Source organism: Zingiber officinale, chromosome 4B (assembly GCF_018446385.1).
Source record: "Zingiber officinale cultivar Zhangliang chromosome 4B, Zo_v1.1, whole genome shotgun sequence".
NCBI lineage: Eukaryota > Viridiplantae > Streptophyta > Magnoliopsida > Zingiberales > Zingiberaceae > Zingiber > Zingiber officinale.
Window position 1 is genome coordinate 116,757,682 of NC_055993.1, and position 144,179 is coordinate 116,901,860.

At 37.3% G+C, this 144,179-nt stretch overlaps 11 protein-coding genes and 1 long non-coding RNA gene across 18 annotated transcripts in view; 5 read left to right on the plus strand and 7 right to left on the minus strand.

Moving 5' to 3' along the window:
• The first annotated feature begins 3,422 nt into the window (after nucleotides 1-3,422).
• Nucleotides 3,423-10,440, plus strand: LOC121976151 (KH domain-containing protein At4g18375-like). 2 transcript variants are annotated; one of them, XM_042528177.1, is made up of 8 exons: nucleotides 3,423-3,537; nucleotides 5,133-5,704; nucleotides 7,073-7,567; nucleotides 7,655-7,894; nucleotides 7,970-8,239; nucleotides 8,418-8,473; nucleotides 8,574-8,664; nucleotides 10,078-10,440. In XM_042528177.1, the coding sequence occupies exons 2-8, from the start codon at nucleotides 5,135-5,137 to the stop codon at nucleotides 10,207-10,209; spliced, it is 1,854 nt and encodes a 617-aa protein (XP_042384111.1). In that variant the 5' UTR covers nucleotides 3,423-3,537; nucleotides 5,133-5,134; the 3' UTR covers nucleotides 10,210-10,440. The 2 variants fall into 2 exon arrangements, with proteins under 2 accessions (XP_042384111.1, XP_042384112.1); XM_042528178.1 differs by having other exon boundaries at nucleotides 3,449-3,621.
• Nucleotides 10,441-15,472: 5,032 nt separating this feature from the next.
• LOC121978576 (nudix hydrolase 26, chloroplastic-like) lies at nucleotides 15,473-18,586 on the plus strand. Its single transcript, XM_042530904.1, has 3 exons — nucleotides 15,473-15,541; nucleotides 18,059-18,151; nucleotides 18,491-18,586. Exons 1-3 carry the CDS (start codon nucleotides 15,473-15,475, stop codon nucleotides 18,584-18,586), a joined length of 258 nt encoding a protein of 85 aa, XP_042386838.1.
• A 2,795-nt stretch (nucleotides 18,587-21,381) lies between these two features.
• Nucleotides 21,382-22,005, plus strand: LOC121978578 (protein MKS1-like). Its single transcript, XM_042530905.1, has one exon. It carries the CDS (start codon nucleotides 21,382-21,384, stop codon nucleotides 22,003-22,005), a length of 624 nt encoding a protein of 207 aa, XP_042386839.1.
• Nucleotides 22,006-34,357: 12,352 nt separating this feature from the next.
• LOC121978579 lies at nucleotides 34,358-35,873 on the plus strand. The gene is made up of 2 exons (XM_042530906.1): nucleotides 34,358-34,479; nucleotides 34,988-35,873. Exons 1-2 carry the CDS (start codon nucleotides 34,358-34,360, stop codon nucleotides 35,871-35,873), a joined length of 1,008 nt encoding a protein of 335 aa, XP_042386840.1.
• A 916-nt stretch (nucleotides 35,874-36,789) lies between these two features.
• LOC121976152 lies at nucleotides 36,790-44,069 on the plus strand. 2 transcript variants are annotated; one of them, XR_006110556.1, is made up of 3 exons: nucleotides 36,852-37,334; nucleotides 37,408-37,758; nucleotides 44,055-44,069. It is a non-coding gene; the product is annotated as an uncharacterized LOC121976152 (long non-coding RNA). The 2 variants fall into 2 exon arrangements; XR_006110555.1 differs by lacking the exon at nucleotides 44,055-44,069 and having other exon boundaries at nucleotides 36,790-37,334; nucleotides 37,408-37,776.
• A 16,247-nt stretch (nucleotides 44,070-60,316) lies between these two features.
• LOC121976153 (glutathionyl-hydroquinone reductase YqjG-like) lies at nucleotides 60,317-67,762 on the minus strand. Of its 2 annotated transcripts, none has more exons than XM_042528181.1 (4): nucleotides 66,889-67,762; nucleotides 66,212-66,694; nucleotides 66,013-66,106; nucleotides 60,317-61,067 (listed from the first exon to the last, which is right to left on the minus strand). In XM_042528181.1, the coding sequence occupies exons 1-2, from the start codon at nucleotides 67,698-67,700 to the stop codon at nucleotides 66,250-66,252; spliced, it is 1,257 nt and encodes a 418-aa protein (XP_042384115.1). In that variant the 5' UTR covers nucleotides 67,701-67,762; the 3' UTR covers nucleotides 60,317-61,067; nucleotides 66,013-66,106; nucleotides 66,212-66,249. The 2 variants fall into 2 exon arrangements, with proteins under 2 accessions (XP_042384115.1, XP_042384114.1); XM_042528180.1 differs by having other exon boundaries at nucleotides 60,328-60,989.
• Nucleotides 67,763-71,358: 3,596 nt separating this feature from the next.
• LOC121976154 (pyruvate decarboxylase 2-like) lies at nucleotides 71,359-75,495 on the minus strand. The gene is made up of 6 exons (XM_042528182.1): nucleotides 74,917-75,495; nucleotides 74,683-74,846; nucleotides 73,922-74,572; nucleotides 73,693-73,810; nucleotides 71,819-72,007; nucleotides 71,359-71,750 (listed from the first exon to the last, which is right to left on the minus strand). Exons 3-6 carry the CDS (start codon nucleotides 74,557-74,559, stop codon nucleotides 71,580-71,582), a joined length of 1,116 nt encoding a protein of 371 aa, XP_042384116.1. The 5' UTR covers nucleotides 74,560-74,572; nucleotides 74,683-74,846; nucleotides 74,917-75,495; the 3' UTR covers nucleotides 71,359-71,579.
• Nucleotides 75,496-94,084: 18,589 nt separating this feature from the next.
• On the minus strand, nucleotides 94,085-94,884 carry LOC121978580 (ethylene-responsive transcription factor ABI4-like). The gene has a single exon (XM_042530907.1). It carries the CDS (start codon nucleotides 94,882-94,884, stop codon nucleotides 94,108-94,110), a length of 777 nt encoding a protein of 258 aa, XP_042386841.1. The 3' UTR covers nucleotides 94,085-94,107.
• A 2,747-nt stretch (nucleotides 94,885-97,631) lies between these two features.
• Nucleotides 97,632-102,013, minus strand: LOC121977876 (bifunctional TH2 protein, mitochondrial-like). Its single transcript, XM_042530277.1, has 6 exons — nucleotides 101,721-102,013; nucleotides 101,448-101,556; nucleotides 99,659-99,949; nucleotides 99,168-99,585; nucleotides 98,773-99,042; nucleotides 97,632-98,119 (listed from the first exon to the last, which is right to left on the minus strand). The coding sequence occupies exons 1-6, from the start codon at nucleotides 101,957-101,959 to the stop codon at nucleotides 97,704-97,706; spliced, it is 1,743 nt and encodes a 580-aa protein (XP_042386211.1). The 5' UTR covers nucleotides 101,960-102,013; the 3' UTR covers nucleotides 97,632-97,703.
• Nucleotides 102,014-115,167: 13,154 nt separating this feature from the next.
• LOC121976155 (probable nucleoredoxin 1) lies at nucleotides 115,168-117,426 on the minus strand. The gene is made up of 4 exons (XM_042528183.1): nucleotides 117,191-117,426; nucleotides 116,608-117,087; nucleotides 116,051-116,527; nucleotides 115,168-115,968 (listed from the first exon to the last, which is right to left on the minus strand). The coding sequence occupies exons 1-4, from the start codon at nucleotides 117,278-117,280 to the stop codon at nucleotides 115,339-115,341; spliced, it is 1,677 nt and encodes a 558-aa protein (XP_042384117.1). The 5' UTR covers nucleotides 117,281-117,426; the 3' UTR covers nucleotides 115,168-115,338.
• A 5,280-nt stretch (nucleotides 117,427-122,706) lies between these two features.
• Nucleotides 122,707-125,327, minus strand: LOC121976156 (photosystem I chlorophyll a/b-binding protein 6, chloroplastic-like). Its single transcript, XM_042528184.1, has 5 exons — nucleotides 125,108-125,327; nucleotides 124,876-125,037; nucleotides 124,767-124,804; nucleotides 124,169-124,683; nucleotides 122,707-122,970 (listed from the first exon to the last, which is right to left on the minus strand). The coding sequence occupies exons 1-5, from the start codon at nucleotides 125,233-125,235 to the stop codon at nucleotides 122,953-122,955; spliced, it is 861 nt and encodes a 286-aa protein (XP_042384118.1). The 5' UTR covers nucleotides 125,236-125,327; the 3' UTR covers nucleotides 122,707-122,952.
• A 16,094-nt stretch (nucleotides 125,328-141,421) lies between these two features.
• The window catches only part of LOC121976157 (RINT1-like protein MAG2L), a 4,013-nt gene continuing 1,255 nt past the window's right edge, over nucleotides 141,422-144,179 (minus strand). Inside the window, exons 3-4 of one of the 4 annotated variants that reach the window (XM_042528185.1) lie at nucleotides 143,785-143,903; nucleotides 141,422-143,632 (exon numbers count right to left, since the gene is read on the minus strand). In XM_042528185.1, coding sequence (XP_042384119.1) covers nucleotides 141,635-143,632; nucleotides 143,785-143,903 — 2,117 coding nt within the window. In that variant the 3' untranslated portion in view covers nucleotides 141,422-141,634. Of the gene's footprint in view, nucleotides 143,633-143,780; nucleotides 143,904-144,179 lie in introns of those variants that run through there. The other 3 variants (XM_042528188.1, XM_042528189.1, XM_042528186.1) reach the window with 3 other exon arrangements.

The window sequence follows — 144,179 nt, forward strand, 5'->3', positions numbered from 1 at the left end:
GCGAAATCTCCGTCGAACTTTGGGGGATGAATGTTCGCGCCGGCCATTGTTATGATCTTTGTGCTTCGATGGCGATTAGTCCCTCTGAGGCTGTTGGGCTCTGATACCACTTGTAGGCGCAGCGGAGACCGACAAGAGGAAGGTGAATTGCCTGAAACTAAAAGTTACCCTCCTCAAAGCTTTTCAACTCTAAAATAAAGCAACACTTAATAACAAAGTAAAATAACAGTAAAGAAATGAAACTCAGCTATTTGACTTGGTTACAACTGAGACGGTTGTTAATCCAAAGCGGTGGAAATGCGCACTAAAAGAGTCTCCTTATCTGAAGGCGGAGAAGCCTTTTACACTTTTGATAGCACAGTAGTTGCTAAGAGAATGAGAGTACAAAAGTTGCTTTTTCGTTCGTTTTGTTGTCTCAGAAAGTTGCCCGAGACCCTCTTTTATATAAGGGTTCTAGAGCTTATCGGATGACCTGATCTTCGGGATTAGGTTTTGACTCGATAGGGATCGGTCGACCGATCCCCAGGTTCGGTCGACCGAACCTGCTGTACCTTCCCAGTCTTCCGTCCAGGTGCAGTCTCTGTGGATCGAGCTTGAGTTCGGTCGACCGATACTTATGTTCGGTCGACCGATCGGCCAATGGCCTCCAGCTGAGTTGGCCCGATCAAAACGCTCGACTGAGTCTCTGGATAAACTTGGGTTCGGTCGATCGATCATGAGGTTCGGTCGATCGATCACTTCACCACTGGCTGATGTGATGTTGACGTGTCACCAACGGCTGTGATGCAAAGGGGTTCGGTCGACTGATCAGGGTGTTCGGTCGACCGAACCATTGACAAGTCAACTTCCAGTTGACTTGTTCTGGTTCGGCTTCCTTGGGTGATTTCGGCCATCCGGAATATGGCTCACCCGAACCCAGTTCCCGGGCTTCTCCTCTAGCAGTCTTCCTTCCCGGCTTTACGTCCCTCGAACGCTGTGCATGTTCTTCACGCCCACCGGTGTACTCTTCCGCAGCTCTCTCGTCCTTCGGACGCACCGAGCCCGTCGGCTCCCTTCCCGTGTCGTCCTTCTCGCTAGCTGCGTCTTCTGCTCGACTTCCTGCGCTCCTATGTTCCTGTACACTTAGACACAGGGATCAGAAAAACATGACCTAACATAAACTTGGTTGATTACATCAAAACTACCACGGGGTCCAACATTGATCGGGCGATAAGGAGGGGCCCCAGTCAGCGAGGTGGTCAATGACATGGTGGAGGTCAAAGTCAAGCTAGTCAATATCCTAGTATCATCGTTCGATCGGGCAACCCCCTTTTTTTGACCGGAAGGAAGAACCGCCAAGCCTACATGAAGCAGACGTTAGCACAGCTCGGCCAGGTACCGAGCTTCCGGCACTCAGACAGACAAGACATGCGTTAAGCGACCAGCGCGCTCAGACTCACACCAGTAAAACAGTGACAACCGAGCAGACTGCATTCAGGCGCAGCTTCTCCGTTCTACATAGCAGCGAAGCCTGGAGAGCAGATGCTGGCCGAGCGCCCATTCTGCTCGGCCCGAGGACGAGATCGCCCGGACGACCGATAACTGGTCGACGGCTCTTTCGCTCGGTCTGTAACAAACAAAAGGAGGATCAGAGGATATCCTTCTAGGAGCCTGTGCCGTCGACAGACGACATACTTGGCGGCATGGTCAGACATAAGATCGTATGATGGAAGCTTTCGCACGTCCTATCAAAGATATGCTTGGGTCGTTAAGGTACGGTGTCAGGGACACTTTTTTGACACGTCTCTTTAGGGTATGCTTTGAGAAGCGTGCACGCGCTCCCCGGAAGTCCTATATAAAGACCCCCAAGCTTCAACGTAGGCATGCATAATATCTACTGTAGCTAAAGTTACACTGCCATTTTGCTTCCTCGTTTCTTCTACATTGGTGTTTGATTTGAGCGTCGGAGGGCCATCGTCGGAGAATCCCTCCCCGGCTCGGCACTGACATTGCTGTGATTGCAGACTTTATTGACAAGGAGTCCACCAATGATTAACGAGAGCGCCACGCCCCAACATCCATTCCTCGACTCTCGGATAGGATCAACAACATCACTACTATAATATGTAACACGATACAACTTATTAATATAAACTAACTCAACTAAATTAAAATTGTTATAGAATACTGTTAAATTAAAATATTTTTTTATAAATTAATAAAAAAATATTTAAATTTGATCAAAAATATTTTTCTTTAGTTTAAAATCAAATTAAAATAATCTTATATTTTTTAAAATAATTTTGATTAAGTTAAAATGATTTTAATGAAGTTTAAATAGTTTATATTTGATAACTAATATTTTAGTAGGGTAAATTTGCATGTAGATCCTATTGACAAACACAACTTTGTATGCACTCTTCATTGGAAAAAATCTTTGTCTTCACTCCCTAGTCTAATATACTTTCCTAATTCCCCTGATATTTTAAGTATAAAAAGTCTAAAAATGAGTATAAATCTTCTTAAATTCAGTACATTAAATTAGAATCTAGTATATTTTCTATCAAATTGAGTACGATTCTTTTTTCACCTCAATTGGATGAAAATATACTAGATTTTCTTTAAATGGTACTTAATTGGATGAAAAATATACTAGATTTTCTTTAAATGATACTCAATTGGATAAAAAATATACTAGACTTGTTTCAAATGGTGCTGAATTTAGGAGGAATTATATTAAATAGGAAAAAAATCATACTCAATTTATTAGAAAATATATACTCGATTCTAATTTAAAATACTGAATTTAATATAAATTTTACTCATTTTTAGACTATTTATACCTAAAAAATATGAAGGGCAATTTTAATAGAAAATTTACTCGAATATACTCAATTTAATAGAAAATATACTCAATTCTAATGTAAAGTGCTGAATTTAAGATGAATTATACTCATTTTTGAACCTTTTGTATCTAAAAAATCTCAGGGGTAATTAGGTCACAATATTTACATGAGGGAGTTGAAGCAAATAAAATTTTACATGCAGAGAGTGAAAACAAAATTTTTTATGAGTGAGATTGCACGTAACATTCAAATTGTGATTAAAGATTTTTTTTTCTATTTTACCGATATTTTAATATAAATAGTGCTTCATATATTTTGGCAGATGCTATAATAAATTTAAATAAAAATATTTTAGAGAAAAAAATATTAAAATATATTTTAAAAAGGATGTATATTTTTAAAAAAGACCCTTGATTTTTACCGAATTTTATATATGTTTCCTAATAAAGAGTCAATCAGGAAGGTTTATGTTATGTCATAATGAATAATCACACAAGTCTATCCAACACAACCATATACTAACCCTCGCGAACCGGTCCGGCTCAGAGACACCGGCTCATGGCCTATAATTTGACGTTTCGTCCGGCCGGTTCAGTCATTGTCGCCTTAAAAAAAATCTCCAAACCCTCACGAAGCTTTTTCTTGATTCCTCCTCGCGCCGTCGCTTGCGTTAGGGTTTTTTTTTCATCTCTTCCTTCTCGTCGCCTCCAAGGTACCTCTCACACCTCCGATCGATTTCTTGCCTTCACTTTGTGCATATTCCGGTCCGTCGGCGTCCCTTCTCGTTCCAACTACGGTACGAGATTTCGTTTTTAAGTTTGCTTTTACATCTGGGAAAGATCCAACATCCTCTCATCCGAATCTTTAAAGTGGCTTGCCTGAATCCTGAGGCAGTTAATCTCTCGTTCTTCCTCCTTTGACGTTGCTTAGAAATCAGGCCATTTATTTCTCCTAGCGAGTACGCCTGGCGTTTATGATTGTTGATGCTTCCCTTGAAGCTTCTTTTGTCTTGGTTAGGGTAATATTAGATTTTTTTTCCTTAAAGCGTGACTTTCCTCTCTCTCTCTCGCTCTCTCTCTCTCCAAGTAGTTACCTTTATATGTCGAGGGCACACAATTTTAGTGTTTAGTGCTCTCTTCTATCTTTCCAATCCTAATAAACTATATTTTCCTTGTTAGATGGTGTATATAATCTCTTTAAAGCTGGATGGAGCTATCCATTTAAGTTAGTCTCAAGCTGTTCCTTAAAATTCATATTCATATTTGGTTCTGACTGCCAATCTAAACCCCTCACATATCAGCCCTTAGTATACCAGCTTGATACCCAAATATGTGATCTCTCTCTGTTTGATACACACACAATATAATATACACGCTGTGCCTGTGGTGTGTGTAATACATAATTTGCGCGTGTATATAGATGTTAATGTATATCTTGTATAGTGTGTGTACACATATTGTGAGCGTAGATTAAACTTTTTTTGAATTGGGAAAGAAATTATAAACTAAGTTTTTTCAATTAAGTGCTAAGATTGTATGTAGGAAATATTATTTCAGCAATGAAAAAAAGAGTATTAGATATCTTGGATCTATAATTTAATAAAGTGAAGATATTCGTGAAATGTCTGTTAATAAAACAGAAATTAGGTGGGCTTTGAGAGTCTTGTGAGATGGTGGTGTGCCTGGTAGGCTAAAAATGAAAAATATTATGATTGTGGTGTGGTCAATCACACTTTATGGGTTATTGTTTGGAACCAACAAACACATTAAACTAGTGTAACATAGATGAGAATTCTAAGATGAAAGGCAAGGTTACTGGAAAAAAAATATTGACCTTATGTGGCAGCTAAGAAAAGGGCATAGAAACTGATATACGATAGATGAGAATGCTAAGATAAATGAGTGAAGTTAGTGGAAAAAATGTAATATTAGTTTTCCTCTTCGAGTTCAATTAAGTAAAGCTATAATAGTTGATAAAATTAGAAAAATTTAGGCTAGCACTGTATAAATATGTTTAAATAAGACCATTATAGAGATTTTATAATTAGTCAAGTTAGAGTCAATAAACTACAAAGTGTGAGCGATTGAGAGATACCAAAAAGTTCTTAATGTAACTAAAGGGATTCTAAATATCTACACATTAGTAGTAATGTTGTTTTACATAAGGTTAATCGGGTAAGATCCATCTAGCCTGCCCTAAATATCACCGTTGTATTTTAAGGTCATGCAAATTTTATGGGGTCTTTATTTGCAACTTTTTAGTCCAATTATGGCTCTAAATGCTCACTAAACTTGTTTCTTTGTACAGATATGGTTGAAATCGGAAAGCGCCAGCAGAGAGATAATGACTATGAAGGAAAACAACAGAAGAAAAGACTGGGTTATAAGGATAATACTAGTGATAGTGAGCTGGTTGTATATCGTATCCTTTGTCCAGTTGGTGTTATTGGTGGAGTGATTGGCAAGAGTGGTAAAGTCATAAACACCATAAGGAAGGAGACACATGCTAAAATCCAAATTGTTGATCCTTTTCCTGGTGCGGATAAGAGGGTTATTACTATTTATTGCTATGTTAGGGAGAAGAATCATATTGATATTGATGAAGATGTTCTGGAACCTCTCTGTCCTGCTCAGGATGCATTACTGAAGGTCCATGAGGCTATAGTAAATGTTCTCGATAACTCTAATGACACTGAAAGGCCATACAAACATGAGTGTCATATGCTTGTGCCAGCAAGTCAATCTGCAAATATCATTGGTAAGTCTGGGACTACCATCAAGAAGCTGAGATCCAAGACTGGAGCAAACATCCAAATCACTTCAAAGGATCCCGCTAACGCTGCACATTCCTGTGCAATGAGTTATGATAATTTTCTTCAGGTAATAAAACATATTCATATCAGTGAAATGAGTAGGATCATAAGATGTTGTTAACTCATTTCTCTGTATTTTATAGGATTTTGTTTTTTGAGGTTTGATTAACTGATACACTTAATATTTTTTGAAAGAATAATTTATGTAATGAACACAAAATATGCAGCAAGTTCACCTCCAATTTACCATCGACTCTTTCATACAGCTACTGATTGGGTAACATATAGATATTATTTCAATTTTTATAAACTCAATGGAGATGATAGCTGGCTATTGGTCTGTCAGCTTACTGTGAAATGATGGAAGTAACTCATAAAAAGTTTATTGCAGTCATTCTGTTAGCATATGATCTTTCTCTAGAAATGGAAATTGCATTCTTTTTAGTAGTAATCTTTGTAATTCATTGATACCATTGTAACTCCACATCTTGTTAGATAATTAACATGAAATCTGTTTTTGCAGTGCCAAGGTGTTGTTTGAAAAATGTTGTCACCCAACAGTATACAACCTATCTCACTCTTTGAATTGCAATTGAGTTTTAGTCCTGTTTCTAAACTTTTTTCCAAGTAATCTCATCCTTTGATTTAGGCAATCTGTGGAAACTGTAAGATATTTTAACTCAAAATCATTCCCAATGTCCATACTGAACTATCTACAAGTTTGAGTAGCCTAAAATTGTAATTGTGAACACTTAAAGATTGAATCAGTTTCTAATTTTTGTAACTCATTGATTCTTTCTTTGGGACACATCTCTTTTGGTGGTGAACATGATCTCTGTTTCTGCAATCCCACCCTGATTTTTGGAAAAAGGATTATGTTCTCCCAATATATGACCATCTTAACCCTTCCTTTGCTCAGAAGTCAACTTATCTTATTCTCTTGTTATTTGCCCAAAATGTGTTACCTTGGATGATCCACCTTTCATTATTTTAATGTCAAATTCGTTTGGAAGGATATTATGCTCTTCTGAATCTAAGTGTTATTCATCTTGTAAATCTTAATACAAACCTTTTTGTTTAAACTTCAATTCCTGTTGAAGACTGTCAGACACCAGAATTAATTCCTTTGATTATGCACATAATAGACTATTCTGAAAGATTGGGAACCTAAAGTATGATAATTCAACCGTTACACAAGTTTTTTCCTTTATCTGCCTGCTGCCTTTTTGGTTTCAGCAACTGTTTTCATTCTGGAATGTCATCATATGCAATTATGTCACCTTAAAAGACTGTCTAGGCTTTTAGCCTGACGCATCAATATGTTCACGAACAATTCTCTCATATCATGTTATAGTTTGATATCAGCTTGATTAAAGCACAAGTAGCACAAGGATGCTACCTCAAATCTCATCTTTCTATCTGTACTTCTCCACAGATTACTGGTGATGCTGAAGCAGTTGAAACAGCATTAACTGCTATTTCTGCTATCATGTACAAATTCTCACCCAAAGAAGAAATTTCTCTCGATACCTCAATTCCTGATCTTCCACCCATTATAATTCCTTCAGATGTTCCTATAATTCCAGCTGGCAGCCTCTATTCCCATACAGACTCTCTTTTGTCTCCTGGATCAGTGCCACCGGTCATACCTGCATCTCGCTTCTCATCTGAAATTTCTGGTTTTACTGATACAACGAATGTATGGCCATTCTTACCATCAACTGTTCCTATTGTTCCTGGATATGGTGCTCCAACTCATTCAGAGGACCTGGTCCTCCAAGTTCTATGCCCATCGGATAAGATTGGACGTGTAATCGGCAAGGGAGGGAGTACCATAAAGAGCATAAGGCAATCCAGTGGAGCAACTATAAGTGTTGATGACAAGAAGGATGATACTGATGAGTGTATTATCACAGTCACCTCTACTGAGGTTTGAAATGTTTTCTTCCGTCGTTTACATGCTTCCTTGTCGCACAATTATCTAACATATTTTGAGATCTTGACTCTCACTGTGCAGTCGACCAATGATGTGAAATCTTCTGCAATCGAAGCTGTTTTGCTGCTTCAAGAAAAGATTAATGATCAAGATGACAACAATGCTAATATCCGTCTTCTTGTTCCTTCAAAAGCCATAGGATGCTTGATAGGAAAGAGTGGTTCCATTATAAATGATATGCGAAAGTCGACTAAGGCAATTATTTACATATCCAAGGGGAAAAAACCCAAAAATGCTTCTTCTGACTCTGAGCTTGTGGAGGTTTGCTTATTTCTGGACTCTCAGGTTTATTATATTTGGCTTCACCTTTCATATCTTGGTCCTTTATGATGGCAGGTGTCTGGGGAGGTAGGGAGGTTGCGTGATGCACTTCGGCAAGTTGTATTTAGGCTCAGAGAAGATTCTTTGAAAGATAAGGAGAGTAATCAGAATGTTCACAAGGATACCAATCAGAACGTTCCTCTTCATTCTAGCAGTTTGTCAGTACCGCAAGTGTTACCTGAAAATCCACCTCGTGCACCGCTGAGCTATGACCATAGAGTAGAAGCTGAGAGGGGACTGGGAGGATTCTCTGGCAGTAGTTTATATGGTTACAACACAATGCCGGTATACCTCCTTCTATAATCTAATTATCCTTTTATTATGATTGAGGTTGTGATATAGTAGTTTTTCTTGCCCTTCATTATGAAAAGAATTTCATTATGTTTCTATCTTTGCACTCTCATGTTAATGCGTGCATGGTCACCAACTTATGTTCTGATAACATTCTGTGCTCTCTATCAAGGCTAGAGATAGTTATGGATCACTGTCTTCGTATTCATCGAAGTCTTATGGAGGAGGGTATGAAATTTTATATCAATCTGTCCTATCTTAAATTTTACTAGTCTAGTATGTACCATCAATAAAATAAATTATTCTCTGATCTTTTCTCTGGTTGCAGATTACCTGCATATTTTGATATAGTGATTCCTCCAGGAGCCTTATCAAAAGTAATGGGAAAAGGAGGCACAAACCTTGATAATATCAGAAAGGTGAGTTTTTACTAATCACCGTCATATTTTAACTATGTTTGTTTGGTTTTATAGTAGTGAGGAACGTGAAAAGCTTTTGATTGGTTTGTGGTTTTGTTGTCTAAGTGTTTTAGTTTTAATATAACTTCAGATTCTTCATGTTTTTCTTATAATGTCCCTAAACATTTATTTGTTGACTATTTCACATTCTCATGTTATGTAAAATCTATAGAAGGAAGATACGTTTGACATACCACATTAAGGGATTTCAGGAACTTTTTTTTTATCTTGGAACTGTTAGGTAAGTTAGAGGAAGATCAAGCTAGTCTTTCAGTTGATATTCCTATTTGTTCATTCCATTTCAAAGCTAAAATTGAACTGAACCAAGCTGAAGCTTTTGATTTGATTAGTTTCATACAAAAGAATTGGTTTGATTTGAAAATGTCTAAATAAGTTTTGGTTTCAAATTGAATTGGCCCAAATTTAATATAACTAAAAATGTGTTTCTTAATTACGTATGTGTATTGGCTATCTATTAAAATGTTGGTAGTTTGCTGGTTAAAGTAGCAAATAGTTATTTGGTTTACACGAAACCAAACTCTACCACAAAAAAAAATATGTTTGGTTTAATTTTGAGTGTAGTTTTATTTGGTGGATAGACACTCCTATTCATTCTTCGCCTGCTTTAGCAAGAAAGACAGTTGACTTGGGACAATTGTTCTTATTAATATGAAGTAATATAGTATTCAATTGGAAGTCTTGTTTCCAAAGAGAATGTAATTAAAAAATAAATAAATTAAATATATATGCACATGATGGTTTGTTAAATATATAATTGTTCTCATTTTTAACTAGATATTATAGAAGACACCTCCCTGGTACCATTTATTAGGACTGCGAGGGATAGTGGCTGAATGGTAAGAGGGGGATATAACATTTGATTAAGACTTATGCTCTTGCTATTAGCTCAGCATGGTCAATCAAACAATTAATACAATGGAAATTAACAAGACAAGAAAAAAATGCTAACACTTCATTATAATGTGGTTCGGGATCATTTTTCCTATTCCACAGCATATGACTCTTCAGCGAATCACTCTTCTTGGTGAAGAAAAGCCTCTTACAATTTTCTTTAGGCTAATATTATACAAAGAGAACTCAAAATAATAAAGCATAATAAGAACAATAAGTTTAAATGCTAGCCTTCAATTCTCCTTTTGTATAACATTTAAACAATTTCAGTTTCGCTTTTATATACATTTAAACATTTAAACAATTGTAAGTTTCCTCTTACAATTTTTCATTAACTCTATTCTGTGACTCAACTGGGCGGCGGGTTCTTTTTTTTCTTTCCAGTTTGGATTTTTGATTTCTCATCTCACCTATTAATTGGTCACTTAATGATAATTACTAATTTTCTGTTTCATATTACAGATATCAGGGGCTCATGTGGAAGTTGTGGACTCAAAAACATCTCCCTTTGAACGAGTTGCACGTATTTCTGGTACCGCCGAGCAGAAGCGTACGGCAGAGAACCTAATTCAGGCTTTCATCATGTCTACTTAAGATTATAGGCGAGCACCAGAGTAGGTGAATTAAGTTGTTTTATGGCTCACTTGAACTTTTCCATAGTCCTCTTAGGTTGGGGATAACGGGCGACTACTCTCACTGTGTGGTGTACCAAATTGATTAGTGACCATCTGGACCATCAGTACTCTTTCAATACTCTTATCTTGTGAATTTTAACTGCATCGTTGACATGCTCCTGTCTAAAAAGTCTTTGCTGACTGTTCTTAATACTTTTTAATCTGATAAACTCGTGCTTCTCCTTCGTCACGGAGCTTTATCCATCAACAGGAAGAGCGATGTGTTTGTTCATTGCTCTGTACCTGATACTCGCTCACCTGTGAAACTTAAAAAATGGGGGTGGCTACTCATAGTTGGTGCTGAATATAACATTTTTTTGCTCTTGATCCGCAGTTATCATCAATAGACTTCAGTCTCTAGTTTCTTTATTTGCCCTGCTTTTTTTGTAGCTGATCTTCATTCATTTCATGTGCTCATATCTATCCCCACCTTTCTATATTTCTTAAACAAAACCCCCACTTTTTGTTGGACGGAATTCATGGCTGTTGACACTTCAGTATTAGTTATCGGGTATTGCTTCCAACACTCCGTCACTCTTGCTTTTCTTTGTTGATCGTCATTCACTTCATGTGCTCATATCCATCCCCAGTTTCCATATCTTTCTGTATTAATTAAACAAGCAGCCCTCCAATTTTTTGTTGGATGCTTTAGTATTAGTTACCAGGTACTGCCTCCCACTCTTCTTCACTCGCGTTTTCTTTGTTTGGAAACTTGACTCGTGGTGGAGCCTGAACCTGCTGAGGCTTCGAGATACGGAGACTCAATGTTTGGCTGCAGCAAATATTGATCAAAGGGCAGGCAAGCTACAGTACATCAAACTGAGAACATTTTGTTTTGCTCTTTTTATTCTTTGGACATCGTTGGAGATCGCCATCTTGTTTAATAATTTCATGATACTGGTCATTTTAATTGTGTGGTAATGTCTAAAATGAGCTTTGTTTGGATTAGGTTCCTGCCAAGTCTTGCATTCTTTTTGGCTATCGGTTGAAGCCCCCACTAAGTAACTTTTTTTCCACTCTCCCATGCAAGTAATGGAATTAAAATAAAGATGTCACTGGAATCTTGGCTGTGCCTCTTGATACATTAAGGATGAGACAGTTGCCTGATGTGTTGAAATTAAGGATGAGACAGTTGCCTCTTAACAACTACAAAGTTAATATATAGGTAGAGTTGTACAAATTACACGATTGTGAGCCACTCTGGTTTTCAATTTGATAAGAGTTTATTTAATACCCACAAGGTCAAGAATAATTTATTAAATTAAATGAATACGTTTGATTATATTTATCAATAAATTTTTATTAACATGATAAATAAATGTATATTTTTAAATGAAAAAAATTTAAATAATTAAAAAACCTTAAATTTAACAGTTAGACAAGTTGGCACAAGGAATTAGATACTCACCCATCGATGTATATATATGGTGAACTATATAAGCATTGTTTAACGAAATAATCTCGAAGAATGACTAATATTTGAAATTGAGGGGTTGTTTGTTTTGACAAAAAAAAAAAAAAAAAAAAAAAAAAAAAAAGAAAAGAAGAGGAGAAGATGGACTAATAATATTTGAAATTGTGGGTTTATTTGTTTTTAACAAAAAAATAAAAATGAAAAGAAAAGAAGAGGAGAAGAAAAATGGAGCTCGGGCAAAGGCCAGCTTTTTTAGGAAGAAAATCCACATTTGCCATTCTAATAGAATGAGCTATAATATACTTTTCCTGTAAATCTAAAATTCTGTTTCATATATTTGTTCAAGTGTCATTCACTAATTAGTTCATCCAATATACAAGCAAACTAAAAGTTATTGTAAAGAATGGTTAATCAATCCTTTGATGCATATGAACCCTCGACTCTTACATATGCGAAGTCTATCTTCGACGGTGGTTGTCTTTAACTGCCTCAATACTGTTGTCCTAACGGTCCTATATATTTTATACAACCTTTTTCTATCTCTTACGGATTTTGAGTCATCAAATTAAACTGTCAACAACCACAGGATTCTCTGGACCATAATCCTTGGTCCTAAATCAGGATCGTTCATAGGTGAGATTTTATAGATCTCATCTGTATAATAAATAGGGTTCATAAAATTTTACTTATGAGTGAGATATGGTCTATCCTCTAAATCGTACTTTATGATCCAGAGAATCCATGTCCACCTGATGATGTTTGGTTACCACTCTAAGGCTGCTCCACCACCATCTTGCTGCTCCTGCCTTGCAGTTCTTCAAAATGTCCTGTACCATCAATGTTTAATCTTTCCATACCTTTAACCCATTGAGCCTACTATCTTGACCACTCAAGTCCTTAACGCACTTGAACACATATCAAATCATAAATTAATATCTAACCTAAATCTTTTATTCAACTATCAAAATTTAAGATTATATTCGACCACTAGAGGTACGATTGCATAACACCAATCAATTAGTCTAGGGCAGTCTAAATTTTGAGTAGGAATTCTCTAGTTTAAAATTCTTGGACCCCTGTCAATGTATCCATCTTTGTCTATTTATTGATGGAATGAATTATATCTATCATTATTTAATCATTGATGGTACCCGACCTGTTAAACAGATGAGATATAATTCACCCTACCAATAAATTTATAAGACCTCTTCTGATCCAAAAAATCCTGAATCAAGGATCTGACTCCATTTAGTGCCAATTAGCTAGTTTTGACTAGTCTTCTAGTCAATCACTTTAAAACCTACGCTGTGCCAATTTTTAAATTTACTCAAAATTATAAAAACTTTCAAGTTTTTTTAAAGTTTATAGAGGTTTATTTTCCCTATCTACTTGAGAAAAATGAAATTTGTTTAAAATTTCTTCCAATTTTTATGTTACCATTTCTCTAAAATTAGGGGGGCGTTTGATTCTTTCCTAAGAATAAGAATCGGAATGAGAATCATTATATTGTAGAATGGGAATGAGTATGAACATGGATATCACTCTTAAAAGCAATGTTTGGTTAGTTGTATATTTTCTATCGGAATAAATCAAAATTTTCTTTTTTACCCTTAAAGGAAAATAAGAGAAAAAATTAAATGTGAGAGAAAAATATGATGAAAAAGAATGATGAGAGAGAAAGTATGATGAGAGAGAAAGTGTAATGAGAAAGAATGAAGAGAGAGAAGTGTGACGAGAGAAAATGAGAAAAGAGAGTGTGATAGGAGAGCATGATGAGAGAAGATGAGAGAGAAAATATGATGTAAGAGAAAATATGATGGGAGAGGATGAAGAGAGAGAAAATGTAATGCAAAAAATGAGGAGAGAGAGTGTGATGAGAGAGATTGAGGAGAGAGAAAGTATGATGAGAAAAAAAGAGAACAGTGAGTGTGATGGGAGAAATTGAGGAGTGAAAAAGTATGATGAGAGAGAAAGTATGTTGAGGAAAAAAAAAGGAGGGAGTGTGACAAAAAAGATTGAGGAGAGAGAAAGTCTGATGAGAGCGAAAGTGTGATGTGAAAAAAGAGAAAAGAAAATGTGATGGGAGAGATTGAGGAGAGAGAAAGTATGATGAGAGAGAAAGTATGACAAGAAAAAAAGAAAGAAGAGAGTGCAATGGAAGAGATTGAGGAGAGAGAAAGTGTGATGAGAGCGAAAGTGTGATGAGAAAAAAGAGAAAAGAAAGTGTGATGGGAGAGATTGAGGAGAGAGAAAGTATGATAAGAGAGAAAGTATGACGAGAAAAAAAGAAAGAAGAGAGTGCAATGGAAGAGATTGAGGAGAGAGAAAGTGTGATGAGAGAAAAAGTGTAATGAGAAAAAAAAGGAAAGAGAGTGTGATAGGAGAGATTAAGGAGAGAGAAAGTGTGTGATAAAATGATGAGAGAGAAAATATGATGAGAGTGAACAAGGAGAGAGAAGTGATATGAAAGAAAAAATAAATAAATATATTTTGATGTTTGATATTAAAAGAGAAATTTTTAGTTTTAGGTTAAAGGTATTTTTGGAATAAGGGAATATTTTGACATGTCTGTGAAGATGCGGACTACCCGCACCTGGACAGAAAGACCCTATGAAGCTTTACTGTTCCCTGGGATTGGCTTTAGGGTCTTTCCTGCGCAGCTTAGGTGGAAGGCGAAGAAGGCCTCCTTCGGGGCCCGACCCATATACCACTTTGGAAGAGCTAGACTTCTAACCTTGTGTCAGGATCTACGAGCCAAGGGACAGTCTCAGGTAGACAGTTTCTATGGGGCGTAGGTCTCCCAAAAGGTAACGGAGGCGTGCAAAGGTTTCCTCGGCCTGGACAGAATTGTCCCTTGAGTGCAAAGGCAGAAGGGAGCTTGACTGCAAGACCCACCCGTCGAGCAGTGATGAAAGTCGGCCTTAGTGATCCGACGGTGCCGAGTGGAAGGGCCGTCGCTCAATGGATAAAAGTTACTCTAGGGATAACAGGCTAATCTTCCCCAAGAGTTCATATCGACGGGAAGGTTTGACACCTCGATGTCGGCTCTTTGCCACCTGGGGTTGTAGTATGTTCCAAGGGTTGGGCTGTTCGCTCATTAAAGCGGTACGTGAGCTGGGTTTAGAACGTCGTGAGACAGTTCGGTCCATATCTGGTGCGGGCGTTAGAGCATTGAGAGGACCTTTCCCTAGTACGAGAGGACCGGGAAGGACGCACCTCTGGTGTACTAGTTATCGTACCCACGGTAAACGCTGGGTAGCCAAGTGCGGAGCGGATAACTGCTGAAAGCATCTAAGTAGCAAGCCCACCTCAAGATGAGTGCTCTCTTATTCCGACTTCCTCAGAGTCCCCGGTAGCACAGTTGAGACAGCGACAGGTTCTCTGTCCCTGCGGGGATGGAGCGACAGAAGTATTGAGAATCCAAAATAAGGTCACGACGAGACGAGCAGTTATTCTCATTCCCATTCCCCACTCCTATTCCCCTTAATGAATCTTGATCCAAAATCCTAGTTTGGCGGGCAATGCGCAGCCCACCATCTCTGCCGCCTCCCCGCCGCCCCGCTGCGCCTCGACAAGTCCCTTTCTCTCCTCGTCCGATCCTCCTGCGTTCCTCAACTTCGCATTCTCCTGGCCAAAGTCGCGCCCCTCGTCGCCGCCAAGTTCTCCCCCGGGCTACTGAAGGAACGTGGGGATCTGCCTCGTCAATCCCGATGACAACGTTCGTGGCACTTCGTGTCGGTTCCTCGTCTCTCGAGCGTTCGTATGATGGATGGTTTCGTGCTTTCATATCTTTTCGGCTTCAAGGCTCGATGTCCCCGGCGCTTGGCAAATGCCTCAGGTGAGTGTGATCGCCATGCTGCACTTGTCTTGTTGAAAAAGTAAACGAGTTTGATGTGCTAAAAACTGAACTGGATTGTTCCATTTCATTCTTTCATTTTGTGCCTGATTGCTTGAAGTAAAGGTGGATTCATTTACAGTTGCGGCGTGTACCGTATTGTTTCCATTGTCTTCATCTAAATTCCTTTGTAATTGGTGTCTTAGTGTGAAGATTTTGATGATAATGAATAAGAAGTGGGAATTTGATGCTCTATTTTGAATGTTTCTGATGAGAAACTTTGGATTTGACGTTTCAATACTTCTAATCTTGTAGATTGGGATTAGATAAAATCGATCATAATCAAAGCATATTGCTAAGCCAGTTAAACGCCAGGCGAAACAGAGTCTTTTTCCAATTTCTTCAAACACAGAATGGAAGTTTAGTTCTTGTGATTAAGATTTGCTTTCCATCAAGGAATTAAACTTCCTTGAATGATCAGAAAGCTTAAGAGTACAAGTTATTTTAAATTATCATTTTTTGGAATTATTGTCCTATAAAAGGTAATTTAGGTCGGACCAATAAATGCTCCAGTTAGACGATTTTAAATTATAATAAATATGCACATTAAATGAAGAAGAGAAAGACCAAAAAACAAGACTTGACTAACAATTATAAAAAAGGATAAAATTTATTTAAATATACATGATGATATAATATGAGGATAACACCTAACACCCAATGAAGTAAGAGGATCCATAGGCTTGATTGTTGTTGCTGTACAAAAAGTAATTTAGGTCAATAATTTAATTAATTGATTAAATGATTTGAGATATATGATCTTTGAATATCTATCCTTTCTTTGTTTTTTTTATAATATTTCATTATGATAATATTTTCATATTATTGTAGTCTGTAGAATAGGTTAAACAACTATTACTTATTATTGTTTAAATAATTGTTACTCTTATTCTAATTAGTTTTTTATTTATGCTAAATCCAAACTCTTTTGAATGTATTTCACCAAATGTATCCATTCAGTGAACTTTCAATCTTATGGTATTTGAAATACTTAAAGTTTTGGAGAAAAAGAATATATCAGCATCTAGGACTTATGAGAAAGGCTCTTCCTCTTCTTCTCTTGGCAATGGACATCTTTTCTTGTGTTATGCTTGTTTGCATGTCTTTACATTTTGATCAATTTTAGCAAAAGAGCAAGATGCAAAGTCATGAAGAAAAAACCATAATACGATACGAGATGTGCACCAATAGGAGATGTGGATTGATAAGAAAAGAAGGGAAAGAGCCTACCTCATAAATCCTAGATGTTGTTATATTCTCCTCTTATAGAACATTTCGTTTTTCTAGTTTCCATGGAATAAATTGGTGGAGGTAGAGAGTTCATCAAATAGATAAATTAAAATATTTGGTCAAATACAACCTATAGAGATTAGCATTAGTTTATATAAAAGGTCAATTAATTATTGTGAGTAAAATAGTTGCTTAAATTAGAATAAGTAAAGCAATTGTTTAATGCATTATACTCACCATAATAATATTCAAAATGACCATAATTAAATATATTCTAAAATACTTTAAATATCTTACTATTTTATTAAAAATCTCCCCCCTTTACTAACTAACTTTGGTGAAGCCTAAAATGCATTTACGTTAATGTCCTTTTTCTATTCACACTAAAAATAATTCTAAAGTTTATTAGTAATTTCACAAGCGAAACAATCAGTGATCTAGAGTTCAAGACTCAGCTACAACGTATTATTATGAATTTTTCTCATCATTAATTTTTTCTGGTTGTTTTATATAAAAAAATATAGTTTTCTTTAGTCCCATATCTTAGAATTGACAACACTGTATTCAAAGAAACTTCTATAAATATTTTAGGCCGACGATGTTAAAAAATATACTTTTCTTAGTTTTTTTTACTAAGGCAAGTATAATATTAAATTAAAATAATTTTTTTCATAAGGAAGCCCGTTACAGTTGGGATTCTCTAGCGTCACTATTGCATGGGTCAAATAATTAATTCTTGGTTCATAAGAGTGACACTAGAAAATCCAAACAATTCAGATTTTCAAAGACTCAAATAATTTATATATTATTATATTACACACGTAACGTGTGTGCACGATCACACTAGTAATAGATTAACTATGAGCATTTTAAATGCTTATAATTAATAGATTTTTTTTCTTATTTAAATGAAACCAAAACCAATATTATAAAATCATTGTGAGAGAATTATTAAAATTTTCTTTTACTGAATAATTATAGTAAAGACAATAGAGTTTTTACTAACTTAATCCTCCTAAAATTGAGTATTTACCAAAGAATGATTACAAATGACACTTTCTCTGATTCTAGTTTGTCACATGGCTATAGAAGTTTGTTTCAAATTGATGATTAAAATTTTTTCTCATCTACTGTCAAGCACGAAAATCTTGGATATTGGATCTTCAATTTTTGATATGTTTTTCTGTTTGCTACTGAAGTTATCCTATCTTTTATGAACTTCTTCTTCAGGGTGGTATAGAGGGAGAAGAAGACGCTAGGATTTCCGCCTTTAGGGAATTGAAAGAAGAAACAGGAGTTACATCTGCAGAGATCCTTGCCGAGGTGACCGATCTATAATAGCGTTTCTTCTCATTTTAGTTTGGGATGGAACAAATTGTTGATTGTTCAAATCGGCTGAGGATATACTATGTAAATTAGCCATGTTTTTATTGTCAATTTAAACTATTAAATGATACAATATATCAATCTTAGCCTCATTTTAGTGGGATTAATTCATACGATCTTGGCTAGAACAGGTGGTTTAAAATTTAAATAGCATTCGATGAGTTCTATTGGGTTGGTTGATATATAGTGTGCCGCATTTTTTTCGCTTGGATTTTTTAATCTTCATTCGATTAGAAGAAGCAAGTGAGCATATGTTGCCCAATTCCGTGAGTGTAGGTTCCTTACTGGTTAACCTATGATTTCCCTCCAGAAGCAAAGGAAAAGCTGAACAAACTATGGGGAATAGACTGGAAAGGTCAAGCGCAAAAGTAGTAAGCATTCCGATGTTCCTGATGAATTTTCTATACCTTTCAAATTGTAATGAAGAGGCTGGTTAACGTAGGCATCGGAACAACACACGATTAACCGATGTGGTATTCGGAAAAAAAGAGTACATAAAAATAGTGACACATCTTATTTAGTTCCCCGATGAGAATGTCTGTTTCTTTCTCTTTTGCTCTACACTACAATGTGTATTACCTGTTTGAGGTAGTAGAGGAAAGGTTTAACCCCTTGCAATAGTGCAGTTGTATGAATAGAATTTAACCCACTTACCACTAGAGCAAACAACTATTGGTAGAATGTTCGTTTCCTCTTTGAACATTTCATTTTTTTTTTTAGACATTCTTCCTTCGAAATGTAGTAGTTAACGACACTAGGCTTAGGCTTCGACAAATGCTGAACTCCACTAGATTTTGAAGTTGTTTTGTCTTAGCTTATGTCTAGAAAGGTTCATTGCGAAATATATTGATTATTATCACTCATTTAGGAAAATTGGTTATGATCTCATGCTCTATAGCCAAGTCCGCATCAATGTGCAGGTTTCTATTTTATTCACCGGAGACTAAGATGAAATTAATCTCACTGGGGATGGAAGTGAGAAGCCAGAATTTGTACAATAACAAATGCTTTGTAGAAATTGAATCTGTCAATTAGAATTATCCAAGACCTTCAACTTCTATAGAAAATAACTTCTAGAATTCTTAACTCACAAAAGACTTCCGTAGAGGACTTCTGAGCCAAAGTAGACGATAAATAGAATAGAATCAAGATATAATTGCGAATTGTCTTTACCTTGGCAATGTATGGCTGCAAATTTGAAAGAGTTTGCATGACCTAGACAACTATTCATGAATCGTCAAAGAATTTAACCGACTTTATACGACATAGACGACTATCAACGTAAACGAAAATTCTTCCATATTATTTTCTAAGTCGACTATTCCTCTTATCTTGGAAGCTTAGATTTCCAAATGCCTTCTCCTAGACAATTCTTCTGAAATTGACATACATATTGGATCCTGCAAAAACAAAAAAGAAAAACAAATATAATTTGTCATTTTTTATTTTAAAATTTACTCCTAATTAGGCTTAATCATCAACTAGAACACAAAATCTTGCACTCAAAATTCCAATCCATTAATCATGAAGAATTCAAGAGCAAGACATTGTTATGAGAAACTCAACCAAGTAGACTGAATTGTGAGATTCTGGACATCTATTCACCCGTTTGACCATGTCCTAGATTTCCTCGACTGGCCCCCTGTTGACTTCCGTAGATTCTCTTGCAAATTGGAACCCTGCAATCACCAGCTAATTTGAACAACAACAAATACAATGATCAAATTTGTTACTTGTGGGTACCTCCAAACTCCAAACGTAGCTTGCTAGATTTGACTCGCCTCGATCGATATATAATTTTTCTTCTTTTTTGTGCTGATGCGTTAGTTGCTTTCTCCTAATTTGCGGATAAATTTAGTTTTTATCATTACTTTATAAAGTAAAATAACAATATTAATGATTAAAAGTAAAGGCTAGCATCACGAGCCTATAGGCACGTACATTTTTCTACAACTAACTATGAAAGTTTCTCATTTGATCTTTTATGCGGTTCTTTTATTAAGTACCAATTAGCTGACCAATTAACGGTGCTAGAGTGACATGTTGGATTCGTAAGATTACAAATATAGTCCTATATTGTAAAACATAAGGAAAAGATCATGGTTTATAAAGATAAAGGATATCTCCATTGGCATGAGACCTTTTGGGTAGAGTCCAAGAGCAAAACTGAGCGCTTAGGTCCAAAGTGGATAATATCATGCAAATATGAAGATATCTAAATTCTTTTTCGATCCTACAAGTGGTATCAGAGTTCGGACTGGACTGCCAGAAGCTCTAACCGCCACTGTGCACAAGAGTCATGATCTGATTAAGCCACGTGGGTACAATATTATTTCGAACAAAGAAAGTGAGAGCTCCTATGTTCGAATTAAGAGGACCACACACCAGATAAAGGAAATCCTAGTAGGTCGGATGGACCGAAGGAGAGCTCCTATGTTCGAATTAAGAGGACCACACACCAGATAAAGGAAATCCTAGTAGGTCGGATGGATCGAAGGACAGAAAGACCTGGTGGTCGAATGATTGAACTTGGAAGCATGTGGTCCTTTGTTTGAGGGGGAGATTATTGGGTTTGTAGAGCAAAATCATGAGAGTTTAGATCCAAAATGGATAATATCCTATATGACAGACTTATTGTAACAAGATGACATAGTCATCTAGATAGATAGTCGCTCTAATATATTTTAGGTGTATAATATTTCGTTAGGTGCTTTACATCTCTAATGTAAAGAGTCACTGTTGTATGACAAATTATTTATTATGATTTACTTGTTTATATTTAGTGTGGAGGGAAAGGGAGGGGGAGGTTGATGATATTGGACCATCTGAAATGAACATTATCACTTTAGAGTGGCCTCTGACCTACTAGTAAAACGATAAGCGCTATATATATCGAAGGACGTTTGGAAAATTTTGAAACTTTATAAGGGGATAAAATGGAATACTCTCATCTTGTAATTTGGCAATGCATTGCTTTCTTTGCCTATATATATTCTCATCTTGTTAATTCCCTTTAAAGTTGCTCTAAATTTGTATTTGATTTAGATTGTTCTCTTTCTTCCTCATTCTTTTTCTTTATTTCTTTATTTTTTTTTTTCCATTTTCAAAGAAAATTATTAATTAAAGCCTTGTAATTTGAGATTAATCTCTGTTTAATTCTCTTCGCCATGGATAATTCCTCTGCCAGCGGCGGCCGACAACCAGCGCGGCAGCGGGAGCTGCACGGTCCACGGCCGGCTCCTCTGACCGTCAGGAAAGAATCCCGCAAGATAAAGAAGCTGCCGGCGGCGCCGCCGCCGCAGCCACAGCAGCAGCAATACCGGCCGCCTGTCATCATCTACACCGCCTCCCCCAAGGTCATCCACACCACCTCAGCCGACTTCATGTCCGTCGTGCAAAGCCTCACCGGCGTCCGCAAGCCCGCTGCCTCTAATCCCGAAGGCGACAGGGGGCAGGCTCCGTTCTCGCCGGCCGCCCGCTTGGCTGCGTTCGAGAAGATCGCCACCTCCCCCTCAGCTTCTGGGCGAACATTAAAGCGCAAAGAAGTCGATGACGTGGCGGTGGAGGTTATTAGTTCGCCGGGGAGACAGAGAAGAGAAGGAGGAGGGGGGATCTTGTCGCCGGGGCCTTCTTCACTGCCGTGGATATCGCCGGCGGTATTTACTCCTAGTGCGATCGTTACGCCGCCGGTGATTCAATTTGTGGCGAGTCCAAATAGCAATCTATTCTTCTCCGGCATGGTTCCTTCTCCGGTAGCTTACTGGGATCTCTTCAACCATTACCACCATTAAACAATTCTCCGGCGTTTTGATTTTTACAGGTATACATGAGAAAATTTTACCTTATATTGTATTTGTAATTATTGATAAATATACACTACGATAATATGATTGTAATGTTAACTATAGATGAGTAACAGACACTACAAGACAATCATCGGACCGCCCATTTCCTTCGCGATCGCTAAAAGAATTTAACAACGGATTAAGTTGATTGTTCTGTGATCAGTGACTAAAATTTTAATTTGGTCGTTAATTTAACTATCAACATAAGCTCGGTCGTTAAATTTTAGCGACCAAGTCTTAAATTTGGTCTCTAAATTTAGAGACCAAAATAAAATCACTCTTTAAATTTAGTGACTAAATTTAAACCGATTGCTAATTCGGTCACAAATTTAGTAATCAAAATTATATTACATCACATATCTATTAGGGTCAAAATGTCGCGCGGAAGGGGGAGGGGGATGAATAGCTCGTCGTGCTGTCGTCGCTTGTTTCTTGGTGATAATGTGTAGCGGAAAATACAAGAAACAATACTACAACGCTAACACTAGGGATTTACTTGGTATCCACCTCAAGAAGAGGTGATTAATCCAATGATCCATACACACACCCTCCACTATGAAAATACTCCTCTATGGTAACTACCGAAGCCGGAGAAGCTTGTACAGGACTCACACACAACAAGAGGAAAGGAAGAAGCAAATACAAGTAAATCTTACAAGATTTTACAGCATAAAACCCTAGCTTTCTTTTCCCTTCTTGTTTGGAACGCCTCTTGACCTTGGAAATGTAAGAACACCTTACTCCAAGAAGCTTCAAGATCTGGCGGTGAGCTCTGGAGAAATCGCTGTGAAGAGTTGTGGAGAGGAATCGAAGCACTGCCGAAGGAATCACACCTCAACGGCTAAAACCTGCGCCAACGGTCGAATCCCAATCGATTGGATTACTCCCAATCGATTGGGGGAGGTTTTGGATCGATCGACCGATCGATCCAGAGCGCCTCTGTGCTCTATAGAAATTGCCTGGATCAATTGCTTGATCGATCCAGGACTTGTTGCGCGATTTCCAGCTTCCCAATCGATCGACTGATCGATTGGAGGTTTCAATCGATCAATTGATCGATTCAGAAGCTTACTGTTCGCTCAAAAACTCTCCCAATCAATTGACCAATCGATTGAGGAAGTTTTGATCGATTACCCAATCGATCCAGATCATTTCTGCATAAAATCACGTCAACCAATCGATTGTCTGATCGATTGAACCCCCCAATCGATTGGAAAGTAGAAAATTGTGTAGAGCTTGAAATGAGCTTCGTTTCGCATCCGAAATCACCTCATTCCGATATCCGAGTCAAAAGTTATGACCTTCGGAAGTTTACTAGGTCCGAACTTCCTAGTTCCATGCCAACTCCCTATTGGACTTACGATCGCTAAGTGTTCGATCAACTTTTGACCCATCTGGACATTTTCTCCTCGCGCCAAGTGCCCGGTCAACCTTGACCCACTTGGACTTACCATATCATGCCAAGTGTCTGGTCTTCCATGACCCACTTGAACTTCCTTCCACTAGATGTCCGGTCATCCTCGACCCATCTGGATTTCCTCTTGCCAAGTATCCGGTCAATCCTTTAACCTACTTGGACTTCCAAACACTAGGTGTCCAGTCAACCTTGACCCACCTAGATTTCAACATGCCTGGCTTCACTCACCAGGTCTTTCCATCTGCCTAGCTTCACTCACTAGGACTTCCATCTTCCTGGCTTCACTCACTAGGACTTTCACCTAGTTTCACTCACTAGGATTTTCACCTGACTCCACTCACCAGGATTTTTCCACTGTCCGGCTTCACTCACCGGGACTTTTACCTGCCTGGCTTCACTCATCAGGACTTTCACCTAGCTTCACTCACTAGGATTTCCCTTCTGCCTAGCTTCACTCACTAGGTCTTTCACTTGACTTCACTCACCAGGATTTTCCTTTCTGCCTAGTTTCACTCACTAGAACTTCTCAGTCAAGTATCCGGTCAACCTTGACCTACCTGACTTACCATCATACTCAGACTGGTCAAACCCTAACCAGAGGATAATTGCTCCAGCAATCTCCCCAATCAGATGATTACACTTGCAATCTCCACGTATTGTCTGTATTGTCAAACATCGAAACCCAAACATAAAGACTCAAGCTTGAGACAACTCAAGCTTAGTCAACCAGGTCAACCTTGACCTAGGTGTTGGAGCAATCTAGTGATCCTAGGTTTTGATGTTTGGGCAAAGGTTTAAATTAGGATTATTGTTGTAATTTGATATGCATTGTGAGTGTGTAGGATGCAGGTACAACAAGGAAAGTCCAAGTGTGATCTTGGCAAAGGAGGAAAATCCAAGGATGAGTCTTGGCGGTGTAAGTCCAAGCATGTAGTCTTGGCAACGTAAGTCCAAGTATGACTTGACAATGGATGAAGTCCCAGAGGCGCGACCTCTTGGCAAAGGAAGACGCGACAACAATGACAAAGCCGATGGAAGCTCCAGAAGGTAAGACGTGAAGGATGGGGAGGCATCCGAGGGACGCAAGGCTGATGGACGAGGCTAGAAGGCTAGTCTAGGTTGGTTGGGAGAGGATGAGTGCTGAGCGAATGTACTCGGGGGTCAAATCCTAGACGCTAGGGGTTTATTGTAGCGTTACTGTAGCAGTATTGTAGCAGTCGACTGCATGTTTTAGCAGTCGATTAGTACAGTCGATCGCGCAGTCGATTGGGTGCGAACAGAATGGTTTTGTTCGTTCAGTCAGTGTAGAGCAGTCGACTGCATGTTTTGGCAGTCGACTGGTATCGAGCCGTTGGGATGTAACGGTAAAATTTCCACAGAGGGCAGTCGACTACTAGTTTTGGCAGTCGGCTGGTAGGCGGGGTTTTCTAACTTGTGGCCTATATAATCAAGCATTGGAAGCTTGGTTAAGGTTGATGAAATTAGTGGTGGTTAACTCTAATTAGAGTCTCCAAGTGCCTAAATGATCTAGCGTGTTTGTACGAGGTTGTGGCGAGGTTTCTCCACCCACAAGGAGCTACGTGAGCTAGCCGGAAGTTCTCCGGGGAATCATCCACCGATGGATCGGGATCGTCCACCTTACGGGCAGCCGTGGAGTAGGAACTTTATCTCTGAACCACGTTAAATCAACGTGTTAGGTTTGCTTTCTATTATTAGTATTTGTATTTTATTTTCTGCTGCATACTAACAAGTGTAGGAAGTGACAATTTGGGTGAGACGCTATTCACCCCCCCTCTAGCGGTGTCAAGGTTCCAACACTAGGAAATATTGCATCAACAATCCCCCCATTTTTGATGTTTGACAATACCTTTAAGTTAGGCTAATCACATAGCTTCAACTTCCTTTCTTACCAAAGTCTGAATGAGGGTTTCCTTCATTCTCCCCCTTTTCTAGAAGGCAAACTCTCTCTTTAGGTAATGAAGGCCTAACTTCAACCCTACATTCTCCCCCTATTGGCACACATAAAAAGGAACTCTCCCCCTGAAGAGTTACTCAACGTTGTTCACAACTTCACTCATTGTTCACCACACGATAATGAAAGTCCCATACCTTTCATTTTCCTTAATGCTCATGTTATGTTCAACACGATTCAAATGAAGGTCCCATACCCTTCATTTTCATCATCCGGGGGACATCCGGGCGGGCGATCACTAGCTAAAAAGATACTGCTGGCCGGATACTTCTGGCCAACTTTACAAGCAGACGCCGCTCGGACCGTCGCGACGTGCCTTTCTTGTCAAAGGTATCATAATTTCTCTTACCGACCGGCGGAGGAAATGAAGGCTGCTACTGTCTCTTGCCCGTTCGACCAATGGGGGATGGATATCGTGGGTCCGTTTCCTATGGCAACCGGACAGCGAAAATTTTTATTGGTGGCGGTTGATTATTTTTCTAAGTGGGTGGAGGCCGAGCCGCTAGCCAAGATCACCGAGCAGATGGTCAAGAAATTTATTTGGCAGAACATCGTTTGTCGGTTCGGCATCCCCCGTCGACTTATCTCTGATAATGGGCGGCAATTCACAGGAAAGTTGCTCGAAAATTGGTGCAAAAGCTATGACATCGAGCAACACTTCACGTCCGTGGCATATCCCCAAAGCAATGGTCAAGCCGAAGTAGCCAATAGGGAAATTCTTCGCATTCTGCGCGCTCGGCTCGACAATTTGGGAGGAAGCTGGGTGGATGAAGTGCCGGGCGTCCTATGGGCCATCCGAACGACCCCAAAGGAAGGAACGGGCGTCACGCCTTTTCATCTGGTATACGGCGGCGAAGCGGTGATTCCCGTCGAAGTCGGTATCGAATCCGTCCGGATCCAGAATTACGATGATGGCAATGCCGAGCGGAGGAATATGGAGCTGGATTTGGTTGATGAAGAGCGAGCCAAGGCGTCCGTCCGCCTGATGGCATACCGGCAATGGATGAAGCAAAACTATAACAGGCGCGTGATCCCCAGATCGTTCCAGGTTGGCGACCTTGTCTGGAAGAAAGTCAAGCCGGTCGGCGACGTCGGCAAGCTGGAAGCTCCCTGGGCGGGCCCCTTCAAGGTTATCGAAAAGCTCCGCTCGGGCGCTTACTATTTGGAGGATGAAGATGGACGGCAGCTGGATCGGCCATGGAGTGCGAATCATCTCCAGCCTTATCGTGTCGGATGAAAGGTGCACTGGTGTAACTCATTGTTGTGTATATTCTAGTTGCCCATGTCCTTGTAATGCAGGAAGCAGAAATGAAGCAGAAATGAAATTAAAGGAAGGCTAGTGTGTGTGCCGAGCGGCTATGTTAGAGATTAGCCTTAATGGTCGTCGAGCTCTGACGTTAAATATCGAGAGACGAGCCGACGTCTATAAACCCTCCGACCGGAAGGTCGTCGAGCTCCGACGTTAAATATCGAGAGACGAGCCGGCGTCTATAAATCCTCCGAGTGGAAGGCCGTCGAGCTCCGACGTTAAATATCGAGAGACGAGCCGGCGTCTATAAACCCTCCGAGCGGAAGACCGTCGAGCTTCGACGTTAAATATCGAGAGACGAGCCGGCGTCTATAAACCCTTCGAGCGGAAGGCCGTCGAGCTCCGACGTTAAATATCGAGAGACGAGCCGGCGTCTATAAACCCTCCGAGCGGAAGACCGTCGAGCTCCGACGTTAAATATCGAGAGACGAGCCGACGTCTATAAACCCTCCGAGCGGAAGACCGTCGAGCTCCGACGTTAAAAATCGAGAGACGAGCCGGCGTCTATAAACAATCCGAGCGGTGGACCGTCGAGCTCCGACGTTAAATATCGAGAGACGAGCCGGCGTCTATAAACCCTCCGAGCGGAGAACCGTCGAGCTCCGACGTTAAAAATCGAGAGACGAGCCGGCGTCTATAAACCCTCCGAGTGGATAGCCACCCACGTGATACATTCCGGTGGTAAGTGCCGATCGACGACAAAGCCTGTTCTTTAAGGCCAACATACGGCCAAGCGGCTCGCTTAGCAAAAATAGATGAAAAACCCCTTTGAGGTAAGGGGCAAAGCAAAAGATGGTTAATAAGAATTAAAGATGGGAGCGCGTGAACGAATGACGTTCGTGCGCCGAGCGGCTATGCAGTCGCATGGCGAAAGGCGTTTTTTGAAAACAATCGGCTTGAGCTCATGTTAGAGTATGAAGCCGAGCGGAGGAGTTTTAAAGAACACTTTAAACATGACGAAAGAAAAATTTCTTGCCAAAACAAAAGTTGTAAGAACAGAAAGATGATCTATTTACGCCAAACGCTGGGCCAACAAAAGAAGTTACTGCAAAAATAAGTTGTGCCGAACAGCAAGAGTACAAAAACATGATCACTCCTCACGCGTCAAAATCAAAAAGAGCATCAGGAATGGCGCCCATCACGGTAGCCAGATCCTCTGGGGGATGGTCAGCTCGGCGGGAAGGTGACCTTTAGTCTTCAAGTAATCCACCGTCGCCTTGATCGCCTCTTCGAATGTGAGGGAAATCTTGTCGGTGAATTTCTCTCCGAAGTCGTTCGAGCGGATAAATGCCTTCCTCACTTCGTCAGAGCGGACAAATGCCTTCCTCACTTCGTCAGAGCGAGCCGATTCCCCATCCTGATACCCTTTGAGCGCGGCTCGGGAAGCATCGTTGGCGGCATGGAGATCCTTCAAGTCTCCTTCAAATTTGAGCAGATCGGCCGAGCGACTCTTCTTCTCGGTGGCCAGAAGGGCATCCAGATCCTTGATGCGTTGCTCTAGCCCTCTGATCTCCACCTTCATTGGGTCCATGTCGTCGATGGCCTTGCGCTTCCGAGAGGTCGCCGTCTTGATCTCTTTATCCCGTTGTTTGACCACAGCTTCAAGCCGAGCGACCTCGCTCGCCAGATCGGAAGCTCGTTTCCGTTCGGCTTCCAAAAGCTTTTTGCTTTTCTCTAGAGCTGCCGTGGATTGCCCCTGGTTCGCCTCCGAAAGTTTGAGTTTTTTCATTTCGTCCTCCAGCTCAGCCAGCCGATTGCTGACTGCAATCTGCTCTACCCAACTCTGCGAACAAAGACAGTTAAGTTAAAAGCTAAAATAAAAAGTATCAGTAAAATAGAAAGGCATACCCCGGTCGCCTGCTGCAGGTTACTGTCCCCTAGCTGACTGGGGGACATGAGTGCGACGCGTACGCGCGCGTCCTCCCAAACTTTGGCGAGCGGACCGGTGAGGGTGATCTGCTGTTTGGGAACCGATGGCCGATCGGCGGCCAGTAAGTATTCCTCCGAGGGAAATCTTAGGACAGTTTTAATCACCCTCGGGCCGCTCGAGTCATCTTGAGATGCAGTAGCATGGCCAGAGGACTCGCCGATCGGGTCCGGACGGTCGCCCAGTCGCCTAAGACGACGTAGAGTCCGAGAGGTGGAAGGTTGCGCCTCAGGGATGGTCGGCGGCAAGTCAAGCTGAGTCGGAGTACGCTCCGAGGAGACCGCCTCAGAAACCACATGAGCATCATCGCTCCGCTCGGAAAGCTGCTCTCCTGGTGGAGGCTGTTGGGCGGCTTGCTCTAGCCGACGGCGCTTTCGGGTCACCAAAGGTGCCTCGTCAGCCGATCGGCCTTCCTCCTCGGCCTGGGCAGATGTTGTAATATTGGCCGCGGCCTCGTCAGTGAAGACGCGGGCGGCCGATGCCTCGGGAGCAACTTGAGTTCCCTCGCTCCCTTCAGTTGCAGGGCCGGTCAGGACTAGCCCTTGTTCGGCCGCTTCCTTGTCCTTCACCGCCTCAATATTGGCGGCTTTCAGCTTGAGCTTTTCGGTTGCCTTAGCACGCCACATAACTTCAGCTGCAGAAACAAAGAATAAATCAGTTAGCACAAAATAAAAAGGGGGATAAGAATCACTTACTCATGCTGCAAGGCAGATCGGCTTGGATGGGAGACAAGCCGAATATATACATTACTCCAGGAAGGAGCAACTTGTCGATATCGTAATGTTGGCCGACCAGCTTGTTGGCCGCATGAAGATACGCCGGATGGCTCTTGAATTTGCCAAGACCAGGTTGATTCGGCACCGCCGTCTGCCACTTCGTTCGGAAGGCCGGCCGCTCGGGGAGACGCATAAAAAAGAAATGCTCCTTCCAATGTTTATTGGAGCTCGGCATGTTGCTAAATAGGACGAAACCCGACCTAGATTGAAATATAAAGGTCCCCCACTCGGATTGTTTTGGGTAGAAAAAATAGTGGAAGATTTGGGGGTCCAAGGGGATATCATTCAATTTGAAAAGGACTATCACCCCGCTCAGCAACCTAATTGAGTTCGGGACTAATTGGCCGAGCGGGAGGCGAAAGTGGTTGCATATTTTGAGGATGAACGAATGTGGAGGAAAGCGCAGCCCGACCAAAAATTGATCACAGAAGAAGCAAATGGTGCCGGGTGGCGGATCATTAGGCCGATCGGAAGGAGTAGCTACAACTATCTCATGGTCGGCCGGAATCTCATACGCCCGAATGAGACGCAATGCGTCTTCTTCATCGAATCGGCTCTCCATAGTCGTATACCAGAGACCAGGAGCACCGACTGTAGGCGTAGAAGTACTCGCCATGGTCGAAATAGAAGAGATATTGACAGAAAAACTAAAAGAAAATGCCAACAGAATGAAAAAGAAAGCAATACAGGAGGCGGGGAGCTGAAAAGGAAGGCTTACGGGTACGAGAAAGATTGAGGGAAGGAAGAAGATGGCGAGCGCACCAAACAGGCGAGGAATAAGGATCACCGGAGCAGAAACAACAACGGGAGGTCGAAGGTCGATGAAGAAGAAGGCGGCGGAGAGAGAGGGCCGCGAGATTTATAACGTTTGCCCCGTACGACCTTAGCCGTCCGATTCAGGTTGTGAAGAATGAGGTCATCATCCAGCCGTTCATTTCAAACGGCGGCTGTCCCATCGGAGGTGACGCCACCGCCATACCCTGATAAAAGTAAGATTGCCACGTGTCAGCAAGATACAGGTTACATTTAATGAGCGCCCTGTACCGCACGCTACGCACGTGATGGGCAGTAGAGATGAGGATTCGGCATGGATTCCAAGGCAATACAAGGCACGGGCAAGATACCGCCGAACGGATGAGCATCCCTGAGCCTGGCCGAGCGGACCAATGTAGCGGTCGTTACTCAGTCAGATCGGCAGTCCAGTCAGTCAGACTTCGCCTCCTTCGACTAGACTTGAGGGGGAGGCAAGTGATCCGGCGGTTAGAACAGGGGACCACCATTCCGAGGGGTCAATGCCACGTAGCAGTCAAAAGGCCAGGCGGCCGATCGGAGAAGGATGGGCCGACCGGTGAATAATTGACAAGCAAAAGGCGCCCCGACAGAAGTCAGGGTTCTGACGCTCAATAGAACAGTAGAGAAGAGCCGAGCGGGAGGCCGTAGACATACTGCTAGCAGTCCCCACATAGCACCTTACCGAGGATCTCCCCAGCATACCGATGCATATGGAGGGCGGACGTGATCTGAGTGCCGTCCGGCCGGACGGGAGATGAGTGCCGGCCGGCAGGACGGGAGATGAGTGCCGGTCGGCCGGACGCCCCGGCATGGAGTAAGGAGAGAAGGATAAGAGACATCTTATGACAGCTGTCAAGTCCTATGACTAGGCCATACTCTAAATCTGACGGCAAGGTGTTCTGCTGTCCCATCAAAGACGTGTCTGGACTGTAGCAGTATGGTGTCAGGTAAGCTTTCTGACAAACACATACCGAGGTATGGGCTAAGGATACGTATTTACCTCGGTAGGTGTGCGTGAGCTCTCTCACCACTCTATATAAAGAGCCTTATACTTTGCCGGAGGTACGCTTTCTACGATTCTTGGAGTCACTTCTTCACTGTTAACTTACCTGACTTGAGCGTCGGAGGATCGCGCCGGGAACTCCTTCCCGGCCCGACTTCTGTGTAGGTTCGCCGGAGGTTCGTGCAACCAGTCGAAGATCCACGTCAGCAGCCGGGGAGCGCCACGTGCCCAGCGTCCGTTGATTCATCATTAGGGCAGGATCAAAAATTAAGCACATTTTACTCTTACAAAGAGTAAATACATTTTCTATTTCATTTTCAAAGGTTAATAAAAACCTTGAAAATGCCCTTTGAGTGTCAACTTCATCAAGGTTGGGTTGATTACCCTTCCAATTTGAGTTAACACTGTCTAACCCATCTAAGGGGTAGAGAAAATGCTCCTAGGAACCCAAAACCTATTGGTGCTCCTAGGATGTTCTAAGTATTCGCTAGGGATAACTTCCCTAGATACCTTCCTAGTGACATTTTTAGGCTTCTTAGAAGCCTTGGACACTTTCTCTAGGTCGACTCTAGGGATTGCTTCCCTTATGACCTTCTTAGTGACTTTGTTTGACTTTTTAGAAGTTTTAGTCACTTTTGTTGTTGCCAAGATACTCCTAGGGATAACTTCCCTTGTATCCTTGACTGACCTTTAGACCTAGAACCAATATGTCCAACTCTGAGGTAAATTTGACATCTTCTCCGACTATAAGACCAATCAAATCTTCTAGAGCAATGAATACCAGTATGATCAACAATGTGACAAATTTGACATCGGTATAAACTTTGCTTTTGGCCACCTTGATGTCGTTGAGTATCTGACATTGAAAATAAATAACCCATCCCTTGATAATAATAGACCTTGTTGGAAGAATTTTCGGTGGCTGAAAATAATACTTGGAACTGGAACCTTGCTGTCTAATGGAAGCGGCAAATTAAATCAGAAGCTTGGTGGACGGTGACGACCACTTGTTGTGGGCTACAGAGTAACTTTTCGACGACGATAAGAAAGTAGAGGGCTTTTTTACGTTGACTTATGTAGCTATCAATGGTGAATTGAAGCACTTGCTATGATAGAGAAATCTATTTTAGTTAAAGAAGATATATCAGAGAAAAATCAACCTATGGATCTTGGCTCTGACGAAAATTACTTGTTAGGAAAATTATCCCTTTGCATGTCGATTTTGTTGCTAATAAGGTCTCCTGTAGCTGCTGTAAAGAAAAGTGAAGGTTGTAGCTGCTGGAACTTGTTGCTAGGACTTGTAGTTAAGGGGGGTGGGCTGGCACAAGGAGAGCTTCCACCATTAATTAGTCGGCAGGAACACAAGACTTGGTGCAGAAAAGATGGCAGCGACAGGAGCTTTGCTGGTGACAAAGAGGACAGCTGGCGATACAAGAAGGGCGTCAGCTGTAGAGGAACGGCAAGGGGCAGCAGTTCCTTTGTTCCTTGGAGTTGGCGGCTGTAGCAGCTTTTTGATGGTGACAAGGCCGGTGGTGGGTTGGCTGCCTTTGGATGGTGGCACCGCCTCTGGCCGGGGCAACGGGTGGACGGCAGGAAAAGAGAAAGCAACAATAAAAAAAGAAAGAGAATAATTAGGAGAAATTAATTAAGAAAACATAGAAACGAAATATGGTAGAAAAAAAAGTGGATTGGTGGAAGATTATGGTTATGATATAATGATGAAAAATAATAGATAGAGGAAAGAGATAACATAAAGTTTTTTTATCATCTTATTACTAAAATTAATAAGTTTATTTATACAAATTGTCCAAAATAATAATGGAAAGATTAAATAAGACATACAATCGTAATAATTATAAACATAGTAATATAATAGACTTTGAAATATTATTTTTCCTATTTGATTCATGTCGATCTTGATTATGATGTCAAATATAATAAATCTCAATTGATTGAAATCAATTAGAGATTATTTCCATTATTGTCATTAGACTTCTCATCATCATGCACTATCACCTGTCCAGTCATCTAACACCAGTCATCTCTCTGACAGCTCTTGCCAGATCCATATTTAAGACATTGCCTCTTGTTAGACTCAGGATTAGAGAATCTTTAATAGCAGGAATGATTAAGTCAAATAAGCGAATGGGTCAGTCCAGAGGAGATATTCCTTAGTAGGGATGTTTTTGCGGCTTAGACGACACATCGAGGATGCTCCCGAGTGGGGATGTTCCTACATAGTCAATTAGTTAATTATGAAAGAGGGGGCTTGACAAATTTTTCCAAGAGGGTACCCGTGCAGGGAAATACTCATGCTGGTCGACCAAGCTTCTTCACCAGGTCGAGTCAATACACGAGCGGGTCGACCAATCTTCTTTATTAGAACGAGTTAATACTCAAGCGGGTCAACTGCAACTTCTTCACTTGAGCAAGTTGACTGCATGTCTTATCGAGGATGTTCCCGAGAGGGATATTACCAAGTTGCGAACTTCCTAAGCCATAAGAGCTTGTTAGTAATAGTCCTAAGAGCCAATTATGAGATGATTAGACTTATTGGGTTAATAGTTAATCCAATATAATAATCCAACCTATTAAGAGAAAAACAAAGAGAAGTTTAATCCGAATTAGACTCATTGAGTTAGACTCAATTGAATCCAATTATTGGATTGAGTCTAATTTGAATTAGATTCATGAAGTCAATTTGGATTGATGTCCATGGAGTCAATTAAGATTGATAAGGTTCAATAAGTTAGACTCATTAGGTGAACTTGAATTCATAAAGGAAGAGGAAATGTCAATTTTGACTTGACCAAAAGGGAAGAGGAAAGGTCAATTTTGACTTTACCAAGAGATTCTTCATGAAAGATGACTAAGAGTCAATTCATGAAGAAAATCAAGAGACGAAATGGAGATCAATAGCCAAATGCACTTTTGGTATTCCATGGGAGTACAAAAGGAGGAATTTTGGTCATTGATTGTAAGAAAGTTCATTTTATATCTTCTTCTCCTTCCTCTTGGTCGATCCTTCCTTATGGCCGAATCACCTTGTGTGGCCAACATCACAAATTTGGTTATTCTCCAGATCGAGAGTTCGTGAGACGAATGGAACATGTTCGTGTGAATACTGTAGAGGCGCGGATACTTGATTACGCTGAGATCTGCATCCAAAGAAAGGTTACTACCGGGATTACGAAGGACACGTATCAAAAATATAATCCTCTCAGGTAAGACTTAGTATATAATTTTCTTTCACATGAATATTTTAAAATAACTAAATATTTTTTAATGTGCTTTCACGTATTAAACGTCCTAGTCCTTACAGAACTTTCTTCCCAAACCACAACAGTTCTTAAGCCTCAACACTTCCCAAGTGCGAATTTCCCAAGCCGTGAAACTTCTCTGGTTTATTCCTTCCTGCATGGTCATGTCTTCGGTCAGCACTCGTGGGCCCATCCGAATATATATGATCGGGCGAGAATTATGACATACATCAAAAAATAAACCTAGGAATTCTTGAAGAATCCAAAGGGTGAACTCAATGTCCCTCTAACCCACACGAGTTCTAAAGATATGTAAATCTCCATTGTGCCTTAGATTAGGATCCATGAAAACTAAATTCATAAAAGAAAAACCAAAAGTTCCATGAAATGAACGATTACTAAGAATGAAAATTAATGTGCGTATATATATATAATTAAAGCATCTAGTGGTTACTTGCATGTTTAAGCGCAGGTGGAATAATCAAATTCTATTCCTTACCTTCTCTGATCATCCATATAATTCCTTTGGCTTTCCAAGATCGTCGCCATACTTATTAATCTACACCGTCATTTCTTCCTGTATTGCCATTCGTATCAACATCTTAATTCCCTGCTGCAAATTAGGATCCCTCGACTCCAGCATCACCATGCAATACCGACCGCCGCCGGGAAGCCACTCCAGCAGCAGCACCACCACCACGGCCAACATCCAACTCCAACAGCCGCCAGAGCGCGCCGACATCAAGTTCGAGGGCCTGCAGGCAGATCGGCCGACACCGCCAGCTATGTGGCTGGTAGCCGCGCTCTGCACGCTCCTCTGGCTCGCCGTCATCCTCGGCGGCCTCGCCGTGCTGATCGTCTACCTCGTCTTCCGGCCGCGGACCCCTCTGCTGGAGATCGTGAGCGGCACTCTCAATGGGGCCTACCTGGACGTGGGACCGCGCCTGAACGTCGACCTGACGCTGCTGGTCAACATCTCCAATCCCAACGCCAAGGTGCACGTGACCTTGAGCTATCTGCAGCTGGATCTTTACTTCGACGGCGTGTTACTTGCGACGCAGGGTGTGGAGCCGTTGGAGGAGAGCGCGGGGGAGGCGGTTCTTCGGAGCGTGCACATGGTGGTGAGCGAGGTGGTGCTAGGGACGAAGGCCGCAGAGAAGTGGCAGGAAGAGGCGCAAGGGGGTGGCACTGGCACTAACAAGGGGGTGGGGATGCAAGTGGTGGGGAGGTTCCGGTCAAGGTCGGTGCTCAGCGGGTGGATGCGTTACAGCTATTGGCTGCATCGCCGCTGCAATATACTCGTCGACGGGCCGCCCAACGGAGCGCTCATCGCAAGTTCCTGCGCCTCCAAGCACTAGCTGCTAGCTAATTAATGCAAATTTTGTTTAAATTTGTTTTCTTATCTAATTTAATCAATCGTTGACCCGCGTGTTGTACAAAATAAACAAAAAAAAATTAAATAAAAACCAAATCTACTGTTGTTAATATAATATAAATAAATTATGACTCATAATTATTTTTCACTGTATTACTAGATAAATTTTCGAATACTCAAATCATATGTCATAGTTTTAAATTATCGAATTGTATACCCACTTTTTATTTTACCACCGTTCTTAAATTAATTCGACTGGAAAAAATAGTCCACTAATTTTTTTTAAATCGAATTGATTTTTGTTGTGTTCGAAAAATTCATCAGTCAATTTTGGACAAAATCTGTTGATGGACCTAGAAACTTTAGAATGATATGAAATCAGTTCTTATGTATTCATCTAATTCTCATGATTGTAAAAAAACTATTAAACATCAATTTGACCTAATATATTACCAGTAGTGATTTTTTTTCAACACGAATGTATACGAAATATTAATTTGTATTAAAAAAATCATTGCTCTTAATATATTAGGTTAATTTGATGTTTGATATTATTTTTACAATTAAGAGAACTAGACAAACATATAGGAACTGGTTTCATGTTATTTATATTGGAGCAATCGGTAAGGCCCTAGGTTTTGATTGTAAGATACGACAAATTAAAGTAATAAGGTTTAATAGACGAATAACCATAAGAGAATTTTCAGAAATTTTTAGGAATTTTTTGGAAATTTTTCGGAGCTTATATGACGAGTTTAAAGGGATAAATTTATAGACTTGGGAAAAGTCTGTTTGGAACAACCATTTAGTGAGAGTTGGTTGAGGAATAAATTTAGGTTTTGATTTTCCTAAACCTAAGATCAAATTTTATAAAAAACCTAATTTATTTCCTCCGCTCGATTCCCTTTTCTTCTCCTCTTCTCCTGATTTCCCCTTTTGTTCCCGATGTCGACCCCTTCCTCTTCCCCGAGCTCCCCCCCCCCTCCCCCCCCAAAAAAAAAAGGAATCTGATGCGGCGCTTCTTCTTCCTTGCTAATAAAGCCCATCAGCCAAGGGAAGCCTCGTCCTCTCCTTTGCATCGTCGCCTTCCATCTTTCTTCACCTCACGCCGACCCTCTTCCGATCTCCCTGTGCGCCGCTGCCGACCGCCACGACCCGACACCGGTCGCCAACCACTTGATCTCCTCTCGTCATAAGCCGAGCACCCCAGGTCCATTATTCGGTTCCCTAGCTCCCGATCCACCGCTGACCGAGTGTTTGTTTCCCGATCCGAGGCGCCATCTCTACACGGGTTTGGTCTTCGGTCAGGAGCAAAGATTCAAGCCCTAGTTTCTTTCCCCGTGCTCTAGATTTGATCTCTCGCTGCCGCTGATCACGATCGTTGATGTCGCAGCCGCTACCCTCTTCGTGTGAGGACAACTCGGAGACACCGACGATCGCCGAGGTGAGGCCCTAACCTCTTCTCCGTTCAGATCCATTAACGCCCTTTGATTTGAGGGCAGATTGTGATGTCGCAGGTCGTGTGAAAGCCGTCGGCTGTGTAGAAGCTGCTATTGTCTGATCCAGCCACTGTAGCTCCGGTGGTGAGCAACAACACGACCGAATTTGGCTTTGGCTGGCAGTGCTGTTAAGGAGGTTTTTCCAACAGTGGGCTGATTCAGGAACAAACGGATTTGGATAAGTTATGCTATGGATTAGTTAGAATTGATGAGGAGTCAGATGATCCAATTAGGGTTTATAATTGGATTTAGATTTAGGTTAGTTTTTTGGAGGTAAGATATGATTTCTAATTAGTATTGTGTTACAGGACTTTGATTCGAGACGAACATCTCGACGTGGGATCTATCTGATACGACTTTCTTTGTGATGTGGGTACTTTTGACTTATCTCTTTTGATATTGCCATTTTGATATGCGTAGTAGGTTATATCTAGTAGTAATGATTATATTTATATATGTCTTGGTATGTCACTACTTGATACCCATAGTATGCTCTTATTGTTGTCTGTTCTACATTATTGCTTATGTTCTCCTGATTCTTGCATTGTGCACTTACGTAGTGACATACAATGCATTACCAAATACAAGTCTAGCTACTAGATATACTTGGCATGTGTACCTAGTGTTATTACTTGGCATGTGTATTTAGGTTTACTATCTAGCATGTATACCTAGATCATTGTTATGGACTCAGTTTTCCTTTTGGTACACATTATGAGGAGGTTGATATTTTCAGGAGTTACATGCTTAGTGTCATGCAGCATATTGCATGATTGCATGCTGAGCAATTGTCGGCTCCATTATTATTAAGCACATCACCAATTACATGATTTGCACACACAACCACTCATGGGTTAGTGGTATATCAGGCAGGGTGTGTGCAGTTTGCTCTATCAGGGTTTCGCTGGTCCGCTCATGGGTAGCGATCACTGCAACATGGTAGCGGACAGGGATCCCTCCTCTTGACTATGACACAGGGAGATGAGAGCTTAGGCTCCACTACTATGTTTGGGGTAGGGGGATAGGTGTACTCCAACAACATCCTGTCCACTCGATCACTCAGGAGTAGTGATGGTAGAGTGCACAGTTGTCATAGTCCTATCCACTTGGTCTCACTATCGTGTGTGAAATGGCTGATTGCGTCAAGGGTGACCATGTCATTTGTATCATATGCATGAATTGCATTTATTGCTTGTGATTGTTGCATTTTAATATGCTGCATTTTTGATGGTTGCATATGATTGACATGCATACAGGAGATATGAGGTATTTGGTCTAACGACCCTTATATCCAGATAGGAGGTCCTGCTGAGTACAACTTCTCCCCTTGTTCAGTTTTCGCATTTCCTATTATAGATCAGGAGACTGTACTGTATGATTATTACTGATAGATATATCTTGCTATGCATGTCTGATCGATACCCACTGAGTTCTTGAACTTACTCCGTTGATTTATTTCTTTTCATGTTGAAGCTATCAAAAGGTTCCAGTTGTTAGTCCCCACTCCGTGTTGAGATGATTTTCTATTTCGGACTTGGGTTTCCTTGTTTTGTGACTACAAACTTGTGATGTGTAGTTATTGAACTCGTGTATTTTATATCGAGTTTTTGGTACTCTGCCCATGTTTTCCACTACGATGATTTTCCGTTGTGGGTTGTGCTTTTCTTGTTGCAGTGGAGTAGGTTTTATTAAATTGCGTGGTTATGTAGTCAGCTGGAGGTTGTATTATTATAAACTGCGTGAAATGTTTATTTATTTTATTGTATATATTCCGACCGTGTTGGCCGAGGAGTGAGAGGCCCTGAGGGTTGTGCAGTAAGGTTTCAGATTATCGCCAATATAGGGGAGATGTTGTCGAAATTTCATCGACAGCGACTCCTCTTAGGCGTGACAGTGATGTTTGGGCAAACATTTAAGTTGGGTTATTTGTGTATTTGATATGTGCCTTTGAATGTGTAGGCACAAAGAAAGTCCAAGTGTGGTCTTGGCAAAGGAGAAGTACAAGTAAAGTCTTGGCAGTGTAAGTCCAAACATTTAGTCTTGGCAACGTAAGTCCAAGTATGAATTGACAAAGGATGAAATCTCGGAGGTGAGGAACTTCTTGGCAATAAAAGACCCGATAACAAAGATAAGACTGAAAGAAGTTCTTGAAGGCAAAAGCTTGAAGAATCGGGAAACATCTGAGGGACGCAAGACTTATGGAGAAGGTTAGAAGACAAGGTCAAGTTATGCGGGCGAGGATGAGTGCTGAGTGATTATACTCGGGGTAAAAGCCCTAGTGTGGGTTTACCAATATACTAAAAGCGAACATAATGCTTCTGTTTGCTCAATCAATGTGGAGCAGTCAACTGGTAGAGTCACTAGTTAATTGGTATTGAGCTGTTGGGTTGTAACGATCGAATTTTCACAGAAGTCAGTCGATTGGTGACTTTACCAGTCGACTGGTAGTGAGAAAGTGTTGGTGTAGAGTGCACCAGAATCAAACCTGAGTTTTGATGTTGTCAAAGATCTAAGTTAAATCTTGTTATGATCTGACAAGTTCACTAAGTGTGCAGGCTGTTTACTCAACCGGGAAAGCCCTATTCACGGTTAGGCAAGAAAGTCATAGCAGATAATGGAAGCTAGGTAGGAAGTCTAGGTGGGTCGAGGACCTAACACCTAGCAGTTGGAGTCGGTAGGTCTAAAAGATCTGATATTGAGAGGAAGCCATGGTGAGTCGATCCGATGCTAAGCCGAAGTCTAAACATGTCTAGATGACTCAATGTTTAGAAGGTAGGTTGAGGTAAGCAATTGGAGTGGAGCGATGGGGAGGTCATGTTCCATAAAGGAACAAACCCTAGGTTACTGATCCAACTGAAGAAACCGGTAGGTTTCCAAGTTGAGATCAAGACAGGTCTTACTATCTTTTCTTATTCATACATTACTACTGTGCTAACTTTATGTTGCAGGAATATTTTATGCTACTGTGCAAACTAACTCTGTTTTATAGAATCCAGGTGGATTGATCGACTGAACAGGAGGATTGGTTGACCGAACCAAGTTGACATGGCACAGAGTGATCGAGCAAGCACATTTGGTATTTAAGGGGATCGATCGACTGAACCCAAGGATAGGTCGACCAAATCCATTTTGGTAAACAACCTGGAAGATAGAAATCTCGGCAAACTTAGAATTCAAGAAGATCGATCGACCAAACCCAAGGATCGGTCGATCGAACATTAAATAACATTAATGATGAAGCATATTTGAATCGCAACGAAGAAGGCAGTTTGAGGGATTGGTCAACCGAACAAGGTGATTGGTCGATCGAACATTTAATGCTCTTAATTACATGAAGATTAGATCTTGTCATCGAAGGAAAGCGCAGCATTCAGTCGACCGATAGAGGGTTCAGTCGATCGAACTGATCAGTTGACCGAAGGGTTTTTCAGTCGACCGATCAATACTTATAAAAGCAAGCCTCGAGCACCGAACCGAAGTAACTTTCTGCATTCCACTGTTCTACTGCTCATGCTACTTTTGATCTTCCACTCAACATGCAAGCTACATCACTAAGAAGCTCCGACGATCTTCGTTGTTGTATTATTGGTATTTTTATTTAGCTTGCATTCTTTTGTATTAATTTCTCTGTATGCATTACCTCTTTTTCGAAGTTTTCGAAAGGAAAAATTTTAGTGAATTACCTAACGGTACGATCAAGGATCACAAGTCTTGGAATAGGAGTCACCACAGGCTCCAAATCAAGTAACTGAATTAGTTTACCTATTTTTTTTTATTCCGCTGCTACTTTGATATTTTGAATCGAAAAAAAAAGTTTTAAAATGAATGACATTCACCCCTCTCTATCATTCCTATAGATCCTTCAGAAAACAACTTGGATGTTTTTGTTGGGGGTTGCATTTCGATCCTACAGTTTTCCCCCAAGCTCTATATAATGGAGCTTGGGATGACTGACTTGGGTGACGAAATTAGAGGTGGTTAACCTCTAATTAGAGTCTCTAAGTTCTCGTGATCCAAGTGCCCGTGATCAAGTTTGTGGAGAGGTTTCTCTACTGAGAAGGAGTCGTTCACTAGCAAGAATTTGTCGGGGATTGATCCACCGAAGGATCGCTGTGATCGTCCACCTTATGAGCACACTGTGGAGTAGAAGCGCTAATCTCTGAACTACGTTAAATTAATGTGTTAAGTTTGCTTTCTTGTTTTAGTTTAGCTTTTGTATTTGTATTTCTGCTGTGCGCTAATGAGTGTAGGAGGTAAATGAACGATTTAGGGTGGGCTATCTATTCACCCCCTCTAGCCGGTGATCAAGGTCCCAACAATTTTGAGGTCTCTAGGTCTATCAACTAGTCTCTCAAAAATCAATTTGCCCCAATATATGAGAGCAGTGATTTTTTTAGCATGAATTAATTTTTTAGACATATTCATGTTTTAAAAAATCACTGCTCTGAATATATTGGGTCAAATTAATTTTTGAGGATGTTGATATAATCATAAGAACAAGAAAAATTCATAGGATCAAGTTTCATTTCATTCGGAGCTCTCTAGGTCCATTAATCGATTTTGGCTGAATAAACCTAAATTGATTTTATTTAGATTCATTTGGCCATAGTTTTAAAAAAATCATTACTCTCAATATATTGTGTCAAATTAATGTTTGATAGTATTTTTACAATTAGGAGAATTAGATGAATACATAGGAATTGATTTCATGTCATTTCGAGATCTCTAGGTCCATCACCATATTTTGGCTGAAACTGGCTGATAGACCTAAGGACCTCAAAATAACATGAAACCAGTTCCTATATGTTCTTCTAGTTTTTATGATTATAAAAAATACTATCAAACATTAATTTGACTCAATATATTGAGAGCAATGATTGTTTGAACACAAATATGTTTAAAAAACTAATCCATGTTCAAAAAATCAATGCTCTCAATATATTGGGTAAAATCAATGTTTGATAGCATTTTTACTATTAAGAGAACTAGACAAATATATAGGAACTGATTTCATGTCATTCTGAGGTCTTTAGGTCCATCATTCGATTTTGGCTGAAACATGCTGATAGATTTTTTAAACAGAAAGAAATCGATTCGACTGGAAAAAAAATCATTCAACTATTTTTTTTAGTCAAATTGATTTGAAGACAAGGGTAAAATGGGAAGTAGATATGCGATTTGGTAATTTAAAACTATGATGCGTGCTTTGAGTAATTTGAAAACTTATCTACTAGGTCCGGTAAAAAATTGTTATTTTTATTAATATTAGTCTAATCAACTTCAAAGGGCATTTATTACTCGATGAATCCTTTTATTTTTTTTTAGCAAAGATGATTATCTTCAGTCTAGACGTTCTCATAGTTCATTCCTAGATTATGTAAAGGGAGATAAATCAGGGGTCAACTTATAGCCTATCGTCAAATGGTTTAGGGTGAAAGGAGTTTTTTACTCGAGGGCATGTACTCATCAAGAATTGATCCCTATCCTATATATTCTCTCTAATCAACTGGGCACTAGCCCCCATGGGAACAATGTGTTGGTACCCTAAGATTGTTTTGATGTAATCAAACAAGTTAAATTAAGTCCTGTTGTATTTAAGTTTGTGTCTAAGTGTGCAAGAGTTTAGGAGCACAAGAAGTCAAACAAAAGACGCAGCTAGCGAGAAGGACGACACGGGAGAGAGCTGACGGGCTCAGTGTGTCCGAGGGACGAGGTGCTGCGGAAGAGTACGCGGGTGAACGAGAAGGTGGCACACGACGTTTCCAAGGGACGAGAAGTCGGAGCGGAAGTTTGCTCGAAGGCCGGAAGTTGGGTTCGGGTGAGCCATATTCCGGATGGTCGAAATCACCCAAGCAAGCAGAGCCAGAGCAGAGGACCCGAACCGAGGTGAGAAGAACCGGAGCAGAGGGTCCGGACCAAAAAAGTCAACTAGGTTGACTTTGTGGGTCTAGGCGTCCGGATCCATTCCGATTGCCCGGAGTCCGGGCACCCAGAACTCAAATATTATCATATTCAACGTGGACTTTGGTCGACGCGTCAGAGATAGAATTCTATTCCACTCAAGGCGCCCCGATCAAGGCTATAAGTACATCCTTGGTCCAGAAGCTAAAGAAGAACAAGCAATTACTGAAACAACACTTGTGTGCTTTCCTTTCTAGTTTAGCTTCTCATTTTTCTGTGCTTACACTGCTGTAAGGAGGCTTCTCCACCTGAAGGAGAATTTAGTCCTACTCTATTCCTTGGATTAACAACCTCCCTGATTGTAACCAAGTAAATCCTCTGAGCCTCTACTTCTTTTTAGTTCATTTAATTATTTATGCAAGTGTTCTTTTAAAGTCCGAGAAGGATTTGTTTTGATTTTGTGTAGAGCTATTCAACCTCCCCTTCAAGCCGGTCAACGGTCCGAACACTATGAAACCCTCTTTGATACTTAAATTAGGGTAGTGCTTCTGAAAGTAAAAGTAGGATGAAAATTATGAGATAGGTATTATAAACATGCCTGCGATGAATATACTTATAGGTGCGAGAGAAGTAAACATATGCAAAGATCATGACAACGATTTTCGAGAAAATTGAGGCTATTCTAATTATTTCAATTATTTTCTACTGGTATCCTAGCTACTTGAATTCCTACAGCTTCAATTGCTCACCTATTGTTCACCTAGGGATGACGATGGTGGAGGGGTCGTTGCTAGAATCGCAAGTTATATCATCATGACCATTATGATACAGAGAACTCAGGGGTTCGATCGAGCTAGCTGTATGGGGGAGCTTAGGAGATTGAATGGTATGGAAAGCACATGAGCGAGAATTGTATGAAGAGCTCATGAGACTGGGCTATATGATGATCTTACGAGATAGAATTGTATGGAGAACTTGGGAGACTGAACTATGAGCAGGAAACTAAAATTCAGTCGATCTTCTTGATTCACAATTCGATCTACTTGAGTAAGCAAGGATAATGACATGGTGTGTGAGTAAGAGCATCCACAATTGAAAGCATAACATTTAGCTTAAACATGTCATTACAAAGATAACTCTTCCTAACAAATATCCTACCTTTAGAAAGTACAAACTTATCAGTCTCAAAAACTGGTTTGAATCCAAACTTGTTCAAAAGACTATCTGATACAAAATTTTTCCTAACTTTGGAAACAAACAACACATTGGTTAAAGCTACAATTTTTCCCAAAGGAAATTTTAGATCTATCTCCCCTATGCCCTTGATGGGTAATGTTGAGGAGTTTCCCATATAGATAATGAAGTTTGGATCTTCAATTTCCTTCAAGGACTTGAATTAGCTCTTATTCTTTTTTTTTTGATAAAGTAAATTATGTATATGAAACAAAAGGAATGTACAACAACCTATGGCACATAGGTCCCCGCTCGTCATATCCGGACCAATGCCAGATCAGAACAAGAAATCCATAAGGCTACCTAATGATACAATGCCGCACAAGGCTAGGCATGGTATCGCAACAGTAGGTTGGTGTGCACAGACACCAACTATCATCACAACCAAGCATGATCTTAGGTACAAACACAAGCACACAACCAACCAACAAATAAACATCACTGCCACTAATGAATGTTCCCTTGCCGTGACTGCATCCACCTTGACCCTCAATCGCAGCAAGCTAACGCCAACCATCCTTCATGTCGGAGACACTATTTGAGTTCAGCAACACCTCTAGCAACCCATTGGTGATGAGGAGGGTAACAGTCCTCTCCCAAATCAGTCCCAGCCACATCTTACATGATAACCATGGAACCTTCGACAACACTCCAGAGTTCCGGTCATCGACACAAGTGTCACTAAAAGACTGATGTTGCAAAAACTGAGCTAGAAGTATTATTGCAGCCTTCAAAATCTGCTTACCATGTTCACAACCCCCTTGTCCCTCTACAGTTTACCGCCAGCAGCCCCTCCATTCACTGTTTCACCACACTGAATCGTCTACTGTATCCAGTTGCATCCTCCCCCCTCCTCCAAATGTGCTCCTTAGGTCCAATTTTACACCAAGAAAGGAGACTCACCTCAACATGAAAACCCGAGCAAGGGGGGCTTCTTCACCGGCTGTGTAGCTCCGTATGTGGCCAGAGCAAGCTGCCCTGTCTGATAATAGAGGTAATTTGGTGGAAGAAACGCCCATAGGTCCTCTGTAGACTGCAGTGGCAGGCACAAACCTCTGCTTTTGCCCTCTTTCACATGTCTCATTCCCTCTCCCACCAAAAGGAGAGGGAGGGTCTGAGATTCAAATTTGAAATCAGATTTGAATTTGAACTTCACTCTAAGCTACCCAATCTGAACCTCATTCTCTCTCCTTTGCTTTAATTTGAATTCAAATTTTGAAATCTCCCTCCCCTTCGCTTTGCTGCTGCAGATCCCAAGGTGCCTTCAGCCCGCTTTCCCTCCCAAATTTCGTCAGAGAGTTGCAAGGCTATGTTGGTCACTGGAAAAGCTTGCTGCTAGCCAAGACTTTGCATACCCTGCCCCCACCGGCCTATGACAACCATGGCACCACCAACCACTGCCCCTTCGCACTCATCCTCCATGCATCAGCCGACGGTGCCCTATTTGATGGTGGTCGGAATAGTCAGCTCCTTGCGATCGTCGGCACAAACCTGGAAACTTTCGGCTACTCTGAGATGTGGAGCATTCCTCATTGTTAACCCTTGGAAACGTCGTTGCCTTGTTGCCCTAAGCTCAAGTTCCCGGACACCAACCATGTAGCTTGCCTCCACCTCAGATCAAGTCCTCCAATCATGCTTTGTGGTGACTCCCAATTGGTGGTGGTGTGGGGGTGGCAATGCCCTTGCACAACTAGAGGAGACTGGACACAAGAACCTCCTCTTGTTGCTGAAGGTGAGGAGCAGCGAGCTGTGTTATCCAAGCTCCCTACACTCCATCTTGAGGTGCTGGAGGCCTCTCCTCCACTCCTCAACGTCGATGGTTGACCACTCCACCGCCCCTCCCTCACTGCCACCTTAAACCCCGTTGTGGAGCTTCCGCTGGCCACAAACCAGTAGGAAGGGAGAAGGGAGAGCTCTGATTGAGAGTGTGTAGGCTGGCTCCCGAGTCAACCCACCAGATGAATTCTTCATCAACCATATTGATTTCAATGATCATGGCTACAAGTACCCTCTCATCATTGTCATTGTTGTGGAAGCTTGGAGCATTTCCATTCTTCTTGAGAAGACGACACTCATACTTGTAGTGCCCCTCCTTGCAATGATAGCACTTGCTTTCTTTTTCTTGATTTTCCCATTGTCCTTGCCATAGAAAGCCTTCATCTTGGATTTGCCGTTTTGGCTTTCTTTTATGACATTCATCTTGGTTGTTGGTTCCTTGCCTTTATAATCCTCCTTTGATTGAAGGGTTTCCTACTTTCTCAATTCTTCTTCAATACAAAGAGAATTAGCTAAACTTTCAAGTGAGCCCTTTTTTTTTTTTATGCTTGAGATCTCTCTTGAAGTCTTTCCAAGAGGGGGAAAGTTTATCAATCAAAGCACTAACAATTATTATTTTATCCATAACCAAATTATGTTGAGAAAAATACTTTAACATTCTGTAAGTATCTCGTGGTAGTTTTGATATGATCAACTAAATCAAGTTAATTAGGTCCTATTTGTTGGTCCCTTGTCGGCTGGCTAGAGAGGGGTGAATAGGCTTGCAAAGAAAAATGAACCTTTTTCAAACTTTACAGCTTAATAATAATCAACACTTGCATAAAAGAAAGAAATAAAAGACTTAAGTAAAGAAAGGAAGAGACACAAAAGATTTACTTGATTACAAACAGGGAGGTTGTTAATCCAAGGAAGTTGAGCGCTCACTAAACTCTCCTTCAGGCGGAAAAGTATTTTTACATCAATTAAAGCACTAGATTACAGAACAGAACTGAATAGGTATCAATCACAAGTGTTGTTATAGCCTTCTGGGACCAGGGCTGTATTTATAGCTCGGGTGGGGATGCCTGAAAGGGTTTTAGGCGCCTCTAGGGGATAAAACTTTATCCATGTTATAACGGATCATGTTAAACATGATCCGGATAAAATTCATGGTACGGGAGCCTGGACTCAGCCTAGGAGCCCGGACCTAAGTTAACTTTATGTTAACTATTTGGTCCCGGTTCTTGCTCTGGCTCCGCTCGTTTGGGTCTGGGTCTTCCGCTCCGCTCCTTTCGCTTGGGTGATCTCGGTCATCCGGAATATGGCTCACCCGAACCAAACTTATAGCTTTCGAGCAATCTTCCACTCCATCTTCTTGTCCCTTGGAAACGCCACGCGCCTCATTCTCGTCCGCCCGTGTACTCTTCTGCAGCACCTCGTCTCTCAAATGCATCGAGCCCATCGACTTTCTCCCGTGTCGTCCTTCTCGCTAGCTGCGTCTTTCGCTGGACTTCCTGTGCTCCTAAGTTCCTGTACACTTAGACACAGGGGTTAAATACCAACATGATCTAACCTGACTTGGTTGATCACATCAAAATTATCTTGGGGTACTAACAATCTCCCTCTTTCTGATGTGAATAACCCAAGTTAAGTTAGGATAAATAGACATAAAGAAAATAATAATAAGGTTATAAATTTGCAACTAAAAATGTGCAAAAAATTAAATTACCCTCCCTCTAAACTTAATCTTCTCTTCTCCCCATTTGATCACATTAAATAGGGAACTTTGAATTGATTTTGAAAAATGTAAATTGAAAGTCTAAGGGAAAAAAATATGAAAGATTAAGCTTCAAAAACTCTAGTTTTATAAAAAAAATTGAAAAAGACTCCTTTAATTGTTGATAAATTTAATAAGGGTTGAACAAGAAAAAAATATTTTCACAAAAAGTTGAAGTAAAATAAAAGAAAATTTGCACTTTGATAACTAATTCATAGAAAATTTTCTAATAGAAAAAAAATTCAAAAAAATTGTTTAGATAAAATTTCATAGAAAAATAAGTTTGCTAAAATAACTCTAACAAATATGATTTTCATTAAATAAATTTTAACGATAAGAATTTTTCTAATAGAAATTTTGAAAAATAATTTAAAGTATTAGTTAAATACTTCACAGTAAGTCAATTAAACATTTATTTCAATAATTGACTTTCAGGTTGTGGCGAGACACTAGGTCTTCTTGGTTATTGGAACAACAACCACTTTTTAGACAAAGCATTTTAAAGAAATTAAATATTTAACTTTCTTTATGAAAGCCCTTAGTTAAAAAAATAGTCAATCTAAATATGATTTTGGAACCTAATATAGGTTCCTTCCTACTGGGTTAATTAAAAATTACTGAGGAATATATTTTCTAGGTAATTTTCTAATTTTCCCCTTGTAATATCTAAATTACTAATTTAATCCTTTATAGTTCCTAAAAATTGAAGCAGACAAATTTAAACATGCAGATTTTTTTTTAAGTTTTCTATTTGATCCTTTAAATTTGCATTCTCAATTTTTAATTTTTCATTTCCAGTTTTAATCTTGTCGAGATCTTCTAATTGACAAGATATAGCTAAGGTTGATTTTAACTCTTTATTATTTTTTTTCTAATTTACAATAATTTTTCGATAAGTGATTTATAAATTGAAATGACTTGTCAAGAGGAAGAGACCGTACCTAACTTACCTTGTTGATCCCACAATATAAAGCTCCCCTTGAAGTGTTGCTTTCTTTTGATGTCACTCCCCCTTCATCGATACTCTCAATGCTCATTTCGAACAAGCTTGCTTCGTCTTCGTCTTCTTGGTGACTTGCCACTAGCGCAAGTCCGGTGAAGACTTTGATCTATGACTTGGACGACGTTTCGTCCTATGTCGCCTTTAGATTCTTGTACCTTTTCTGGGTTGGTCTCTTGTCCGTGCTTGTGTCCTTATTCTTGTCCTTGCTTTTTAGTTTAGGGAAGTTATCTTTTACGTACCCTTCTTCATTGCAGTGATAGCATTTTACCTTTCTTTTTCTTCTCTTACCCTGCACTTGGTTAAACTTATTGAATTTAAATAATTTTTTAAATCTTCTTACCATTAACATCGTTTCGTCATCGTCAAGTGATGTCTCGGAATCTGGTTCATCCATCTTAGCTTTTAGGCAATGTTTTACCTTGATTGCTTCCTTATACCTGCACATCTTGACTCATGAATTTCAAAAGTTGAAAAAAGTTACCTTTCAATTCTTAGAGATGAAATACACATCTACTAAGGTCGACCATTCCGGAGTCCTAGGAAATGCGTTAAGTGCGTACCTTAGCGAATCTCAATTGGTTACCTTTTCTCCGAGATTCGTGAGTCCGGTGATGAACTCCTTGATTCTTGAGTGGAGGTATGCGACAGTTTCGTCTTCTTCTAATCGGAGGTTGCTGATCTGGTTCCGGAGTAGGTCCCGTCTTGCTAGTTTTGCCTCCGAGGTCCCTTTGTGTAGTTCTAGAAATTTCTCCCAGAGCTCCTTGGCAGACTCATAGGCTCCGATATGGTTGATTTCTTGAGGTGGTAAAACACTAAGCAGATGAAACTCTACTTTGTCATTTTTCACGAAGTTGGCTTGTTCCTTCTTCGTCTACTGATATTCTTCTTTGTCTTTTGGGACTACAAAATCATATTTCATAATTATTAATAATTCAAAATCTATTTTGAAAAATACCTCTATCTTTTTCTTCCAGCTCGCGAATTTCCCCTCGAACTTTAGTGAGTTAATACTCGGTCCGGCCATCTTGTGTGCTTCGTTCGGCGGTTAATTCTCTTGAAGCAAACCGCTCTGATACCATTTCTTGGTCCCTTGTCGGTCGGCTAGAGGGGGTGAATAACCCTGTAAAGAAAAATGAACATTCCTCAAACTTTACAGCTTAATAATAATCAACACTTGCATAAAAGAAAGAATAAAAGACTTAAGTAAAGAAAGGAAGAGACATAAAAGATTTACTTGATTATAACTAGGGAGGTTGCTAATCCAAGGAAGTTGAACGCTCACTAAACTCTCCTTCAGATGGAGAAGTCTCTTTACAGCAATTAAAGCACTAGATTACATAATAGAACTGAATAAATATCAATCACAAGTGTTGTTATAGCATTCTGGAACTAGGGTTGTATTTATAGCCCTGGTCGAGACGCCTGGAAGGGTTCCAGGCGCCTTTAGGGGTATAAAATTTTATCTCCGTCGCAACGCAATGCGCCACGTTGCGTTTGACTAATTTTTCCAGTTTGGGCGCCCGAAAGGGTTTCGTGTGCCCCGGACAGGTCCAAGCGCCCAGGACTTGGTCAGGGTGTCCTGGACCAAAAAATTAACTTTTTATTATTTTTTGGTCTTGGTCTTCTGCTCCGCTTCTACTCGCATTGGTCCGGGTCTTATGCTTCGGCTCCGCTCGCTTGGGTGATCTCAACCATCTGGAATAGGGCTCACCCGAACCCAACTTCCAACCTTCTCGAGCAATCTTCCGCTCCGGCTTCTCGTCCGTCAGAAACGCTGCCCGCCTCCTTGTCCGCCCGCGTACTCTTCCGTAGCACCTCGTCCCACAAACACACCGAGCTCATTGGCTATCTTCCGTGCCGTCCTTCTCGCTAGCTGCGCCTTTCGCTTGACTTCCTGTGCTCCTAAGTTCCTATAAACTTAGACACAAGGGTTAAAAACCAACATGACCTAACTTGACTTGGTTGATTACATCAAAACTATCTTGGGGTACAAACACGATGCTCCATCCTCTTCAGGTATTTTCGTTATTGATTGTCATGCTATTTTCTCAGATACTTAGATATTGGATACTGGTGTGGCTCACATATATGTAATGATATACAGAAGCTAAGGAATAGCAGAAGACTCGTTAAGGGAGAAACAAATCAGTGAGTTGAGAATGGAGCAAAGGTTGTTGCAGTCGCCATTAGAACATACTTGTTACATCTTCCTAGTGGACTTATCTTAGAATTAGATAATTGTTATTTTGTTCTCGCATTAATAAATAACATTATTTCTATTTCTTGCTTAAATAGAAAATATTTCCATTTGACTTTTAGTAACAATTATTGTTATATAACATTGCATAGTGTTCTTTATGGTATTAGAACTTTATGTAATGACATCTACACGTTAGATATATCTAGTGATGTATTCAATATCGATATGAGCAATAAACGTGCTCGATTAGATAATCAATTAACCTTTTACTCATGGCATTGTCACCTTGGCCATATAAGCAAGAAACGCATGCCCCAATCATTTGAATTAGATACATGTGATTCATGTTTAAAAGGCAAGATGACAAAGTTATCTTTTTTTAGAAAGGGTGAACGAGTTGATGAGTTACTTGGGCTCGTATATACCAATGTCTGTGGACCAATGTCAACTCATGCACTAGGAGGTTATAGCTAGTTCATTACTTTCATTGATAATCACTCTCGTTATGAGTATATGTATCTAATGAAACACAAGTCTAAAGCCTTTGAAATGTTTAGAGAATTCAGAAATGAAGTAGAGAAACAATTTGGTAAAAATATTAAGATACTTCAATCCAATCGAGGTGATGAATATTTAAGCCAAGAGTTTCAAGATTATCTAAGAGACAATGGTATATTGTCTCAATGGACTCCGCCATATACGCCACAACATAATTGTGTATCGGAAAGGCATAACCGAACCTTGTTGGACATGGTTAGCTCAATGATGGATCGTGCAAATCTTCCCAAAACCTTTTGGGGTTATGTATTCAAGACAGCTGTTTACTTGTTAAATAGAGTTCCGACGAAGGCAATCTCAACTACTCCATATGAGGTATGGATTAGTAAGAAAATCCTCATATCTTATTTGAAGATATGAGGGTGTCATGCTTATGTGAAGAAGATTATATCAGACAAGTTAGAAGCTAAGTTTGATAAGTGTTTATTTATTAGATACCCTAAAGAAACTAAGAGTTACTAATTCTATCACCCCTTGGAACAAAAGGTGTTTATTTCAAGGCATGTTACTTTCCTAGAGAAAGAATTTCTCTTACAGGAAGCAAGTGGGAGTATGGTTGAACTTGATGGAGTTCAAGAGATTCCAATAAACACTAACGAGATGCCTAGTTAAAAATCACAACTAATTATGACACAACCTCCTCGTAGATCAGGTAGGGCACACAATATTCCTGAGAGATATGCATCTCTTGTAAGAGCATCAAATGATGTGTTACTCATTGAGGATGAGGAACCTACTGGTTACAAAGAGTCTCTGAATAGTTCAGAAAAGGACAAGTGGCTTACAACCATAAAGTTAAAAATGAATTCCATGTACGAAAACAAAGTTTGGAATTTGGTGGACCCAGCTGAGGGCATAACGTCTATAGGATGCAAGTGGATTTTCAAGAAAAAAACTGACATGGATGGTAATGTAATTACATATAAGGAAAGGTTAGTGGCAAAAGGCTATCGTCAAAGACAAGACATTGATTATGATAAAACCTTCTCACCTGTAACCATGCTTAAATCCATTCGGATACTCCTGGCCATATCATCTCATTATGATTATGAGATATGACAAATGGATGTGAAAATAACTTTCTTTAATGAAAATCTGCTCGAGGACGTGTATATGACACAATCCGAAGGTTTCATATCTGTTAATAAGAATAAAATATGTAAGCTTCAATGGTCCATTTATGGACTGAAGCAAGTATCCAGGAGTTGGAATATCCATTTTGATGAGGCAATCAAAGAATTTAATTTCTCACAAAATCCAAATGAACCTTGTGTGTATCAAAAGGTTAGTGAGAGTGTGCTCATATTCCTAATATTATATGTTCATGACATAGTACTCGTAGGAAACAATGTGCCAGTTTTACGGTCAGTTAAAGTTTGGTTGTCCAAAACATTCTCCATAAAGGATATGGGAGAAGAAACTTACATCATCGGGATGAAAATCTATAAAGATAGATCGAAAAGGTTGCTTGATCTTTCACAGTCGACATCTATTGATAGAGTGCTAAAACGGTTTAGGATGTCTGAATCCAAGAAAGGTTTCATATCTATGAGGTATGGAATTCACCTTTCGAATTCTATGTGTCCACGCACAAAAGATAAGAGGATTTGCATGGATAAGATACCTTATGCGTCCGCAATAGGATCTATCATGTATGATATGTTATGTACAAGGTCTGATGTATCGTATGCTCTGAGTGTTACGAGCAGATACTAGTCTGATCCAGGAATAGATCACTGGATGACTGTCAAGATGATCTTTAAGTACTTGAACTAAGGATATGTTCTTGGTATATAGAGATGATGATATGATCATACATGGATATACAGATGTAAATTTTCAGACAGACAAGGATGACTCCAAGTCCCAGTCTGAATTCATATTTATATTAAATAGAGGCGTAGTTAATTGTAAAAGTTCCAAGAAAGACACTGCTACAGATTCTACCTGTGAAGCGGAATACATTGCAGCTTCGGAAGCAGCAAAGAAAATAGTTTGGATTACGAAGTTTGTTACTAAACTTGGAGTGGTTCCATCCATTATTGAAGCATTACCTATTTATTGTGACAATACTGGAGCCATTTCACAGGCAAAAGAACCTAAGTCTCATCAGCGGTAAAAACATGTGCTTTGTCATTATCATCTGATCAAGGAGATCATTAATAGGAAAGAGATACAACTCGAGAAAATTCTTACTGAAAGGAACCTAGCAGATCCTCTGACAAATGCTCTACCACAAAGAAAGTTTGAGAGTCATGCCCATGATTACAGTTTAAGAGACCATGGCGATTGACATTAGGCCAAGTGGAAGTGTTAGATTTTGAGGAATGTCCTAAGGTAATCTGTCTTACGATTTTTACTAAATATAGATTCACTATTTGAGTACATATTATATTTTTGATTATCTTAAACTCATTTACTGAATGTCCACAATACAATTCATAGCGTGAGAGAAATTGTGATTGAATCACAACTAGTGATTATCTCTACATGTGCAATTATAAATGTATTGGAATTTCCCTAGTCGTCGAATTGATGCATTTGGACATCATCAATTCTGTAGGACTAGCACGGGTTATACTCCTTGGTTTGCCAAGCAACTATTTTCTCATTGGCTGGAGATATTGGGATATCGAGTTAAACGTAGATACTAATTATGATAACTAGTTTATTGGAATGACTCGCTGTAACACTTCATATATATATATATATATATATATATATATATATATATATATATAGAGAGAGAGAGAGAGAGAGAGAGAGAGAGAGAGAGAGAGCTCTTACTGCATCTCAAGTGCGTGTGTATATATATATATATATGAAGCACTTACTCCAGCTGAAGAGCAAGTTTCCTATGACTTGAGATATACAAGTCATCTTAATCATGGAGACTTATACTTTGACATCTTAAGCAAGTACCTCATCAAGGTATGGATCCGGGATGATTGAGTATGTCAAAATGCCCGAAGATATTTGGATAGCCCACAGAGGATTCACCGCTCATTGCAAGGAGACGTATACCCTATGACCACTCGTTATGATTATTACTCAAAGTTTTTGGCCAAAGCATCATATGTTAAGAGTACGAGACTCTTGTACACATGTACGAGTAATTTGAATCCGTAGAACGAGGAAGTATTACTTGGGCTAGGTGTGACATAGTCAGTCTAGTGGGGACAGACATATAGACCATGTCCTGAACTAAGTGGGTATAAGACGAGTGAAAGGAATAAGATACGACTCACTGTAGCTGCTGAAAGATTTAGAATTAGTTCTAAGATCAACTATGATTTTCTAGCTAATTGGAGATCATGATGTACTACTAGGTGTCATTCATGATCGTTCTATAATTAAGTAATTAATTATGGATGGCCAAGATGAATTAGGAATCTATTGGGTCACACACACTAACGAGTCTCTAAAAGATGTAAAACAAATTAAAAAATATGATTCTTAAATAAAAAGATAAATATTTGGTTGGACCATACATAAGACAAATATGGAAATATTTGTCATGATGGAAGCACGGATGTGCTACATCTCTTATGGTAGAGTTGAACCATATTTGGTTTAATCATGAATTAATCATGAACTAACTTGGTTTAGTTGTGAACCAAACCAAGAGGTTAATGAGCTAATTTTTTGTTAAAGGATAATGAGTTAGATTTGGACTTTCTAATCCAATTCATTAAAGAGAATTATATATAGATGTAATTAGGAGAGAATTAGATACAAGTTTCATTATTTAGTTGATTGACTTTTGAAAATACAATCCTCCTCTCCCTCTCCTCTCTCTCCCGCCGCCAATAAGAGGGCTCTCCCTCTTGTTGCCGTGTGGTCAAGGAAAAGATATTTTCCTTGTTTGCGTCTTCTTCCTCTTGATCCTTCTTCTTCACTCGTGGCTAGTAACTTCGGAAGGAGAGGCTTGTACTCACGGAGTTGTCTTGAGAAGTTCGGCGTGGATACGAATAGATGTGAGATTCAACTGTTGGTTGTTACTCGGAATACCGTTCGAGTTCCCCTGTACAAAAATTTGTACAAGTATAGAACTATCCTAGCTACCCATGTGCTCTACTGAAGTTAAATTTGGATTGCAAACGATGCTTAACATTATTAATCCAAATTATCCTTCAGAAGTTAAACTTGGATTGGAAACGATACTTAACATTTTTACTCCAAGTTTAACCGATGTGTTCTTCATAAGTTAAACCATATTATAAAAATTAATTAAATATTTATTTTAAAGATCGACTTCCAGATTAAACATGGCGAGACACTAGGCCTTCTTGGGTATGAGATCATCCACCACTTCCTAGATAAAGTCTTTCAAAGAAATCGGATATTTAACTTCTTATAGTAAACTAGGTTTAACTACAGAGACCTCAATAGAAGCACAATATCGAAACATGAAATCGAAAAATAAAATCGATAACAAAAACGATAACCTAAAACCGATAGCCTCTTGTGTTTGGTTTTTCAAGATCTATACAAAGAAGATGAACTAGTTATGATGCGGAAACAAATAACTAGTTATACCTTTTTGTAGCTTATAGACTTCTTGATCTTCTGTTGTATTCCTCTCTTCCTCTTGGACGTTGTGTGGGCGACGATCTACCAAGATGAAATCCACCCAAGCCTCTTCCTTTGCTTCCAAGTTTCGACCACCAACTAACCTCCAAGGGATGCTAGACAAGAGAGTTTCCTTCTTTTCTTCTTCTCCTTCAAACAACCGGCCACCAAGAGAAAACCAAACTTGATGCCGCCGGCCTCCAAGAGAGAAAACAAAAGGAGAAGAGACAAAAAAGAGGACCGTCCACCAAGGGAATAGAAGAGAGGAGTTTCAGCCATAATAGAGAGGATGCAAGGCTTAGGTTGTTTTTTATGAGGCACCCTTTCTTTTATAATCCTTGGTGAATCCAAAAAAGGAAAGTTTTAAAACTTCTTTTTATTCCTTTACATGGCCGGCCACATCATGTCCAAACAAGGAAAAATTTTAAACAAAAATTAAAATCTCTCTTTTAAAATCCTTTTAGTGGTTAGCTATAAAAGACATATTTTATAAAATTAAAATCTTCTCTTTTAAATCCTTTTGTGGATGCCTATAAAAGAAAAGATTTAAAATAAAATTTCTTTTATATCATGGTTACAAAAAGGAAAGTTTAAAATTAAAATATTTCTTTTAAACATTATAGATAACTACAAATAAGGGAAGATTTCAAATCTCTCTTTTAATCCTTTGTAGAAAGCAATAAAAGGAAAGATTTTAAAATTTAAAAATCTCTTTTAAAACCATGTGGAAAGCATCATAAAAGGAAAGTTTTTAACAAAATAAAAACTCCCTTTTATTTCCTTTTCTCTTCTTATATGGTCGGCCCCTTGCTTGGGCACCAAGCAATGCTTGGCCAGCCCTAGCTTGAGCTCCAAGCTTGTCTTGGCCGGCCCCTTGCTTGGGCTCCAAGCAAGGATGTGGCTAGCCCTTAAGCTTGGTTAAGAAGTTGAGCTTTGGGTAGATATAAGACTTTATAAATAAGAGGCTACAACAGGGATCGAGAGGAGGAATTGGTTTTGGTCTCCCGATGAGCTTGAGCTTCACATGCTCGCCCCGAACACCTAACTCAAGTTCATCAATAATAACTCATACTACTAAAGAGTTATTATTACACTACCGCACCAATCCCATATTACAATATGAGCTCCTTCTTATTATGAGTGCGTTAATCTCTCTGTGTTTAAGATATCGAATATCCATTAATTAAATGAGTTACTGACAACTCACTTAATTAATATCTAGCTCCAAGAGTAGTACCACTCAACCTTATTGTCATATCGGACTAAGTCCACCTGCAGGATTTACATGATAATTCTTATGAGCTCCTCAAGGAGGCATCATCAACCTAGATCACTATGACACAGTTTCATTCTATAATCAACAACACACCATATAAATAATATCATTTCTCAATTTATCGGGCCTATTGATTTAATGAACTAAATCTCACCCATTGATAAATTAAAGAAATAAATATTAAGTATACGTACTTATTATTATATCATGTTTAAGAGCACACACTTCCATAATAACAGAGGTCTTGTTCTTTTATGCAGTCAGTATAAAAAGAAACAACCTCAAATGGTCCTGCTCAATACACACATAGTGTACTAGTGTAATTTTATAGTTAAGATAAACTAATACCAAATTACACGACAACCACTCCAATGGTTTGTCTCATTTCATATTGGTTGTGAGCTATTATTTATAATTTATAAGAAACTGATAACATGATCTTCTGTGTCACATCAAACACCATGTTATCGACAATATAAATTAAATGGACAATTGCATTTAACATAAATGCAGACATTTGACATATGTGATTTTTATTTCAAAATATAAATGTTCATACAAAAAGCTAGGCTTTTAGTATACATCCTAACATCAATAACATTGCTACAGTTGATGCCCTTCTCGTTACAGGTCATCTATAAGGTATACTTAGTGTAAATTTATTTTCCATAAAATTTTAATTATGCGATTATGCTTGACATGTTGTATCCTTGTATGTGTGTGGTGTATGTGATGTAATAATTAAGAATTATTATTATTTTATTTTCCGCTACGCATGTTTGCAAAATGTGTTCTAGCACGCACCCGTATTAGGCATATCCCAACACTTCATGTGTTGGCTTTGGGGTGTTGAGCACATAAACCACCTTTAGGGCCACCAAGAGGAAATGAACCCTCTTCTACCAACGGATGAAGTTACTGTCATCAAACCTGTCAAGCTTTACTATATTGTATGTTAGGTCTTTCATAGCACTAGCCATTTTGGGTGGTAGCATAAAACCTTAAGATTATTGGTGCATTACGAGGCTAGTGCTAAAAAATAAGACTAATCTTGAACTCCAAATCATGTTTCAAACAATATCCTTAAGGTTTTATTTGGTCTATAAATTGGAGGGAAGATCCTCTGATCCACTTTTCCATGGTCCCCTTCGCAATTGCGATTGGATCACTGCTAGAATCCGACCATAATTGACTGCGATCCCTTCTTGGGTTCACATTCCCACCCAGGTTATAGTTTGGGTTGAGGCAAGCGGCCGGAGGCTACCCCCCACTCGGCGCCAGGTAGCCCGGTCGCCCGCTCACCGCCAGTGGCCTCCGACCGCCTGCCTCAACCCAAACTATAACTTGGGTAGAAATGTGAACTCAGGGAGGGATCACAGTCAATTATGGTCAGATTCCAACCGTGATCCGACCACAATTGCAAAGGGAACCAGGAGGGGACCATGGAAAAGCGGACCAGAGGACCCACACTCTATAAATTGTGCACCACAAAGTCCAAATATCCTATAAGATTAGATGAAGCTAATTGTCTATACTTTGCACTAAGTAAGACAATTTAGAAAACAAAGCAAAGGAGAGCAAGAATGTGTGTTCATTTTTAATCCAACTTAGTCTCTTTTATAGACAACAAAGTACATTGAAAATGATCAAAAGTTGTGACTTTTCTTTCAAGTCTTTTTCATTTATTTAAAATATCCAACACCGACTAGGTCTTGATGTGCTTGTACCGCAAATGCATGGTGTCTTCAAGTAATACAAATATATCGTCCACTGGGACTGTGTTGTTGAGTTCCAAAATACTCGCGAAATAGGTTATCTAGAGAGTCTAGTAAAGATGTGTTGTTGCAAAGAACCAAAAGTGATTGAGAGAGAACAGTGAGAAAGCTAGTTTGGAAAGCGGGTTTCAATATCAGTATGATGAATGTTGACGAATGCAATTTCTTAGTTAATCGATGTGTCTATGAGGTGGAGAAAAGAGCAAAAACACCGATGTGCATATCTTGCTCATAACTCATAAAGTGGATTAAGATAGATTCTTTAAGTTCTATGACAAATCATGAAAACCTTGGGAGAGTTAACTACTTTCATGATAATCGTACTAGGGGTCGCTTTCAAGGAAACTCCTGTCACTAAAGCTCCACAAACCTCTAGATGCTACCCTTACTTCGTATTAGGAACTCTCAAGTCAGTTATAGAAGTCGGAGATTAGGGTTTGCTGATAAGTATGCCCCTATTCTCTATTGATCCGATCATGTTTATATGCAATGATCACAACTAGGGTTCATCCCTCGGTCTATTCCGACATGTTACTATCTAAGTCGAATCTAGTAACAATGATGGATGGAAAGAAAACAAACTAGAATCAATTATAAATCATACATGTCATAAATAAAATGAGGATCAATGCATTATTTCATCTAAAAAAACATTAAGTTTCTCCCTAATCATAAAATCAGGAAGACTATTCCATGGCGGATTTACAAGCCAAAAACATCATTATACAATAAAGAATAGGAATTAGGTTTAGAATGAACTCAATGATGTCTTCAGAAGAAATACAATCACTCCTTGTCAAAGAGTTGATCTCCACTTTCTTGCAATATAGCTATCCTAAATAGGATTTTTGTCGCAAACCCTGGATGATTCTTTGATATCCTTTGGCTAAAGTCCCCTATTTCCTTTTATAGCTTTTGAAGGTGGCTTGGTCTCTAATCAAATCCAATTTATTAAGGAGAAAAATGCCACACGTGCCACGACCGTGTTGGAGAACATGGACATTCCGTGTGGCTCCCTGGGTGACATGGTTTGGCGATAGAACCGATCATGGTCATGCCAGTTGGCACGGTGAGCCTGTGTTTGTTACTGATCTCCCAATTATCAAAAAGTTAAATCAAATCATACCAAATATTATCTTCTATTTGATGATTTAATATTCAACGACACTTTGCATAATCCAAAGAGTTTAACAGCATGAAAACTCATCAACAAAAATATCTATATTTACAAACATCTGTGTTTATATAAGACAACTATGTAAATGGGAGAGGGTACCCAGTTTTCATCAGAGGAAAAGATAATCTCAGAATCAGACTGCATGCTGAGTGAAATTACGAGTCCATCTGGCGATAACATCACAAATAATACACAAACTAGCTAGCCTCTGAATCTGAAAGACCTAGATTGAATATCCCACTGGCAAACATGTTCATGAATGGAGTTCTGGTTTTCCAATTGAACTGGCTTAGCAAGAAATAACCATTCATACTGCTGCCTCTGCTGTTTGGAGTTGATAGCTGAAGTACATGCATAACTCTTATTCTTTAATCTAGCGAGAACAGCCACACCATTAGTCATTGAAAAGTTCAAACGATGGTTGAACAGAATAATTTACAACTTGATAATCCTAAATAACCAAAAAAATGTTTAGCTTTTTGCAAGGGAAATAGAACAATAAAAATACTACAGATACTTCAGTATTTATGTAATTTGTCCTCTGTCACAACCATCAAGAATTAGAAAAGATAAGATGTTCATGCAAATAAATACAGGGAAAGGGAAGAAAAAGTTGAAAACTGAGCACCAAGAATTGATATCTGACCCCCTTAAAAAGAAGAAGAAAAAAAAGAGAGTAGATCCGCTACCTTAACGGCCCCCCTACTGTCGGCCCCACGATTATGGAGAGAGGTAAATGTAGGTACATAAGTCATAGCTGCATGGTGAGATAAATCTCAAGTCGCCATTTCCTGATAACCGACCCTTGACCATTACGCCAGAGATATCATGCACCCATCGTCTGCACTACGCCTTAGGGCTGAACCCAAATTTTAATTGTATTACTGTAAGTGGATGCTGTCCTAGTAAAAGAACATTGCGATTTGAGAATCATTTTTGCACTTGACTCTTTGGAAACAACCAGAACTATTATATCAAACAAGCAGGAAGTAGAGGTCCTGAACTTCTCACGACTGTTGAGAATCAGGACGTTAAACAAGAGTAAAAATGCATTGGCTGCCAGAATTCAACTTTTCTCTACAATAGTAGAAATGATAGACTGATTGAAATGGAAAAGGTTTTAGACTTCCACATTATTATAGATAGAAGTTAATATGATTATCATACAACCAACAATACTTATAGGTTAAGTGGAGCAACTAAGATAGAATAGGCAAAAAAAATCAGTGTATCATAGATGAGATTGTCAGGTACCACCTAGTTATGATTGTAAGGTAAGAGGTTGTAGGGAAGAATGGCAGAAGCAACTAAGATACAACAGAAAATAAAGTGTATCATAGATGAGAATTTTGAGGACCACCCTGTATGACTGTGTGGTAAGAGGTTGTAGGGAAGGATGGCAGTCATACAACCAACCATGTTTTAAAGTTTATAGTGTTAACTAAGAAATAACATATATCTGCATAAAAGTGCAATACAGATAAGCATGTTAAAATAGATTATGTTAGGTTTGCATTCCAATTAGGAGATTTTTATCGAGCTTAGCTAACAACATTGTTATCCTTATAAATTAGTTAAAGGTCTATCTAATTCATGAAATTTATATTATTTTCTTATTTCTAACATATTATGAATAATTTTTAGATTATAAAAATTTATAATTTTTTGTATTTGAATAAAAAATTAAGAAATAAATTTATAATTAAATTTTACTTAAATTAATAAATAAGTTTGTTCATAAATTATTCGTGAACTTTGTTCACGAACGTTAATGAAGATAAACAAGCTTTATCAAGTTGAACCTCAAACTTGTTCATGAATGTCCGATTCATTTACAACCCCAAACATTATAAAATCATACAACCAAGAAGAATTATAGGCTTTGAATTGATTGTTGGATCATATTGATGTTGGGATTGCCCTACCATGTGATCTAATCTGATTGTTGAATATGTGATCTAAGACAGATCAAAGTTGAGTGGTTGTTAACATAGATTCCTGGAACCAATGTATGAGCTCAAAAGGGCATAAACCCAAATCTTGGAGCCGTCAATTTGGGTTGGACCCATCGGGTTGACCTACCCCACCAAACAAATTAAGCAGGTCAGGTTGAAATTTTATCAACTCATTTTAAGGCGGATCTAGGTGGCCCAACCCACATGGGTCGCGAGCCTAGATGAGTTGATCCATGGCGGGCTTAGGTTGAGATTTTTTTTTCTTCAAAATTTGAAAGTTAAAACTAAAGTGGAAAATTCAATGAGTTAGTAGACTTGACCCGCCTAATCCGCAACCCAAACTTTAAACTTTCAATATTTTCTATATATTTTTTTATTTTTTGGCAAGCTCGTGGGCTGACCGCCTAACTCGTAACCCACCTTGGATTGGATTAGGGATTTCCCAGCCCTTTATGATGCCAGGTCAGCCCACCCCACCCTGCCTCGCCCCACCTCGCCATATGATAGGATTTTGGTAAGCCGGCCCACTCCGCTATGGGTTAACCTGTTTGACAGCACTACCAAACCTATTCCTTCTTCGCTCTCGCCAAGTCTAGGCATACAAGTTTGTATAAAAATTTCAAACTAAATATTAATTAAAATTAGCCACTAAAAACACAATAGATAATTATTTATTAATGCATCTTTTATTTTATTTCGTTATATAAAAAGTCATTTCTAATATCAAGCTTCTAATGTTTTTGATACAACATCATTCATTATAGACTATAGTTAAGGGATGTAATATTACAATTTGTAAAGAAGAAACATTCCATCAAATTTATGAAACTCAAACAATAAAATTAACTAAAGGCCAAAAGATAATAATATTAGCGCATCTTAAAAAAAGTTGAAGGTTGTGTTGAGGATGATATTAATCTTCAAGGAAGAACATCAAAAAACAAAGTTGTCAATGATCTTCAAAGAACTTGATATAATCTTCCTTAACTTACATCAAGCTAAAGAAATTGCAAGGTAGGTTTATAAGGATGATGACTTGTGAGTAGTGAGATACAGTTAAATAGATTTGCAATACTTCTTCTTGAGACTAGGAGATCATATCAAGAGAGAAAAAAAAAGAGTATGTCCAATATTCTCTAAGGTTACATTTGGTACGCACGAAATGAAAGGAATTAGAATGGGTCAATCCACCTATGATTTTATTTCAATGTTTGGATGCAAAATTTAAGATGGAATGATGCATTCCAAGGAATCACTTGGTCCATCCAAAGCATTCCATATTTTAAGTAGGACAAACTTCATTATGTTCCCCCTTTATAAGATATAATAAATTATGATTTCAAGAACTAAAATGACTGATGATGCCTACTGAGCTAAATGGATCAAGCAAATAGGTTAACTTAGTCGAGGTAGGTGAGACAATCTGTTTGTTCGAGTCAGTCTACTATGCTAGAGAAATGAACTTAGCAAATTGGTTGGGTGGTATGCAACCTAAGAGATGAGAATGCTAGAGAGAAAACTATGTAAATTCTCATATTTACTCTAGAGAATGAAGATACTAAAAGAGGACAAAGATGATTATATCTTTTTAAAGTTGCAACCAATCTAAATAGATGTAAGACAGATAAAAGTGGTTAAGAACTTTAAGAAGGACTATCTAAGGACCAAGTAAAATTTGACACTTGACACTAATTGTGAGAGTATAGTGATATTGAAAATATAAGGTGAACATCATGCAATTCACTATATATATATATTAAATAAACTCCATCATGACCAGTTTTAAGCCTGGATAAAGGAAGAAGGCCAGCATAAAATATAGACAAATGTTACATATGAATCCATCAAACTATTGTGTTAATGCTAGATTGTTCTCAAAAGGAATGCGTTGTAGGATTCGGCTATAACATTTCAACAAGGACCGCTAGATCTCCAAAAGAACTAGCATTAAATAAGCACGAGTTCTTACACCTTAAGTTGGATTAGAAAAGACATACTAATTGTCTTAGATTTAGAAAATAAAATTTAGGAACATTCACTAACAAACTAATGGAGATAGTTGATACGATAATTAATAGAAAAATTAATATTTTGTATTTACATGAGACAAAATAAATAGAGGTAAAGACAAGATGATATAAAACTCTAGTTTTAAGTTTCAGTACACATGAAAGAGTAAAATAAAAAATAGAGTAGGTGTTGTTATAAATAGTTTGTTAAGGAAAAAGTAGTAGAAGTAGTTAGGAAGGGAGATATGATTATAACTTTCAAGATAGTGGTAGAAAGAAAAATTTATTGATGTAATTAACATTTATGCAGCTCAAGTAGGGTTAGATGAAGACATCAAACATAGGTGTTGGAAAGACCTAGATAAGGGGAAGAGTAAGAAAAGAAATGAGGAATAAGACATAGGGCATAGAGTAGTGGTCCTTGAGGGACAGCTAAACTACATAAAAGAATTGTCTCCTCTTGTTCTTTATTGTTTTGTTTCATAATTGTTGTGTTTTTGATATTCCGTTGCACTAACATTTTGTAGAAAGAAAGCAATCAGTTATTCACCCTTTGAAAGAACACAATTCCTTTCATATTATACTCAATTCTAATGATAAGTACATCCCAAAAAAATTTTAAACCATTCATTAAAATATAATTGCAAGTTGATTATTCTAATTTTACGTCAATACATATTTTATATATTGGTTTAATTTTCTAATATTTTTATTATTATGCATAAAATTATAATATAATAAAAGATATGTATTTCTTTTCTTTATTACTTAACTTTATAGTTCAAGAATAAAATCAATAAATTTGTAGTTTAAAGGGCCATCCCATCAATCTGACCACTGAGCCAATGACCCATAGCTTAGGTAGTTCAATTTCATATTCAATTTTTAAACTAGTTCAAATTAAAAGGCTCCATGCCCATTAATCCCACATGGAAATATAAATTGGTTTCTTTTCTAAGGACTCAAGCTTTTGGAACAATGGTTAGACAAACAATTTTAACATGGTGTCAGAATGTGGGGGGTTTAAATCAAATTATATAAATATAAATTGGTCACTTTCTTACTGCTCGAGCTTAACTAATCAATATCAACAATAAGTATGATTATTGTCCTATATATTACTAACTTGCACCTCTAATGTAACAAATAATGTATCATTTTGATTGTCTATTTGTGGAATCATTTGTTATTAAATGAAGGTAAGCCAATTGAGTAGCTTTTGATATCTTAGGTTTATAACAACAAAACAAGTAAAAAAAATTCACAATTCATTAATTCTCCATGCAAACACTAGGAAATTTTTATGTTCATGTGGAAAAAGAGTATATGATATTCCAAGTTATCAAAATTAAATATGTTCAAAGTTGCACAAACACAATAATTGGATCTTCTAAGCATGAGGGAAGAAATCAACAAGTTCAAAAGTTAATACCTTTTCTCCTCTTAAACCAGGCACATCTGTATGTTACTTTTGCATTTTTCATTGCCATTGATTCATAGTTTTTGGTCCAACATGTCTCTATTTACTGCAGTGAGCAATTTGCAGTTATGAATAGCTCTAGATTGCAAAGTAGAACAAGGTTATATTAACTAGCAGTTCCATATAGCCAAACTTGAGCATGTCAATTTACCATTTGGTTCTTTTTTTTTCTGAGGCAGAAAATTGCATCTAAGATTCTGACATAGGTAATGGTTGTTTGATTCTTGAAGATAAAACTTGTCTATCATGTGTCTTAGAAAGAAAATCATGACTACAAGCTGAAGGCATGACAGGCCGGATCCCACCAGGATTCAAGGGAAATAGAGTGCAAAAGTAACCATCCATGATTGCTTCAAAGTTGCATGTTCTCGCTACCTCTGGAATCTGATATATATCACATGTGTAGCCGTAGAGATTGGAGTATTCAACTAGCTTCTTCTTAGTGCACTTAAAGAGGACATTATATGCAAGGTCAAAACGGATCAAGGTAGTAAATAAGCAGACATCAGCTAAAGTTAACACATCGCCGCACAAGAAGCGTGAGGTAGATAGGTGAGATTCAATCTTATCCAATGTATTGAACAAATCATTGACTGCATTGTCATATGCTTCTTGACTCTGTGCAAAGCCACATCTGCAAAATCCAAACTAATTTCACTGAATGAGAGATTTTTTGAAAGTAGTAGTATGAATAAGAATTGGTTTTAAGGAGAAAGTAGTATGAAGATCACACAGAAATTCAACTTCTCAAATGGATTAATATGCATGATTTACTTGCAATATATCACCTAACTATTGAAATAACACAAAAATAGAGTGAGAAAATACTTGTAGACTCCATTGTTAATGTTGGGGTAGATAACACGATTCCATTCATCGATCTGCTTCTTGAGCTCCGGAGGGCAGAGGTCTAATTGAGAGGATCTATCGATGTTCCCTCCGATGTCCACTGAGTTCAAGAATTCGATGATGGAGTAACTCTCGTTGCACACCACCTCCTTCTTCTCAGAGTCCCAAAGCATCGGTACTGTCGACCTCCCGTCGTAGCCGCCCCTCCGAAGACTGTACACCTCCCTCAGCGTACTACAGCCATTGGCCCGGTCAGGGCTCGGGTTCAGTTCATCACCGGAGGTGGATTTTTCGATAACGGGAAATCGCCAAGAGCCATCGAATCCGGGAGCCGCGACGGAGACGGGGAGTGCGGAGGTGAGACCCTTGAGGGCGCGGACGACGAGGACACGATGCGCCCACGGGCAAGGGAGAGCGACGTAGAGATGGAGATGGCTAGGGTTCCGCTTGTAGTGGTGAGGGACAGAGGGGAAGGCGGAGGCGGGGCGATCGTAGGAGCCGGGTGCAGAGGAAGGAGCGAGCTGGCGCATCATGAGATGCCACGCCGCCGACCACCCGACTCGGACGGCGGAGACTAGGGTTTGCGGCGGGAGACCACGACCCCATACAAGACGCCCGGCGGCAGTGAGGAGATCCTCCGGTATGTCCTTCGAAGAGGAAGAAAGTGCGATAAGAGTGGAGAATTGGCGGCGGTTAGTGGTGCCGCGGAATGGAACGCCGGAGAGTGGCCGATGTTGCGGCGGAGTCGAGCTGGGGAGGAGCGTCACCGGCGTCGACATCATATGGATCATATCCGCAGCGGGCTCTGCTTTGAAAGATATCCGCGGCGTCGACAGCTCTCTGCTTCATTCCGAGCCACAGCCAAATGGACGGCCGGATCACGCCCAAATGAAATTATAAAATTAACAATATTTATATTATGAATTATTATTTTTTTCGTTGACATTTTACACGTTTCAAAAATTTCCATACCACACTTTCATATTTAATAAAAGGTACATTTCTTTTCTAATCTATTTTCTATTAAAAAAATATATAAAAAAATTCACCAATGGCTGTGGTCTAGTCGCTTGGCCAGGATGGACCGTATTGGTCGAGCGACTAATCAAATCGCACGGCCACCGTAGCTGAGAGTGGCTAGATCATGGGATTGTCCTAGATGAGTGAATGTTTTGGCTCCAAGTTAAATCGTGTATTGAACCGTTACTTCTTAAAGTATGCATGAAATTGCATTATGTTAGGGACTCATTCACTCTTCTTCCCTTTTATATACAAGTGTTAGACTAATAAAATTATAAAGTTCGAGAAATGATTTTGTTTATTTTTACTGTGCAGGCTATTCACCCCCCACCCCCTCCCCTTTCTAGTTGGTCACCAAGGGATCAACACAATAGAGGTAGTAGATACGATGATTAAAAGAAGAATTAGCATTTTGTGTATACAAGAGATAAAATGGTTAGGCAAGAAGGGAAAGATGATAGAGAACTTGGATTTTAAATTATGGTACACAGGAAAGAGTAAAGCAAGAAATGGAGTGGGTATTGTTGTACATAGTTTGTTAAAGGATGAAGTTATAGGAGTACTTAGAAAATGGGATAAAATTATAGCCCTTAAGATAATAGTGACGAAAGAAACTATGAACATAATTAGCGTATATGACCGTAAGTAGGATTAGATAAAGTTACCAAATCAAGATTTCAAGATGACTTAGATGAAGTATAAAAAACATTGGAGGCGATCTAAATGGGAATATCAAAGTGAAAAACGAGGAATATGAGAGAATACATGGGGTTATGGGTTTAGAACGAGAAATGAAGAAGAAAAAATTATATTCGATTTTGTGATAGCATATGACCTTATATTAATTAATATATTTTTTAATAAATTAAAAGAAAATAACACTTAGTCATGTTCAAAAGTGAGAATAATAAATCATAAATTTACTTTTTTATGGTTAGGAAGAATGATAGAAAGATTTGTAAAGATTGTAATGTCATCCTTAGAAAAAAGTTTAACTACCCAACATAGATTAGTAGTGTTGGATATACGCCTCAAGTATAATATCAATAGAAAGAAAATACATATGACTCCTAGAATTAAGTTATGGAAGTTAAATGATGGGAAATAAAATATATTTAAAGAGAAGGTAGAAGTACAAATATTAGGTGAAATATATAGTAACTCTCATACGACATGGGGATAAGATGGTATCAAAGTTAAAAATAGTAGTTAAGAGTGTACTCGGTGAGTCAAAGGGACATGCACCACTAAATAAGAAATCTTGGTGGTGGAATGAGAAAGTACAAGAGAAAGTGAAAAAAATGAACAGGTTATAAGAAATTATATATTTGTAAGAACGAGGAAAATTTTAAAAAATATGCAATATCCAAGAAAGAGGCTAAGAAAGTAGTAAATGAAGAAAAGAATAAAACTTTTGAGCGACTATATCAAAATTGAATACAAAAGAAGGGGGAAGAGACATTTATAGAATAGCTAAAGTGAAAGAAAGGAATATAAGAAATATTATCCAAATAAAATATATTAAAGATGAATGTAATAGGGTACTAGTAAATGATGGAGAAATAAAAGAGTGGTGAAAGATGTATTTTCATCAACTTTTTAATAAAGGTTTAGGTGACCAACTTAGATAATTTAAGTAAGTCAAATGAGTATAAAATTTATATTTTTATTGTAGAATTTAAACTTCAGAAGTAGAATAAGCTTTAAATGAGATGCATAATGGAAAAACTGTTGGACTAGATAATATTCTGATAGAGATATGGAAGTGCCTAGGGAAACAAAATTAATATTGAATGACTTACAAAATTATTTAACATGATATTGAAAATGAAAAAAAATGTCTGATCAATGGAGGGTAAGTACTCTAGTTTTCTTATATAAGAATAAGGGAGACGTACATAATTGTACAAGCTATAGTGGTATTAAATTAATAAGTCATATCATGAAACTTTAGAAAAAAGTAATAGAAAAAAAATTAAGGAAGAAGATCACGGAGACCGAAAATTAATTTGGGTTAATGTCTGGAAGTTCAATAATAAAAGCTATACATCTTCTTAATTAACTAATTAAAAAATCTCGGGAGCAAAAATAAGATCTACATTGGTATTCATTGACTTAGAAAAAAATTATGATAAAATTTCAAAAGAAATTACATGGAAAGTTTAGAAAAGAGAGATATTAGCGTAACATATATTGAATTAATTAAGGATATGTACAAGAATGTAACGATCAGAGTAAAGACTTCAAGTGGAGTAACTGAAGCATTGTCAATAAATATAGGAGGATTATATCAAGAGTCAGTTCTAAGTCCATATCTTTTTACACTAATTATGAATGAACTCACTAGACATAGTATTATGATATATGTTTGCAGATGATATTATTTTGATAGATAAAACACATGAAGGAGTAAATGCTAAACTAGAAACTTGGCGTGAAATATTAGAAGGGAGATATTTTAGACTTAGTAGAAAAAAGGCAAAATATATGAAATTTAAGTTTAGCAATATTAGACGTAATGAGATAATTGTTAAGATAGGAGATGACGAGTTGCCTGGAATTGGGAGCTTTGAATATTTAGGATTATTTTTGTAAAATAATAGAGGGATTGAGAGAGATGTCTTATCTATAATACAAGCAAGATGGTTGAAATAGAGAAGAGCGTCGGGTGTTTTATGTGATGATAAAGTGCCTCTAAAACTTAAAGGAGAGTTCTGCAAAACTATAGTTAGACTTGCTATATTATATGAAGCTAAATATTGGACTATCACTCGAACATATGAGCAGAAAATAAAAGTTATAGAGATGAGGATATTAAGGTGGATATGTGGACATACAAAGATGGACATAATAAGAAATGAGAATATTAGAGAAAAAAAAATCAAAATTATATTTATTGAAGAAAAATTTTGAGTGATACGTTTAAGACGGTACGGACATTTTCGTAAATAATCAATAAATGTTCTAGTTAGATGATGTAACATTATGACAAATACACCTATCAAATGAGGAAGATTAAAAAAGATTTAGTTAATAATAATAAAATAAGATAAAATTTATTTAAGTACAAATGATGATATAATAAAAAATAAAATTCAATAACATCTATATAATCGATCACACCTAATAAAATGATGTTATATTCGATCACACCTAATAAAATAAGACTTGATTATTTTAATAATATTAAACTTAATAAATTTTTATTTATTTTAAAATTTTCTTTATTATATTATGTGTTCGTTCATTTAATTTAATAAATTATTTAAATTTATTTTGATTGAACAAACATAATTGAACACAAATATTCATAAACATTTGATTCATTTACCACTAACAAGCAAATCTCCTTAGAGATCTAATCCAAGACTTCAGTTTCAAAGTAGCTCAGCAAGTGCCAACCTGATAATATCATCACACAATTCTATAGCATATAGCTTCACCAATTTACTGTTTGATGATAATTTCATTCCTATCACCGCAATTCATATAAACAACAGAACAGTTCAGTAAGTTATACAAATCTCACTCCACTTCATCCTCAACTCCAAATGAAAGTCATTTTGCTAAGAGGATATGAAAGCGAAGAACACAAAGGGACTGCAATAGTCCCAATTTATTCAGCCTATTTCACATATAGCGACTAGGCCTCACTGAGGGTTCGGCGGCCTGCTGTTGGTTGCTGAGACCCTGGATCCCCATTCAAGCAACTCCTTGCTGGTATCATCCTTGTGCACAATCACCTCTATGAAGCACAGGCAATCCTTCTTGGGTCCTGTTGCTGTCTGAATTGCCTCCTTCAGTTCCTCCTCGTGCACCACCTGCATAAGCACAGGTGCATTCAGAAACTCGGAATTCCAGTTCTACAGCATCACAGTGCTCTCTCTACCTTTGCAGTCCAGCAATTGCCCTCGCCATTGTGGATGGCATCCACCAGGGCAGTGTAGTTCCAGTTCTTGATGACATTGTACGGGCCATCGTGGATCTCGACTTCGATAGTGTACCCTCCATTGTTTATAAGGAAGATGATGTTGTTCTGGCTGTATCTTATCATTGTCGACACATCCTGCGCGGTCACCTTAATTGCCAGAAACTCAAAGATCAGAATTCTGGAGTTGAGAGCATAAATGAATTTTGATAATTTTCATATTTTGAATAGAATGTCCTCTACAATTATAGGCAAATTAACCATATGTGAAAGCATTGAACAAAGGATTTCACAGGTAATCATATCGCACCTGGAATTCTATGCATGTAAATGGAACGATACAGCACCAACGGATCCACATACATAAGTTCAATGACAGGATATATTTATACAACTGAGATTACTTCAAATAATTGAGACTCATGCTAGTTTTTCTTATGGTTAATAATAAGGATAATTGTTAAAAATATCATGAACAACATGTGTATAAATTATCACAAACTCTGGAAATGATCAAATCTATTACAAACTAATAACAAATCTATCATAAAATTCAAAAATTATCAAGCTATTTTAAACTTGTTGTAAGACAATGAATTTACCTTGTAATTATGATGACATGGGAACCATCCCAATTAGCAAACTGTTATGTCATGCCAAGAATTAAAGAAATTAGTTATCCTTTCATTCTCTTATTTACAACTAACCCTGGGGAATTACCACCTATCAATCTACCCAAACCCACCATAGGGGCACCTCCCAAGCTGCTAGCATCATTACACAGACTGCATCAGCAACGATGCCAGCGCAGTGCCATTGCTAACCTCTCATGCTCCATGCCTCGTGATAAAACGACCAATGTTGTCTAGATGTCAATCTAGCACAATGCTAGTAGTCACGACCACCTCCTGCCTTATTCTCCAATGCGTCGAATGTTAAATTTTAATTTTGCAAGGTTGAACTATGACGAAAAAGATGGCATTTTTAATATTTATGCAAATACTTGGTTTGATAGTCTGTCTCCTTCCTAACATCAATTCAATTGATGCTTTCTATGCTAACAATACCACTTGGAGCAAAACTTTTGTGCCCAATTTATCCCTTGCATTGATGACGCCAACAAACACTTTGGCAAATGCCACAAGAAGCCCCCCATGCATGCATTCCCTCATCTTGGCAAAGAGCTCATGCAACAGATGAAGCTTCATGGTGGTAAGAAGAGGAACAATAACAATAACCCCTTCATCGAAAGCAAACATGCCTTCCCAACAGGGTAAGAGAAGAAAAGCCTTATTGCCTAGCTCAAAAACACCAAATTCATTGCAAACACTTTAAACCTCATCTCTAAAAAAGGAAGAGGCAGCTCCGCATTGACTAAGATTGTCATTGCCTCCAATGTCAAGATTTCTGTCAATGGAGATAATGAAAGTCAATAGTGGGGTACGATGGGTGGGAACTAGATTAATATATTGGAAAACATATTTAATTTCTTTGATTAAATTAGTTAGTTTATGTTGGATGACATGTTACATGATGTGTATATTTTTTTTTTTTTGTTTTAGTTGGCAGGTATAAGCATATGCCGACTAATCTTGGGTGACCGGACATACGTAATTTTGCACTATAGGACAGTTGCTATGTCGGCATCTAAAGACGATGCCGGACTAATTGCAATATCATTTGTAAGACCGGGCAAAGTTTATAATATTTCTAGCAATTAACCTTTAGTAATTAATATTTGGAGGCACTGAGCACAGAGGATTCCATAGAGAAAAAAAAATAAAATGCAAATAAAAGTTTAACAGATGATTCTATGATAAGACTTATTTTAGTACCTGAAAGCTTCCGTCACCAATACAAGCTATGACACGCTTATCCTTCGCAGCCTGGGCATACCCCAGTGTGGCTCCTACCGACCAACCAATAGAGCCATACTGCATTTGAAACTCATACCTACAAGGAAAGCAAGAGCTTGTCCTAAGGAACTATCAAGATACAAGAATAGTTTGTTTCTAAGGAACTATGAAAAAGAACACAATTTTGTATCTGTTGTATATGGCCTACCCACAGGCCTCTGGCAGTCTCAGCTTCTGGCAGTTGAACCACGAATCCCCAGTCTCTGCAATCACTGAAGTATTCGATGAGAGCATTTTCTGGATGTGCTTGAAGAGCACATTGACCCTCAGGGGCTCATTGGGTTGCAACTCCAGCGGCTGCCCTTCTGGCACATAGATCCTCCGATAGTTCTCGTATGCTGTCGTGTTCTTGATAAGCCTTTTGGAGAGCGCCTGGAGAAAATCTTTCATAAGAATGCAGCCGAACGCTGGGCCATTTCCGACCACCACCCGCTCTGGTTGGATGATGATGGATTTCTCCTCCTTAAGGAGGAGAGAGTAGCCGACAGAGCTGTAGTCGTTGAAGATGGGGCCAGCGAAGAGGTAGGCATCCGCCGACTCTACGATCTCAGCGCAGAAGGAGGTGCTCACCGGGCCCCAGTACGTGCCGATGAACCTGTGATGGGTCTCTGGAATAAGGCCTTTAGCCGACGGCATCACGGCATAGGGGTAGCCACAGGCGTCGACGAGCTCCATGAAGGCCTTCCCGGCCTTGGCGACTCGGATTTTGGGGCCGGCAACCAAAACGGGCTTCACGGCCTTGTTCAAGAAGTTCGCCACGGCCTCTACTGCGACTTCCAATCCCATTTGGTTGCTCACTCTAACCGCGTAACAAACAAACAAACAAAGATTAAAGCCCAAACTTTAGCTCATTACAAGTACAAACCAGAGATTTGCCAACGAAAAGGAGGGTAAGAATCGATGCCTCACTTAGGGGCAAGGAAGAACGGGACCGGCTCGCGGCTGAAGGTGGGATGAGCTATTCCGGGAAGATTGCAACTGATGCTGATGTAAACGGGCTTGCTCTCCTTAAGCGCGGTGGAAATCGCGGTATCAACGAGCTCGTGAGCGTCCTCGAGGTTGTTGACCACTGCCTGTAAATGAGACACACAATTCGAGCTTTATATTCCTAACTGAACAACAGATCGGTTCCGGGATTGGCACCTGGAAGCAGGTGACGGTTTGGAAGCATCGGAGTTCCTGGGAGAAGTCGGGAAGGCCGATGGTGTGGTGGATGATCCGATTGGTGCCGTAGTCGTTGGAGTTAGGGCCGCCGACGAGGCAGATGACGGGAAGATTCTCGCTATACGCGCCCGCAATGGCGTTGATCACGCTAAGCCCACCGACAGTGAAAGTCACGACGCATGCGCCGACGCCGCGTGCGCGGGCGTAGCCGTCCGCGGCGTACCCGGCGTTGAGCTCGTTGCAGCATCCCACAAGGGTGAGCTCCGGCTCAGAGATGAGGTGGTCTAGGAGGTCGAGGTTGAAATCTCCGGGCACGGAAAAGACGTCGTGAACGCCGATCTGGACGAGCCGGCGGGCGATGTGGCGGCCAAGAGTACTGGCCTCCTCGGTCGCAGCCGACGAGGCCGGAGACCCAGGCGCGATGGGGCAGCTCGGCGCCTAAGGCGGGCATCCGACGCCGCCGTTCGCCGTCTCTTCCTGTGCTGCATCCACCGATCCGATGGCCGTACTCATCGCCGCCGAGCGGGTCACTGATTCCGACCAGTTTAAAACAAAGGCGGTTGGTTGTTCAAGACCAATGTTCACTAAATAGAGAAGCGGTGGTGATGTGAGAGACACGTGGCTTTCGGAGAGGAGATTAGGTGATGGGCATTTCGACGTACAGAGGCCGTCGGATGGAGTAGTGGAAAAAGCTGGTTCTCCCAATGGACCGTCACGATTCAATCGGAATGAAACCGAAGTGGCGAAGAGGTCAACGACGATGAACGGTGAGACTGAAGAGCGAGCGAGAGAGAGGGGAAATGGTTTCTTCTGGGGAGTGACGGAAGCTTCCAGCGCTTCGGCCGCCCAAATCAGTTGCAACCTCGTCACGCACTCAGACTCCTCTTTATTGTAGATGCTTATCATTAATATATAAAAAAAATTTAAAAAAATTTATTTTCATCATCATTAAAAAATATTTTTTTTTAAATATTATTATAATAATTTTAAATAACATCTCAGGAAATAATTTAGTTCTAAAAAACATATTATTTAGTTTCTGCATAAAAAATATTTAAGTGCACTTTTGCAAAAAGGTCCAAAGAATTATAGTTACAATTGTATCCTTACAAATTTTTAATTAATATAACGATTCTCCCACTTTCTCCTCCAAGAGTTCTAATACATTGAAAATTCATTAAGACATAAAATTTAGAGTGTTCTTATTTTGGATTAGCTTAAACTCGTATCTTGAGAGCAATTACAAGTAAACCAAAAGCACTAGATCGAGACAACATCGTTTTAAATACGGTAATTTATCAAAGGGTGCAGAGAGAGATTTAAATTTATCAAAAAACGTACGCTACTTTGATATTTACCAAAAAATACACATTTTTAAATGCATTTCCTATTTTATCCTTCTGACAAATCTGACTTTTTTTTTCACTGTCATTTCTCACTCTCTCTTCTATTTATTTTTTTCTATGCATATAACCAATATAATTTTTCCTCTCCGCTCTTCTCTTTCCTCTTTTTTTTTTTTTTCAATGCGTGCATACATAACATAAGTCTGATATATAAATCATATCAGACCCACAACCTAAATCTCTCTTCCTTTTTTTTTTTTCTTTTTTTTTGTTATTAGGTCTGATATCTCCCATATCAGGCCCACGTTGGGCCTGATATGGGAAGATATCAAGCTCACATTGGGCCTGAAATAAAGAGATATCAAACCCAACGTGGGCCTGATATCTCTTCATATCAGGCCTAATAACAAAAAAAAAGAGATTTAGGTTTTCAAAACCTCTGGTCCACCACTAGGAATACCAAAAATAATGATGAAGAGCATATTTGGACTCCTTGCAATTTCAGAAATCCACAAGAACTGAAATAGATGCAATCGGAGCTTTCTAAGTCCATCAGTGAGTTTCGGTCAAAACCCACTAATGGACCTATAGAGCTCCGATTGCACTCATTTCAGTTTCTGTAGATGTCTAATATTGTAAGGAGTTTAAATATGCTCTCCATTGTTATTTTTGGCATTCTTAGTGGTGGACCAGAGGTTTTGAAAAACCTAAAATGTATAGGGATTGTTTTGCTGATTCTTTCTTATTATATTTTAACATCTTTTAGAAGTTGAAATAAATAATAGATAGCATATTTTAACTCCTTGCAATATTACAAATCCACAGAAACTGAAATGGGTGCAATCGGAGCTCTCTAGGTCCATAAGTGGATTTTGACCGAAACTCACTGATGGACCTAGAGAGCTCCGATTGTACCCATTTCAGTTCTTGTGGATTTCTAAAATTGAAAGGAGACCAAATATACTCTCCATTGTTATTTTTGGCATTCATAGTGATGGATCAAAGGTTTTGAAAAACCTAAATCTCTCTTTCTTTCTTTTTCTTTTTTTTCTTTTTTTTTGTTATTAGGTCTGATATCTACCATATCAGGTCCACGTTGGGCCTGATATGGGGAGATATCAGGCCCACATTGGGCCTGATATGAAGAGATATCAGGCCCAACGTGGGCATGATATCTCTTCATATCAGGCCTAATAACAAAAAAAATAAGAAAAAAAATGAATGAGAGATTTAGACCTAGAGAGCTCCGATTGCACCCATTTCAGTTTCTGTGGATTTTTAATATTGCAAGGAGTTCAAATATGCTCTCCATTGTTATTTTTGACATTCCTAGTGGTGGACCAGAGGTTTTGAAAAACCTAAAATGTATAGGGATTGTTTTGCTGATTATTTCTTATATTTTAACATCTTTTAGAAGTTGAAATAAATAATAGATAGCATATTTTAACTCCTTGCAATATTAGAAATCCACAAAAACTGAAATGGGTGCAATCGGAGCTCTCTAGGTCCATCAATGGGTTTTGACCGAAACTCACTAATGGACCTAGAGAGCTCCGATTGCACCTATTTCAGTTCTTGTAGATTTCTAAAATTGAAAGAAGTCCAAATATGCTTTATATTGTTATTTTTGGCACTCCTAGTGGTGGACCAGAGGTTTTGAAAAACCTAAATCTCTCTTTCTTTCTTTCTTTTTTTTTTTTTGTTATTAGGCCTGATATCTCCCATATCAGGCCCACGTTGGGCTTGATATGGGGAGATATAAGACCTAATAAAAAAAAGGAAAAAAAAAGAGAGAGATTTGGATTTTTTTCAAAACATCTGGTCCACCACTAAGAATGCCAAAAATAATAATGGAGAGCATATTTGGACTCCTTGCAATTTTAGAAATCCATATGAACTGAAATGGGTACAATCGGAGCTCTCTAGATCCATCAGTGAGTTTCGGTCAAAACCTATTGATCGACTTAGAGACCTCAGATTGCAATCATTTCAGGTCATGTAGATTTCTAAAATTGCAAGGAATCTAAATATGCTCTCCATTGTTATTTTCAACATTTCTAGAGTGGACCAGAGGTGTTAAAAAATCTATTTTTTTCCCTATTGTTAGGCCTGATATCTCTTTATATCAAGCCCACATTGGGCCTGATATGGAGAGATATCAGGCCCAACGTAAGTTTGATCTCTTATAATATATTTGAGAAAAAAATTGAAAAAAAAAAAAGAAAAACAAAGAGAAGATAAAAAAAAAAAGAGGAAAGAGAAGATACATTGCATACATAGTAGGAAAGAGAAGAAAGAGAAATGACAAAGAAAATAAAAAGGAAATCAGTTAAATTTGTCAGGAGGGTAGAATAGGAAGATCACAGTAAAAAAGTGCGTCATTTGGTAAATACTAAAGCAGTATGCATCTTTTGGTAAATTCAAAAACCTAAGTACGCCTTTTGGTAAATTGCCGTTTTAAATAAAAGGGATTAACTCTACCTTCAACCGTATAATTTACTCAAAAGTGTACGTTAGCATTCTAAAACGGTGACTTAAGTGAGTGACAATATTAGATCATTATCGTACCGAGTCATTGACTAGACAATAAGCTCATCATTAGATACATCAATAAGCCCTTGATCAATAATATTATTCATCCTTTCATGATAGTGCAATGATTAAGATATAGAATATTATCATATAAGATCTTGAGATTAAAAATTGACGGATTTGAATATATCTTCCCTTATACCTTGGCTACCTACACTAATGACTAGTAGTCATCCGTGATTTATCTCCTCTGTATTGACCTAAGAGCAGATTGGCGAGGGCACTGAGAGCGCTGAGGGCGAGCGAATCACCTTTTATTATATGATCAACAATATTATTCATCCACGTAGAACAAATATATTTTTGATCAACATATATATGACTTAAATACATATACCTATAAGTTTCCATGAAGATGAACAAACCCTAATCTAGACCCAACCCTGGACCCATAATCGGGTCAAAGGATGATTACTTATTGACCTTGATACAGGTTATAATAAGCGGATCTTGAAGATGACATGATGATCAAAGTTAAGATGACGTGGGAATCAAAATCAGAATGAGGGGAGTGCTTCCCATATGATTCTGTTGATTACCCCGTGTTAAAACTCTAGGGTCCTGCCCAAGTGGTTACAAAGTAGGATGCTTGAATAAAGCTGATCGGCCGTGAAGTTGGTCGGATATAAGGACTCTAGTATTTTACTCTGGATGTCAGGAAATAATGTACTCGATTAGTCAAGTAGTGAACCGAGTGCAAGGGAACCTGACACGGTGAAAACCTGACCAAGCTCTAAGTGCTTAGGCCTTATAAAACTTGTAGTATAAGACCGGTCGGACAAAGGTCGATCGAACATAAAGTTCTCCGTATATGCCCGACCGGGTAAAGACCGAGCGAGTTTAAGGACACTGGGCCTCATAAAGTTATTAGTATAAGGTAGGTCAGATAGAGGTCGGTCGAGCATAAGGATCTCTGTGTACACCCGGTTGGGTAAAGATCAGACAAGCTTGAAGACACTCATCCTTAGGAAACTCTACATATCCGTTCGGTCAAGCACAGGTCGACCGAGTTTAAGTTATCTAAAATAAAGCTCTAACATACATAATCTACTATATGACTCCTTGAATGGATCTCTAGCACACTATGAATACTATATTAACCTCTAAACAGATATTGAAAGTATTGAACATATGACACTATGACAGAGTAGATTAATACTACAGTTAGCCTTGTGAATGGGTCGAGATATATTCAGCAGACAAGCAGCAGACAACATTCTAACAGCTTGGTAGAATTGTCGAGGAATATTCTTTAAGATCTTCTTCGAAGGTTATTATGTTTCTCATATTATTTGTAGCAGTATATTCTCTCAACCACCTCAATAATGGCGTGAAGCATAAAAAACAAAAGAGGTACATCTGTGGGTAGAAAAAAGATTCCTCGGACTATCACTATGGAACACTCAGATTGTACTTTCTTTCATTTGCTAACAAACTCTCATACCAGGGACCACCCCACGATGACGGAGGTTATGTGGGGTAGTATAAAAAGGAAAATTCTCTCCATTGGCAAGGTACGCAAACATCTGCATTTGAGCCATATTCTCGTTCGAGCACTTTCCCTACTGTTCTTCATCCACCTTTTTGAAATTATACTGACTTGAGCGTCGAAGGACCTAGCCAGGGATCCTCACCCTGGTCTTGGGTCACTGACGCTTTGTCGGATTATTGGATTGTGCGCAGGATTGGTGAGGAGTTCCATCACCAGTTAAAGAGATCTTCCACCAGTCAACAAATCATCCACCTGAGCCAGCGCATCATCTCCCTAGCCTTTAGATACGATCAGACCCGATTACAAGGCAAGTTATAGTTCAAGGGGTTCATTACTTATTGGACCGTCGGTTCAATAATATTTTTTTTGCGAACGTTGAACTGTTAGACCGACGATTCAAACTATTGGGAGAGCTTTTTTTAACGATTGAGATTATTTTACTATTTTTTTTTATCAATGACTACAATTTAGTATATGTTGTTCTCTAAACTCTATAAATAAGCAGCCCATTTCATGATTATTTTGACACCATCTTCTTTACTCTCATATCTAAATTTTAAAATCTCAATCGCTTTCGACTTCAATTCTCCATTTATAATAAAAAGGGGTTCATCATGTTAGTCTCCGAGGGGTAAGAAAATAGTCAATCCAAAGATAGATCACGACGATATTCAATTTATCAATATCGATACTCAAGATACAAGGAAGTGTCGATAGCGATACTTCTAAGATTCAGGAGACTCTTTTAAAATCGTTTATTTTACTAAACATTTTGAGAATGTCATTCTTTCATATGAAGAAATATATGTAAAATGTAAGTATTGTATAGCCTCATACAAATTCTAATTGGGCGGCGACTAAAGTCATTGAAACAACATGTCGAAAAGAAGCAATCGACGAAATTTGAAATTAAACATTTTCAAATGCAATTGTCTAGATTTTCCTTGACTAGTGGAGGTACCGATTCAAATTTATTTATATATTTTGATAATAAATTAAGAGAATCATTGACTTTTGTTTCTATAAAATATCTTTCTTTTAATTTTGATATCTAAATGCAAATTTGAATATTTTTATTAAGAATCACATATATAATTCATCTACTAAACATATTCCTCAAAAAATACTTACTTGCACAATTAAAAGATTATTAAGGCACAGGAAAATAGATTTAATTGAAGAATTAAAGTTTCTTTGTGTTTTGATATTTAGAATGATAATTGACAAATGCATTTGTATATAGGTGTGTACAAATGCATTTGTATATAACTTCTAAAAAAAAAAAGAAAATTATTAGCCTATAGAGTTTTTGATTAATCACGAAATGCTCACAACGCCTTTTCAATTATTATATTTAATTTTAGAAGAATATGAATTAACTTTTAAAATATTTTCAATATCACTTGATAATGCTAATTCTCATACTGATAGTAATAAAGTTATGTCTATTAAGAGGCAAAAGAGTCATCCGACTCAAGCCTATTTTCTTGGGGGGCCATTTTTTTTTAAAAAAATCTATTAATATAATAGTATAAATTGTTCTAATATAATCCATGAGACTCTAATCCTTCTAGTAAACTGATTGAAAAATTCTTTTTCTTTTATTTTCCCTTTTTAATTCTTAAAAAGTGATGAAAGGTTTGTTAGTATAATCATTTTTCAATAACTGGAAGGTTTAATATCTTCTTCCTCTTACTTTTTTCAGCATTTTACCGAACCCAATAGATAAGTTTCTAAAATACTCAAATCATGTATCATAGTTTCAAAATTATCAAATCACGTACCCACTTCCCGTTTTGCCCTGTTTTGCCCTCGTTCTTAAATCAATGTGACTGGGAAAAAAAATTAGTCGATTGATTTTTTTCTAGCCGAATTGATTTCTTTCTATGTGTTTGAAAAAATTCATTAACCGATTTCGACCAAAATCGGCTAATAGATCTAGAAGCCTCCAAATGACATGAAATCAATTCTTATGTATTCATCTAATTTTCTTGATTGTAAAAATACTATCAAATATTAACTTGATCTAATATATTGAGAACAATAATTTTTTAAACACGAATATGTCTGAAAAACTAATTCATGAGTAAAAAATTATTGCTCTTAATATATTTCCTTAAATTGATATGTGATAGAATTTTTATAATCAGGAGAACTAGATGAACACATAGGAACCAGTTTCATGTCATTTCGAGGTCTCTAGGTCCATCAGGCGATTTTGATCAAAATTGATGATGAATATAGAGATCTCGAAATGATATGAAATCAGTTCCTAAGTGCTCGTCTAATTCTCTTAATTGTAAAAATGATAACAAACATCAATTTGACCGAATATATTGAGAGTAGTGATTTTTTAAACATGAATATGTCTGAACATTAATTCATATTTAAAAAATTATTGCTCTCAAGATATTAGATTAAATTGATGTTTGAGGGCGTGAATATAATCATAAGAACTAGAAAAACTCATAAGATATGATTTCACTTCATTCTGAGCTCTCTAAGTTCATCAATCGATTTTGGCAGGATAAACCAACATTGATTTTATTTAGGTTTATTTGACCATAGTTTCAAAAAAATTACTGCTCTCAATATATTACATCAAATTGATATTTGATAGTATTTTTATAGTTAATAGAACTATACGAATACATAAAAACTGATTTCATGTTATTTCAAGGTCTCTAGGTCCATTAGCCGATTTCGGCCAAAATTAACTAATGGACTTAGAGACCTCGGAATGATATGAAAATAGTTCCTATGCGTTCATCTAGTTCTCCTGATTATTAAAATGCTATTAAACATCAATTCAACCCAATATATTGAGAGCAATGATTTTTTGAACATGAATGTGTTCAAAAAACTAATCCATATTCAAAAAATCACTACTCTCAATATATTGGGTCAAATTAATATTTGATATTATTATTACAATCAGGAGAACTAGAGGAGCATATAAGAATTGATTTTATATCAATCTGAGGTCTCTAGGTCCATCAGCTAGTTTTGGTTGAAACTAGCTGACAGATTTTTCAAATAGAATGAAATAGATTCGACTGGAAAAAAAAATTAGTCGACCAATTTATTTTTCCAATCAAATTAATTTGAGGACAAGGGTAAAACGGAAAGTGAGTATGTAATTTGGTAATTTAAAGTATAAAATATGATTTAGATATTTTGGAAACTTATCTATGGGCTCAATAAAAAGTTGTACTTTTTTTTATTATTAGTTTAGAGCATTTTTCTTTCAAAAGTAGGGGCAGTTTCCTCAATTTGCTTAATAGATGAAATGAGATTTGTGTATGTTCTTTGAGATCTTGAATTGAAGGGAAAAAATATTTATGACTCTATTAATTTTGTAGACCAAAAGCCAACCGAGGAAGATAAAGTGAGCTTTTAGTTTGAGTTTTTGTAATTTTCACTACTTTATGATAATACTAGGAATTAAATTAATCTATTGTAAGAAATCTTCATTAAGGTGAGGTATGAATTCATATGCTTACTAAATATTTAAATAAATGCCTCACAAAATTGCAACATAAGCAAAAGTACATATAATATTCTTGAATTGTTTGTTAAATTCATAAGTTAACCGGGCCTCCTAAGTATATGCCTGCGTCTCAAAAAAGAAAAAGAAAGCTAAAAATTGAAGAAATAATTCAAAATCAAGTTGGAGTTACAATAAGTATTTTATGTTAAACAAAAAAAAAACAATTGCAAAGATTAAAAATGTGGTTGATAATTCAGTTAGTAGAGAATAAGAAATGAATTTGATGAAAATGAGATTGATACCGAAGAAGTCCTTCTATCAATGTAGATGAATTGAATGATAGTGAGAAATATGATGAGTATGTTCAACATTAGAACATGAATTAGGAGACTTGCTTTGATTATTTAGGGAAGTGGGACAACATTGATCATAAAGTTAGAGACCTTTTAGTAGAAAGAGGTCCAAAAAGAGATGTTGTAATGTGTTTCCTAAAGATAGTACTAACAAATATTTCAATGTATCACATTATAAGAGAATTTTACCAAATTGGGAGGAAAGTGATATTCTCACAAGATTTTTTGTTTCTGATGTAAGTTATTCAAGAAGTAAGTAATTTGAGTCGTTGTCTTGTAAATCATGAAGCGAGTAGGGAGTGTTAGCGCTAAAAGAATTCACATATCTTCATAATGGTATTATATTATCCACTTTGGACTAAAACCCTTACAGATTTATTTTTGTGTTCTACCTTAAAGGCCTCATTCAAATAGAGATATTTTTATCCTTTTAAACTCAAGATCTTTTCTATGTATTACTACTGAAAATCAACAAACAGTTGATTTTTCGGTCCGGGGCGCCCAGACCAAGTCTGGGGTGCCTGGACCTATCCGAGGCGCCCAGACTCCAGGCGCCTGAATCGAAAAAATTAGCCAAATACGACGTGGCACATTGCGTTGCGATGGAGATAAAGTTTTATCCCCCTAGAGACGTCTGGATCCCTTCCAGGTGCCCCGACCAGGGTTATAAATATAGCCTTAGTCCTAATGGTTCAGAACAATACTTGTGATTGATTCCTATTCAGTTCTGTTATGTAATCTAGTGCTTTAATTGATGTAAAGAGACTTCTCTGCCTGAAGGAGAGTTTAGTGAGCGGTCAACTTCCTTAGATTAACAACCTCTCTAGTTGTAACCAAGTAAATCGTTTGTACCTCTTTCTTTCTTTATTTAAGTATCTTATTTCTTTTATGAAAGTCTTGATTATTATTAAGTTGTAAAGTGTGAGGAAGGTTCGTTTTTTTTTTTTGCAAGGCTATTCACCTCCCTCTAGCCGGTCGCCAAGGATCCTACAAGTGGTATCAAAGCTAAGTTCGCTTCAGGAGGACTAATCGCCAAACAAAGCACACGAGATGGTCGGACCGAGCATCAACCTACCGAAGTTTGAGGGGGAATTTGCGAGATGGAAGAAAAAGATGGAGGTATTTTTTAAAACAGATTTTGAATTATTAATCATTATGAAATATGATTTTGTAGTCCCGAAAGACAAAGAAAAATATTAGTAGACGAAGAAGGAGCAAGCCGACTTCGTGGCAAACGACAAAACAGAGTTTCATGTGCTTAGCGTTTTACCACCTCAAGAAGTCAACCGTATCGGAGCCTACGAGTCAGCCAAGGAGCTCTGAGAGAAATTCTTAGAACTACACGAAGGGACCTCGGAGGCAAAACTAGCGAGACGGGACCTACTTCGGAACCATATTAGCAACCTCCAGTTAGAAGAAGGCGAAATCGTCACACACCTTCACTCAAGAATCAAGGAGCTCATCACCGACTCATGAATCTCGGAGAAAAGGTAATCAACTAAGATTCACTAAGATACACACTTAACGCATTTCCTAGGACTCCGGAATGGTCGACCTTAGTAGATGCATATTTCATCTCTAAGGATTTAGAGGTAAGCACTTTGGAAGAACTTTTTTCAACTTTTGAAATTCATGAGTCAGATGTGCAGATCTAAAGAAAGAATCAAGGCAAAACATTGCCTTAAAAGATAAAACAGATGAACCAGATTCCGAGACATCACCTGACGATGATGAAACGACGTTAATGGTAAGAAATTTAAAAAATTATTTAAATCTAATAAATTTAATCAAGTGCAGGGTAGAAGAAGGAAAATAAAGGTAAAGTGCTACCATTGCAATAAAGAAGGGTACGTGAAAGATAACTGTCCAAAATTGAAGAATAAGGACACAAGCACGGACAAGAGACCAACCCAGAAAAGACACAAGAACCTAAAAGCGACGTGGGATGAAACCTCATCAGAATAAAAAATTGAGGCATATGTCGAAATCACACTAATGGCATGTTACCAAGAAAATGAAGACCAAACAAGCTCGTCCAAAATAAGCATCAAGAGCATCAATGAAGGGGGAGCGACATTGGAAGAAAGTAACACTTCAGGCGGAGCTTCAGATTGCGGGATCGACAAGGTAAGTCAAGTACGATCTCTTCCTCCTGATAAGTCATTTCAGTTTATACAACTATTATCAAAAAATTATTATAAGTTAGAAAAAGAAAATAAAGAGTTAAAATCAACCCAGCCGGTTCTTGTTGATTATAAGATTTTCATAAAGTAAAAAAAATGAAAAATGAAATAGAAAATTTGAAAAGTCGTGCATTCTCAACTTTTATTACTTCTAATTTTAGAATTTTTTTAGGAATTAACTGATATCTTAAATATCATAAGGGTCAAATTAGGAAAATATTACAGAAATATATTCCTAAAAAATTCTTGATTAATCTTATAGGAAGGAATCTATTTTAGGTTGCAAAATCATATTTCACTACAAAAAAAAATACCCCGTATAGGAGCGGTTTATTAAGAGCGATTTTAACACCGCTCTTGAAAACCAAACAATAGAAACAGTTTGAATTAAATCGTTTCTAATGTCTTACCTTTTTAGAACGGCTTTGCAACTGCTCTTGTTGAATAGTTCTAACACCAATTTGAATAAACCACTGCTGAAGCCACTCTTAATGATTCAACTATTAAAAGCAATCTTGAAACTACTGATATTGGGTATATTTAGCAATGGTTCTATGTTAAACGCTGCTACTAACTGTTTCTATTGCTCTAATCTCTAATAACAATTATCAAACAGTACACTTTTAGCAGTCATTCTGTAAACCACTCTTATCGAAGTTAAAATTGATCAATATTTTTTTTTAAAAATAACAATTAAAGTGTACAATTTACTTAATGTAATTTTATTTTGTACATCTCAAATTTAAATTTATTTATTTAATATAAATATTTATTAGTCAAACAAATTATTCTTTAAATAACTTATAAAATCTTCATTTTATTTATATCGGTTTTCATTTTCTTATTTTTATTTTTGTTAAAAGAAAATTCTTAATTTTATTTATACCAATTTTCTTTCTTTTCTTATATGTATTTTCCTTAAATTTTTTTCCTTAATATTTTTTCCCTAAACACATAACTTCCATTCCCGGCATCACATGCAACCTCCACACCTTCATCTTCCTCTATCTATCTCCGAAATTCTAAATCTCATGTCAAAAATCTTTCCTCTTTTTCTATTTAATTCCGAACCTAAATCTTACACCAAAAACTTTTCTTCTTCCTCTATTCAACTCCAAAATCCTAAATCTAACTCTGAAAATCTTTCTCTTTCTTTATTCGATTCTATCCATCCTCCAATTCGCACTACTAGAATATAACTTTGATATTTTTTTATAAATATTTTATAATGGCATTTATTAAAAAATTATTTATTTTAAAATTTAAAAATAATATTAGATTATTTATGATCAGAATATTATTAAATATTATTATTATTTATATAGAACCATTATTTTTAAAATATATTAACCTTATTATTTTTTTCTCTTAAATTTTTGCTTTTAATAGCTTCTAATAGCAAGCAAAGTTAATCTAAATTTTTTCCTTTTTACTTTTTAGCATCAACTAGAACCAAAGTCCTTTCCATAGATCATCTTAGTCTCATATTCTCATAGGTAATCAAAATCATTTACTAAACCCGACATTGTTGGACTTATTAAGAATAAAAATATAGTAAAATAAAATTATTAATTAATTATTTAATAATCAACTAGCATATAAAATTATCTATCAATAAGCGATTATAAATGAATAAATAAATGAATAAATATGTCTCTTAATCTTCTCCTAATTACTAATAATAACAATATAACAAAAGAAACTATTGACTAGTTATTAAATAATTAACTAACACATAAAAATATGAATAGCTATAGTCTAGTTGGTTAGAAGATTATGTTCTAATTTAGGAGACCTAGGTTCGAATCCCATAACAACTAATTTCTTTTCCAACTTTAAAAGAAAATAAAAATAGGGTCAACGGGCACTTGACCCATTGACTCGGTTAAGAGCCCGAGGTCGACGAGTCTACCTGGAGGATTAGTGCTCCTATAATTATAAGATCGGTTTCAAACCGTACCTATAAAGTATAATAGGAGCGGTTTTTTTAATTTTTATCAACGGTTACGAAAACCGCTTCGATAGGATATAGGGAAGGCGACAAGAGGAGCTCGCCCCCTATACGGGTGTTTTTTTTAGTGTTTAGATTGATTATTTTTTTGAACTAAAGGTCTTTAGAGAGAAAATTAAATATTTAATTTCTTTAAAAGACTTTGTCTAGAAAGTGATTGTTGTTCTAAGGGCCTAGTGACTCGCCACAGCCTGAAAGCTAATTATTAAAATAAATATTTAATTGATTTACTAATGCTTTAAATTGCTTGTTAAAATTTTTGTTAGAAAAGTCTGATCATTAAAATTTATTTGACTTATTTTTTTAAACTTTGATCTAAATAATTTTTTGAATTTTTTTTGTTAGAAAATTTTCTATGAACTAGTTATTAAAATGCAAATGTTTTAATTTTGCCTAAAATTCAACCTTTTATGAAATTTTTTCTGTTCAACCCTTGTTATTTTTTAACCTTTCATATTTTTTGTTTTCTCTTAAACTTTAAATTTAACTTTTCCAAAGTCATTTTAAAAGTACCCCATTTTTAATGTGAATAAAAGGGGAAGTAGTAAAGATTAAGTCTAGGGGATGATAGTTAGTACATTTTTTTTTTACTTTCAGTAAAGATTAGGTAGTTAGTATAAATTTTTTTACTTGTAAAAATTATAACTGTTATTTTTCTAATTATTATTTTTGAGATTTATCCTAACTTAACTTGGATTTGCTCAAATCAAAAAGGGGGAGATTGTAAGTACCTCAAGGTAGTTTTGATATGATCAACCAAGTCAGGTTAGATCCTGTTGGTATTTAGCCCCTGTGTCTAATTGTGCATGAACTTAGGAGCATAGGGAGTCGAGTGAAAGACGCAGCTAGCGAGAAGGATGACACGGGAGAGAGTCGATGGGCTCAGTGAGTCTAAGGGACGAGGTGCTGTGGAAGAGTATGCGGGTAAACGAGAAGGAGGTGTGAGACATTTCCGAGAGACGAGAAGCCGGAGCGGAAGATTGCTCGAAGGACGGAAGTTGGGTTCGGGTGAGCCTATTCCGAATGACTGAAATCACCCAAGCAGGAGGAGCCTGAGCGGAAGACCTGGACTGATGCGAGCAGAAACGGAGCGAAAGATCGGGCCCGAAAATCAACAAACAGTTGATTTTTCGATCCGGGGTGCCCCGACCAAGTCCGAGGCACCTAGACGTATCAGGGTTGCAAAAATTAGCCAAACGCGACGTGACGCATTGCATTGTGACGGGGATAAAATTTTATCCCCTAGAGGCACTTGGAACCCTTCCAGACTCCCCGACCAAGGTTGTAAATACAGTCCTGGTCCCAATGGTTTAGAACAACACTTGCGATTGATTCCTATTCAGTTCTATTATGTAATCTAGTGTTTTAATTGCTGTAAAGAGGCTTCTTCGCTTGAAGGAGAGTTTAGTGAGCGTTCAATTTCCTTGAATTAACAACCTCCCCGGTTGTAACCAAGTAAATCATTTGTGCCTCTTCCTTTCTTTATTTAAGTCTCTTATTTCTTTTATGCAAGTGTTGATTATTATTAAGCTGTAAAGCACGAGGAAGGTTCGTTTTTCTTTGCAGGGCTATTCACCCCCTCTAACTGGTCACCAAGTATCCTACAGGATTTACTCCCTAATATTTTCGCCAAGCATCTGGCCACCTTTGACTTGTTTGAACTTTTCGCTTAAAGTTCATTCCTCTGGGATCCCCACCACCTTCGTTTAAGGCCACTATTCCACCCACACGACTCAATCTGGACCATAACTCTGATACCACTTGTTAGGGTCAAAAGAATTCACATATCTCCACGATGATATGATATTGTCCACCTTGGGACTAAGCTCTCATAGATTTATTTTTGGGCTCTACCCACAAAGTCTTATACTATGGAAATATCTTTATCTTATAAACTCATGATCTTTTTATATATTTTCAATGTGAGACTTTAATTGTATTCTCAACAAAGAGCATATGGAATGTATGATGAATTGACTTGAATTGGAAAGAAAATTGAGAACAAATAAAGTGATTGATGTAGGCATACAAGTATAACTTAATAAAGAAAAAGAACATTGTAAATAAGTGTTACAGACGATAATCATAGTTGTTCAACGATTGACAAAAAATAACTTGGCATTTCGAGGAAGTTGTGAAAAGTTTTCTCTTGAAAACAATGGTTTGCTCCTAATATGATCAAAATGATTACAAAGTTTGATTCAATAATGAAAGAGCACATCTGGCGGATTAAAGACCATGAGAATTATAGTACATATCTCGGTTATAGAATTTAGAATGAGTTGATACAAATGCTTGCAAGTGAGATAAGAAAAATAATACTTGTAAAGGTTAGACATGCAAAATATTTTTCAATCATATTAGATGGTACTCTTGATATTAGTCACAATGAGCAAATATCCATTGTCATAGATTCAAAAAGTTTTACAAAAGTAGAAGAATATTGAGTGCAATTTTTAGAGATTGATGGTACTTTAGGACTTGAGCCTTTTATACATCTTAAAAATACTTCAGTCAATCTTGAGCTCCATATTGATGATATTAGGGGTAAGGTTATGATAAAAGATCTAATATGAAAGGGAGACATAAAGGTGTACAAGAAGGATTACTTATAATGAATCTCAGGGCTTTTTATACTTCTTATGATTGTCATAGTCTTAATTTAACATTATGTGATATGACAAATTGTTGTCTTAAGGTTATGACATTTTTTGGAGTGATACAATAGATCTATATATTGTTCTCCTCTTCAACAAAGTGATGAAAGATATTCAAAGATCATGTGAAGGGTTTGACAATTAAGCCATTATCACAAACACTTTGGGAAAGTTATATTGAGAGTGTTAAACCTATAAAGGAGCAAACTGCACAAATACAATATGCTTTATATGATTTGGCAAATGATATTGAAGATCCCAAAATAAAGAGTGAATGGAAGGAATTAAGTAGATGACTTTGATATTGAAGGAATGAACACTACATGAACAGAAAATTAAAGTGAGTAATAATGTCACTTCCTAAGATAAAAAGGGTATAAATGTAAGTTAACTATGTGAGCTTTGATTCTCCTATACCTTAAGAAGATGCGTAAGTAATTTAAATAAGTGTGAGTCCTTTATATATATATATATATATATATATATATATATATATATATATATATATATATATATATATATATATATATATATAATTTTTAAATTTTTTTTTAAATAATAATAATCTTGAATTGTGGTGAACTATGTGAATCATGAACCGAAGATTATGAACCATGAACCATAATAATATTGGATAGTTAAGGTTAAGGGTTAACTTTTCAAGAACTATAAAACTAATGATTCTGAACTGTCGAATCATTAGTTCCAAATCATGGTCGGATCTACCCTAATCCATATATCTACGGTAATAAGCGACAACAACCAACTCTTCTAAAAATAAATGATTGAGAGATTTACTAATTAATAAAATTTCAAAAATGCCTAAATGTAAAAATATATATATAATTCTTGGTTTCACAAGCAACTCATTTTATTTTTCACGCATCAAGAAATATTTACTTTATAAAAATTTAAAAATTATGTTTATGTATTGATATTGAGAAATTTTAATATCCATAATAGAGAGATAAAGAGACATGTGTCGAAGTTTATTTATTTGTTCATTGAGTTTGTTCAATTTTGTTTATTAAAAAGTTTATAGAGTTCGAGCCGAGCTCTACCTTTTTATCGAGTTCAAATAAGATCGTTGTACTCCTTATAAATTAGTTAAAGATTTATCAAATTCATTAAATTAACTTATATTTTCTTTTACTTTTAACCTATTATTAGGTATTTAAATAAAAAATAAAATAAAATTTTATCTAAATTTATTCATAAATTATTTATAAACTTTGTTATTAACTAAACAAATTTATTAGTATTCAAACATATTTATTTTATATATTCTTTAATTATTGAATAAATATAAACGAGTTTTATTGCGTGAAATATCAAACTTATTCAAAACATATCCGATTCATTTATAACTATACTTATTTCCATCCATATAGACATGCAACAGGATGGATTTGGAGCTATACTGAATTTGCCTAATTCTTAAAACACTCATAATCTAAGTCCATATAAATAAATAAAAAAGATAAGTTAAGTGTTTAGTCTTTTTAAGCCTATTGAACTCATATAAAAGTTTTATCGAGTCAAATACCAAATTTATTTATGAACTTCCAATTCATTTATAAACTTATTTTCACCCATATAGACCTATAATAAATGTGCATAAGTTGTACTCTGAATTTACGCAGTTAGGTAGAATATGCATAAATCTGGGAGTGCAAATGCTTTTAATATTAATATAAATATAAATACAGATTTAGTTAAGTGTTTAAATCCTACTTCTCATGCAGTTTGATTCCTGAATATGACCCTGAACCCTTAGAGCATTCATATCAGTTTCCCTATTACTATATCTAAAATTTAGGGTAAATGACTCACTTTATTAAATTTAGACAATCACTTTTCACTACACATTACATCAACTACCCTAAAATTTCCATCATCCTTAATTTCTTATTATTTTCTTTTCTTTTTTCTATTTTTTATTATTATATTTATGGAATGAGTGGAAGGAGAGAGATTAAAAAGATTGAGTGGAAGGAGAGAGATTAAAAAGAAATATTATTTTATTTTTAGGGTAGAAGTTTCATTCCCTAAATTTAGAGAATCACTATTCATCAAATCTAAATTTAGGGAATGAATAGGGTAGCTGATGCAAAGGTTTTTTAGCTATCTTATCCAAAATTTAGGGTAAAATCTTTGGATAGGGTAGCTGATGTGGATGCTCTAATGTACCTACCTGCAGTTCCATAATGCTATGCCCACTGTTTAAGCTTTTGCTTTGACATGTAAACTGTAGTGCCCATTTCTGTTCTTATCTCTACCGTCATTCAAGTTGAAAAAAAAAAATAAAAGTAAAAAAATAAAAGATATGAGTTTGCTAGCTTAATAATTTTTTGAAAAAAAAAAGAAAAGTAAAAAAAAATAGTATTTTACTGAATCATGTATGCAGATTCCAATATTATCTATTTTGTGTAATTGACCTTCAGAATTCTAAAAATACATAATATATTTCCACCGTATCCTTCCTTTCTACGAAATAATCATGTGGGTTTAATTTGCGTTTGTGCATCTTAGAATCTTTGTAAGTTTTCAAAAATATATTATTCTCAATTTATATTATCGTATTCAGGTTTGAGAGTGTGAATACATTAAAGAGATTTTAAGAAGTAAATTGATTTTAATTTAAAATAATTCATAATTTAAAAGGAAACTAAAAGTTATTGATAGGTTGGGTTAATATCACAGTCTTAGACTTTAAATTTTCTCAAGTCTTTAGAAGTTTAAAAATCCACTTCTCAATTTATACTATCAAATCAGATTATTTGAAATGTTTCAAAGTTTTCTAGATCGATAAAGAGATCCAACAAAAAGTAATTAATCTTGAAATAGCATTCAGGAAGAACACGATTATACGCATGAAATATGTTGATTTATTTACACAATCACGATCCGGAACAAATGATATATGATCAAGAAGAATCTATCAAAAAAGTGGCAATACAATTCGAAGAATATAGCATGCATGATTTTCTTCTCTTTTTTTGGTTTTTTGTTTAATGCGGGAAACTAATTAAACCCTAACTGATGATCAGATATCGAAGAAGAATGGGTCGTCGTCATTCCACAGTTGGCAAGACGCTGCCGCGTCGTAGTCGTCGTAGCCCCACAACGGCGGCGACTCTAGCGGCGCCGATCCGGAGCTGTCCGCGGCGGTCATCGCCGGCGGGCACGAGAGAGACAGGCTCGGGCCCACCGACCCCGCCAGCGAGCTGATCTCCTCGTTGGCCGCCTGCTGCCAGATGGATGGCGCCGCCGCTGCCGCCGCAGACTCCGCCGCTGGCGCCATGACGGTGCTGTCGGTCATGTTGCCGTAGAGGAATTGCGGCGGGTAGGCCGCGTACGCAGCGGCTGCGAGGTTGACCGGCGGGGGATTAACGGGGAAAGGGAAGCCAGAGGGTCGCGGAAGGATGGGCCGGAGAGTAGAGGACGAGGAGGAGCAGGAGGCAGAGGCGGCGGATTGATGGGATCCCGAAGAAGAAGAAGAAGAAGACGTTTGGAGGTTGAGCTGTGCGCGGGGGCCGTAGAGGATGAGGGCGGCGCGGTCGTAAGCCTTGGCCGCGTCTTCCGCAGTGGCGAAGGTGCCGAGCCATCTGCGCGTCCTCTTTCTCGGTTCGCGGATCTCGGCGACCCACTTTCCCCAGCTCCGCTGCCGCACGCCGCGGTACCTGAACTTGCCGTTCTCCGGCCCTCCCTTTCCCCTGCGGCCAGAGCTGGTGGTGGTGGTGGTGGCGGTGATGGTGTCACTACTAGTGTCAGGGGTGGGATGGCACTGTTGTATTGGAGGTCGATCAGTAGGTTGATCCATAGCAAGAACAAGGAGGAGGGATTTGAGTGTGAAGGTGGGAAAGGGAGCGAGGGATAGAAGATGAGAGAAAGGAAGGGGGAGAGAGAGCTAGGGATGAGGATTCTCTGAAGAAGCTTTTAGGTGTTTGGGTGGGAGGGGCGGTGGTCATATGCTGCAGGCCATTATTATTATAATAAATTAAATTTATAGTTATACAGAGGGAGAGGAAGAGGAAGAGGAAGAGGCAGAGGCAGAGGCAGAGAAAGGAGAAGAAGTGATTGGTGTGGATGGGGAGAGTGGTCGATCGGTGTGTGGCTGCATGCATGGCTATGGCTGCAGTGGCTCGTAAGGCCTCTGCTCGCCTCTGTCGTTCATTTTTCCGGCCTGCTGCCACTCTTCTGGCTCCACTTTCACGCTCGACGAGTCCCAACCTTCTTATTATTATTAATAATAATAATAATAATAATAATAATAATGTTTGCTTCTGCCTGAAGCCAAAGGAGACTTAGAAACTCAAACGTCAACATTGTTTGGAAGTACTAAGTAGGGTCCTTCCTGCAGCATCCAGCTTAGGGCTCACTACTCAGAAGAGTAGGGCTGTAAATGTAAATTTGGGGTTTGGAGATCCAGATAGCTTATTTATATTTGTTTAATAATAAATAAATAAATATATAAGTAAATGTGTTGAATAATATTTATGGACTGGTGTAAATTTTAATTATAAATTTATTTTTTTGATTTTATTAATTGAATACATAAAAATTAGTAATTTATAATCTTAAATTATTTATAATATATTAAAAATAGAGAGAGAAATTTATGTGTCAGGTAAAAATTTAACATATTTTATAAGAATAATGACGTCGTTAGTTGAGCTCGATACAAAATTTATTAATTAAAAATTTAGTCATCTATACTTGATATGTAAGTGAAGTTGTGTAAAATCTACCAAGTATATAGGTTGGTTTGAGGGTCGAGGAGATAAACAACATAAATGAAGATGTGAAGAATAGCATGAGAAGTGAGCCAAAGGGTGAACAAGTTAATACATGAGAAAACTTTAAAGCTTGGAAAGACTCTATGAGAGATGTGAGTAGAGTGATCTATATACATGGACGAGGATAAATACTAATTTAGACAAACTCATGGTCACAATTATGATAGTAGTTGACTAGTATGGGAAGACAAATCGACTTCTGACTAAGAAACTCAAAATCTAAGTGTTTCGAAATTACCCCATCAAAGTTACCCTATTTCAAAATACTCTCTAGAATTTCAAGATCATTTTTAAAAATCTAGTTCCCTACCATTCTTCTATTTTTTTGTGGTTGAGTGGGACTCCATTTAGAGTGTTTGGCATATATAGCCATGTGATGCCTTGTTCTTTTGTTTGGAAATCACTAACAATGATCCATGATTTACATTTTGAGCTTTAACTCTTGCTAAAACAAATTTAAAAGATCCCTCAAAATTGTCTGCTTCTGCTTTATATATCATTAACTTCTTAAGGAATGATAAGGCTCGCTCACTTGAGATGGATGTAGCTCACTCGAGGTAGAAGCTCTGTAACTTGTTCTTCTAAAATTTAATAACTACCTAATTTAGGCTTCTTAGATTGTAATACTATCTATTTATAAATCCTTATTAAGTATTGTACAATATTTTATCAAAGACTAATATGGTGTACCAAATGCCCTCAATGCAATAGAAAAGGGTCGGGTTATATTAAGTCTATAATAAACAGTTTTATCCTGCATTGTAAACGATCATCTTCACGATTTGAACATGTGACCTCTAAGTCACACAATAATAAGTTTATTGTCGTGCCAAAGTTCCCCTTCTTTATATATATATATATAATCAAACGAAAATAGACAGATGGAAAAACGTAGTAGAACAATATTGCCTGGAATTTGGGAACCATGGAGATATAGATCACAAGGAAAGCTTATTATCTTTAGGGGGCTCAGTTGGCTATAAGGTGGAAGATTTACTATAATGAGACAGAGAGTAATTTTCGATGGACATCGGCCCTAGGGGAAAAACTCTTCCCACCCTCTACCCATTTGACAATCGGCTATAAATTGTTCCCGTAATTTATCTCCTTTCACATAATATGTAGACGAATTATGAGAAACACCTGAGATGAAAGTAATCTATCTTTTACTATAACACTTATTCTCATCAAAGAACACAAGCAAGATATAAGCATAATCTTTGGTTCAACCTAATTTATGGTCGAACCAAATAGCTATAGTAAACTGTACTATACTGTAGCTACAACATCCCATGAATTGTAGTAAGTGGATTCATCATGTATGTCCCAAGAGAAAGTTGCAGATGACAACTCGGAGAATTGGATTCAAATGAAAGGAAATGACGGGGTTGGGATGCTTCAATCAAAAGGGACAAATTGCAAGCTACTGAAATGAAGTATGCTTGCAGATCAACTATATGTACGCATTCATCATTATTATATCAAACAATATCAGTATTTACAAAAACAATTAAAAAGAAAAAAATGTACACTGTGTAAAGTTGATCCTAATCTTTAAAGAAAAATGAACATTTGTGAGTGTCGTAGTTTTGTAAGAGATGTTAGAGAGGATGCACGGCGAATAAAAAAAGTTGCCTGCACATAATGAAACAACAGAAACAAAACCTTCCATCAGTAACTAATTTTGTAAAAAGCGGGAGAGACCTCGAAGACACCGACAAATTTTGTAAAGCAGGAGTAACTAATTTTGAAAACTAAGTGTTACCTGAGAATGATGAAAGGCCTCTGCATGAACTCCCTTTTCATTCAAGTTGAAAGGAGGAGCCATCTGGAGAAAAAAAACTTAGGCTCCAAAAAGAAAGGCATGAATCTCAGTCCAGCTCGATGCTGTGTAGAGAACACCGGATAGTCCCTTCCAAACAAGGGAGTCCTCACCAGCGACTTCACTTTGTTTCTTTATCAGACCAGAATAAAGTGGAACAAAAGATACACCAAATTGCTCCCCAACTTTCCTCAAGCTTGAATTGGAACCGATGATGATTCCAACATCCGCTTCCAGCAAGCACAGCAAGTCACCAATTGAATCTCCGATGAAGACGGACAAAGGCTGTTTACTGCTACCAAGGTTGGCTAATATGTTTCTGAATGTCTCAACATTGTCCGTGGGGGACTCAATTGTCCTCACAAATTCTCCTGTTGAAATTGATTCCTCGTAGATGAACTCATTAGAGTGTATGTTCAAAGCATTCAAACAACCAACTGAATGATGACAGATTCAGATTAAGCATGTTAGTCATCGAGCTTAAGTTTGAACTCTCCAAATTGACAAGAAAATAAAAACGTTGAGCTTTAACTCAACAATGAGTAGCTGATGCTAATGGCAACTGTTATATTTGGAATAATATTGGCATATTAACAGAAATAAATGATAAATGGAGGACAAATCGACTTAAAAAATTGCTAAGACATACTTTTCATGAGACAAAAGGTAACTCGTGTAAGTTTCAAAAACTTGAAATAAGAACAAAAGAACAATTTACTATTATTGCATGGAACGTGTGGACTAATGTTGCATGTCGTAATATTTTTACAAATTTCATTTTAAACTTTCCGTCATAGCTTATTTTTCTAAATTTTTGTGTAAGTTACGGATAAAACAAATTAGAGATTACTGATCCACCATCAGAGTTACCTTGGGGAGATCATTTTCCCTGTTTACATTTTGAAACCTGGAATTTAGTAATTGAAACCAGCTACTGGTTACATTATGAAGGAAGAAAACATATATGAGATAATTTTCTTAGGACACTATTTTTTTGTGGTAGAAAAAAAATGAAACACAAACGATAAGAAATGGAATTCAAAAGGGGAAGAGAAAAATAAAGAAAAAAAAAGAGCAACGGAATATTTACCTGAGGAGAAGGCTGATCTCATAAGATCTGCACACCAACAACATGACAGTATATGAAAATCAGCATTGAATTTTTCTTTCATCTTTACAGACTCCTGGAAAAAATCTTTACAGCCATCTTGCAGGACCAAAAGCTCCCCAACTCTTTTTATGTCTTCTAAGCTTATTCCTTTTAGCAATCCTGACTCTATAACCCTAGAATTTGCTCTTTTTTCAAAGACGGAAATCTGCTCAAGTTTATTGTATAGGCTTTCATAATCTAATGTCTTAGCTGCATCTGAATAAATCGAAAAAGATGCGTCAGAATAACAGCACATAATGGTGGTACGTAGATTTTCACAATAATCTTCAGTTACTGAACTGAAGTTGAATTTAGCATAGTTATAATAAAGCTACCCTGTTCTGATGGAACTATGCTTTTAATACATTGCCCAAATTCCTCAGTATACAGCTTCGCAATAGCATCCCAGGCACTCCTCACATCAGATGATGACACCTGAGCATTCTGATTATCATCATCAGTTCCACTTGGACTGGCCCTGGATGAAATTGAGATAGAAATCTCTGCTAGTGTAGCAGAAGAATCAATCACAGTGCATGTCAAGTCAAAATCAGAAAAGATAACCAGGTGGTGAGTCAGATCATGCACTTTCATCAATGGAACCAATGCAGGTTGGACAATTGGAAGAGAACTGTAGAATTCAATTTCATGTTTCATAGCTTGACGGTAAAGTTTTTCAACAATTGCAAGTTCCTCACTCGTCAGTGAAACACTCAGTTTATCTAACAACTGTTCTATTTGCACAGCAGATGCCTGCGAAGGGAGAGAAAATAAAAGATTACAAAAAACAAGACAAATAACAACCATCATTATAATACCAAGATACCTCAAAACTTGCAGAGGCATAAATGTCGATCCATTTCTTGCACGGATGATCATTTCCTTTGTGTTTCAAATGGAAATGAAGTTCTTTGGCCAAATAAGCAACAAGTCTGGTGAAAGGGGTCATAGCACCAACTGTATATGCTGTAATTCTGGTCTTCTCAAAGGGAGTGTCTATTAAAAGAGAACCTTTCCCCCCTTCAATTTTTCCAGCAGCAGTTTCAAGCAGGAATTCAGTGTACTTCAGTGTTGCAGAATTGGGAATTACCTCTTGTCTGGTGGCAATTCCCCATTCCTGCACAGCTAGTTCTTTTAACTAACTTTATAAGCAGGGGTATTAACATATGCTAACAGGAAGAGAGTGGGAATATTGGTTAACACATAAAAGATAAGTGCATATCCATTACAGTTAAGAGGATAGGCATGTCAATTTAAATGGAGACTAAGGTGTTATACTGCTATCAATTGCCAGCTATTTTGTTGTCCACTGTCTATTTGATCAATACTTTTCAAGCCCAGAGTCAGGAACAACAAACTAAAGCTAAATAAAAAGGTATCAGTAGCATCAGCTGATCCCAATTCTCAAAGATTGGTGAATGAACCATCTACAAAAATGCACTTATAATTTCAAATTCTCAATCGAAGTCCGAGCAAGGGGAGCATGCATGTCAAAACAATTTAACGACTGAAAGTAACGACTGAAAGAACAGCTGAATATGTTTTTGAAGAGAAGGTTTAATTTCTACCAACATCAAATTAAAAACACTTCTCCAACCCTAGTATTATCTTTTGTTATATAACTGGGTGGTGAGTCTTGTGTAGATATGAGTTTCAACAGCACAGATATGACATCAAACACATATTCTTAAATACAAGTATACTTACATGCTAAAATATTGCAAAAACCACCAGCCAAAATCTGTTTGGTTCACTCTGTTTGGCAGAGATAATTCAAACAAAACACAGGAATGACATCAAATGCATATTCCTAAATACAAGTATATGTAAGGGTGGCTCCGTGCATTAAGCTCCTGCCAATTTGGGGTTCGGACAACATAGGGTCTATTGTACACAACCTTATCCTGCATTGCAAGAGGTTGTTTATGCGACTCGAATCCATGATCTCCAGGACACACAGCAACAACATTACAATTGCACCCAGGTTCCCCTTCTTAATAAAAGATATGTAGATGCTAAAATATTGCAAAACCAAAAGTCCCAGCCAAGATTAGTTTTGTTCACCCTGTTTGGCAGATATCCCAATCTATCCTACCAACAAAAGAAGATCTCTCTTAATAAATTCTAGATTGATAACATGTAGTCCTTTGAAATTTGAAAGTGAACAAGAACAAAAAGAACTACAAAAGAGTAAAATAACGGTACAAATAACTGAAAGTGAGCCCATTGGAAAATATAATTGTATTAGCAATAAACTGTAGTCCACTCTAAAAATCCGAACTCAATATTCTTGTCCATGTTTGTCTCTTGAAAAGCATGAATTTAGAAACCACTTGAACTTTAAGCAATCTAAATCAATCACTACTTTACAAATTGGCTTCCCTACCCCTCACACAAATCGCAGATTACTAACATGACTAATACAAACAAAGAGAATTTCTTCATAACTCAACATGCATCAATTTTAAAAAAAGTAACTCGCCTATTAGCATTCATCTCAGCTAACCATATGTAAAACAAAGAAAAAGGCATTCGTCGATGCAATGACTACAAAAATGATTTAAGAAAATATTTGATATGAATGTGATCAATGTAAAGAATACTCAAGATCTTACTCGGGATACTGAATCATTCATTGTAAGTCTTTTAAGAACAGAAATCCTCAATTGTTTGAATACAGCCTTGGATTCATCGTCATCCGCATATCCTTCCGCCATCTGGTAGCTATACAAATTCAGAAAAAGAATCAAACAAGAAATCTTTAACCCAATGCAGGAATCAAACACACACACACACAAAATGCAAGAGTAGAAAATTTCGATTTGCGACTCCTAATCGGAGATAAAACCATCAATAAAACACAAGCGCCGAAGAATATTTACACTCACGCTTGAGCGAAGGCCTTTAGCAAGCGCGCATTCTGGGCAATGTAGTTGCGGAAGACGTCTAGACCCAGCTTCCCCGCCGCCAGGCACACCATAAAAGGAGTATACAACGCGAACACCGCCTCCTCCTGGCAGGCGATCCAGAACCTCCCGGCCGCAGACCCATCTCTGGCGGCAGCCTCCGCTGCCAGCGAAGTGCTCGTGGTTAATTTCTCCGATCGCAGAGGTCGATTCCGCTGCATAAGCTCAATAAAAACCGTCCGATTAGACGATGTTAGGTCTCACGAGAGGAAGGGATTGAGGAGAAAAAATGGGGGAAGAAATCGCATCGACGAGGAGGAGGGAAATGGTGGATATTTATAGCCGTGGAAACGGGGAAGAGAAGGCTAAGTAGTCAAGTTCCAGGGGTTTGATTTGGGCCTCCGGCCCATTTAGAGTCTGTTTACATGAAGAAGAAATAATTGATGGGGAAGGAGAGGAAACATGAGAAGGAAAAGGGGAGGTGGAAAAAGTGAAGGTAGATCCTCTGTCCTGCTTTTTTGGATCAGGGGAGAATCATTTACATGTATTGATAGGAAGTCATGATCCCATGACTTTCCATCAATATATACAAGTGGCTTCTTCTCTAGTCCGTAAAAAAATCTGAGCTGGGAAAAAATAAGGATATTGTTTACCTCGGTTCAAGAACGAGGACAATCAATGACTTCTATGATGAAAGTTTACCTCTTATCTAGCCTACTTAGCAAGAGTTGGACAATCTCGCCCCTGAAGCTCTTTTCCATACAACGAGGGTTCGAATTTCACGTAGAACTTTTCCAAATGTTTGCGAAGTTCGAACCTTTAGCGATATTGGGTCTCCTTCGTGCCCACCTATACTTCTTAGAAATATCTTATTGGCAAGTGAAAAAATTTCGTGGGATCGAGTCGATCATTTTCAGGATTAATCGGATAATAAGAACTAGATACCTAGGTTATAAAAAAAATTGGACAATCTCATTATATACGCATAAGTCTAGCAATAGAGATTTTTACATAGGAAATTCTCTAACTAGATCCAATGTTTTTCATAGCAGTGAGAAATGAAATTTGAGATTTTTTTTTTTGAACAATAAATATGTATAGAAAGTAGTAATACGTACAATGATATCCCAAGCTTGAAACTCATGTCTGACAAAGTGTTCTGAGTAGATATTTAGGAATATGTATATATGTAGTTGTATTTTCTTGAATACCACTTCTACATCAAAAGTCACTTTCTCAAATATGCTCATGTTCCTTGCCCGGTAAACAAGGTGAATCATGGATGATATGACAGGGTGTTGAGCCTTACCAAACTGCTAGTCCCCGATAGTGAAGCATGAAGACTCTTAGCATTCTCTTGTACGTGCTCATCTCGTATCACATGTCTAGCCGTCACTTGATCCTAGTCTACAACTAACTAACTGGCTAGTATATGAAGAACACATACTTTTACGTCTCCTCCACTAAGCCACGGAAGGTGCATCTATCCTCCAAATAATTCTACCTATGGAACTTGAGATGTTATAGTTTCATAGGGGAGAGATAGTGAGAAGGGTTAACAATTGACCTTTTATGTGACATAATGTGAGAAGAGGTGGCCATGTGAACTCTATGATCCATAAGGTACATGCACAGTGAAATCTCATTGATAGCTAGGGATTAAGCGCGACAAAGGCAACATCATAGTGGATCAATGACTAAGAGAGGTAAAGCAATCAAGGGCTAAGGGAAATTCGCAATGTTAGCATTGGTTTGTTTTGTATTGATTAATTATTAAGATAACAAATTATTTGAACTTGCATTCGCAAGAATAAATCAAAAGGAATTGTTTTACATGTTTGTGCTTATTCACTTCCCCTCCTCTAGTGCACTAATCGTAACACTTTTTTGGTCATAAAAATTTTCATTCGTGGTTTGTTGATTTTGAATTATGATTTGTATCATTCACTTTTGCTAGTTGAGTAGTTGTATATTAGAGAATGTTGTTGATTTTATTTAGGATACTTAGTTGTTTTTGGATAAAATTGGTTAAATCCTATCAGTTACTACTTTTGTGGTGGGGTGTTTATGTTGGATTTAATATCTCTTAAGGTGGACTCACATGTGATTTAAGACTTGCGATATCGAAACTCGTTAAATGATCTAACTTAAGGTTATTCGATATTGGGTTATTGGATGTTGACTTCATATGTGTAGAACCTATTACCTACATCTATTATCATTTATGGACTAATAATGGATGTGCACTATATAATGGGTTGATCTCCATAGGATTGGGGTAATCTTGACAGAGTCCTTATTCCCCCATTGACGAGAGAGCTTTCGATATTGTCAACTGTAACTCCTTCAAAAGACCAACCTTCTTCTCCTTCTTCCTCTACAAGATCTCCAAATTAACAAGCACTACACGAAGAATAATGATAATTCCACTGCATTCATGTTCTTTATAATTTACAGATTATGTATTTATTTTCTTGTGTCATGTTTTCAATGAAACTAGATCATGTCTTATGTTTTCTCTATTAGAGTTCTATCAATTGGTATAAGAGCAAAGACTTTATTTCTTCGATTTTATGGCAATACAATTTTGGTTTTTCTTCGATTTATTTTGTTCATGCTAGATAAAGTTTTTTTTTTTGTATGAACCATGTTTGTGTTGGGTTTTTCGGGCCGCGAAAACCGCTTTTCGCGTCGCGGAAACCCCGAATCGCCCAAGCCACGGATCTCGTGCAAGGTAAAACCGAACGAAAATACGAGTACGAGTTTGAAAACTTTAATCTACAGTAGATCTACATAAGGATAAACCATTTATACCTTTGTAGCGAAGCCCTTCGCAATCCCGCTTGTCCTTGGTTCGCCGGATCTCAAAAGTGTCAAAGTAGACACTTCTCTATTTGTATCCACACAAGCAAGAGATGGAGAAGAAACCTTAGAGTGTGCTAGCACTCAAGCAAGGTCTCGGCAAGAAGGAGAAGAGGGAGAGAAGAATTGTGAGCAAGAGGAAGAAGATGAAATCAATTAGCCTTGAATGAAAAATAAAACATTCATTTTACACTCAAAGTGGCCGGCCACATTAAACCTTGTAACCCCCATGGAATATCAAGAGTCACAACTCTTGGTAACTCCCATGAGGTGGCATTTGGTCAAGTCAAACTTGACCAAATGAAGAGGCCTTGATGATGTGGCATTGGTCAAGTCAAAGTCAAGTCAAAAACATGACTCTTCATCTTCCTACTTAAGTCAAGTCAAACTTGACCACTTCTATCCCTTGGTTGATCTAATCTAACCATTGGTTCAAGCCAATTTTAATTTAATGAATCTCTATTCATTGAATTAAATTAATTAAATGAGTCTAAGTCCAAATTAGACTCACTTAACACATGAACCAACTTGAGTCCAACTCAATTATCCTACTTTGGATTACTCTTAATCCAATTTGGTTCATCATATGAACCTAATCATTTAGGTTCATCAAATGAACCTAGTCTCCATCTGTTTGCCCTTAGTGTGTGACCCTATAGGTTCTTGTAACGTTGGCAATGCCCCTAAACTCATTTAGGAGCATAAGTAATGAGCGGTATCTAGCAACACATCATTACTACCCAAGTTACAAGAATGTCGAGATCCGACATCACCTTGTGACTACTAATTGTGACTCCTCACAATATGTGACATTGTCCTTCTATCCTAGACATCTAGATTGATCAATGTGAGGCATAGACCGTGTCATCCTCCAATCAATCTAAATCTTGAACTCCAAGTAGACTCACTCGATCAAATGAGCTCAACATCTAATGTTGACTCATTTGGGCATGGTCATGCGCTTAGTGGTCTCACTCTATCAAGAATAGCGATGTCGCTCCCGTCATATGGGAGGGATAGATCCCTTCTACATCACTCACATCCCTCTGCATAATTCGTTACATACCCAGTAATCGCCTTTATAGTCCACCCAATTACGGGTGACGTTTGACGAAACTAAAGTGCATAACTCCTTATGTAGGGATCCATGGTGACTTCAGGTCTAAGGACTAATAGTCATACTAATAGCCACATGAGAAAGTATATGACACTCATATAACGATCCATGATACTTTCTCATGGCGGGTCATTCAGTATACATTCTCTAATGCATACCCATGTGTCAGCTTGATATCTCTATATCCATGACTTGTGAGATCAAGTCATCGAGCTGACCTACATGCTAGTCTTATTGTATTAACATTGTCCCTGAATGTTAATACTCGACTAGGAATGATTTAGAGTAGTGTTCCCTATATCATCTCACTATCGATTCAACTAATCGATTGATATAGGTATGAACGTTCTACTCAAGGACGTTACTATACTTATTTTATCTGACACTAATACAAATAAGCATAATAACCAAAAACCAATGCCTTTTTTAAGAATATGATATACATGAGTCCATACAATCATCAAATGATTGGCTCTAGGGCTCTAACTAACAGTTTGATCGTCAAAATTTTTTGATAAGAAAAACCTAGGAAAGGCTTGATCTTCAATGATATTCGTGTATTTCATGAAGAGCAGTGGTGAACCGTCGTCATCTTTGGGAAGAACCACCGTAATTAACCTAATTTTAGGTCATATTGCGATGACTCGATTTTCTTGGTTGGGCAATCGATTGCCAAGCCAAAAATAGCAAACAAAATCGATGGGAATCGATTGATCCAATCAATTCAGTTGACACCAATCGATTGGTGAATTTTACCAATCAATCGAGACGATGAAACCGAATAAAAGATTAATTTATGATCAATCAAATCAATTGATTGAGGCTACCAATCGATTGGTAATTTTGTCAATCAATTAAAAACCTTGAGCGGCGATAAAATTTTACTATCAATTAATTAAGAATTTTTCCTAATCGATTAACAAATTAAAATCGTAATAGAAATGATTGAAATCGATTGGTCAATTGATTAAAGTTATCTTGATCGATTGAAAAAAAAATTCCAATAGATTAACAACTTTAAACTCACCACAAAATTATTTCCAATTGATTAAAAGTCTTGAGTAATTGAATAAAAGCTTAATCAATTGATTAGAATTTTTTATAATCAATTAAAACTATTAAAGAATTATCATCAAGCATAATGCATTAAAAACATCATTAAACAAAATATATATACAAATTAATTATGATAATTGATTGGATAAAACCAATCAATTGTCATATGGTATCATTTGATTAATAAACCTAATTTTGAGTTATTAAGGATGATTAAATAATTATCTATTCGACTAAAGTTCCTAGTGTTTTCTTGGGTCTATGTACACTACTAAGTTAAACTATTGTGTTGGCTTAAAGGAAGACACCTTAGGTAGGTTTAATGCATTTTGTGTTAGTAGATGTATATCTATGTTAAGAGTAATTAACCAAAGGAATGTTACTTTTATGCCAGATATATGCTCAAGGTAGCTTACAACTATGAAACATAATATTATTTATTCAGATCATGCACAAAATATGTTGGCCCAAAGGAAGATATATTATGTGGCTGATTAAGGCTATTGTGAGCTATGGACTAATATATAACTTATATAAAATATCATATTATGCGTACAATGAGATGGTCCAAAGGAATGTGTAAGTACCTCATGGTAGTTTTAATGTGATCAACCAAGTTAAAGTTAGACCTTGTTATTTTTTTCATGTCTTGTGTCTAAGTGTGCAGGAACTTAGAAGCACAGGAAGTCAAGTGAAAGACGCAGCTAACGAGAAGGACGACACGGGAGAGAGTTAACAGACTCGGTGTGTCTAAGGCATGAGGTGCTGCGGAAGAGTATATTGGCGGACGAGATGGAGGCGCACGACGTTTCTGAGGAACGAGAAGCCGGAACGGAAGGTTGCTCGAGAAGGCCGAAAAATGGGTTCGGGTGAACCTGATTCTGGATGGCCGAAATCACTCAAGCGAGCGGAGCCGGAGCAGAAGACCCGGACAGAAAATCAATGAGGAGTTAACTGTGGTCCGGCGCCCGGACTGGTTTTGGTCCACTGGGGCACCTTGGTGAGGCGCCCCTATGCGAAGGCGGTCCGAGTGCCTGGAGCTGTTCTAGGTGCCCGAACCAGAGAAATTTATCCAGATCGAGCTGTTGCAATCCGTTGCGTCGTGGATAAAGTTTTATCCACACCCAATCGCCCTAAGTAAGGCTATAAATACAGCTCTGATCTTAGTAGTCAGAACAACACTTCTGTATTCGATTTCTTTCTCTTTGTTCTTCATTTGTCTGTGCGTTCAATGTTCTGTACGAGGCTTCTCTGCTTCCGACTTGTGTTGAAGAAGGAGTTGATTAGTTAAACTTTATTTGCCTTAGATTAGCAACTTCCCTGGTTGCAAACAAAGTAAATCATTTTGTCTTGTACTTATTTTATTCATTTTAGATTATTTTACTAAAGTGTTTGTCTTATTCAAAATTGTAAAGTCGAGAAATATATTATTTTTATTTTCTTGGGGCAATTCACTCTATCTTGCCAGCCGCCAAGGGACCAACAAAATGTACATTGTGTGGTTGATTAAATTTTGAGTTATATTGGAGAGTACCGCTAACACATTATATTTTAGTCCATAGAGTAAAATGTAATATTGTATTTGATATCTTATAAAAAACCCCATTTATACGCATTTAACATTTCATTTGCATAATTTTATTCATGTTCTTGGCTTTAATTAAAACATGAGCTTATATAATCCACACTCTTTTAATTTCAGTGTAATATGAAACTGTCATTATTAATAACATCCCAACATTAACTGGTTCAAATTTTACTGAATGAAAAGAATGGGTGATCATAGTCATAGGTTGCATGGACTTAGAGTTCTTGCACTATAGAGCAGAGAGCTGAATTTCAACTATGGGAGAAATCTGATCGCATGTGCTTGAGTATCATGAGGCTTTCTAAACTAGCACTAATAAATAACTTAATAACAAAGGGAGAAGATGTTAGGAGTTTCCTTAACCAACTAGCAGACCGATTCATCTCAAATGAAAGATCGAGACTGGAATACTTCTTAAGGGAGTTGGTAACCATGCGATATAGTACTAAAGGAAATATAAGGGAGTACATTATAGAGATGCCTAATATAGCGACAAGTATAAAACCACTAAAACTTGATATATTTGAGAATATGTTAGTACATTTCGTCTTGATCTCTTAACCTGCATGGTTCACTCTTTTTAAGATATCGTATAATACTCAAAAGGAAAAGTGGATATTGAATGAGTTCATTGCTCAATGCATGCAAGAGAAGTGGAAACTGAAGATTAAGACATCTGAGAGTGCTCACTTAACGTCTGGTTCTTAAAGTACAAATAAGAAGCAAAAGAGGATCAATAACAAAGGAAAAGGAAAATAAACTACAGATTCTGGAGGTAATCGTCAAAAGGAGCATAGGGAATAGGATAAGGAATCGAAAGGTCATATGAAGAAACCAATAGCATGACCATGAGTACTCATGTAGGTTAAAACCAATAGAGAAAGAATTTGTACTTGACATGACCAACAACACCACACCTCATGAAATTCTTAGTATTTTGAAGGAAAGAGACCCGTCAAAAACTACGAGGATAAAAAATATTTACAATATCATTTTCACAAATAAATCCACTAAATAAGGCAGTCTAAATTCTATTCAGTATGTCTTGGAGCAATTAATCAAGAAAGAGTATCTCCATAATTACCGTACAAATCCAGACACTAACAAAATCACAGATACTCTTTGGGTTCATTCAAAAAGTCTAGAGTTGTCTGTCAACTTTTCGTCTGTGTTGATCATTGATGTCACATACAAGACCAATGAATATTGGATACCACTATTGGAGGTTGTGGGTATCACATCCACAATGCGAACTTACTGACTTATGTTCACATATCTTAGTAATGAGAGGACAGAGCAACTAACATGGGCATTAGGTATCTTAAAGAAGTGGATGGTTAAAAAGGATACATCGTTGCCATTGGTGTTTGTTTCAGATCCAGATTTGACGCTTATTAATGTCATTGAAATATGTTTTCCCAATGCATATCACATCCTTTGTATTTGACACATAAATCAGTGCGTACTGAAGAAATGTGCCCCTATGCTTGGTCTGGAGTGACAATGTTTTTATGCGTCATGGCGCTCACTCATTAATTCATTGACACAATGATCTTACCAGTAGAAGTGGGATATCATGTGCGAGGAGCATCGATGATATGAGGGTTATAAATTACTTTTGGGAGACATAGTTACACCCTTACAAAGAGCGGTTTGTTTCAGCATGGGTTGATACATGTATGTTATAGCTTTATTATTTTAATTTTGTTCATTATTGTACTATTTCAATTGTTTTCATTATTAAAACATAATATATTTTTTTATTACAGGGCAGAGTCTACATATGCGAGACTGAAGTTATATTTGGGAGATATCATGTCATCCCTACAAACATCTTTAGGAAAAATACATAAAATGTTGAGAATTCAGTTCGGGGATATTAAGAAGTCGTTCGAGAGATCTCTCAACATTCCAAGCCATCAACATTTACATGATGACATTTTCAGTCAAATAAGGTATCAAATTTCATTAGAAATAATGAAGTTGATTTCTAGTCAGCTAAAATACATTAAGGAAGCATCTCACCAACTAGCCGACAGATACAACTATTCTATCAAAATTGTATAGGGATTGTCATGCGAGCACGATCTTGTACATTGCCATTACTTTTTCATTACAATTCTATTACAAAGTATCAGCGCTCATTGGAGAAGATTGTCTATGCACGTACATCGATTTAATGATAAGGGAGCACGACTCAACAAGACATCCCACGTTGTTGAGATATTAGATGAGATGGATCTCCATATGCGAGAGCATATGATAGATAAGTTTTTTAATATAATAGATTCATCTCAAAGTACAGTTCGAGTTCCTTCGTACAACACAGAACATAGAAGTCGACCTATAGGTAGAGATGAGCAAAGTAGATGTCGCATATCTTCTTTTACAGATGCATCCACTTCAGGATCTAGGGTCTCTCAATTGACTGTAACATCTTGAGGGAGAGGAAGACGTGGAAGGGGGTCGAAGGTTCGCAATACTCAAACGACTTATGATCACTCTCCAGTTCCACTCCATGATACTTATATTGAGAAATTACCTGTGCCTCTGCAGCGTTATATTTCTCACATTGTTAACGTTCAACCTAACTGTCATTGTAGATTCAGGACAATAGCTGCACTAATTGGGTATGGTGAAGAAGTTTGGTTTCAAGTACGATTCGAGCTTATAGAAGAGATTCAACAAAATAAGGATATATATGATCAACTTTATCCAAATTGAAATTTAGTAGTCAATCTATTATTCTCATTGAATTGGTTTGAGTCGTGGACACCAGAAATATATTTGATGAACTCTATGCCTTTGGGAATTGTCATCGCATCAAGGTACAATCTTGTACTGCATACATTTGGTGAGAATGTTGGGAGTCGTTTTACTCACTTACCATTAAGAATTCCTCCAATTCCAAACCAAGAGCGTCAAGAAATAGCTATTGCCCATGTTGCCAATCACTTCGTGCAAGTTTTCTTACACTCTCAGTACCCTGTATCACCCATTCCAATATGGTGGTGGCAACATTCATCGTACGAAACTAAAGAACGGGTCACTCGTTATAGGACACGTGTTCATTTGTGGTACGAAGTAATAAGTACACTACCAAACGCGCCGAGAGCAAAATTTGGAGGTAATATTGATTAAAATTTCTATTTTTATATATTTTCATTTTTTAATGTATTATTACATGTACTCTTCATTTGAAAAAATATTTATTTCTGAACTATAAATATGTTTACTATTAATTGTTAGTATTTTTGTTAGTTTGATATATATATAATTTTTATTTTGATCCATATTTTTATACTTTTTAAAATTTTTATAAATAATAACTCCTAAAATCTACAAGTAAAAAATAAACAAAAGATTACAAGCATATAATAAAAAAATTACTCAAAAAGAAAAATAAAATTGATAAAAATTAAACAAACTGATAAAAAAAACAAAACCAATAAACAAAAAATAAAAAGAAATAAAAAGAAAATGAATAAAGGTATAAGCGTAAAAATTTGAGGTGGAACCGAGGGGGGGCATGTTAGAGCGGTGTGAAAAGTAACTCTCTAATGACAATATGGTGCACGGTGACAATGCAGGCAATGAAATTCAAATTAGAGGACAACTTTAACATGGTATTCTAATGTACCCCACTTAAAAAATGTAGATCCGCTACATTAACAACCCCTCTAGTGTCGACCCCACGAATATGGAGGGAGGTACATGCAGATACACAGACGTTAGACACATAATGGGATAAACCCCAGGTCGTCAGTGCCTAAGAATTGACCCATGGCCATTACGCCAGACATGACATGCGTCCACCGTCTATGCTACGCCATGAGGGCTAATGTGCCCCACTTAAAACTTCCAAGGTTCTTGAGTCAGATTTGAATTGACTTCGTTCTGTGATTCAAGTCAACCTATGTGGCTCCCCTCCCCATCAACAATTCATGGAAGCATACCTAATGCACGTTGCGTCAATCTAGTTCCCAACTTTGTCTGGACTCTTGAGAACTCGACATCCTGAGTACTCGCATCATGAGCACCTTGATTTAGCATCCCAAGTGCTCAGTAATCTAACACCCTAACTCAGCATCCTAAGTGCTCGGTAGGCACTTCTCTCAAGGCCTCATTCGAACTTCATACGCAGAGTCCTTCCGATCAAGCTCCATACTTACCTTGCTCCTTCAAGAATCTTAGGCTTCCTCAAACCCCTCATAATTGGGCTGATTTCGGCCTCTGGCCATTTATAACCCATTTTATTATTCTTCACAAATTTAGTAAAGTTTTAAAACTTTCAAATATAGAACATCATATATATATTTGAATGATAGTATTCATCTAATTGTTGTAAAAATGATGATGTGATATAAATCAAAATTGGGTTTGTGATTTGAAACAGTTGTGATTTCCAATCGACTAGAGGAACATTTGACTGGTCGACTAGGTTTGACAAGCTTAGAATCGTGAATTTGAGTTGGGTTTATCGGGTTGACCCTTCTTGTCAAATAATTTAAATAGATTGGATTAAAATTTCATCAACCCATTTAAGGTGGATCCAGATGAGATGACTCATGCGGGTTGTGGGCCTATGTGGGCTACCTTGTGACGTGATTGGATTGGCCCATAGATTGAGAATTTTTTTTTATAAAAAATTAAAACTAAAGTATAAAATTCAATAGGCTCGTAGGTTTGACCTATCTAATATGCAATTCAAACTTTAAAATTTTTAAAAATTATTTGTATATATATTTTAAATTTTTTAGTAGGCTTGCTAGCTAACCCTCCTTACTGACAACCCGCTTTGGGTTGAATTGGATTGTGGATTTTCTAACTTGCCAGGATGGTTGGTCTGGACCATCCTACCCCATCATATGATGGATTTTTAACGGACTAGCCCACACTGCCACAGGTTGACCCATTTGATAACACTAAATGAGCTAGGAAAAAGAATGAGCCTATTGGTTTAGTTGATTGGTAGTCAATTGAAGATACTATTTGCATGAGTTGAAAGAAGGATGGAGAAGTTGTTGCACGATAACAATCGAATCGCAAGGACCAATTGACTAATGACAATAGACTAATCAACTATTGAGCAACAAAGAATGAAAGATGTTAGAGGATTGAAGGCTATAAAAGGGGAGCTTAGTGAAGTCTTTGAGACTAGGGAAAATAAGGTTGATTAAGTCTTTTTAGAGTTTCTCTCTGTCCCCAAGCTTTCTTGTAATTCATTGTAATTATTTTGAGCTTATAAAAAGTTTCTCCACCTCTTATAGTTGTTTTTGATAGTATACACTTACATGGTTGATACACAATTCTTTGTTAGACCCATCAAAACCTTATAATCAAACCCACCCACTTGGGGCTTGATTGCACAAGCAAATACAACTCATACTCAAAGTAACCAACTTATATGGTTTAACTCCTCATCATCTAATTGCATTTTAATGCTTTGATTTGCTCTCAACAAACTAGAAAGAGTTTCTTCTCTAGAAAGGTTATTTTTATGTTACTTCTTCTCGTGATTTAATCCCTATTCTTCTGTAAAGAGAAAAGTAATATATTTCTATACAAGATTTAATCATCTTCGTGAGACTCATCTGACAAATTAATAGGTCGTGGAGTTGGACTAAGGGTTTAAAAGAATGTTTTTACATGTTTGTGCTTATTCACCTCCTCCCCTCTAGTGCACCAACCGTATAATACTTTTTTTTTCATGTAAATTTTCATTCGTGGTTTGTTGATTTTGAGTTATGATTCACATCATTCATGTTTACTAGTTGAGTAGTTGTATCGTAGAGAATGTTGTTGGTTTTGATTAGGATACTAAGTCATTTTTAGATAAAATTGGTTAAATCCTATCAGTGACTACTTTTGTGGTGGGGTGTTTCGATATTGGATTACAGAAGATGAGTAATTAACCAAGAGGGAGATGAACTAAGTCTAAGATAAGAGTTTCTTGTGAATTGTTTGTTATTAGGAATATGAAAGTACTATAAAAGGTGAGTGTATTTATATCAGTTACTAAAGGCACTATCAGCTAAAGTGACTATTGACTATAAAATTTGAAACTCATCGACTCCAAAATGCTACAAAATAGTTAAGGACATCTGCTTCAACATCTAGCATGGAGGTGAATTTCTAACGCATCAATATGCAATTACCACCGCTTAATTTGTAGTGGAGATATCTCACAAAAATGGTTCTTGGAACTTAGCTAATCTTCGTGTAACAACTAAGATGAAACTATTCATACCCGACCTAGTTTGATGTTCTTTTGGGTTTAGAATGTAGGGCGTATCACTTTGCAACTACTACCACTTTATTTGTAGTGGAGATGTGTCTCACGAAGAAGGTCCTTGTAAGTTGGAACTTAGCTAATCCTCGTGTAGCAACTAAGATGAAACTATCCTTGCCTGACCTAATTTGATGTTTATTTGGGTTTAGGGTTTAGGGTGCATCACTATGCAACTATCATTGCTTAATTTGTAGTGGAGATGTGTCTCACAAAGATGGTTCTTGGAATTTAGCTAATCCTCATGTAGCAACTAAGATAAAACTATTCTTGCCCGACTTAGTTTGATATTCTTTTAGATTTAGGATTTAAAATTTAAGGCGCATCACTATACAACTACTACCGCTTAATTTGTAGTAGAGATATCTCACAAAGATGGTTCTTGAAACTTAGCTAATCTTCGTGTAACAACTAAGATGAAATTATTCTTTCCCGACCTAGTTTGATGTTCTATCGTAAAGTTGGGTCTGTTCTCTTGTAAATATAAGATGATCTCGAGCGGTTTGGATCAAGAAGCTTGGAAATTCAAACGATTGATTAACATATGAGACATATTTAACCAAATGAAAGCTCAAGAGGCAACTAGAGATGATTGCCAAATAGCTTCCTTACAACAACCAATTGACAGAGAAAACAATAGAAAACTTGTTCCATAAAAGGACTGCCCCAGCTCAACCACCGATGTGTGTCACTCAACTTGTTCCTCTCCTTCTCCGCCGGCATCTTCTTCATACGTGCCATTCATCTCTTCATTCTCAGGCAACGCGCACCGCGGGTGCACTCTGAAATGATCTTCATTCCAGTATTGCCAACCAGCTCCATCCAAGAGGCATTTGTCACAAAAATAGAAATTGTCGTCGTAGACCTTTACGAGTTCATAATCTCCATAATAGTAGAAGTTGATCCTCTCAGGCCAACCATTGGCCACCTCCTCCAACTCGACCTCTTCCCTCTGTTTGGTGAAAGGAAAGGCCGCTGCGCCATAACTGCAGACCAGGCCACTCGCGCGCGTCGCGACAGTCTCCCCATTCGGACCAACGACGACAAGATCTGAATCACTTGGCTTATTGAATGCCATTGTCAAAGTCTTCTTCCTCGCATCACCAAAGGGGAGCGCGAGCCATGGCATTTGACCGTACCGGTCCTCGAAAGACTCCTCATCCGTGTCTTCGGAGACAAAAATGATCTCAAAGGAATTGCCCCTCTCCTTGATGTTGCGATAGGCTTTGATCAAAACGGGCAGCAATTCAGCGAAAGCCCCATCCTTCTTGGAGAAGTAGAAAAGTACGTTCATGCCAACAAGTTCAGTAACAGGAACCTATTCCATCAAACAAGTACACAACATTGTTATATGATTTATCTTGAACAAGAATAACCGATAGTTTAGGCTCGAGTTTTACCTTAAGACCATCCTTTCCGAGGACATAATCGAGCTCCCCTGAGACGAGTAGTGATTCCAGAGTTTGAGATTCAATTTTTGCCTTGTCAAGTTGGGCAAGTTCTTCTAACTTCTCGGGCGAGAACGGATAGGCATCGATCCCGTGATATTCGACGACATCAGAAACACCGCGGCAAAGGAGCTTCCCGTCAGGTCCGATTATAACAAGTGTGTCATCACAGAAGTTGATTATTAGTTTTGCGCTGGTGCTGAATTGATAGGGCACTGCAAGCCATGCCGTGCCTGCGAGACCTTGATCGAAAGGTTGCCACTCCGTGTCTGTGTCTGTCGAAACCACCACAACTTCGAATTCCTCTCCGATTTCTTTTAGTTTCATGTGCATGTCGAGAAGTTGTTGCGCGACAGGATCATTTGAAACGGAAGCTAACATAGTGAAGTAGATGGCCACAGTCTTTCCTTGAAGTTCAGAAACATGAACCTGCTCGTTATACCAATGCCATATATGAAAGTGACTTTAAGAAATTAACTTATGGCAAGAAGTAGTCGAAGAATAAAAACCTTCTTCCCATCACCGGAGAGCACAAAATCCATGGGGCCTGAAATGAGCATGTTTTCGAGCGTCGGATTCTGCAGCATCGCCTCCTCCTCCGCCTCCAGCTCCCGAACCCTCTCCTCCGTGAAAGGATACGCGGCTCCCCTGTACCTGTTCGCCAAATCCACGCCCTTCGTCGTCGCCACTTTCCCATTCGCATCCAGCACCACCAGCGACGGCAAGCTCAAGCCGCCGAAGGGCTCGCCCAAGTCCGCCCCCGAGAAAGGAACCGCAAGCCATGGCATCGGCATATCAGAGAAGTAGGCGGTGAAGTACTCTTCGCCCATTTCGCAAGGGAACAAAACGATCTCGAAGTCGGCGTTCCAGACGGAAAGCTCTTTGTAAACCTGCGCCAGCAACGGGATGAACCACTCGCACAGCATGGGAGCCCCGGAAGACGAGAACAGAAGCCCTACGACTTTGCCATGGAGACTGCTGATCTTGACCTGCAGTCAGATGATCAAAAAGGCCAGCTCAACGAATTAGCTAGGCGGGTAGTAATTAGGAACAATTATATTATTGCAGATGGATGGGAAGAATTGAACGAACCTGGTCGCCATTGTTGCGGATGAGGAAGTCTCGGTCCTCACTGCCGAGCAGAGATCTCAGGTCGAACGTGGCTCCTTCGAGCTGCTCCATCGTGAATCTCTGATCTCTAGCTATAAATCAACTTGTTCTCTGGGATCTTCTTCTCTATCTATCTATCTAGATATCTATATCTCTGTATATATATAGTTCGAAATCATTGATGGATCAGAGTAAGAAGCTGCTAGGAAGCCATCTTAATTGGCAAGGAGTTGCAGAAGTTGACCGAGAAGAAAAGATTAAATTCCATGAAGTACAGCTCCATTGTACTGTTTTTTTGTTTGTTAATAATTATTGGGATTTGATTAATTCGGCTTAGCCGCGCTAAAAGTTTACCATTGACGGCTCAATATCATAAATAGAGTTGTCAGATGGGTCAATCGTGACGGAGCAGGTCGGTTCATGACGGGTTAATCATTTGACGGGATGAGACTGGCTAATCCGCCAACTTAATGGGTTAAAAAATTTTCAACTCAACCCATTCTAAAGCGGGTTACGGGTTTGGCGGATCAACCCGCGGGCTATCAAAATTTTTTTAAAAAATTAAAAAATATTTCATATCTTCAACATTTTACTTCAAAAAAAATTTCTACAATTAAATATATACATAAACATATAAACATGTATTTTAAATATAAATGAACACAAATGAGTACTTATATTGGATGAAAAGTATTATTTTTATTTCAAAATTATAACAAAGAAAGATAATAAATTAGCCTAAAACTTAGTTTACATGTGTTTTTCAACCAGCGGATCAACCCAAACCCGAGCGGGCCAACCCTTGCGGGTCACGGACCTAGGTGGGTCGGCCCACGACAGACTTGGATTAATAAAATTTCAATCCAACTCTTTTAAATTGTTTGACAGGATGGATCAATTTGACGGGTCTAATCTAAATTAACGACTCTAATTATGAATGATTCGAATAGTATGATATACCCAGTCAGAAATGATTAAGCCTGGCCATCCAACTGTTTATACACAGTAGATGAGGACTCCATGCATACGGATAAAGGCGCCATTAGAGAAGCAAGATAAGCCAACCTAGCTGGCAAGTTGCAAGCCTAAACGCATTCATTTTGTCCTACATGCCTTTTTTTTTTTTTTTTTGTAATTTCTTAAAAAAGGGTTATCTTCTCAAACCCTTACGTGTAAGGAAAAATCCAAAAGGAAGCTCGTACAATCTTTTAAACATATCATTTATAATAGATTGGGATGAAGACTAACTTGTTTGACCTAAGAAGAAACATTAATGAAGGCTCGCTCTGCCCTTAGGGGTCATCAATGCTAACAATGAAAAAGGGGGCAAACTTAGAGGGGAGAATTAGGAAGGAGGCATGATGAAAGCGAAGAGCAAAATGACAGTAGAATTCTAATGTATCGGATTTAGATCGAATTTCATATCATTTATCTTTATATTTATCGGAGATTAAATATTCATCTGTATAATTATATTATTATTATTCAATAAAAGCAACCTATAGAGATAGACAATTACTAAATCCTGACTAGTAGCCAGGTCTCTGTCTTTCTCCATACGTTATTCAACTGTCTAAGGTTAGTAGTCGTCTTTTATCACTATCATATATATATATATATATATATAGTCATATATCGGATATTGATAGTCTCTTTATACCTTCCTCTATTCAGGTCGGATATCGAATTTAGAGAAAATTGTCATCCCTGATAGTCAATTTACTGGGAAACGCGGATGAAGAAAAAGACGGATTACATAAGAATCGAGATCTTTTATCCTGTTTACATGTAAAAAAAATAATGGAAGGATAGATTTCCAAACCATCAGTTAATTACTTTCACCACTATTTTTAGTGCCCTTGAAATAAAACGGAAGCGAGCGACGAGACAATCTCCTCCACACCACCCGTGCAAAGTGGATAATATCATGCAAATATGGAGATATCTAAATTTTTTTCGATCCTACAGCTCTTCCCTTGCCTGCCCTTGCTTCTTCACAATCGAGCACACAGGAAGAGAGGGAGAGAAAAAAGGAGCCTCCTTTTTTCCTTTTTTCTTGAGAGACGATGAGCTCCCTCCTTTGATCTCTTTCTTCTTTGTCCTCGCTCTCCCCTATTGTCTTCAACGAAGCACCCCCCAGCATGAGGGGCACCATCTACTACATTGCACCAGAGTACAACAACGGTGGACCATTCTCAGAAAAATGTGATATTTACAGCTTGAGCGTTCTTCCGGTCATCATTTCAAGGCAATGACATGATAGCGATTAACCTACGGAATAACGATAAGAGAGATTGGAGGAGAAACTCAAGAAGTAAGAATGGCAAAAAAAAAAAAATTAGTCGGATTTAACAGAAAGTGAAACTTAATTAATAAAAGAGATATTAATTCTCATACAACTAGACAAATGTTTATATATACTCTATATTCTAAGACAAAAAAAGAAAAAAAATTCATACCTCAATTCTAATCTTGTAAAGAAAGAAAGAGATCATTCCAGAAAAGGAAATAATTTTACAGAAATTAAAATTAATAAAACAGAACGTTGTTATAAATTAATTATGACCCATAATTACTAGAAATACCAAAAAAAACCTAAATACTATAAAAATAGAAATTACTAAAAATAATAATAAAATATTTAAAGGCTCAGTTGAGGGTATAAAAGGTGGAATTTAGGCCAAAAAATTGACGATTATGGTTAACAAATGTATATTTTAAAAATTTACATGTGTGGCAACAAACAGAATCCGATTATGAGTCTCTAGTAAAAAATCTCAAAAATTTTGATATACCGTACTGATATTTATTTGTATACCAAAATTTTGGTATACTTAAAAGTTTCGTACGTTATTATACAGTACTGAAATTTTCAGTATTAGTATCGATATAAAATTTATCATTTATTAATATTTTGGTATATACTAAAATACCCAATATATTTTTTATAAATTATTTATTATTTTATTAAGTTTAAAAAGTTGTATTGGAATTTGGTCATAAGGTCCAACACCAAGGTAATGCTGATTTTTACAAACCAGCATCAAAATAAGGGTTTGTAAAATCTAACACCAACAAATCAACACTTTGTACAAACCATACAAACCAGAGTGCTATTTTTTTTGGATACCAAAAAGTACTATCAACGCTTTGTACAAACCAGCACCACGAGTGCTGATTTTTTTGGATACCAAAAAGTACTTTGCCATGTGAAAGATAACTCCTACATACTCACATGTGAAAGAGAACTCTCCATGCATTTATTCATATTCTTAATATATGTGACTACAATCAACATGTAATGAAACTTCTAATGTTGAATTAAAGTCTCATTTATAATTTTCTCTTCCGCCTCTTCTCCATTCACATAACTTTGAACTAAAGTCTCATTTATAATTTTCTCTTCCGCCTTTTCTCCATTCACATAACTTGTATCCAACAACAGGTTCGGTATCTCTCCTTACCTCTTCGCTCCTGCTTCTTCAAAATCCTACATGTTGAGTATTTCACTGTTAAAATGGACGATTTCTGAATGATCTAAGGGCCGGGGTCGCCTCCTAGGATCTCTATTTGCACAGATTCTTCAGCGCTTCCAGCTCCCTACTGATTACATCGCCAGCGACGTTGTTGCGTCCTATGTATACTTCAACAGGATAATTTGCCATTCCTCGTCCCACTTTGGAGTAAAGCATAAATGATGGGAGGAGGATAATGGTTGATCCTTATAAACCGTCTTTTCATTCAATTCGAAGACAAGAAGACGTCTCCAAAGTTGTCAAAATTCCAGATCCAATGACGTGCGGCATTCGTGGGCCTTGTTAAATCCGCGATCCAACGGTGAGGAGACAGCAGCAAAGATCGGATGGACCTTAGGAATAGCAAATAAGCAGGCTGGATTTGCTCTTAATCCGAAGGCATGGATCAACCTTCAGATTCCTATGCCACGTCCAATTCCCAGCTCCGCTCAAACTTTTGAGACTAGCGCGATTCAGTACACTCGAGTAAGCAGTCTTATTCAGCAGTGCATAAAGGAACTGCTTTGAAGAGATCATGAAAGGATTAACTGCATTTGCAGTAGAAAGGGTTGTGGGTTATTCAATAGATGGTTGATCCAGCCTCAAATAAGAGATTGCCTGTTATGGGAATATTCGATAGTAGTAAAGCCATTTTCAGGTTAGGAAACAAGGGGCATTTGCCGAATATCTTAGAGAATGACTTCTGAGTTAGTATAAATTGTACTCTCGATTTATTTGGTAAACAAACCAAGGTCATCTACTTCTAGTTCTAGAATGAGTCGGGTTAAACGTGAGCATTTTTTTTTTTCTGATATTATGTCAAATACTTGGAGAGGTGTTAATTCTAAAACTAGACCACAAAGAGAAGCATTAGAGAAGTTAAACGAGGACTTGGTAAAGGAAACTCTTTTAAGAGTTTAAAGAAGCTAGCAAAATCAGAAACCTTTCAGATAATGATATGATAGAGAAAAAAAGGAACTAAGATTCTAGACTCGATAGCATACTCAACGTTAGACTTTACATTGGTTGCAAAGAGCCAAGTTTCTATGGGTCGGAGAGGCTGATGAGAATACCAATTGCTTTCATAAAGTAGCACAGGGGAGGAATCGACTAGCACATAATATCTGAATTTTGATAACCCAAACTGTTACTGATGAGGAAGCAATTGTGGAAGTTTTTACCAATCACTTCAAAAATATCATTGGTCCGGATAAAAACTTATTTAAGGTTGAGCTGTACAAGGAGGAAACTTCTTTAGCAGAAATAGCCAGACCCTTTACACTTCCATAAAATGAGGCTACACTAGGGAAGTTAGGCAAAATTAAGACTCCTGTTTCAAATGAATATATCACTGAATTCCTCACTTCAGCATTGCTCAGCACCAACTAATTATGCTTTTATTGTTTCGATTCCTAAATCGGTTGTTTAGGTTAATGGCTAAGTTGGTGCTTGATTCAAATGTGCGAAAGATTTGAGGCAAGCTAACCCAATATTTCCCCTAGAATTCATCATTTTACTAACCTACCTATTTGAATTTTCTGGAGTTAATTATATTGTTGCTATATGCTCATGAAATATGTTAATAACAACCTCTTTGTAAAGGCTACTTCCAAGGACTCACACATTAGCTAGTTGGACTTCTATTATCAGACTTAAATACTATGGAAGTTTGGGGTTCTAAAATCTCGAGTCTTTTGGTTTTTCTCTCTTATGTGTGTCTAGTGGTGGAAAAACTCCCAAGGACGAATTTAAGATGATACTATTGTTGTATGAGTCTAGTGGTGGAAACTAAATGATGCTCAACCTGATGTGGCTCAGAAGGCATTGGTACAAGTTCAATATTTTCAACAACAGTATTGACCAGAAGCTAAGCGAAGTTGGTCACACGTGTGGAGAGATATGATATATGTGCTTCAAGTTTGTTTTGATTTTCTGCATTCTATATGTATAGAAAATCCTTTGAACACGAATAAATGTTGGATATGAAGGAGCAAAAGTATGACTATGCTTCACATGTTTAGTATTATATAGAGCAATATCGTTCTTTGATTTGTGACCAGATAATGGCATAAAGATGGAGCATTTCCAAGAGATCAATCAGGTCATGTGAGTAATTCCAAGGAAATCTCACAGGCATTTCCTATACTGGCTCGAATATATCGTATAGAATCAAACCTTTTTCCCTCAGGAGATCAAGTATTCAGTCACTGAGTTGCCCATAAAAGGATGTCAAAGAGATGTGAATGCCTGCGCACACAAGATAAAGTGGTGAGAACTGAGCAGTCATTTTCGACAAAAATATAAATGCTTTTCTAAAACATAGACGGATGTCACAACTGTGAGATGCTAAGAGAAAGAATTCAACAACAAATAAGTTGCACGAGCATACTTTGATAGATTGGACTTCACAAGTTGTGTAACATGTTGAATTCTTTATATACTAGTGCCGTGTGACACTAAGACATTCTACCTTGTAAGATGCTAAGTGTAACTCAAACAGGCAAAGGACTTAAAAAAAAACTAGGGAGGCTAAGGTACTGCTAAATGATTTACAATACATACAAACGTGAATGATCTACAAACAAATAGAGTTAATCTATTTATAGTATTTAACCTAAGAATAAACGGCTAAGATCTAAAGAATCCTACTGTGGAGATTAAGTCTCAATTTCTAGTGAAGAATTCTAGACACTCCCCTACTATACTTATGTAGAGTTTTCTATAAGATTAGAGAAGCTTGGGGTATTCTAGAAAATCTCGAATGATAGAGATGCAGTTTGGAATGCTCTGGAACCTGCTAGAGATTACGGCCAGCTCAATCGTATGCAATTGTGTGTTTCTTGCTTATTTAGCAGGATGAATGGCATTAAGAGAAACAATTCAACACGAAATAAGTAGCACAAGCAATATATATAGACATAGGAAGATATACTTGGATTGGACTTCACAATTCTTTAGATACTAGCACCGTGCGACACTTAGACGTTCTTCCTTGTAAGACATTAAGTAAGCCTAAGTCAAATAACCAAAGGACTCAGAAAAGCTTGAGAGGGTAAGGTATCGTTTAATGATAGTTAGACACAAACTTGAATGATCTACAAATGAAGGGGCTAGCCTATTTACAATACTCAACCTAAGAATGAGTGACTAAGCTCTAAGGAATTCTATGGTGGAGATTTAAGTCTCTAGAACATTATTAAAGGTATTTCTAATGGAGAATTCTAGACACCCTTCTACTACACTCGACACTCGTGCGGAGTATTGTACAAGATTAGAGAAGCTTAGGGGATTCCGGAAAATCCCAAAATGAGAGAGATGCAATTTGGAACGCTCCAGATGCAACTGTGACATATGGATATGGCTCGATGGTCTGAAATTGTGTGTTTCTTGCTTATTTAGCAGGATGAATGGCATTAAGTAGTAGATAAAGGCACTAATGAATTACCGAGAAGATGTTGCAATGACCAGGATCAGCAATGTGAGCCATGAGATTCTCCAGGGGCCCTTCCCCAGTATAAATGGCTTGGAACCAGAAGCCCACGAAAGCCAGCATTGCCAATCTGCCATTCTTAATTTCCTTAGTCCTCAGCACCATCACGGGCTCCGGCGACCCGCGCCCCCACATCATAAAATCAAACCACAGTCCACCGGGATATCCCACATCAGGTTTCGGATTCTTCCGGTTCGGGTACTTGGGTTCGATGTCGACGCAGCCAGGATTGAGGTAGTCAGCCCACCTTCTCCCCTCAGCCCACCCCATCAGAACCATTTGGACCGCAAACAATGTCCATGAATCAGCAAAGTACTGCTGCGCCCCAGCATCATACCACGAGAAGTTATCGATAAACCCCAGCTTCTCGAGGCACTCGGGGACGAGAATGCCGGCCACCGCCAGCATTGCCCACCGGCTGTGCATCAGTTCAGCCTGCGCAAACCACCGGAGCAGTTCAGGGTCCGATCCTGCAAATCTCGAAGACACTCCTAACTTCTTTCAGTAACTGAGGCATTTCACCAAACACATGCACGACAAGGACTACACTCACCCAGTCCAAGAGGATCAAAACCGAAGTCCCCCGGCAAACTACAACAATTCGACACGTAAATCACGATCAGTGTTCCGAACGCTATGAGGTCGAAGCAGTTGGAGGTTACCTTCCATCGAGCCACTCAGGAGGCGAGCTCCCGGGGAACCATAGAGGTCTATCCGGGGGCAGAGGCTGGCAGACGCTGGACACTCCTTTAGTGGCTCGCAGACGAGTGGGCGGCCTTGAATTGCTGCTATTCGACCCTGATGCGCCGTGGGGAAGCTCTACCCTGCCATTGATTATGTAAAGCAAGCAAGGAATGAGAGTAAAGAAGGGAAGGATGAAGTGGTGCTCTGAACCTGGCCTTGGGATTGCAGAGTGCGAAGGAAGAAATTGGCAGTGCCATGGATAAGCGAGACTCAACAAGACCTGTGCACTTTCTTTCCAGTGCCATGGGAGCTTGGGGCTGAGCTTTATCGAGGCCCATGGTGATATGGGTATGGCAGGATGGCTTGCCTGTTGCCAATGACCGGTCGACGTGTGTTGAGGAAAGGGTGCTGAGAGATAGGGTGACAATTTGAGGAGACACTTCTCCTTTCTTGTGAGCTTTTTAACCTGATTAAAAGATATTTAATTTGTATTTAAAGTTATTGAATTCAATCTGAACTTAAATATGTTTAATATGTTTTCATAAGCTGAATTTGAATTAAAATTCGAATCATTTTAAGCTACAGTTCAATAATTCATATGTAACTCAAGTTAACAACCAAAATATTTATATTTTAAAACTTCAAATCAAATTCAAATATTATATATATTTTCAAGTTAAAATTTGAATAACAATATTTTACACTATTCGATTTCATTCAATTGGTTACCAAATTAGATTTATTAAAATCAAACTCATTAAGAAAATTTCAACCAATTTAACTGATCCATTTTTACTTATTAAAATTGAACAAACTGATTTAAAAAATAATTAATTCAAATTAATTGATTTTTAAAATATTAAGATTTTTTAATAAAAACTTAATCAATTAAATAAAAAAATCTTAATATATTTTTATTTTTTATTATTTAATAAAAAATCAATTTAAATGATTTTTAAAATTCAAAACTGATTTGATTTAACTAAAATAACCCATAGTTGTTTTTTTTTAAAAAAAAAAAAAAAGTTAAACTTCAAAGTAAATCTAACCGAATTAGTCTGATTGAAATAATTGAATTGAAATTTTGTTACCCGATTCAAGTGGTATGATGTTGTTGTTTGTGTTTTTTCTTGGTGATTATAGTTTTATTGTTAATTGCAATACTTTCCTCTCGTAAATAGAATAAGTGCAATATCTTTATTTTTTTTAGATAAAAGGATAATATAGCCCGATAATATTGATGGCCATGATGAATGCAAATCCTTGTTTATTAAAATTTCCTTTTTATTTTAACTTTCTTAGATAATTTATAATATTATTTAAATCATCTAAATCCTATAAAATTTTATATTATTTTAATATATTTTCATTTAATGTAACAATTAAGTAAAAATGAAGTAGATGTAAACTAATATCTTAATTTCTTCTTTACATTTCATCATCTAATGTTATATTTTTAAAAGCATGACTTTTTATAGATAATTTAATTTTTGTAGAATTAATTAACAACAAATTTTTTTATTGATTTCAAAGTAATACAGCAGAAATTATAAGGAAAAAATTACAAGAACTTTTTTTTTAATGTCAAAAAAATATTTTTTAAAAACATCAAAAAAAGATGTCTCATCATAATTCCATAAATGAGATTGATTGTGCAATTAGTCAGGTTTAGAATTATATATCTAGGGTAAAAAACTACTCCATACTTTAACCATTTGATATCGATTATAAACTCATTTCATAATTTATCTTCCTATAAAGAACATGAAGGTACTCACTGTTTTACTACCTATGAACCAAGTACAGCATCATAAACCAGGTTAAAAGTTTAGATTGATCCTTTGAACTCAAGAATGTCTTTAGTTTAGTAAGGAACAAGTATATTATATTTTAAGGGAAAATCCTTCTTTAAAATGTGTAAAATGATTCAACGAAGCAGAAGTAGTTTCGCTCGCCTGAATGTCCTTCGTTACTGACCCCACAATGAGATGAAGAAAAGTAAATGACGATACTGGCCCCTTATCATCGGCCTTAGTGCCTTACAATGAAATGAAGGGAAATAAATCAAGATATCAACCTCTCATCCTCAGCCCATAGCAAAATACAAGGAGGTAAATCATAATACCGAAGTACCAAACGATTTCCTATGTGAGATGGCATTTAAAACTCAAGGGAATTAACCCAATGAAAATCAATCATAGCCCAATGAAGTACCTCTATCCTCTCAAGACGTGTTTAGAATGCTTCAAATTAAGTAAAAGATGATATAGCTCATCTCAAACGGCTCGGTATTATCGGCCCCCAATAAGATACAGATAGATAAATTAAGAGAGACATTTTATCCTAACATAATGACCCTTTGCAAGGGAAAAGTCAGACATCCAATTGTTGGGTGTTACAGGAGACGAAGAGGTTCGTCTCTCTCGTTGTTGCAAACGTCTCGTTGCTGCAAACGCCAAGGAGACAAGGGGCGTCCTTTCCCCTTCGTCTTCCTTAGTCTTTTTATAAAGGTGCGTCCAAGCCTTTGAGAATCAAGAGATGATCGCAGCAGAAGGTGATGCGAAGGTGATCAAAGAGGGGCAAGCGAAGTTGTGAGATAATCAGAGAGCGCTAGAGAACGTCCAGAGGGTGGGATTTGGTTCGTGGAAAAGTTCGAGTAGGTTCCGAGTGGTGATCTTCTCGACGACAGCAGCAGCGACTTTTTCGGCGGTTCTTCGACGATTTCATCGAGAGATCACTGTGAGTGGTTACCGCTTTGATTTCATTTTGTTTCATGCTCTCAAAAGAACCTACAATGGTATCAGAGCATAGATTTGAAAGCATGAAAATCGACGCGGAAAAGCTCACATTTTTTCTTCTTCTATCACAAAGAAGAAGATGAACAATGAGCATTGTTCATTAATTGAATCGATTAACCAATCGATTCAATTGAATTGAAACGATTAAAATTTCATTTCAATCGATTCAAAATCGCATGGAGTTCTTCAATCGATTCATGGATCAATTGAAGAGAAATTAAAAACACGAACAGTGTCGTTTTTTTGACGAAGCACAGTGCTGAATCGATTGGAAAAGAAAAAAAACGAAGTGCAAAGTTTATATTTTTTCTTTTCCAAAATATTTGAATCAATTGATAAATATTTGAATCGTGCATTCTGTGTTTAATTGATTCTTCCATCAATTGAAGAGAAAAAAAAAGGATGAACCGTGCTTCATTTTGACGAAGCACTGTGGGAAAAAAACATGTATAAAACATGCATGTTTGTTTTATTTTACTTTTTCTTCACATATATAAACAATGGAGGTTAATTAAATATATTTATTAATTAATTAAATATATACTGAAATGTATTATTAATTAATAAATAAATATTTAATTAATCTATTGTTCAATTTATTGAAAATGGAACCCAGACCAACTTGTCCGATCAAACCCAGGTCTGATTTAAATTATTAGTTGATTTAAGCAGACCAGTTTGATTTAATGATACCTAAAGCTAGTTCAAATTATTTGTTGGTTTAACCAGCTCGGTTTATTATTGAATTAATTAGGGTGATCTTGATTACAGAAGTTGGGTTGATCAAATATGTCCGGATTAGTTCTGTTGTGTCAGTTTTGATCATAAAAAAAATTAGATTTGTTCTAATGGGTCCGACTTAATCCAATGAACAATTAGACGAATCAAACGGACCTGAGTTTGATCAATAAGTCTGAGATTGACTCAAATGGGCTTAAACAATAACAGAACATAGATCAGAAATCCCTGTCCAATTAGATTAGTTTTAATGAGGACAATATATTAAGCTTAGAGATTCGAACTCCTGATTGATCGGTCCAATGTGTCAGTCGACTTAAACTCCTGAAAATCGAGAAGATTTGTTTTTCTTGATTTATAATGATGGTTTTATGCCTGTATAAATTGAATTAAACTGGATTTTTACTAGTTAGTCGATTTTGTACTAACTTATTTAAATTCAATTTTTCAGATGACACGAACTATTACCACATTGATTCATCACGAAGTGCGGCGAAGCCAGCTCCGAGAGGAGATTCAGGAGATAGAGTATAAGTCTGCTTATGGAGTCGACATACATGTTAGACGACTTGATAGACTATTTTGGAAATTTGAGCAAGAAGAGTTTCCAGTCCTGGATAGTTATAGGATCTGGGCATTAATGCAATCATTGCTAGAGTATCCTAGGGTAATAGCAGACTATGTATGGGGACATCATGAAAGACGCGTCACATATTCAGAACTGTGTGAGGAACTGCTTCACTGTATGTGTGAAGAAGAGCCTGAAGAGTATGAAGAGGACCAGGAAATGTTCGAGGAAGATCCAGAAATGGATCTAATAGAGAATCCTGAAAATGCCCCATCTGAGATTATCCCAAATGAGTCCAAGTTAATAGGGACAATGTTGACTGATGCACTAGTGTTTGTCTTAGTGGGAGCAATGTTGGCCTATCTAGTTTATTAGTGTTTTGTTTACTGTCGTTATATACGAATAGTGTTAGCTCATCTAGTTTTTGAGTCATGTAATAATTTCTGTCGTTTTGTACGAACATAATTATATAATGAAAAGTTATGTTAAATGTTAACAAACTTGGAAATGATTAGTTCATTTCTTGACATGATTAGTTTATGTGAATATGATTCGTTATATATCCATATGATTAGTTCATATGAAAAATGATTAGTTCATTTTAATAATGATTCGTTCATTAGATGGGATGTGTGTAATAAAATTGATCAATGTTGATTAGAACATACGAATGATGAATGGAAACAAAGTTATCACTTGATTTTGTAAACTAATTCTAATTTACATTGAGTCAATAATTAATTGCACATATATGAATTACACTGAAATAATAAATAATGTGTTTATTTATGTAGATTATGGCAACTAAAAACATCATAGCTGAACTCAATAAGGGTGAGAAATTATATAGGGATAACTACAAAATCTGGCACCTCAAGATACAATACGTTCTTGAGGAACAAGAAGTTCTAGAGGTTGTAAATTGAATCATGGAAGAGCAGGTTGATGGTTCTACAGCACAGCTCAGACATGACCTTGATGCCTATAAGGCATGAAAAAGGAAGGACTTCATTGCTAAGGGTATATTGATTAGTTCAATGGTGGATGACCTGGTATTTGAGTATGAGTCATTACCATCTGCTCATGCTATCTAGGCAGCCCTTAGAGAGAAGTACAGTGGAGTAAGTCTGAGTAAGCTCCGTCAGCTAACTATCAAGTTTGATAGCTGTAAAAAGCGCTTGAATGTTACTATGACCCAACATCTCAGGGAGATGGATAACATGATTCGAGAGCTTAAGACTGTTGGTTATGCGTTGACCGATGAACAACAGGTTCAGGCATTTATCCGTTCTCTTCCTGATTCTTGGGAAACGATGAAACCGAATCTGACCCACAGTGAGAGTATCAAGACTTTCACCGATGTCTCACGTCATGTTGAACTTGAGGCGGAGAGGATTGAATCCGCAAGGATTTCTGGTCAAGGCTGAAGGTTCTAGTTCTAAGAATAAGAAAAGATGGCTTAAGAAAGGAAAGGAAAAAGGAAATGAGGCTAGTGTTATTACTGTTAAAAACCAAATCAAGAAGAAAGAAAAGAGATATGGACAAAGACCTCTGAGCAAGTTGACCTGCTTCAACTGTGGTAAAAAGGACCATTTTGCTCAGGATTGTACTGAGCATAAAAGGTAGGTCCATTGTTATCTTCTTTCCACGAGCAATATGTTGCAAGTACAGTAGTGTTAGCTGATTCGTATCCTTTGTGGATTGTAGATTCAGGAGCAACAAACCACGTAGGACGTGATCGAGCTACATATGTGGAGTACCGTCGGGTACCAGCTGGCAACAAATGGATATATGTAGGAAACAATGTAAGAATTAAAGTCAAAGGCATTGGCACTTGCAAGCTCAACCTACGTGGTGGGTGCACCTTGTTTCTACATGATGTCCTGTATGCTCCTGAGATTCGACGGAATCTGATTTCTGTCATTTGTCTTCTTAATTTAAGTTACAATGTAAATTTTTATAGTCATTATGTGGAACTTCGAATTAACTCTGTGTTAATTGGGTATGGTTATGTAACAAATGGTTTTATAATTCTTGATGTAGAACCAAATAATAATGATGGTTGTTTTTCAAACATTGCTCTTACTAGTAATGCTGATGTTAATGATGAAATTTGACATGCTAAGCTAGGACACATAGGACAAGAACGAATGAATAGATTGGCTAAGAAGGGCATTTTAGGTACTCATGCTAAGATTAACTTGTCTATATGTGAGCATTGTCTTGCTGGAAAGACGACTAGAAAACCATGGTAAGGCTATTAGGGTTGAATCACCATTGCAATTAATTCATTCAGATATTTGTGGTCCAATGAATATGAAGGCTAGAAATGGAAGTTCTTATTTCATTACATTTATTGATGACTTCATGCGTTTTGGTCATGTGTATTTGATTTCTCACAAAGCTGAAGCATTGGATTGCTTTATTCGTTACTTGAACGAAATTGAGAATCACTTAGAACGTAAGGTTAAAACCTTGCGCACTGACCGTGGAGGTGAATATTTGTCTGATCAGTTCAAGACAATGTGTAATGAGAAAGAGATTATTAGACAGCTAACTATCTCTGGAACTCCACAGCAAAATGGGGTTGCTGAAAGAAGAAATATGACTCTTCTTAAAATGATTAGGTCTATGATGGCGCAGGCTAATTTGCCAATCTCCTATTGGGAAGATGCATTATTAGTTGTGGCCTATATACTTAATAAAGTGCCTTCAAATTCAATTCCATCTACCTCATATAAACGTTGGATAAGCAGAAAGCTGGATTTAAGTAATTTGACACCTTGGGGGTCAACTGCCTACGTTCATGATAAGACTCACAAACATGAAAAATTAAGACCCAGAGGTAAGAAGTATATCTTTATAAGGTACTCTGAGACTTCTAAGGGTTATGTTTTTATTGGTGAGCGACAAGATGGAATCATCTCTGAAATAGAATCAAGAGATGCTACTTTTCTTGAAACTGAGTTCCCAACACGAGGTGAAGTTGATAAGACAAATCCTCTATATGAGATAGAGGAGGAGGATAATGTTCCTTTATCAATAGATCAGGAGATGCTGGAATCTAGTCAACCAAGTGGGAGTAATTTGTCACTGAATGAGTCAGTTTCTCAACAGTCTAACTTTCGAAGAAGTAGTCGTCAAATTATTCCTCAGAGAATGTTTAATATTGAGAATGAGGCATTGATGGTTCTCCCAGTGGATGATGAGGAACTAACAGTTGAGGAAGCTTTGAAAAGCTCAGTTAAAAACGAATGGAAAATTGCAATGGATGAAGAAATGAAGTCAATGAGAAAGAATCAAGTTTGGGATTTAGTCGATCTTCCTCCGGGCTGAAGGGCTATTGGGAATAAGTGAATTTTCAAAGTAAAGAAGAAAGCAGATGGATCGATTAATCGATACAAAACTCGATTAGTTGCAAAAGAATATACCCAAATGGAGGGTATTAACTTTGAAGAGACATTCTCCCCAGTTGTGAAGTTTGTGTCAATGCGTGTCATCCTAGCTATAGTAGTACAATATGACATGGAATTACATCAGATGAATGTAAAAATGACTTTCCTTAATGGTAATCTTGACGAAAAAATCTATATCGTACAACCAGAAGGTTATGTTGCAGAATACCAAGAGAAAAGAGTATGTAGACTTCAGAAGTCTATATATGGGCTAAAGCAAGCGTCAAGACAATGGAACAAAAGATTTAATGAAGTAATATTGTCTTATGGTTTCGAAATGGTCAAAGAGGATCATTGTGTTTACCTAAGAAAAGAGAAAGGAAAGTTTATCATTTTATCATTATATGTTGATGATATGCTAATAGTTGGAAGCGACATAAAGTGTGTGATAGAAGTCAAAAGTTGGCTTTCATCACAATTTGACATAATAGATATAGGAGAAGCAGAGTATATCTTAGGAGTGAAGATCGTTAGAGACCGATCAAAAAGGCTTTTGGGTTTGTCTCAAGAAGCTTATATCACTAAGATGCTACAACACTTCAATATGTCAGATTGCAACATTAAACAAACGCCTATAGCGAAAGGTACTATTTTGAGCAAAAGTATGTATCCCAAGACTCCTGAGGAAATAGTCGAGATGAAGAAAAAAACCATATGCCAGTGTCATTAGTAGTTTGATGTACACTATGTTGTGTATTCGTCCTGATATAAGCTATGTTGTTGGCTTAGTTAGTCGTTTCCAGTCAAACCCAGGATCGAGACACTGGAAAGTAGTGAAAAGAATATTCAGATATCTCAAAGGAACAGCTGATTATTGCCTCTGTTTCCAAGGATTAGATATAAGCATAAGTGGCTACTCAGATGCAAATTGGGCAGGGGACCTTGATAACAGAAAATCCACATTTGGCTATGTCTTCTTGCTGAATGGTGGCGCCATCTCATAGAATAGCAAGAAGTAGGCTTGTGTAGTCTTGTCGACAATGGAAGCTGAGTATGTGGCTTGTGCAGCGGCTGTGCAAGAGGTTGTCTGGTTAAGAAGGTTCCTAAAGCATCTGAAGATTGCTGAGGACAGTGGGAGTCCTGTTACAGTGTACTGTGACAGTCAACCTACGATAGTTTTTTCCAAGGATCCCAAATATCACAGCAAAGGCAAGCATATAGAAATTAAGTATAATTTTGTAAGGGATATTGTTGACAAGAAAAAGATTATTCTTGAGTACATCCCTACACGGAATATGCTTGCTGATCCTTTTACTAAGTCATTGACTAAAGAGTCATTTCATGGACATGTGAAGTCTTTGGGACTTCGAAGAATATAACTAATTGTAAAGACATTTTGATAAATGAAAAATGTCATGATCTATTCAGTGTATATGTCTTTGTTACATTCGAATAAAAGTCTCGATAAGTATGTTGACAGATTGAGATTGGTCCACTCACATGGACAATCATCTCTATTTGTTAAGTACAAATAGAGGTAAGACCGTTGCTTATGGAACAACTTATGTAGCTGTGAATAGAGACATACTCATAAGTTAAGGTCGTCTTGATAAATGTATCAAGATGAGATCATTTGTGTAATGATTGGAGTAAATGCACCCACCATTTACTGAATCTGCTTAAACGTCATATTAGAATTCATATGTTGAATTTAGGATTAGACATTAGGTATATCTAGATCGAAATATGTACGATGTTAAATTTGAAAAAAACATGCGCTCTTTTTAGTAAAGAGAATAACATCGTAACATGTGATTCATACCACATGTGCTATGACGACAAAAAGGGTAGTAGGAGAATGGATCCCTGCTTCTCTACTATGTGAGACCTCTATTTGTTAAGTACCTCTATTTGTTAAGTACAAATAGAGGTAAGATCGTTGCTTACGGGACATCATACCTCTATTTGTTAAGTACAAATAGAGGTAAGACCGTTGCTTATGGGACAACTTATGTAGCTGTGAATAGAGACATACTCATAAGTTAAGACCTCTATTTTTATCATTTGAGTAATAAAAACATCATACCTCTATTTGTTAAGTACAAATAGAGGTAAGACCGTTGCTTATGGGACAACTTATGTAGTTGTGAATAGAGACATACTCATAAGTTAAGGTCGTCTTGATAAATGTGTCAAGATGAGATCATTTGTGTAATGATTGGAGTAAATGCACCCACCATTTACTGAATCTGCTTAAACGTCAGATTAGAATTCATATGTTGAATTTAGGATTAGACATTAGGTATATCTAGATCGAAATCTGTACGATGTTAAATTTGAAAAAAACATGCACTCTTTTTAGTAAAGAGAATAACATCGTAGCATGTGATTCATACCACATGTGCTATGACGACAAGAAGGGTAGTAGAAGAATGGATCCCTGCTTCTCTACTATGTGAGACCTCTATTTGTTAAGTACCTCTATTTGTTAAGTACAAATAGAGGTAAGACCGTTGCTTACGGGACATCATACCTCTATTTGTTAAGTACAAATAGAGGTAAGACCTCTATTTGTTAAGTACAAATAGAGGTAAGACCGTTGCTTATGGGACAACTTATGTAGCTGTGAATAGAGACATACTCATAAATTAAGACCTCTATTTTTATCATTTGAGTAATAAAAACATCATACCTCTATTTGTTAAGTACAAATAGAGGTAAGACCGTTGCTTATGGGACAACTTATGTAGCTGTGAATAGAGACATACTCATAAGTTAAGGTCGTCTTGATAAATGTGTCAAGATGAGATCATTTGTGTAATGATTGGAGTAAATGCACCCACCATTTACTGAATCTGCTTAAACGTCATATTAGAATTCATATGTTGAATTTAGGATTAGACATTAGGTATATCTAGATCGAAATCTGTACGATGTTAAATTTGAAAAAAAAACATGCGCTCTTTTTAGTAAAGAGAATAACATCGTAGCATGTGATTCATACCACATGTGCTATGACGACAAGAAGGGTAGTAGGAGAATGGATCTCTGCTTCTCTACTATGTGAGACCCTTGAGATTATAAGTTAATCTCAATCTTATCCTAAGTAACTATTTAGCTGTCTGCTTGAAATTTTGATCAGTGTCTGCTACTTTAGCATGTTTCCTATTAGTTATGGATGATTTGGTCTATGGAGCATAACTAGAAAAGCGACGGATTAAAATGAATAGATTCTAGCTAAAAAGGAAGATTAAGATTGATTTACATCTGTGACATTTATTCACTAGTACCAGCTACATTTTTAGTTCAGTACATAAAATGTAATTGTGAATAATTTGTTTGATTGGAGATGTTGAACATGCTCTTGACATATAGTCAATATGAGGGATTAGAGATGTTCATAATGATGTAAATAATTTAATCTGGGGTAAAGGCAAGTCATTTATGTCTCTGATTCGTTCTATAGATATTTATGTCTCTGATTCGTTCTATGGAACAGCTAAGTAAGGTGTGACAATCTTCTTCGCAGTTGAATGCTCAATGTGTTTGTTGTCGCACGAGCCATTTTCTCTAATGTATGGAATGGATGTTCTTATATGGTCTTTGTGACTAATTTTATGCTCTGGTCTTTGTGACTTGATCCTCATAAAATCTACGTGACTTATTTAGTCTTTGTGACTAATTTGCTCTGGTCTTCGTGACATGATCACCTTGAAGTCTATGTGACTGACATGGTCTATGTGACCATATAACCTTATTGATTGACTTGGACGAGTGGGAGATGTTGGACGTTACAGGAGACGAAGAGATTCGTCTCTCTCGTTGCTGCAAACTGCTGCAAACGCCAAGGAGACGAAGGGGCGTCCTTTCCCCTTCGTCTTCCTTAGTCTTCTTATAAATGTGCGTCCAAGCCTTTGAGAATCGAGAGATGATCGCAGCAGAAGGTGATGCGAAGGTGATCAAAGAGGGGCAAGTGAAGTTGTGAGATAATCAGAGAGCACTAGAGAACGTCCAGAGGCTGGAATTTGATTCGTGGAAAGGTTCGAGGAGGTTCCGAGTGTTGATCTTCACGGCGACAGCAGCAGCAACTTCTCCGGCGATTCTTCAGCGATTTCATCGGGAGATCACTGTGAATAATTACTGTTTTGATTTCATTTTGTTTCATGCTCTCAAAAAAACCTACACCAATAATATATTTTATACTCATTAAAATTTAACCTAAAACTTATTAGAATAAATACTTATACAATCAACTACACCGATCTGCAACTACACCGGTGAGCGATTTAGAATAATTCTAGGTAAAAGGTTATAGAGAGACTTATATTAAGAAAACTGGAGACGAACCTTGGAAAATACCTATCTTGGTTAGATAAAAGGTAAAATATTTTACCTTACTCCAGGAGGTTGTATTTGAATTGGAATTAAAGTGAAATACTATTTTAGGAATAACCAAAGTTGAGTTTTGAACTTATCTTCTAGGGAGAGAGATCCACTTTGAGAGGTGTCAAACTCAAGGCGGAGCTTCGGATAATCTGCTAAAGGGGAAGAATAGAAGGCTAGAGAACCTTCATTTAGAACTGGATATATGCCAAAGGGAAAATTTTGATGTGTTTAAATTAGGGAATTGTCACTTAGATTTGACAACATAATATCAAATATAAAAAATAAAGAGTTAAATTAACCCAAAATCAAATGGACCCGGAGATTTTAGTATTTTAATAATATATTTATTGATTATGTCAAATAGATTAAAATTGACGAAATAGTTAATTGTAAAAGAAGACCCATGAATACTTGAATAATATGGTGATTACTAACATCAGCCATTTCAATTTTCTATTTTACCAAATAGAATAATAGTTTAAACCTGGATATATAATGTTGTAGAAAATATGAAAATAAAACTTCCCTTAGTTCATTAAAAAAAAAGCCCCTAGTCCATTAAAAACAAAAGTTGAATTAATTACAGGATAAAGAAACAGAGAAGTAAACATAGGAGGATCTAAGTTTTTTTTTTGGAAGAGTTAACTTTTAACATGAGATTCAGAATCAAGGTCTGTCAACGGCCTGTGTATAGAATTAAAAAAAATCTATATTTATTATTGAGGAATCCATAACCACTAATTTCAAGTTTAAATTTCACCATTTAGATTTTTTTTTTTTTTTTTTGAAGTCCTTTTACTTATTTTAGTCATTTTTATTTTTATAATATTTAGAGTTTTGTTTTAATATTTCTAATATTTGTATCAGCATCCTATATTATTAATTTCTATAATTTCCTTTGGTAATGTTCCTTTTTTTTTCTTTTTGAGATTGAAATTGAGGTAAAATTTAGAATTTTTTTTTTTTTTTTTTTTTTTTTTTTAGTTTTAGGATACAGAATATATAATACCTATCAACTGTACGAAGAATTATACTCTAGTATTAACAAAGTTTTTTATTTTTTGCACGCGGCAAGTTTTCTCTTTGTTCAAAAGGAGATAAGCAAAATCACCTAGGACAAGAATCTAAATGAAAATCATCCCAACGAGCTTTGGCACTTGACTAATACAATAACAATAACCATCATCAAACTTTATCCCACTAAACAGGGTTAGTTATATAAATGCTTTTACGTCATTAGACTCTATCTCCTACTATATCATCATCTATACAACAATAATAATAATCAATCCTTATCCCACTAGATATGATTGACTATATGAATCCTTTTGCATCATTGAGTTCTATCTCCTACTGTATCATCATTTATATTTAAATAAATTTTATCTTATTTTATTATTATTAACTACGTCTTTTTTAGGCTTCCTCTTTCTCGTTTGATATACGTGTTTGTCATAGTTTCACATCGCTTAACTGGAGCATTTATTAGTCGTCTAAATACATACTCGTACTATCTTAAACGTGTCTCTTGAAGTTTTCTCTGAATAGATGTAACTCCGACTTTCTTTCTAATACATTTCTTATTCTGTCCATCCTCATATGTCCACACATCCATCTTAACATCATCATCTCTGCAACTCTCATCTTCTGCTCATATGCTCGAGTCATAGTCTAACATTTAGCTTCATATAATATGAAAGGTTCAAACTACATTTTTGTAAAACTTTTCTTTAAATTTTAAAGATACTTTACAGTCATATAAAACATTCGACGCTCTCCTCAACTTCAATCATCCCGCTTGTATTCTATGTAAGACATCTCTCTCAATCTCTCAATCGTTTTACAAAAATGATCCTAAATATTTAAAACTTTTGGTTTTGAGTAACTCGTCATCTCCTATCTTAACAATTGTCTCATTACGTCTAATATTGCTAAACTTAAATTTCATATATTTTGTTTTTATTCTACTAAGCTTAAAACATTTCCCTTCTAATGTTTCCTGCCAAGATTCTAATTTAGCATTTACTCCTTCACGTGTCTCATCTACCAAAATAATATCATCTGCAAATAACATGCACTATGGTATTGTGTCTTGAATGTGTAAGTTCATCCATAATTAATGTGAAAAAATAGGGACTTAAAGTTGATCTTTGATATAACCCTATTTTTATTGGAAATATTTCAATTACTTCACCTGAAGTTTTTACTCTAATCATTATATCTTTGTACATATCTTTAATTAATTCAATATATGTTGCGCTGACACCTCTCTCTTCTAAAATTCTCCGTATAATTTATCTTGGGACTCTATCATAAGCTTTTTCTAAGTCAATGAATATCATATGCAGATTTTGTTTTTGCTCCCGATATTTTTCAATTGATTGTCTAAGAAGATGTATAGTTTCTATTGTCGACCTTCCAAGCATGAGCCCAAATTGATTTTCGAATGTCTCCTTCCTTAATCTTTTTTGTATTACTTTTTCTTAAAGTTTCATGGTATTACTCATTAGTCTAATACCCTTATAACTTGCACAATTTTGTACATCTCCCTTGTTCTTATATAGAGGAACTAGAGTACTTTTCCTTCATTGATCAGACATTTTTTTCGTTTTCAATATCATGTTAAATAAATTTGTAAGTCATTCAATATCTTGTTTCCCTAGACACTTCCATACTTCTATCAGAATATCATCTGGTCCAATGATTTTTCCATTATGTATCCTATTTAAATTTTGTTCTACTTCTGAAGTTTAAATTTTATGATAAAAATTTAAATTTCTATACTCATTTGACCTACTTAAATTACCTAAATTAAATTGATTACCTAAACCTTCATTACAAAGTTGATTAAAATACCTGTCATCGTTCTTTTATTTCTCCATCGTTTACTAATATCCTATTACATTCATATTTAATATATTTTATTTAGATAAGATCTATTATCTTTCTTTTTAATCACAATCTAAATTGGTTAGAATAAGTAGAATTAGAAATATGATAGCTAGAGTGATACAAGGTAACTAATGGTAGTAAAAGGTGGAATCTACCTTCAACGACCCCAATCATTTGTGAAGAGATAAATCGAAAAATTATAATTGATTAGTATGAAAAGGGTTTTCCTTGACTTTGCCAAAATTTAATACAAGGCAACCAAGATTACACATGATGAGATGAAGATTAATCTATATATCTGTTCTAAGGCACATTATTATAGCTTCGAGCTACCTAATTAAGCCAATGCAGATGACTGATCCATATTATTAGTTTCAGAAATTTACCATTTAACTTACCGCATATATTGGAACATCCAATGGCAAAATATTGTCACTGTGATTTATTCAATGCTGATATTTTTAATATTGCCACTGCGAAAAGACTTGATCAGATTTTTCTACTTTTTTAATACTGATATTTTTTAACATAATGATTTGATGAGGTTTGATGGATTTAAAAAATTCTTGATCAACTTCAACAACCAATTCATCTGACTTATAAAGTGCTGCAATTTCATTTTAGGAAGAAAACAAAAGTAGAAAGGTCATACACTGATCCAAGCACCCCACACGACTAATTTCACTGTCATTTATAGAGAAATAAATCACGGATGATTTTATTTTTAAACACTGACCATTGTAAAGGGAAGACAGAACCTGGTAAGCATTTCACTATTAGGAATTAACCTCTAGACTTCTTGATGACAATGCCCCATAGAATGAGCCGTTTAATTATATAGGTGGATGCAAGTATTAGATTTAGAATTTGTGGGTATTAAGCGGGTCAAGTACCCCTATGAGTATATGTTCGAGTAGTCTGATAAATCTCAACAATCTCATGGGATAATGGCACTGCAACTTGGTGATTTTTGTATTTGTGATCTTTATTAAGAATGATGATTGTACTAAATTCCACTAACATCCTCACTAACTCATATATTTAATATAATATAGTTGATCATATGTCATTAGCTATTGTTGGGTCATGTCTTCAAACTTGTACTTGAATTCAAATAACTACTAGTTTCATTGTTTCGATTATTTTTCATTTAATTTTTTGATGAGCAGTTAAAGATTGTTATATCAAACACATTTGACACATCATGAACAGTGACTTAATGATTTAGGTCCACACATGCCAAAACTTGCCATGCCTGAGCAAAAGTGGTGCAATCTTAATAGTTCGAGTTATTTTTATATTGTAATGTTTACATCAAGTTTTTATCTTTTGAAAAAACAAAATATATGAATAGTTTTCATGCCAAATTCATTCTATGAACCGAAGGAGACTCTTATTCCTATTTTTCCACTTACTAAGAAGAGGTAAGGAGACATTAAATCCATCTCCAACATAATGAGCTGTGCACAGTTTTGTGCAGTCATTTTCAAATCCTATGCTCGGAAAGACATTTGTTAACCTTGATAAATATAGGAGACATCTTTGCTTAATGTAAAGAATAACTATACGACAGGAAGGCCTAAATACCCATCATCTCATGATTGAACTCGATCGCTACTTTGCAATAAGATTCCACATGCGACCCTAACATAATAATTAGAAACAAGCCCAATTTTATGGAATTGTGCACAACAACCAAAACAATTAAAAAACGAAAAAAAAAAACTCAAAGGTAGGAATCGGTTAGTACCTTGTTCATTCTTGTAGTTGGTTTCCAGCAAATTGATATTCTTTTATGCAGCTTCATGCAAATGAACTTCCACGATTAGCATATGCCTGTGTGAACATTTGATATCTACATCCTGAAGGATGGCATGTAACAGTTGCGAATAAAAACAATTGAAAGATAATCTAAGTGAAAACGGATATTGACACGTATTTTTTAGCCTCCAATTTAGAATCAGAAAATCTTCTTTCTCAATATCGTTTTAGCTTGATCTATAGTTACATGAAACACTCCTTTGCTCTGCAAGAACAATTGCTTTCTCTTACCATTTTCTGGCACCATATTGAGCACATTTGCCACATCCTTTTTGTCTAGGGTCAGCAGCTTCATAGATTCATGCACGCGCGGAAAGAAAGATTCAGGCTTAGAACAAAATGCACTGAAAATCTGAATGAGTGCTCTCATATCATATTTGTACTGATTCACTCCTATATCAGTGAACTTAACAACACTGAGAGTGATGCTATTGAAAATGAAGTGGTCAAGCCCATCAGCAATGCTTCTCCACAGGTCTAGAAAATCTATAGAATTAAGATTCAGCCTCAAGACATAGAGGTGGTCTTTCAGCATGTCTAATGCTCGTACAAAACTTGATGATATGCATAGACTCTGCTCATCCACAACCGATTCCTGCAGATCAAGTTGCTCTCTTCCCCACTGTTCAATGTAATCAATATAATCCCGACAGAGATCATCAAACTGCAGTAAAATAGAGGACATTGTCATCTCAAGAAAATCAGTATCAAGCTTAATTAAGCGCATGGTTTCATCTTTTAAGAAGGAACCAGTTTGATCTTCATTCTTGGGATCACATTGACTCATCTCCAAGAACCTAAAATCTTCACTCCACTGTCTAAGAACAGACACAAGATATTGAGCAACATTTATGGAACCAGCCAATCGTAGCATAGCATCAACATCCATATTGGCACCATATGATCCTCCATTATGACAACGTTGAACCAAGATATGAAAAAAATTATTTAAGAATACTATCATAGAAGACCTGATGAACTGAACTTTCATCATCTTCGTTGGCAGAAGAAAAGCCCTCTCTACCATATTCCATGCAATTTTAACTACAGAATCAGCAATAGGAGGTGCTCTGAAATCTTCAATGTTTGAAAGAAGGAACAACTCAGCTTCTTCCATCTGGGAGAGAGCTTGCTGATGAGTACTGATAGACCAACTTTTTTGACTTTCCAACTCAGGATTTAGTTTCTCATTCGCATCATCAAGTTCTATTTCAGCCCATATATGAAGCCAATCTGAATGTTCTACAAAAACTGAGAAAGTTGATAATGACAAAGACATTCCTTGAAGCTCAAGAAATGATTCCACACATGGCATTCCTGAAATTGCAAGCGCTCGCATTCTCTTATCAAAAGTAATCATAAGGTCAACTAGGTGAAGCCATGATGCATCTGCCAACAAGATTCCATCTCTAATTTCATATCTCTCAACAAGAACAGGAAAAGCTTCTTTCTCTAGATAGTCTATAAGAATTTTAACCATTGCTGCTACCCAAGCTTCTCTAACACTAGAACCCATACATCTTGCTTTATCTACTAAAGGTTGCAAAACATGATCTACTCCATCCATAAAATCCCGAGTTATTTTGTAAACAAGAGCAAAGATAAACTTTGGTTGATTAGACCATCTGTGAAAATGATGCTCCATTCTTGAAGCAATTGGGCGCACTAATTCATCTATTGACCAAAGACCACTGCCAAGGTGAGAAGATCTAGAAAAATCACTGCAATTTGTACATTTGTACCTTTGATAGTATTCTAGAGGATTTAATTTTCGCTCTTCTCGTTGAATGAACAGTTGTTGCAAAGTGCATAGTATGAGAAAGCTTTGAGAATACACATCTTTCTTTTCTCCATGCATCAGAGAAAGGGGGTTTGGAGTTTCATAGGATTTCTCCTTCTCTACATTAGAAGATGACAGGGATGGTGGCCATCCAAGTGAGGCAAGTATAGCGCGATGATCTGACAAAGCCTGTGGCTTCAAAATTGCTAAAGCCTTCTCTACTCTAGAATCAACTGTCATCATAAGATGAGCCCATTGTGGCCTTTGGCTTGAAATATATCCTAATTTATCCTCAATTGAAGTTACAGTTTTAACAGCATTCAGCAGCTTTTCATGCTTCTCTGCCATGCCCTGCAACTTAAAGATGAGAATACAAAGTATTAACTCTATCTTGACGAACAAGATAAATTCAAACATTATTATTCACTAGTTGCTGCATGAAGTAATGCCCACTTAAACAGTTTGAGAGATAAGGAAATGAAAACACATGGTGCTTGTTGTACACCTACTATCGGAGTTGATGCCCTTCCAAGGTTTGAAAATGAAAAATCTCCTCTAGCCTGGCTGATTATAGCTACTGATGTATCTTCCAGCTCACCCACAAGAGCTTCCAACTGGAGAGACAATTCTGCAAAAGTAGGAGGCATATTTATATAATAGGAAAATGGAATGTCATGATGAACTCAAGTACTCAACTAACGTCACACCACACTACGGTCCTCAACAACTTCAAAAAGAAGTTCCACAAGTCTAAATTACTCTATAATATCAGAACTTATTGTTCCTATAAATTATCAAAACTCGATACTACTCAGCACTCAGCATAGATCAACATTGTATCCTTCTAGATGGTCTTCTTTTTTTCATCTCCTTCCACCTTCCCCTCTAAGTCTCCACTAGCGTC

Bases quoted from the DNA above. Each gene is read 5' to 3' on its own strand.
- LOC121976151 (XM_042528177.1), top strand. From the start codon at position 5,135: ATGGTTGAAATCGGAAAGCGCCAGCAGAGAGATAATGACTATGAAGGA. The intron at 7,568-7,654 runs GTTTGAAATGTT...CTCACTGTGCAG, and splicing joins TCACAGTCACCTCTACTGAG to TCGACCAATGATGTGAAATC. The intron at 7,895-7,969 runs GTTTGCTTATTT...TTATGATGGCAG, and splicing joins CTGACTCTGAGCTTGTGGAG to GTGTCTGGGGAGGTAGGGAG.
- LOC121978576 (XM_042530904.1), top strand. From the start codon at position 15,473: ATGGTTTCGTGCTTTCATATCTTTTCGGCTTCAAGGCTCGATGTCCCC. The intron at 15,542-18,058 runs GTGAGTGTGATC...CTTCTTCTTCAG, and splicing joins GCGCTTGGCAAATGCCTCAG to GGTGGTATAGAGGGAGAAGA. The intron at 18,152-18,490 runs GTGACCGATCTA...CCGTGAGTGTAG, and splicing joins CTGCAGAGATCCTTGCCGAG to GTTCCTTACTGGTTAACCTA.
- LOC121978578 (XM_042530905.1), top strand. From the start codon at position 21,382: ATGGATAATTCCTCTGCCAGCGGCGGCCGACAACCAGCGCGGCAGCGG.
- LOC121978579 (XM_042530906.1), top strand. From the start codon at position 34,358: ATGGAACATGTTCGTGTGAATACTGTAGAGGCGCGGATACTTGATTAC. The intron at 34,480-34,987 runs GTAAGACTTAGT...GTTTAAGCGCAG, and splicing joins CAAAAATATAATCCTCTCAG to GTGGAATAATCAAATTCTAT.
- LOC121976153 (XM_042528181.1), bottom strand. From the start codon at position 67,700: ATGATCCATATGATGTCGACGCCGGTGACGCTCCTCCCCAGCTCGACT. The intron at 66,695-66,888 runs GTATTTTCTCAC...TGGATTTTGCAG, and splicing joins ATTAACAATGGAGTCTACAA to ATGTGGCTTTGCACAGAGTC.
- LOC121976154 (XM_042528182.1), bottom strand. From the start codon at position 74,559: ATGGGATTGGAAGTCGCAGTAGAGGCCGTGGCGAACTTCTTGAACAAG. The intron at 73,811-73,921 runs GTAGGCCATATA...CTTTCCTTGTAG, and splicing joins AGACTGCCAGAGGCCTGTGG to GTATGAGTTTCAAATGCAGT. The intron at 72,008-73,692 runs GTACTAAAATAA...CTGGCAATTAAG, and splicing joins TTGGTGACGGAAGCTTTCAG to GTGACCGCGCAGGATGTGTC.
- LOC121978580 (XM_042530907.1), bottom strand. From the start codon at position 94,884: ATGGATCAACCTACTGATCGACCTCCAATACAACAGTGCCATCCCACC.
- LOC121977876 (XM_042530277.1), bottom strand. From the start codon at position 101,959: ATGCAGCGGAATCGACCTCTGCGATCGGAGAAATTAACCACGAGCACT. The intron at 99,586-99,658 runs GTATCTTGGTAT...CTCCCTTCGCAG, and splicing joins ATGCCTCTGCAAGTTTTGAG to GCATCTGCTGTGCAAATAGA. The intron at 99,043-99,167 runs GTAGCTTTATTA...ATTCAGATGCAG, and splicing joins CATAGTTCCATCAGAACAGG to CTAAGACATTAGATTATGAA.
- LOC121976155 (XM_042528183.1), bottom strand. From the start codon at position 117,280: ATGGAGCAGCTCGAAGGAGCCACGTTCGACCTGAGATCTCTGCTCGGC. The intron at 117,088-117,190 runs GTTCGTTCAATT...ATCTGACTGCAG, and splicing joins TCCGCAACAATGGCGACCAG to GTCAAGATCAGCAGTCTCCA. The intron at 115,969-116,050 runs GTAAAACTCGAG...TTGATGGAATAG, and splicing joins TCGGAAAGGATGGTCTTAAG to GTTCCTGTTACTGAACTTGT.
- LOC121976156 (XM_042528184.1), bottom strand. From the start codon at position 125,235: ATGGGCCTCGATAAAGCTCAGCCCCAAGCTCCCATGGCACTGGAAAGA. The intron at 124,805-124,875 runs GTAACCTCCAAC...GAATTGTTGTAG, and splicing joins CCTGAGTGGCTCGATGGAAG to TTTGCCGGGGGACTTCGGTT. The intron at 124,684-124,766 runs GTGAGTGTAGTC...CGAGATTTGCAG, and splicing joins TTTTGATCCTCTTGGACTGG to GATCGGACCCTGAACTGCTC.